Source organism: Zonotrichia leucophrys, chromosome 9 (genome assembly GCF_028769735.1).
Source record: "Zonotrichia leucophrys gambelii isolate GWCS_2022_RI chromosome 9, RI_Zleu_2.0, whole genome shotgun sequence".
NCBI classification, from domain to species: Eukaryota; Metazoa; Chordata; class Aves; order Passeriformes; family Passerellidae; genus Zonotrichia; species Zonotrichia leucophrys.
In genome coordinates, this window is record NC_088179.1 from 23,595,244 (window position 1) to 23,737,584 (window position 142,341).

Genomic DNA, 142,341 nt, shown 5'->3' on the forward strand with positions numbered 1-142,341 from the left:
CATCCATTACTGAGGGCCACAACACACCAGACCATGAACCTCCAGAACCTTCCTCCCAAGGCCCTGAGGGCAGCTTTACCAACCTCCAAAACAGCTTCCCAAGCCCCTGAGGGCACTTTTACCCAAAAACAGCTTCCTAAGGCCTGAGGGCAGCTTTTACCCAAAACCAGCAAAAACAGCTTCCCAAAGCCCCTGAGGGCAGCTTTTACCCAAAAACAGCTTCCCAAAGCCCCTGAGGGCAGCTTTTACCCAAAACCATCAAAAAGAGCTTCCCAAAGCCCTGAGGGCAGCTTTTACCCAAAACCAGCAAAAACAGCTTCCCAAAGGCCCCTGAGGGCAGCTTTTACCCAAAACCATCAAAAACAGCTTCCCAAGGCCCCTGTGGGCAGCTTTTACCCAAAACCATCAAAAACAGCTTCCCAAAGCCCCTGAGGGCAGCTTTTACCCAAAAACAGCTTCCCAAAGCCCCTGAGGGCAGCTTTTACCCAAAACCATCAAAAACAGCTTCCCAAAGCCCCTGAGGGCAGCTTTTACCCAAAAACAGCTTCCCAAAGGCCCTGAGGGCAGCTTTTACCCAAAACCAGCAAAAACAGCTTCCCAAGGCCCTGAGGGCAGCTTTTACCCAAAACCATCAAAAACAGCTTCCCAAAGCCCTGTGGGCAGCTTTTACCCAAAACCATCAAAAACAGCTTCCCAAAGGCCCTGAGGGCAGCTTTTACCCAAAACCATCAAAAACAGCTTCCCAAAGCCCCTGAGGGCAGCTTTTACCCAAAAACAGCTTCCCAAAGCCCCTGTGGGCAGCTTTTGCCCAAAACCATCAAAAACAGCTTCCCAAGGACCTTCTCCTTAGTGCTGCTCCCCAGGGAACACAGGGATCAGGATCACCACCAGTGCCACTGCACGTCTGAGTGTCCAATTTGCTCAGAATTCCAGGGAAAATTCCTGTTCTTATGGAATTTTGAAATCTTAAACAAGTTGGGTTTTATTTGGTTTTTTGTTTTTGTTTTTTGGTTGGTTTTTTGTTGCTGTTTTTTGGTTTTTGGTCTCTTTTTCTTTTAAGGTTTTCTTATCATTGTAATTCAGCCATCATCTAAAATTCTTACTTTGGATGCTCCAGTTCTAAATTTAATTCCCTGATTATTTGGAAGTTAGGGAAAAAATTCACACAACTACTTAAGCCATGGTAAAAGAAGCCCAGCAGGTGTGGGAGAGTCAGCAGAATCACACAAACAGCAAATTACAGCAAACTGCAGCACCAGTGAGAGCCAGAATTGGGACAATTCTCCCAGATGAATTGCTGCACCCCAGGGCACAGACATGGACAAGTGGCCACGTGCCAGGCTGAGCACAGAAATTAAAGCAGAACAGGCAGATTTGCAAATGAAATATCACAGAATGTGGAATAATTAACTTTCTCTAAATCACACACAATGATCAATATTCATGCAGCAAAAGCAGCTCTCTCCTCTAACCCCTACCCAAATAGTTTCAATTATTTTTCCCTCAAACACCAAACAACAGCTGAATATCCTGAAATCCTTCCACAAACTGAAAAACTGGGAGGTCAGGAGCAAAGCTGGACTGAAAATGCAAATTCTCAGATCCAACATCAAACCACCCAAAGCAGCCCTGCTGCAAACTTGTCGCAGTCAAGGGAATCAGGGAGCTGAAACCAATGAAATGTTCAGGGAAAATAATCCCAGGAAATGGAGAATTCAGGGTTTGTGAGGTGACAAAGGAGGTCTGGTGCCTCCTGAGTGCTCCAAAGGCTGGGTCTGAGCTTGTCCCACGACTCCACCAGAACAGATAAAGGAAATGGGCTCCTCTTGACTCTGCCCTCACACCCAGCCTGCACCAAACAAAGCCCCTTGCTTCAGCAGCTCTGTCCTTCATACCCCTTCCAATAAGCAACCCAATAAATCTGAATTTGGGGAGCCCAAATGCTGAGAATATCTCCAGGCAACTTCCATGGGAACTCCCTGGCCGGAAGGCTCTGATTCACGGGTGGAGGTCAGAATTAACTCCAGAAATTCCCACTTGTCATCATCCCTGCCTGCTCCACCCTTATTTCAGCATTGCTCCATCAGGACAGGTAAGAGCTGATAAACTCTGCTGATCCTGGGGTTTCAGGACAGCCAGGACAAGGCCTCCTTTTTGCTGGAATAAGGAGGTCCAAGCTCAAAATAGTCTATGGAAATTGTTTTATGTAAGTTAGAGCCCTCCTCAATTGCCAACAGACATTAGTCTGGGTTTAAAAGTGAAATTAAAACCAGGCACACTCTGCATCAAAATAAGAATCTCAGTGCTGGAATATAATCAGGCAAGAGGAAAAAATCAGGAAACAGAACAAAGATGAGAGGGGAAATATCCACATGACAGAAAATAGGGTAAATCTGGCAAATCCATATTAAAAAACCAAAAAAAACCAGATTCTGCTTTTCTTACAATGACTGAGCAAAGAGGGAGGAAATGAAGGTAAATTGTGGCAGGGTCAGAAATAGATCCATTGGCAGCCTGGGTGCTGTTCCCGTTATTTTCTCTGGCAGCTCCTATCTCTGCTTTGTAATCATGGAGTAAATCAGAAATATCTCTTTATTTCAAGGTCGTACTCAAGGATGAGTTACACTCTGTGAATTTTTAGCAGCTTTAGGTGCTTTTTAAAAAAAGAACAGGGGAAAAATGCAGGTGAAATGTTCATCATGGGGAATTTGACACGAAACAAGAGAAGCCAGGCTCAGGATGAAGCACCTGGCATGGAAAGGGCTGGGATGGGATTGCAGCACCCTAATTAAAGATGGGGAGCAACAGCCTCACCCATGGGGCTGGCAGAGGAAAGGGCCTCCAGCAGCTCCTTGCATTTCCCACAGCCACAAATTGCACAAGAGAGAAGCCTCGCTGAGGCAGTAATTATCTGCCAAATGCACAGAGATTGAGTGATTTATGAAGGAACAGCTCAAAAAAAGATGCTGCAAACTAATTCAGCACGTCCAGCTCTGGACATGACGCTGCCTTGCTCAGGGGACACATCTGGTGTTTCACTCCAGGTAAATAATACATCTCAAGACATTTTCTCCACACATTTTTGATTTTCCTTTCCAATATTTCTCCCCACATGAGAATTAAAGGTGAAATCAAGTGGGATCAGGCTGGTGCTGAGTTGTGGGTACCTACACCCAGCAGTCCGTGCTGCCTCAGGCTTGGTGTGGAGACACATCCAAAAATTCCAAGTGCTTCCAGTGCCCAAACCTTCCACAGCTGGCTACAGGTGCCTCATGTGCTATCCAATAATCCTGAGGTAATTGGTATCCAAATTTTGGTTAGTTTTGATATCTAAAAGCTCTTTCTTATCACAGATATATTTTAGTGGAACCACCAAAATACCTCAGAGCCCCACACCCAGTTCAGCATCAGAACTGGATTTTGGGGAGAAATCTTTCCCTGGGAAGTTGGGGAGGCCTTGGCACAGGGTGCCCAAAGAAATGGTGGGTGATGTATCCCTGAAAGTGTCCAGGGCCAGGCTGGACAGGGCTTGGATCAACCTGGGACAGTGGAGGTGTCCCCATGGCAGGGGTGGCACTGGATGGGCTTTAAGGTCCCTTCCAACCCAAACCATTCCTTTCCAACCCCCTCCACCCATGCCAGGAATTTGGGCACTGAAACAGCCCCTCCAGCATCCCTGGCTCCATGGCCTCTTTTCCCCAAGAAATCCTCAGCTGCCAAGCGAGCATCACTGGCATCATCTTTCATATAAATGCAGATACCCCTAAATAAATGATGAGCTGCAGCCCCGGGATCAGCTGGGGAAGTTTCCACTCCCCCGGCCGAGCAGCCAGCCCTGGTTTTGCAATGCTCAGGCTGAGCAGCACCTGCACCAACACCTTTTCCCAGGGATGTGTCAGCACTCCGTGTCGTGCCGGTGCCAGCAGGTGGGAGCGCTGGGAAAGGATCCATCCCACCGCAATTGCGACATCTCCCCCCCGGGAGTTTATCTCGCTGGATAATTGTAACATGTAAATGCCATCAGAGAGGACTGGAGCAAGCAGAAAGAAATAATGAATAGTTAACGAGAAGGAGTTAATTGTCATTTCATTTGGCAAATTTCATTTATTTCAGCACATCTTAGGTTGATACTGGGAAGATGCTTAATGCTAAAATGTCCCAGTGTTCTGGTGGAGCCCTGGGTGGACAGAGTGTCCCCATCCTCCTCCTCCCACTCCTCCTCCTTTTTTCCATGTTTTCTTTCCCTGGTTGTTTAAGCAATCTTCATTCACTGAAGTGTATTTTTGGCATTTTCCCTGCTTTTGTCTCCAGCCAGACAGAGTGAGGCAAGGAAAGTCAGGAAGTGAACCCGGAAATGTCAGCTCTCTCCATAACTTTTATGTGCAGCTTTTGAGCAGGAATAATGTGCAAAATATTTTCACCTGCATATCGCTCTTCTCACACTCTCTCATCAGAGAACTCAGTGAAAAATACACTCATTTTCCTATCATAGAATTACAGAATCATTGAGGTTGGAAAAGATCTCCAAGATCATCAAGTCCAGCCTTTAACCCACTAAACCATGAGCTGGTTTAACACTTCCAGGATGTGACTCCACCACAACCCTGGGCAGTCCATTCCAATGCTTAACCACTCCTTCTGTGAAGAAATTCTTCCTGATATCCAACTTGAACCTCTCCTGATGTCCACACTTGAACCTCTCCTGATGTCCACACCTGTCCTCTCCCAGCAGCTCTCAGCTCACCCCACCTCTCACCAGGATTCCTTTAATGGGATGAGATGTTTTAGCTGGCACACAGAAGATCACCAAAGGCAAGTGGAAAGCAAACAGCTCCTGTGCAATCATCCCCAGGTCCCTCTTGTGCTCTGATGAGCAAATATTTACCTTTTAAAACAATTATTTCTTAGTCTGAGGTTCATGCCTAGTGCAGCCTGGTAACAAACACAACTAAAGCAAAACCCCTGGCTCCTGTCCATGCTTTGCCTTAAAGTGAAACCTTGGCCGTGGCTGGCTGTGGTTATCAAGGAAGGATAAGCCATGATGTTTGAGTTATCACAATTTCACAGAATCCCAGAATGGTTTGGGTTGGAATGGAAATGAAATCCCATCCCATCCTGTCCCCTGCATGGGCAGGGACACCTCCCACTGTCCCAGGCTGCTCCCAATGTCCAACCTGGCCTTGGGCACTGCCAGGATCCAGGGGCAGCCACAGCTGCTCTGGGCACCTGTGCCAGGGCCTCACAGGGAACAATTTCTCTCTCAAATCTAATCTGAATCTACTTCCATTAATCTGGGACGTCTCCTTGTTTGAGCAGCTCAGTACAGTTTGGGTTATTTTGGTTTAAAAAGGCTACAAAGCAAAATCCCATGTTCTTTGTAATCCCCGTTCCGGGGATTTAGGAAGCAGAGGGTGCTGTTGGTTCCCCTGACTGCACACACCCAGCAGCTCTGCCTGTGAGCATCCAGCCATTCTCAGCTGCCTCAGCAGGGCTGGGAGTTATCCCCTCTCTGACACAGGGGCAGCACTTCCAGAGGTGCCCCTGAACTGCACCCAGCGTGTTTGACGTGCAGGTTTCACACAACATGAAAAGAAAGCCAACCCACGGGTATTTGTGCTGTGACCACGCTCATTAAAGCTGGTGATGCAACCCAGTTTCACCTCCATCAGCTGGGAGTGGAATGTCACAATATCCCCAGCCCTGTCACAAAGCTATTTTATAGGAGTTCTTCTGGCTCCTTTTGTTCCTGCCTTGAAGTTCAGCAGTGATAAAACTCATGGCTCACACTGTAAATTGGATTGCTAATTGGATTCCTCACAAGAACTGAAGAAATAGGCGAGAACTGGAAAATAACTGGAGCATTATCCCAGTAAATGTAGTGCAGGTGAATTCATAGACCAGCCCTGGAAGTGCCGTGTCCCAGGGGAATCAGGGAACATTATTCCTCCCATTCAGATCACAGAGGACACACTGAAGCAGCAGCCCTTGCTGAAATTACCACTCTGCAACTTCCCAGCTGCAGTCCATGATGAAAAGCAAGGAGAGCCCTGCTTTCCAAAGGAATAGACAGCCTGGAGATGTCTGATTACAAACTGGGAGCTGGATCCTGGCTTGGAACAAACCTGGGACCTGCCACACACACACAGGCCAGGCACAATCTGCTCCTGCCCAAGGATGTCCCCAGTGGCACTGGGAGCTGAAACAGCTCCTGCAAAAAGCCCTGCCTTTAATTCCCCTCTCCAAGTGATCCTGGTACTTGAACTACTCTCTTGTTAATTTTTAAACCTCTGTCTTAATTCCCTCTCCTGAAATCCTGGTGACTCCTCTGTCAATTCCCCTCTCTGAATCCTGGTGACTCCTCTGTTATTAATTCCCCTCTCTGAATCCTGACAATTCCTCTGTTGGTAATTCCCCTCTCTGAATCCTCTGTTGTCAGAATGGAAGCTGCTCCACTTCTCTAAATCGTGGCTTCCTGCAATAGGAAGAGGAGCAAAATTGTTGGGAATGTGTGAGGGCTTGTAAGAAACACATTTGTAAAGAATTCCAGAATAGATTGGTAAAGAAATACAGACTGGGTGTCCCCAGGATCCCCCTCAAAACTAAACTGGGCACCAGTAAAGACCAGGAAGGTGTTTTATTGTTATTGCACAGCCCTTCCCATGCTTCCATCTGGATGCTGTTACTGAAACCCTGCAGCTGAACGAGGATGTTTTTATTGTTTGTGACGTGGAGGTGCTGTGCACACTGCTCTGAATCCCCAGTTTATATGGGAGTGAATAGGAAAAAAATAAGTGTAAAACACTTTTTGGTTCTGTTCTTAAATTCCTGAAGTTTTATACTGAAATGAGCACAGGTAATGCAAAGAGCAGCCCAGAACAATCCCTCCTTGGGAAGAGCAGGAGAGGTCCAGGAGCTCCTGGGGCACCTCCTTGCCTGGATCCAGCCAATGTGAGGGAATAGTGACCTCAGGTGTCTGTTCCATTAATCACAGGGATATTCCCATGAATTCACCATTCCATTGGACATTCCTGCTGAAAATGAAGCTGCTGGGAGCTGCTGGCACTGGCACAATCTCCTAGGTTTTCTGGCCTTAGCTTTCCCAAAAACACCTACAAGGACTTTCTTGAGGGCCCAGCCACCTTGAAAAAGTCTGAGAACAAATGTGTATTGAAACCTGTTCTAAATAGTGTGAAATTTTTAAATTTAATATATATTTAAATTGTGTGCTCGCTGTCCTTGCCTATTGCACAGAGCCTTTACATGCTGTGAAAGAATATGGCAGTAGAGGCAGAAAACACCCATATAAAATGAATATAACATTTAATACTCACTGAAAAACATGTAAGAAATCAGTACGAACTGATATGGCTTTCATTAGGGGTGAGATTCAGGCTGCTTTGCTTTTCACCTCATTTTGTGCAAAAATATATAAAATCCTTCAGAAGTGGATGTAACACAGTTTAAAACACAAATTTTCCACTGAAGCCAGAGGACAACCAGAGCTCACAGGCAGCACAAAGTACCTCGATGACTACAAAGAACCCAGTTCTGATGTTTACTGAGGCTGTGCCTTGAGCTGAGGTGGGATTTGGTGTCTTAGCACTAAAATTAAATGGAGAAAATAAATCTGCAACTGAGACTTTTCCAGCATTATCAGGATCCAGTTCTCCTCCCATAGGCTTCAAAGATGTGGCTTCCATAAAGGACACACTTTGTCCTACCCGTCTCCCAATGCCACTCTCCAAATGCCAGCCTGGAAGTGTTTTATTTCCTAAATCAAATATTGAGTGATTCATCAGGGCTTCAAAGTAAAAACTGTGTAACACCCACTGTGCAGCAGAGGTTCTGAAACAAAACTCCAGAGCAGGGAAATATTTATTTTTTTCTATTATGCTTTTTCCTTTCATTGTTTTAATAGTATGGTGGAGAGTCTCCAGAGAGGTCTGCAAAGAAATTTAATTTCAAAGGAGCAGAAGTGAGTAAGTGTGTGAACACAAGCATCGCACCAAAGAAAAATGTGCCAAAGAATTAAAAACATGGCAGACAGCTTGACAGGCTGTGATTTTCAGTCCTCAAGTGAAAGAACTCTTCGTTTCCACCAGGATGTTACCACATTAAATAAATCCCACACAACGTGTTGATGCAATTCAGCTTTATTTTTCTCCAGCATAACCTGCAGGAAACAAATACTGATCCACAAACAAACCTCAGTGTCACAGAATCATCAAATGACAGAATGCTTTGGGTTGGAAACGACCCTAAAAGTCATTTAATTCTAACCCCCTGCCACAGCGGTTCCTTCTTTCCATAAGGTGCTTATGGTACATCACAAATGGAATACAAAGTGAACGGACTGTGCGGGTGGTCCTTGTAAATAAAAATATCATTTAATTCTTAATTAATAAATTGTAACAGCGTATGTCCCTCACGGTTCCCTCCCGCTCCATGGCTCCGTCACTCCCTTTCGGGGCTCCCTCACGGTTCCCTCACAGCCCTTTCCCGGCTCACTCAGGGCTCCTCCATGGCTCCCTCACGGTTCCCTCCCGCTTCTCCATGTCGGCTCCATCACGGCCCCCTCACGGCTCCCACAGAGCTCCCGCCCGCCTCTACATGGCCCCGTAAAAGCCCTTCCCACGTTCCCTCACAGTTCCGCCATTATCTCCTCACGGCTTCCTCACCGCTTCCCCCACCTCTCCATGGCCCCTCACGGTCCTTTCCGAGCTCCCTCAGGGCTCCTCCACAGCCCCCTCACGGTTCCCGACTGCCTCTCCATGGCTCCCTCACGGTCCTTTCCGCGTTCCCTCACGGTTCCCGCCTCTCTCTCCGTGCCCCCCTCGCTCCACCCTCCCCGGGGCTGGGCTGGGCTCGGCCCCGCCGTCTCCTCCCCTTCCTGTGCCGGCCGGAAAGTGCCGCGTGTTCCGCAGCCATGGAGTACCTGCCGGCCCCCGCGGCCCCGGCGCAGGGACACATGTGAGCGGTGGCGGGGGAACGGGGTGCCCGGTGGCCATGACCGTGACCGTGACCATGACTAACTGTGCTTCTCTCTGTCCCCGTGTCCCAGCCTGTGCTGCCAGTGCGGTGTCCCCATCCCGCCCAACCCGGCCAACATGTGCGTGGGCTGCCTGCGGGCCCAGGTGGACATCACCGAGGGCATCCCCAAGCAGGGCACGGTGCATTTCTGCAAGCAGTGCGAGAGGTGAGCAGCCGCGAAATCGCTGGGGAGGGCAGCAAAATGCACTTAGAATGCGCTTAGAATATATCATTCTCATGGTTTAGGGAGGTAAAAGCGCACAGGTTTGATGTGAAGGAGCTGGGGGGGGCTCAGCCTGGAGAAAAGGCGGCTCAGGGGGAACCTGGCTCTGCACAACTCCCTGACAGCCAAGGAAGGGTTAGTTTGGATTTTGGGAAAAATCCTTCATGGAAGGGGATGTCCAGCCTGGCAGAACATCCTGACAGCAGGGGACAGCCAAGGAAGGGTTCGTTTGGATTTTGGGAAAAATCTTTCATGGAAGGGGATGTCCAGCCTGGCACAGCTGCCCAGGGCCCCGGTGAAATCCCCATCCCTGGAGGGATTTAAAAGCTCAGTGGATGTGGCATTTGGGGACGTGGTTTGTTGGTGGCTTTGGCAGTGCTGGGGGTATGAACTCAGTCACCTTAGCCACTTTGCCGTGATTTTCTATGATTATAAAAGTTGTAGCTGCTTGGTGTTACTGAACTGAAAGCTTTGGAAATAGCTGCTCATCCTTGGAGTGATGTAAGGTAAAATGCTCCCTGCATCCCAGGTACCTCCAGCCCCCAGGAACCTGGATCCAGTGTGCCCTGGAATCGAGAGAGCTGCTGGCTTTGTGTCTGAAGAAAATCAAAGCTTCCCTGAGCAAGGTGAGAACTGATCCTGCTGGCATTTCAGAGCCTGGTCTGCAAAATTGTAACTGCAGAGATGGGAGCTGAGCAGAATGAACTAAGGGACATATGTGTATGTACCTCAATTTCAGAGCTTTTTGCACATTTCAAAAATTTGTTCTCACTGGTTTATGATGATATGAAAAAGGGTTGCAGAGGTCTGTGTATAGATTAGCTCAAATTCATGTTTCAGTTGAATGAATCATCCCTTAGGTTCAGAATATTATTAGAGGGAAGGATCTGAGACTAAGCATCTTGATTTTATGTCAATCAACCTCCATGTTCTAGCTAAGCACTATTAATTGGATTTGGGATATTAATATATATTTTTTTAATTAAGATTATTCACTTCTTTACTGTGGACTGTTTGTGTTTGTGGATTAGGCTTGGTTTTACTGAGCTCTTGTGCTTCCCCACGGGCAGGTCCGGCTGATTGATGCAGGGTTCATTTGGACAGAACCACATTCCAAGAGGATCAAGCTCAAATTGACTGTTCAGAAAGAGGTAACTGGAGCACAGCCTTCTCCCTGTGGCTTTTAAAAAGCTTTCATGGCAAACAGCAGGATTTTTTAATTATTATTTTGTCACTAAAATGCCATTCATCAGAATGAAGAAAGTTTTTGTCTGTTCCAGTAAAGATGGGAAAATCCTGTAGTTATTTGTGACCCAGCCAGAGCCTAAACCTTGAACACTTTTGTTTTGCAGGTGATAAATGGGGCAGTTCTGCAGCAGGTGTTTGTGGTGGAGTACGTTGTTCAGTCTCAGATGTGTGAAGACTGTCACAGGATTGAAGCCAAGGATTTCTGGAAAGCTGTGGTGCAAGTCAGGCAGAAGGTAGAGGCAAACTGAATTTTTATTTGATCATGGCAGAACAGTCAGGCAAAGAATTGGGTGGTTTTCTGGGTTTCTCAGACAAAAATGTACTCACACTTAGCCACAGGGATATGGTTTGTGTTCAAGGTTGTTGAATTCTTTCTAATTCAGTTTAGAAAAACTTTCTGCTGTCCAGTATTAACATTCTTTAAAATGATGCTGGCAGGAGGATGTTGTGTGGATAACTAAATACTCTCCTGTATTTTAAGGCAGTTTGGGAACAGTGGGACAAATATTTAATTCTTTTTAAAGGAAATAGATCTCTCTAGCGACCAAAAAATGAGAAATGGGAGCTTTCAATAATTTGGTATAAGTAGAGCACTCTGAAATCTTTTTGTTTAGTTGGATGTTCTTTCTCTAGGTGATCTCTTCATATAAATGTTTATTCTTCAGAGATCCTGCTTTGTACTTAATACTTCTTAAATGACCTTGATGCTTTTGTGTTTGTTTGGCTTTAGACTGTGCACAAGAAGACTTTTTACTATTTGGAGCAGCTGATTTTGAAGCACAGGCTCCATCAAAACACACTGAGGATCAAAGAAATCCACGGTGAGTGGCTCTGGAGGCAGAATAACCTGGATTTATGATGGATGTTTTCATGTGTGTGCTGGGAGCTGTGCAGAGAAACACTTTTGAATTATATTTGATAAAATAGAATAGAAATAGATTGGTTTCCTTGCTTTTCAGATGGCCTGGATTTCTATTACTCTTCCAAGCAACATGCCCAGAAGATGGTGGACTTCCTTCAGTGCACAGTTCCATCCAGGTACAGCTCCCCTGTGCATTGCCTTGAGCACTCAGAGCTTTGGAGAACTGTCTTAAATCCTTCCTTTTAAAAGAATTTTTAAGTGCAAGTGTAAGGAATCTGTATTTTAAGTGTCTTTTGTTTGTATTTTAATTTTGTCTTAAAACAGACACAATTGTCTAAAATTGTATTTTAATTTTGTCTTAAAACAGACAAAATCCCTTCTACAAAAGTCCCATATTTTCCACTTAACCATGGTAAAATTAACCTCTCTTTCCTTAATATTTGTATTTTTGATGCAGACACTTTGTTCCAAGGATCTCCTGTTCCAGGTGATGTCTCTTGTTTCCTGAAACTTTATTTTTGTGTTTTACAGATCCAAATCATCCCAACGTCTGATCTCCCACGACATTCACAGTAATGTCTACAACTACAAAAGCACTTTCTCTGTGGAAATTGTTCCCATATGCAAGGTGAGCTTCCTCTGCTTCACCTTTGGGGTTTTGTGGGCAGAGTTGGGGTTTGGAGGTTGTAGGGTTTGGGGGGGTAGGGAGGGATCCACACAGGAAATGCAGAAGTTATGGGGCTAGAAAAATAAAACCACAAAAGTTTCAAATTTTATTTCAGAAGATTTGGTGAAAAATGGAGGAAATGGGAATGTTAATTGATTGTGTTTTTTGCAGGACAATGTTGTGTGTCTGTCACCCAAGCTGGCCCAGAGCCTGGGGAACATGAGCCAGATCTGTGTGTGCATCAGAGTGACCAGCACCATCCACCTCATCGACCCCAGCACTCTGCAGAGTGAGTTTGGGCTTTTCCCCTGCCCAGCTGTTCTGCTGGCACAATCACTGTGGCTTTGTTTCCACAAAATCCTGGAATTTTGGCCTTTGATGTTGTTAAATTGATCTGTACAGTAGAAATTTTGTAGTGAGCTGAGAGTTCTCCAAGCTTGATCCCCTGGGCAGAATGTGCAGGTTCAGTTTGAGCTCCTGGATGTTCTGAGCATTTACCTTGTCACCTTTTTTCCTCTACAGTTACATGGCTTGATTCCCATGGGATCCTGGGCAGAATGTGCAGTAGAAATTTCGTAGTGAGCTGAGAGTTCTCCAAGCTTGATTTCCATAGGATCCTGGGCAGAATGTGCAGGCTCAGTTTGAGCTCCTGGATGTTCTGAGCATTTACCTGTGTCACCTTTATTCCTCTACAGTTACATGGCTTGATTCCCATGGGATCCTGGGCAGAATGTGCAGGCTCAGTTTGAGCTCCTGGGTGCTCTGAGCATTTACCTGTGTCACCTTTTTTCCTCTACAGTTACATGGCTTGATTTCCATAGGATCCTGGGCAGAATGTGCAGGCTCAGTTTGAGCTCCTGGATGTTCTAAATATTTACCTTGTCACCTTTATTCTCCTATAATTACATGGCTTGATTCCCATGGGCAGAATGTGCAGGTTCAGTTTGAGCTCCTGGATGTTCTGAGCATTTACCTTGTCACCTTTTTTCCTCTACAGTTACATGGCTTGATTCCCATGGGATCCTGGGCAGAATGTGCAGGCTCAGTTTGAGCTCCTGGATGTTCTAAATATTTACCTGTGTCACCTTTATTCCCTTATAATTACATGGCTTGATTTCCATAGGATCCTGGGCAGAATGTGCAGTAGAAATTTCGTAGTGAGCTGAGAGTTCTCCAAGCTTGATTTCCATAGGATCCCAGGCAGAATGTGCAGGCTCAGTTTGAGCTCCTGGATGTTCTAAATATTTACCTATGTCAGCTTTATTCCCCTATAATTACATGGCTTGATTCCCATGGGCAGAATGTGCAGGTTCAGTTTGAGCTCCTAGGTGCTCTGAGGATTTACCTGTGTCACCTTTATTCCCCTATAATTACATGGCTTGATTTCCATGGGATCCTGGGCAGAATGTGCAGTAGAAATTTCGTAGTGAGCTGAGAGTTCTCCAAGCTTGATCCCCTGGGCAGAATGTGCAGGTTCAGTTTGAGCTCCTGGATGTTCTAAATATTTACCTGTGTCACCTTTATTCCCTTATAATTACATGGCTTGATTTCCATGGGATCCTGGGCAGAATGTGCAGGCTCAGTTTGAGCTCCTGGATGTTCTCAGCATTTACCTGTGTCACCTTTATTCTCCTATAATTACATGGCTTGATTTCCATAGGATCCCAGGCAGAATGTGCAGGCTCAGTTTGAGCTCCTGGATGTTCTGAGCATTTACCTGTGTCACCTTTTTTCCTCTACAGTTACATGGCTTGATTCCCATGGGATCCTGGGCAGAATGTGCAGTAGAAATTTCGTAGTGAGCTGAGAGTTCTCCAAGCTTGATCCCCTGGGCAGAATGTGCAGGCTCAGTTTGAGCTCCTGGATGTTCCCAGCATTTCCCTGTGTCACCTTTATTCCCCTACAATTACACAGCATCTGGATTAAATTTTCAGCCACTTCAGTACCAGAAATTCTGCTTTGCTTGCTGTGTGCTGGGGAGCTTGGGCAGCAGAATCCCTCTCAAAGATGGATCCAGGAATAATTCCTTTGAGCAAAGTCTGCCACAGATCAGCTGCTGCTGCAGCAATGTGGGTCATGTCCTAAATAAGTGTTCCAGAGATGAACAGATTGTGTCTGGCACTTGCCTGCACTGTGGTTAGTGGTTGTTTTTTCACAAGAAATTCTCTCCCTGATCATTTTGCAGTTGCTGAAATCGATGGCAACACCTACTGGCGCCACCCCTTCAACAGCCTGTTCCACCCCAAGCAGCTGGAGGAGTTCATCATCATGGACATCAACAGGGTCCATGAGAAGAAGAAAGGTGCTGGGGCAGGGGCTCGCTCAAACAAGGTGAGTTTCTGTGTTTAATTCGCATTTTGGGCCTCCTGCTCAGCTGAACTCATGGGCTGGGTGTGCCTGGCACAGCCTGGGCTGTCCTGGGTCTCACCACTGGCAGGAGCTTTCCTTGGGACCATTTGGTCTGGAAATGGCACAGGCAGGAGGTGAATTCCACTTCCAGGAATTCTGCTTGAAGAGTTTAAACTCTGCTTGTTACTGGGTGTTGAAATATTGACTTTGCAGCTTTAATGACTGCACTGGTTTTGTTGAAGCATTTCTTTTTAATCAGAATTAATGGAACTTCTCAGTTAAAAGCTAAAATAGGTGTTTATTTATAGAAACAGCCTTTAAGAATTCCTGGGAGTTGCCATTTCCTTACTTTTATTTAATGAGAAATGAGGAGTAGCAAGGGATCCATTGGATGTGATGCAGAAACACAAGTTTAATGACAAGTGGAGTTTAAATCAGTGCAGGTGTTGGAGTTAAGCTGGGTTTGGTTAAGGAATGTTTTATTTTCCATTCCCACAGCACACTCTGGCTGAAGCCTGGGTCAGGAAAACCTCAGAGCTGGACACAGATCACCAATATTTCTGCTGCACTCACCTGGGGCACATCCTGAACCCTGGCGACCTGGTCTTGGGGTCTGTTCTTCTTTTCTGAACTTTTATTAAATGATTCTTTCATGACTGAATTCATGTGCTGTCAAGAAAGTGTTGAACTGCTCTGATTTCAGAATGAAAGCAGCAAAAGGTGGGGAATTTCCTGGTCCTAACCCAGGAAATCTCTTTTCTAGAAGGAGTTTGCATGTAAGAATTGTAAGAAATAAGAGAGCTGATTGCCTTCAGAGTGCAGCTTGGAATCACAATTTAACCACAAATAAATGGGAAGGATTTTTAAAACACCAATTATTTGTTTGCTAATGAATATCATATACAGTGATAACAAATGTGAATTATTTGTAAGATTAGGCAATTTAGGTGATGCTTAGAAAAGTTTAAACATGAATGTTGTGAGCCCAGCAGAACCTCAGTGGGTGTTGCTGTTTGGATTCCAGAGGTTGGGAAGTGCCAACAGAGCAGGATTTGGGAACTGCAGCTGCTCAGCCTTAGGAGAGCTGCACATGAATGTGGATTTTTATTTGTTTCCCTTCCTCTGGAAATATTTCTGTTCCTTAGGGGCTGCACCTTGCCCTGTGCTGCCCTTTAGCACAAACATGACAGACCGAGGTTGGGTTTTTATAAAGCAGAATAAAACCCCTGTTTCCATTTTAGCTTTGACTTGGCCAACTGCAACCTAAATGATGAATTTGCCAACAAGATGAACCCCCAGCACATCCCTGACGTGGTAAGAAAATCCCTTTCTCTGTCCAAAGTCCCTCCATTCCCCAGGCTGGGAGGGAGTGTGGTTTTACAGTGAGCAGTGCCTGAAGGAACAGAGGATGTTAACAGTGACATTTGAGCAGCATCTGATTTTAAAGGATTATTTCCTTAAATATTTGAGTGATGGTTAAATAACATATTTATTTTTTTTTTCAAATTGCCATGATTAGCTAATACATTAATTGTTGATTTTATTCCAATTACCAATCACTGGGTGCTGAATAAGAACTCCAGTGCGTGCCTGTCCCTTCAGGACCATTTCCCAAGTATTTGGACACATTTCAACCAACAAACTCCCTGTAAATTCAATATAACACTGCTGAGTGGCAGCCCAGCTGGTTCTGGATGCCCAGCTGGGGATTTGGGAGCTGATTTGGGATTTTGGGAGGTGGAAAAAGGAGCTGCCTTTCCCTGCAGGTGCTGATCAAGAAGAGCTTTGACCGCTGCAAGCGGCAGCGCCGCAGGAACTGGAAGCTGAAGGAGCTGGAGAGGGACAGGGAAGCCTCAGACACAGATGATGAAAGGTTCAGTATCTGCTCCCCTTGTTCACTGCCAAAGCAGCTTCTGAATTGTCTGGTTTTTGGCTGTTTGGAGGGCCTGGAAAGGCCCGGAGTGGCCTTGGGGCAGCCCGCGTATCAAAGGACGAGAAGAGGCTTCAGTTCTTCTTTCGGTCTCTGTGTTTATTAATTGTTTATCTAAAAGATTTTCTTTCGGCCCGACAGAGCTCTGCTCAGCAGTCAGCCATGAGCACACTGTGCTGCCCTCCGGACAGTCACCTATCTTTATACCCATTGTTACGTGTACAATATTTATCATTTTTCCCCAATACCATTTATTCTTATTGCCCGGTGCACTTTCAGTAATAACCAATCCAAAGGTGCCACCATCACCAAGGAAGATGGAGGAGAAGAAGAAGAAGAAGAAGGACAGGACACACCCCAATTCCTCCATCTTTCTTCTCTAAACCCCCTGTACATAAATCCTAAACCCTGTGTCTCACCCTCTAATTAACCAATCCCTTCACCATTCACCCCGGTGAAACCCTCCTGTCCTCATACAGGTGTCGTCTCCTGTGTAGGATCAAAGTCCAGCCACCAGACACTTCTGGAACATTCCAGGACTCCCGAGCCCCCCAAGGGTGGTCTCGGTGACACCTCAGTGCTGAGGTGCTGAGATCTCACACTGAATAACCTCCAGCTGAGAGGGAAAAAGGGAAAATGAGGGATAAATGAGTTGGGAATTAGTAGGTGAGGGTAAATCAGCGGTGGGTTGGAAATGTGGGGATGCTCTGGGGTTTTGTTCCTGTGATTTTACTTTGTTGCATGAATTTCCATAAATCCAAAGGAACAGGGAGTAAATACATCCCACATCTTTTACAGACAATACCAGGACTTCCTGGAAGATCTGGAAGAGGATGAGACCATCAGGAAAAATGTCAACATTTACAGAAGTAAGGCCTTTCTAACTCCTCCAGTGCATGTAATTAAATCATGTTTGAGGCAAAGCAATTTTACTGGAATTCTCTATTTACATTCCCCAAACTCCTCATGCCTTGAGAAATGCTGCAAAGTATTTCACAGATGTGTTTCACCTGATGGGTTTTGTTTCCTTGCCTTTAAATGAAAAAGAACTTTCCTCCTGCACCCAAAATCTCTGCTGGGGGACGGATTTGATTCAGAATTCAATTTTTTTCCATGAGGGGACTGAGGAGTTTTTTGTTTTGTGGTTTGTTGGTTCTTTTGGTGTTGTTGGTTTGATTATTTTTTTCCCCATTTTCCCTTGGGGTTGCTCTGGTGGTTTGGGGTTTGTTTTCTTTGCTTTAACTGATTTTTTGGGGGGTTTCTGTGTGTTGTTAGATGCAGATATTCCAGTGGAGAGTGACACCGATGATGATGGAGCTCCACGGATCAGCCTGGCTGAGATGCTGGAAGATCTCCACATTTCCCAGGACGCCACAGGAGGGGAGGGAGCAGAAATGCTGACAGAGTGAGGACAGTGCCTTACACCCAATAAATATTCCCTGGGGAGCAAAAACTCCCCAGACCATCCTTAACCATCACAGGGCCAGGAAAAGTGACAAAACTCCCATGCACCCCAAAATAATGGCCTGGAATTCATATTTTATGGTTGATATCCCAGAGAATCAGCAATTAAAGCTCAATTTCTGGTGGAAGCATTGCAATATAAATACCACAAGTTCCTCCCATCCCTGAGGGATCTTTCCATGCAATTTCTGCAGTGGAAAAAATAAGGAAAGATGTCCAGAGGGAGAGATTTTATTGCAGTTTTCCTGGATTTTAGGTAGAGTCCCTACCTAGTGTTACAGCTTTAATTTCTCACATGGGGAAGGTTTTCCCCATTTTTGGCACAATGGTTTGAAGCCTTTTATGACACTGGTAGATTATTCCATATATCCATATTTAGGGAAGCTCAAGACTAATTTCTGTTCCCTCACCCAAAGAAAACTTCCCTGCAAAGCCCTTGATCAGAAAGATTGGAAAATCCTGTGGAGTGTGATGAGTATTGAACTGCATCCCATGTCTGGATCAGTGGATTAAAAGCAACATGCTCAGCAATTAATTAATAAACCAGCTATAAAGGATTAAAAACCTCTTGAGATGTTTTGATTCATTATTTTTTAGTTCATTTTCAAATCCAGTTGCCCTCTGCAAGTCCAAAGAAGACAGAATAATGAACTCCCTGTTGGGGGGGTAATAAAATCTGGGTTTAAACTGTGCTGTTTCCATCCATCCTTTCCCTCCTCCCTGTTTTCCTTGCTGGGCTCTCCCAGGAATGTTGGATATTTGCTGTGCTGTTTATCCCTGCAGATTTCCCTCTTCCTTTCCCCCTTTCCTTGCTCTGCTGCCAGCTTGGAGAAGCTTCCATGGATCTTTTATCAGAAGATTTTGTGCTGCTGAAGCCTTGAATCCAAGGATTGCCTGGATTTCTGGGATTTCTTTGGCTGGAGCAGCTCCCCACAACCAAAGCTGGGTCTCTGTAGGTTCCCAAGTGCCCCTTTGGGAGCTCAGAGGGGTTTAGGGAGTGCCCAACAAATTCAATATTCACCAATATTTCAGTTAACAAAGTATTCATTGTCATGGATGGAAGCTGCCTCTGGCCCTGCAGCTCTTCCTGAAAATCTCGGAGTTAAACCACAAAAAGCTCCTTTTGTACAACAGGAATCCTTCAGGGTTTTAACCAGAGCTGCTCAATGGTGCATTTCCACCCAGAGGCTGATGGATTTTGAGTTGGAAGTCATGGGAGAAGCTGTGCAGAATGTTGGAATTACGTCTTGCTCAGAGAAAATGGTGAAAAAATGTGTTTTATAAGTCAGAGCTTACAGCACAAAAGTTGGATAACTGAGGGGGGAAATGAACAGGAAAAAAAAAGGGATTGGAATGTGCAAACACTCATTTTTGATTTATTTTTCCCTAGATAAAAGTCTTGTGTGTCGATGATGAAAAGCTTAAGGTGATGGTTTCACCTTTAACTGCTTTAAAAATCTGTTCGTGGATGGCCTGGTGTAACTCCAGGGGTTCCAGATTTTCCCAGATGGAAATGGCTGAGGTGAAATATTGATGGGAAATCACTTCTGACCTCAGGCCAGGTGCCTGAGCTTGGCTGCACTCCAGGGACAGCTCCTGGGCCGATTTTGGGAGCTTGCAAGCTGAGGAATTGAGACAAAATCAGTGTTATTTCACTCTCTTACTCCTGGAAGTGGCTTAAAATAGGGAATCCCAGAGGAATATTGTGTCAGGGAGTTTTCCACAAAAAGTTGGACAAGGGTACAATCCAAATTCTGTTGGATTTTGGGGATTTGGAATCATTTCTCTGGAATGCCAATGGGAAGAGTCTGGCTCCATTTCCACCCTGGGACCGACTGAGATGGATCCAAGCCCATTTCTTCCCCGTTCTCCTGCAGGAGTATCCATGGAAAAATCGGGATGTGCTGAACGTGAGAGTCCACCTGGTGTCACTGTTCCTGCACCCGGAGCAGGTGAAAGGAGTGAGAACTGGAAATCCAGAGGGATTTGGGAATTACTCCTGAACATAATCATGGAACAAGGAATCTCGTTGCTGTCAGAATCTCTATTTCCTCCTCAATACAAGATGGGAACCTGGTTAAGCCAAATCAGAAAATTAAGTTTAAAACTTGTCAGGGTTTCAGTTCCAAACAAAACCAAAGCCTGATGGTAAAGCAAGAAACTGAAGGGGTTTTGTGCAATTTAAATATTCATCTTCCTAAATATTCATCACTGTTCCTGCATGGCCCCAGGTCTGCTCCCTGCTCCAGGAAAAGAGGGCTGAAAACTCAGGAAAAACTCTCCATGCCCGTGCAGTTCTTGGTGTTTCAATTCAAAATAACTCCAAGCTAAAGGAAAATGAGACAAAATTTGCTTTGAGCTTGATGTTGGAGGATTTAATGTCAGCAAACTGCTCCTTCTGCAGATTGGTCTCAACTCAGGGTCATTTTCAGCTGCACCTCCCAGAGCAGGTGAAAGGAGTGGAGGAATTGGAAATCCAAAGGGATTTGGGAATGTTTCCTGGACATAATCATGGAACAAGGAATCTCGTTGCTGTCAGAATCTCTGTTTCCTCCTAAATACAAGGTGGGAACCTGGTTAAGCCAAGTCAGAAAGAGAAAATGAAGTTAAAATCTTGTCAGGGTTTCAGTTCCAAACAAAACCAAAGCCTGATGGTAAAGCAAGAAACTGAAGGGATTTTGTGCAATTGAAATATTCGTCTTCCTAAAATGAAAGCATTTTGGATGATGCTTTCATTTTAGGTAGTTGAATCCTTAAATTGCACAATCCCCAACAAGGATTGAAAAGCCTTGAAAGCCAGTTTTAAACTCACCTCTATCAGTGAGATCTGGGAGATGGAGGGAAACTCCTGAAGCTGTGAAATATTTGGTGCTGTTTGCACACCCTGCTGGGAGTGTGTGCTCTGAGGATGGTGCTTCACACCTTGATCCCTGGAAAAATATCAAATAAATCCTATTTATTTGATGGTAAAGCAAGAAACTGAAGGGATTTTGTGCAATTGAAATATTCATCTTCCTAAAATGAAAACATTTTGGATGATGCTTTCATTTTAGGTAGTTGAATCCTTAAATTGCACAATCCCCAACAAGGATTGAACAGCCTTGAAAGCCAGTTTTAAACTCACCTCTATCAGTGAGATCTGTGAGATGGAGGGAAACTCCTGAAGCTGTGAAATATTTGGTGCTGTTTGCACACCCTGTTGGGAGTTTGTGCTCTGAGGATGGTGCTTCACACCTTGATCCCTGGAAAAATATCAAATAAATCCTATTCCATGTCATATCTCTGCTGGGTACTGGGAATGCCAGCAGCAGAGGAAGGAGGAGTTTCCTGTCTCACAGAAACTGGAACTCAACTGTTGCATGAAGCAGTTTCAGCTGAGCAGGGAAGCGAAGCAGAAACTTCCAGCCAGGCAGGACAGGGGGATTTCAGTCAGCTCTGGAAAAGCAAACGGAGCTGCTGGAAAATCCCCCTGCTCTGAGCAGCCCTGCACATGGAAACATGGAAATGTCCTGTGGGATGCACAGCCAGGAAGTGCTGACGGGTTCATTCTCCAAGCAGGATTTTCAGGGCAGGTAATGGAGAGCAGAGATAAGAACTGCAATTACACGTGGCTGGAAATGAAGCAAAGTGCAGCTGTTGGAGTGCACAACAATGACAGGAACAAGGAGCAAGAAATTATCTTAGAAAGCTTCTGAAAACTCCTGAGGTGATCAGCAGCACAGGGGCGAAAATTCCACATGGAAAACCATCTTTAGTGCCTTTAGGAAGTGCAAACTCTTTGGATCAATAAAATTAAAGTTTCATGGGAGATGAGGTGTGGAAGTCCTACAATAGAATCACTCCTAAGGAAGATGCTGGGATTCCAGCAGGATGTTCTGCCTGGAAACATCAAAGGTTTCCTGTGAGCAGCACGAGCAGTTGGATTTTAGCAGCTGCTTCTCATTTTGTTCTTTAGTCCCCACTCTTGCTGAAGCAGCGTGGGTTCAGTTGTGCAATTTGAATATTTCCTTTTCACGTGGCAGGGATCTGAAAGGTGCTGAATGTTACCTTGCATTCCTTTCTGCCAGGACAGAAACTTCCCCCAGACACACAGAGCTGCCCTCGGCGTGCTCAGGGAAGGGTGTGCAGGGAATATTCCATCTCCCATTCCTCCGGGAACACTTCCTGCTCCAGCCACGCATCCATTCATCCATTTAGGTTTGGAACACTGAGCATCAGGTGGGAAAAACTCAGTGCTGTGGCCACTCAGAGCAGCTGGTTGGAAAAATCTGGAGGAATGTGGAAAGAGCCTGTTTGACCCCAGCAATCCCAGCCTGGGTATCCCTGGAGTGGTGCCCAAACCCTCCTGGAGCTCCCGCAGCCTTGGGGCTTTCCCTGGGGCCTGGGCAGTGCCAGCAGCCTCTGGGGAAGGAGCTTTCCCTCTCTCCACCCTGGCCCAGCCCCGGCTGTGCCTGATCCTGGTCCTGATCCTGGTCCTGATCCCGATCCCAGCTGTGCCTGATCCTGGTCCTGATCCTGATCCTGATCCTGGTCCTGGTCCTGGTCCTGATCCTGATCCTGATCCTGGTCCTGATCCTGGTCCTGATCCTGATCCTGATCCTGATCCTGATCCTGGTCCCGATCCTGATCCTGGTCCTGATCCTGGTCCCGATCCTGATCCTGATCCTGATCCTGATCCCAGCTGAGCCTGATCCTGATCCTGATCCTGATCCTGGTCCTGATCCTGGTCCTGATCCTGGTCCTGATCCTGATCCTGATCCCGATCCTGGTCCTGGTCCTGATCCTGATCCTGATCCCAGCTGAGCCTGATCCTGATCCTGGTCCTGATCCTGATCCTGATCCTGATCCTGATCCCGATCCTGATCCTGATCCTGATCCTGATCCCAGCTGAGCCTGATCCTGATCCTGATCCTGATCCTGATCCTGATCCCGATCCCAGCTGAGCCTGATCCCGATCCTGATCCCGATCCCGATCCCAGCTGAGCCTGACGTGACAAATCCAGACCCCTCCAGGCAAGAACCTGCCCAGGCAGGGCTGGGAACTGAAATGGGATGAGATATTGTAAATCCTGGAGGCTTGGGACAGGCAGGGGAAAGGGGGGGATGAGGAAAATGAATGAGGAGCTCTGGGGAGCTCCGGCTGCCCCTTGGCCTCTGTTTTCCCTGCTGGATTTTGGTGCTTTCCTGGCTCTGTCTCATTCCCAAGCCCAGCTGGGATCTGGGGATGGGAGCAGGGCCCCACCCCAATCCTGCACCCAATCCCATCCCAATCCCACCCCAGGTGTTGTGAAAGAGGCACCCCAAAACCCGCCATGGGAAAGGGCAGCAGTAACACAAGCAGGGTGAATAATACAATAACACAAGCAGGGTGAATAATACAATAACACAACCTGCTCCTCCAGCCTGCTCTGGGATTCCTGCGTGCCCAGAAATGCTCAGGATGTCCCCGTGGAGTCCTGCAGGGGCTGAGGGTGTCCTGCTCCTGCCCTGGGCTCACTCCCAGGCACAGCTTGAGCAATAGTTATTTTCATTATCTTGAGAAATATACAGATTTTGCACCTGTAATGCAAAGTCCTGCCTGTATTTCTCTGTATTAGGGACTGACAGGCTGGGGAAAATTCACTGTCTCCATAAATAGGCTAATGACTGATATAATTAAAATATTGTGTGCTCCCTCTTCTTCCTAAACATCAGTAAATACAAATTATATTGATAAATATCAGTAAACATAATATGCAGACTAAGCATGAAAGCAAATCTACACTAATTACTACTTCATTATATTACTTGAATAAAACATCCCATTGGATCCAAATGTGAAAGTATTGAATAGATTTTTTTTTTTTACAAACTTAGAGATACTTGGGCACTGTTAAAAGACTTGGGAGTTTGAGCACAGCTGTCCTCATTTTCCCAGAGAAATTATTTTCATCTCCTGCCTTATTTCCCCATAATTATAAACTGGGAAAGCAGCTGAGGTGACAAATGACATAATTGATGTCTTCACTTTGTTTTGTCGCCTCCTGTGATCAAGCCTCATTCCCTAATTCCCTGCATTGCCACCTACAGCAACAACCCATCCTCTGCAAGGAGAGCACATTCCAGGAGCTTGGGAAAAATCCCAAAACAAAAATTTAGAAGGTGAAAAGGAGGGAGTAAAGGGTTAGGAAAAAAGGAGACATTGTATTTTTATATTTTTATATTTTAAAGGGTTTATTTTCAACTGAAACCCAACCACAAGAGAATCTGCAGTGTTATATTCTCTATATGATGCACATGATTTACTCATCTTCTAAAGTAAACCAAAAATTATGTTTTTATAAAGCCCAAGAATCTGAGAATTTAATCAGAAATTTTCACAGCAGCACATCCTCACATTTTTAATGAATCAGTGGCATTGTTTGCACCATGATAACGAGCCAGCCAAGTAACTCATTGTATAAAACAATCAAGGAGACTGAATAAATCCTGAAATCATTCCACAAAAACACAGCAAGCTCAGGGAAGCAGCTCCCACTCGTCCGGGATTTTTGTGTGCACATCTCTTCTGGCAGACAAGAACAAATCCATGCTGTCTCGTTTCTCCAGATGGAAACTTCCCATGTCCAAACAGCTTTCCCTGGGATAAAATCTTCAGGAGGGTTGTTCCTTTCCCCCAAAATAACAAATTCTTCAGGAGGGTTGTTCCTTTCCCCCAGGAATAACAAAATCTTCAAGGGGGTTTCCTGTCCCAATCCCAGCTCTGTAATTCCAGTGGGTCACTAAAATTGAAAGCTCTTGAAGAATCAAATACTAAAAACAGGGATTGATTGGAGCAAAAATAATTTCCTGTCAGAGCAAAACACGAAGCAAGAATAAAGCAGAGTTTGCTGCTCCTGGACAAAAATGGGATAAGGAAACACTTTGATGCCAAAGGCAGGCTGAGGTGTTACTTCACCACAGACAGAGAATTTTCCCGTGGGTTTCCCAGGAAGCTGCAGAGGAGCTGGAAGGCCGAGCTGGCGTGGAAAGCCAGGCACACGTAGGTGGTGTAGAGCAGCAGCCCCAGCATGGCCAGGTTGAAGGAGTAGAAGAGCACCTTCTCCCAGGGCTCCATCAGGTAACTGCAGGTGATCAGCTCAAACTGGCAGAAGAGCCAGTACAGGTACCTTGGGGTGCTCTTCACATCCATCCCCAGTCCCAGAGCTCCCTGCGGGATGAAAAGTGGGGGATCATGGAAATGGGAACCTGGAAATGGGAACCTCACCTTGCTCCTGAAGGGTGGGGGAACCTGGAAATGGGAACCTGGAAATGGGAACCTGACATTGCTCCTGAAGGGTGGGGGATCATGGAAATGGGAACCTGGAAATGGGAACCTCATGTTGTACCTGAAGGGTGGGGGATAATGGAAATGGGAACCTGGAAATGGGAACCTGACATTGCACCTGAAGGGTGGGGGATCATGGAAATGGGAACCTGGAAATGAAGGGTGGGGGATCATGGAAATGGGCACCTGGAAATGGGAACCTCACATTGCTCCTGAAGGGTGGGGGATCGTGGAAACGAGACCTGAAATGAAGGTGGGATAGGAGGGATCAGTTGAAATGAGGAACCTCCAAGTGTACCTGAAGGGTGGGGATCGTGAAATGGAAGCCTGGAAATTGGGTACCTTGACATATGCTCCCTGCGGATGGTGGGGATCATGGAAATGGGAACATTGAAATGGGAACCTGACATTGCTCCTGAAGGGTGGGGGATCATGGAAATGGGCACCTGGAAATGGGAACCTCACTTGTCCTGAAGGATGGGGGATCCATGGAAATGGGATCATGGAAATGGGAACCTAATTGCTCCTAAGAGTGGGGATCATGGAAATGGGAACCTGGAAATGAAGGGTGGGGGATATGGAATGGAAATGGAAATGGGAACCCACCTTGCTCCTGAAGGGTGGGGATCTGAAGACCTGGAAATGGGAAACCTGGAAATGGGAACCTCACCTTGCTCCTGAAGGGTGGGGAACCTGGAAATGGAACTTTGGGAAATGGGAACCTGACATTGCTGACTAAGGGTGGGAGATCATGGAAACAGGAAACCCTGAATGTGAAGGATGGGGATCATGGAAATGGAAACCTGGAAATGGAACGTGGGGATTCATGAAGGTGGGATCATGAAATGGGAACCTGATAATAAAGAGTGGGGGATCTATGAAACAAAATGACCTGGGTAACTGAAGGGTGGGGATATGGAATGGGAACATTGAAATGGGAACCTACATTGCTCCTGAAGGTGGGATAGGAAATGGGAACCTGAATGAATATCATGGAAATGGCACCTGGAAATGGGAACCTGACATTGCACCTGAAGGGTGGAGGATCATGAAAATGGGAACCTGGAAATAAAGGGTGGGGGATCATGGAAATGAAAATCTGGAAATGGGAACTTCTCGTTACACCTGAAGGGTGGAGGATCATGGAAATGGGAACCTTGAAATGGGAACCTTACATTGCTCCTGAAGGGTGGGAGATCATGAAAATGGGAACCTGGAAATAAAGGGTGGGGGATGATGGAAATGGGAACCTGGAAATGGGAACATCACATTGCTCTGGAAAGGTGGGGGATCATGGAAATGGGAACCTCACATTGCACCTGAGGATGGAGGATCACGGAAATGGGAACCTGGAAATGGGAACCTCATGTTGTACCTGAAGGGTGGGAGATCATGGAAATGGGAACCTGACATTGCTCCTGAAGGGTTGGGGATCATGGAAATGAAAACCTGGAAATGGGAACCCGACATTGCACCTGAAAGGTTGGGGATCATGGAAATGGGAACATTGAAATGGGAACCTGACATTGCTCCTGAAGGGTGGGATCAGGGAAGCACCGGGAAATGGGAACCTGGAATGAAGCATTGCTCCGAGGGTGGATCATGGAAATGGGAACTTTGGGAAATGGGAACCTACATGTCGAAGGTGGGTCATGAAACGACCATGGACCTGGAGGGAACTCACACGACAGCTCACCAATGAGGCTCCCTGAGAGCTCATTTCACCCAAGAGCTGTGGCAATTCCATTCCCCAGGCCAAACTCTGCCAGAATTTCACCTTGCACTGGGTTACTCAAGGCTCTGTTGGAGCAGCTTAATTAAAATTCCCTTTAAACCCTCTCTCCTTCCTCCTCCTCCTCCCCACCTGTGGATTTCTACACAGAATTTGCTACAAGGCCAATTCCTGCCACTGCAGGCTGGATTTTATGTCTCGTGCTCCAGTCGCTGCTGGAAGTTCCAGGTGCAAACTGAGAGCATGGAGAGCTCCACACAAACAGAATTCCAATAAAAGGAAACTACATCCAGGTTATCCAGCTTTTTCTGCAGCAGGGAGTGAATTGATCTGTTGCCAGAATGAAATAATAATACTAATAATACTAATAATACTAATAGTATAACTACTACTACTACTAATAATAATAATAATAATTAGTGTATAATACAAAATCTTATGTTGTATGTAATATATAATAATTTTAAATAATAATAAAGACAAATTTTTTTTAAAGAAGAAATAAATCAATGCTAGTAGTTACTGAGTGTTGCATTATGGCACCAGCAGGACACAGAACTGGAGGGGAAAAGGGAAAACAGGACTATTTCAGTTATTGACATTTTCTGTCCTTTGGTGAATAAGAGGAAACACACTAACTAAAAACTCTGATTTCCCACTTTTTAATTGGGAAGTAAACAACCCCTGGTGGTGTCAAAATCTGTGGAAAGAAATTTATCCCTCAGAAATGACATACCATTAACTCCATAGCTCAAACAGAGTGGGATTTTACCCTAAAAAAGCCACTTCCCAGAGGTTTTAGTGACATTTTGCTTCCATATCTCCCCCACCTCTTTTCTTCCTGCCAGGTGAGCGAAACAAATGCCTCTGTAGTTCAAAATATTAACAATTTCTTGTGAAAATATCCTCATTAAACACCCCATTTTTGCCCTTACACTCAATGAGGGGACACCTGAGCCTCTTCCCACCAATTGCATCACTTTGAGGAAAAATTTGGGATGTAAAAAGCAGAACTCACCTGTGCCCCAACACGACCGGGCAGGGGATGCTCTGGAGCTGGCAGGGAGCAGCTGCTGTGTGGATGGAGAGGCAGAGCCCGGGAGTCTGATCCTCAATTACAGAGCGTGTCCTCCACTCCCCGCCCTCCTCCTGCCTGCTGAAATCTCCTCTGGCCACAGGACTCTGCTTTGTGCAATAATTTGTGCTGTGCCTGCACCACGCTCAGGACACGGCACCGGGATCTCAGGGCCGAGCCCGAGCTCAGGGACTCTGCAGGGAGGAGCACAGCAGGCAAACAAATATTTACAGTTCATGCCTTGCCTGATTGCAAACCTCCCAAAACACCTCTGCCCCCGTGGGGCTCTGAGCTCCTGCAAGGGGCAATTTCGTGTCTCCACAGAATTACGGGGTTAAGCAGCCACAAAAATGTGGCACAGGAAGGCCTGCAGTGAAGCCACCACCTTCTTTTGCAACATCTGATTTGGATTATTTTCAAACAGCTCCCAATCTCTGCATCTCCCAAGCCTCATCCAGAAAGCCCAGGGTGGAAGGGATTTGGGGATGAGGTTGGTGTAAGGAAAAGAGAGTGAGTTTTCCTCAGAAAAACTGAAAAATAAGAGCAGGCCGCAAATGCTGGAGGCTCTTTAATGATCTAATTGAGCAAGTAAACGAGGTAAGAATCTGCATAATGGATGGTGTTCCAAACTATCTGCCTGCAGCCAGATCATTTCCAAATATGAATCATGGGGATGATGTGCCACAAGCCATGTCTGGGCCTCACCGTCCCTCCCTCCCGTCCCAAACACAGCCTGAGCTCAGCTGGAGCAAACCCTGCCCTGCTCCCTCAGCCTTCTGCTTTTCTTCCTCATGTTTTCCAACAAAATCAAGTTTTCTGTTTAAGAACTGGCCCTTTCCTTTAAAAATGCAGCAATGGGGAAGGACTGCCCCAGGCAGCAGCAGTCAAAATGCTCTGTTTTCAATCTTTCAACCAAATTCTCCATGTCCAGCCCTTGTCCCTCAGGAATTCCTGCTTCCAACCAGATCTTCTCAGCCATGGATTTCTGTGGATTCTGCAGGGCTGGGGTGGGATGTTGCAGACAGGTAGAGGTATTAGAAAAGGAAAAATAAAATCTGGTTTAGGCCTTGCTACTCTAGCTAAGCTAGCAGCATCTGAGAGTGCTTCTCAGAGAATCATGGGATGGTTTGGGTGGAAGTGATGCCTCAGGTTTGAGCTTTTCTATATTTTTCAGGTTCTGTGCTGCTTCAGTGCGCAGTTCTGAGCTTCACATTATAGGATGGTGAGCTGTGTGCACAGAGCAGGAAAACAAAACAATTCCTGCTCCAGCTGGGCACCAAGGACAAATGACCCAAATCTCAGCCCAGGAGCACAAACCCCGTGGGCTGCAGAGAGAAAAACAAGCAGGGTGGGACTGCCTGGGCTAAAGCTGGAATGGGACAATGAACTGCAAGGTGCAAATGGAGCAGAACTGATCCCAGGGACAGAGCCCGGGAGCGCTCGTGCATTTTGGGGCCATTTTGGGTCATCTTGGGTGCAGCCCTGGCTGGGCTCTGGTGCTGCCCAAGGTGGATCCATGGAGGAGATCCTTTGGATAAATCCCTGCTTTATTTTGGAACTCTATTCTAGGGCCTAGCCTGCACAAGGCATCAGAAGCAGGGATCCTGCACAAGGGGGGAGTTTTCCTCTGCAGCTCCAGGGCTGCTGGAGATGGGCCTGGGCTCCCTCTGGCAATGCAGGGCAGCACAAAGCTGCTCCTCTGGGAATGCAGGGGGCAGAGGCTGCTGTGCTGTCCCAAAGCCCAGATTGTACCCAGGTAGGAATGCTTGGCTCCTCCCCTGGGCGGAGCATCTCCCCATGGGATGATGGGATTGGATCAGCCATGCAGGGACACTCGCTGGCCATGGACAGAAGATAATTAATAATTAATGGCCCATGAACAGCAGAGATCTCCTAAAGGGAGAATTGGCTGTGGGAGAGATAAAGAAAACTGCCCAAAGAACAGCAGAGAACTGCCCCAGCTGGCCCATGATCAGAGGACGCCCCTGTTAACCCCATTATCAGAGGATGTTCCTGTTAACCCCATTATCAGAGGATGTTCCTGTTAACCCCATTATCAGAGGATGTTCCCCCAGAGTTATGAGGGATGGGCCATGGAAGGGACAAATAACACTGCCCCACCTGGATTAAACATCTGCTGTAGAATACACACCCCTGGTTCCATCCTGCACTGCAGCCTAAGACAAGGACACCCCACAGAAACTGGATAAGGAATTTCTGGGCCTCAATCAGGAGTTTATCTGGGCTGCACTGCTGGGGCTGACCTGCTGCTGTTTGGGATGCAAATCCAGAGTTAATTAGGACATTGCTGCCTGCCAGAGTCACCCCACAGCTCCCCACACCTGCCAGACCAGTCCAGGAGCTTCCTCAGCTCTGCATCAAGGCAGGTCATTAACCAAGAGAGAGCAGGGAGCTGCTAAAGCACAGGAATGTGCGTGGAATATGCAAGGAATTGGCCCAGAGGATGGGGCACAGCCTGTGTCAGCTCCAGGGTGACAGTGACACTGTCACAAATGAGTGTCCCATAAAAGCTCGTCAGGGAATTAGGGCGGCTGTGAAACCCAGAACTGCCCTGAAGGCCTTTAAATAAAGATCTCCTTTTCTATTACTTCCTTAATAAAACCATCTCAAGTTTCATTTCCAAGCTGGAGAAAAGGCAACACCTGCTCAGCTGGGCTGTGCTCTCTCTGAGCTGGCACCAATATTTATCCTCCTCAGTTCTTCCCCTGTGCTGCTCAGGCTGGGCCATCCCTCACCTGATACCTGCTCTGCTTTCAGGGGCAGAACAAATCAACTGGGAAGGAAAAGCTGCCTGAACCAGGTTCAAATCCAGAATGGCACAGATACAATGCCATGAGCTGGGACTAAGAGCTGATTAAACTGGGAATTCTTGAGACCGAGTTCTGACCATGCTGTTCTCTAATTTCCAGGATCAATCTGTATTTTTACTTTAAATCAGGAGTAAAGTAAATACTTTACTCCTTTTCTAAAATCAGGGGTGATACCACCCTTGCTATCTTGCAGATTTTCAGCACACATTGTACAACTGACTGAAGCAGTAAGAAATAAAATTTATCTGCTTCTAGTAAAGAAATGGCAGCATTTTTATAACTGTTTTGCACCTGTAGAGGAAATTTTTTGTAGTCCTAACAAGCACAGGCCTGTCAAACATTATGGGAGATTTTATTTACAGGATTTTAAAGAAAATAAAGTACATTTGGAAGTGTTCAAGGCCAGGTTGGAACAGCCTGGGATAATGGAAAGTGTCCCTGCCCCTGGCAGGGGATGAGCTTTAAGGTCCCTTCAACACAAACCAGTCTGGGATTCCATTTTGTGATTCCCAACCTGATTATTAATTCAAAGAATGAACTGGAATACTCAAAGATTCTTCTTCCTGTCATTAATCCGCAGAAAATTCCTTCATAACACCCTGCTAAAAGTGACAGCCCAGGATGGGAATCAGTGATTTTCCAGTGCTCAGGGATCTCACATTCCCTCTCCCTGCCATTGCCTCTTGTTCCTTCTCCTCTCTTCTCCTCTCCTCATTCAGCTTGGAAGTTGTGAACAGTGGGAATAAACACACTCCAGAAATGTTCCATCCCTTCTCCAGGATTTCAGCTCCCTGATTCCATCCCCAGAAATTCTCCATCCCTTCTCCAGGAATTCAGCTCCCTGGTTCCATCCCCAGAAATTCTCCATGTCTTCTCCAGGAGGATTCAGCTCTCTGATTCCACCTCCAGAAATTCTCCATCCCTTCTCCAGGATTTCAGCTGCCTGATTCCATCCCCAGAAATGCTCCATCCTTTTTCCAGGAGGATTCAGCTCTCTGATTCCATCCCCAGAATTGTTCATCCCTTCTCCAGGAGGATTCAGCTCTCTGATTCCATCCCCAGAATTGTTCATCCCTTCTCCAGGAGAATTCAGCTCTCTGATTCCATCTCCAGAAATGCTCCATCCTTTTTCCAGGAGGATTCAGCTCTCTGATTCCATCCCCAGGAATGTTCCATCCCTTCTCCAGGAGGATTCAGCTCTCTGATTCCATCCCCAGAAATGTTCCATCCCTTCTCCAGGATTTCAGCTCCCTGATTCCATCCCAGAAATTCTCCATCCTTTTTCCAGGAGAATTCAGCTCTCTGATTCCATCCCCAGAAATGCTCCATCCTTTTTCCAGGAGAATTCAGCTCTCTGATTCCATCCCCAGAAATTCTCCATCCCTTCTCCAGGAATTCAGCTCTCTGATTCCATCTCCAGAAATGCTCCATCCTTTTTCCAGGAGGATTCAGCTGCCTGATTCCATCCCCAGAAATGCTCCATCCTTTTTCCAGGAGGATTCAGCTGCCTGATTCCATCTCCAGAAATTCTCCATCCCTTCTCCAGGAGGATTCAGCTCCCTGGTTCCATCCCCAGAAATTCTCCATCCCTTCTCCAGGATTTCAGCTCCCTGATTCCATCCCCAGCACTGAGGGAACCCCAAAAGCTGCCAGGAAACCCAGCCCAGCTGCAGCAGAGACGGGAAAGGCTCCTGAGAGAGCATAAAGGAATTTTAAACCCCTGCAGCACGAAACCTTCCTCCAGCTGATGCTGGGACCACAGGGAACGCTGCACAGGGCCTGGAATGTGCAAAGGAACATTCCAGCAGGGAATCACCGAAAGGACATTTGGGAGTTCGTAATTAACAATCATATGAACACAAAATAATGACGGGGTGTGCTCGCTTCCCTGTCCCAGCTGTGCCAAACAACCACGGGCAAGAGCTGAGGATGCACCTGGGCTGTGCAGGAGATGCCTCTGGGAGATAAATCAGCCTAGGGTGAGGTCCAGGGAGCTGGGTTGAGGAGAAAATACAGGGAATTGAAATTTGGGCTTTTTTAGGAAAATATCCAGTGATTTTTGAATCAGCTCCGTGGTTTTTTTTAGGCCCCAGAGCAGCCACATCAGCCTGCCTGTATTTATCTCAAACCTGCCTCAAAAGGGTATTCATCAATGTCATCAGAGTGAAACTATTCCTGAGTTTATTTAAACTAAATTTTATTGTATCTCCCCGCTTTAAAAATTCTGTTTGGATCCCTGGTGCTCTATAACTCTGAGGAAGAAGAAAATTCCATGGAGCTGTAGAAGGAAAATGGGGTGTGGGTGATGGATTATAATGGGGAGGTTGCCAGAATTTCTCTTCCACTGAGGAATCAGCCCATGGGGAGGCTAAAATACACAGAAATGCATCTTTTGCTAAATATTTTATATTTCTTGCTCTCCAGGCTCCACAAATTGGGAACCTTCAGCTTCTCTCAGTCAGCTCCGGCCTTACTTGGTGGCAACACCTCTCAGAAAAGTGGATCCACTTTCTATTTTATTTCTGGGTGACAAAATTGATTAATTGAGACTGAGATTTTGAGGCACATTTTTCTTAATCTTGATTAATAAATTCTTTCTTTTTCTTGTAGAATTTTCTTAATCTTGATGTATTTTCTTGTAGAAAGGAAATCTTCTGCATTTCTGCCCTGCCAACATAATCAGTGCTGCTGCTGCTTTATTCATATTATTTTGACAGAGGTTCAGACCTTTCCTTGGATATGAATCCTCTTTATTTAGATATTTCTTTTACACATGTCCTAGTTTTTCTGGGACTGTAGTCCAGAGAAAGAAACAAACATGAATTTCTTTTTCTTTCCTGTAAGAAACAGGAATTTCTTTTCAGTGTAATGGTGGATATTTCTTCTATGGGGAAATTTTTCCTGGTCAGTTATTTATTCCCATAAAATCCTGCTTTGTGTGAAGTTTCCCAGGTTTTAGTGCTGTCTTCTGGAAAATCTTTCCCACTTTGCAAAACAGAGGTTTCTGTTGTGCACATTTATTTGCAATGGAATCAAGAACTCCCACGTGGGAGTTATTTCTCCCCACACACCTAAAAAGTGGATTCTTTGTTAAATATGCTGCAGTTATTTGGTAAATTAATTGCTAAGAACTGGAATTTTGCAGTTTTTATCTTTGTTCTGCCTCGGCCCCCTCAGAGCTGCCACAGGGATCATTTTTAACATTTCTCTTTTCTTTCTCCCCCTTTATATCCTCCTCTTATTAAGAGCCATTTGTCACTGTGGAATTTTCAGAATTTTAGTGTAGATGTAAAAATATCTTCTTTTGTACATATCCATCTTTATGATTAATAACAGACTGGCCTGAAAAGAGCAATTCCTTTCAGAATTATGAAAGGTTTTCATCCCATCTCCTCATCCGATCTGAAACGGGGGCATTTTCACTCCTGGAAAATAAAAAACTGAGGTGTTGCCACTCCTCTGAATCTAAATCTAAATCTAAATCATCTAAATCTAAATTTAAATCTAAATCGGATCTCCCAGGCTCATTAAATCACCAGAGAGGGGTGGAGATTTCCTGGAAAGTGCAGCCCTGGTGATCAAGTGATGGATAACTTCAGCTCAGGACAGGGATCTGCAGGTGCCAGATTTTATTTCTTTATTTTATTTAATGCCAGCCTCTCCAGGTGTCAAGTCTTAAATTCTTTTTTTGCCAGGGTGGGGATTAAATGTGTGAGATCTAAAGATCTAAATTAAAGAACCATCCCAGGCCTATTTTAAACTGAAATCCTGAGGCTGTCAGGAGGCAGAGTGGGGTTAAGGAGTTATGTGGGAACAGCGAGGAAGCAGAGGATTGCAGCCTCTGGAATTCTGGCACTGGGGAAAAATCCGAGATATTTACACCTTTACGCCCTGTTCTTTTACAACTTTGGTGGAGTTAAGCGCACCAAAATGCAGCTCAAGGGGGAAATTACACTATTTATCCTTTAAACACCCAGCTGTGAATGGGATTAAATAATGGAGCAAATTGCTGTCAAAATATATTCTGTGAGAAGAGTGAGTATTGAGCAGTGATGCAGGAATGTGGAAAGAATTATTAAATTGGATTTTCCCATTTTTTTTATTTATGCGCTGGGCTGTACAAATTCCACATCCTCCCAAGCAGCCCCAGTGATTCCCCACATTCCCAAGAATGCAGAATTGTGTGGAGCAGGGCACAGGCTGAAGGACACTGGGATTATTTCTGTGCTGAAATGTTTCCAGAGCAGGGTCCCAGTTAAAAACCTTTCCATTTCAGATTGCTCAGCACAACCTGGCTGTTTGGAAAAAGCCATTTCAAGCCCCAGCACTTCATTAAATGTCTCCTGGTACCAGAGAGGAGCAAGTGAACCTTAAGGAAGTAATGGAGCAGCTTGAGAAATGGCAACTTTCTGAAATCTGCCTTATTCCATCCCAATATAACTTAGCCAGCGTTTAAAATCTATTTTCATTTAAAATGGGGTTTTCTTGCTGCTTCAGAGAGGTTCTGTCTGACTGACTTTTTTCTTATTGTCCCTGTGAGACTCCTCAGACATTTAAGGACCCATTTTATTGGGGTCAGAGGCCTTTCTGAGCTGCCATCAAATTCCCTGGACAAGGACTCTTGAATTTCCTCACATCTCCCCAGCTCCTGACTCCAGACTGTGGGGAGGGAGCTCAGAGCTGAAGGTCACACCAGGCAACATTTGCTGCTCCAGCTCCTGCATTTCATCTTCTCCCTCCACCCCAGCACTGCAAATCCTCCTGAGAGTGGGAAACTGGGGAAGATTAACAAAAATACCCTAAATTTTCCCAAATAATATGTAATAACTACCAGAGGAACAGAATATTTGTGCATTTAGGTGTCGGTTGCATTCATTTTTCTTATAGTATTCATTTATCGTATTTCTCTTATGTCTTAATTTCTCTTATTTCTCTTATGTATTCATTTCTCTTATTTCTCTCACGTATTCATTTCTCTTCTCTTGTATCCATTTCTCCTTAATTTCCAACATTCAGGGTTTTTCCCCATGGTTCTGCTGATCTATATATGATTGAAGCAACTCTTGCTGAAGGGAACACTTGGAAAGGCACTGAAGGAGTGGGGTCTTCCTTCTCAGGCTGCAGATCCATCTCCCTCCACTTCCAAAGGCTTCTGTGAGTCAGGATTTCCACGAATTTTCAGCTCTAGGCAGATCAGAAAAAGGAAAACAATGGAAGAGATGGGTGAATCTGCAGGCAGCCCGCAGATCCTGCACGCTGCGCTGTGTTTTGCTTTTCTGTCCTCGCAGAATTCATTCCTGTTGCTCCTGCTTGGGAGCAGCCTCAGCAGAGCCCAGGCCTTGGCTGCTGGCCCAGCTCCTCTGACAGAAGCGCCTCAGCCGCCTCAAATCCACAGCAGCACGCATTTGTTACACACACAGCGCTGCTCCTCAGCCTCAGCCAGGCTGGGAAATCGCTCCTTGCCTCCTTGGCTTTCCCCATGGCAGCCGGGAGCAGAAAGGAGGAGCTGCTCCACGTGCGGGGTCGGATTTTTGGCTTCCAAAGGCAGCATTAATTCTCTCATTAAGGTGTTTCTGCTCAGCTGGGCTGCCTGTCCTCAGGCACATTTCTTATGCTCAGAAGTTGAAGTAGAAAAAAATCCTTCCCTGAGAAGTGGGGAGGGAATGGGATGGGATGGGATGGGATGGGATGGGATGGGATGGGATGGGATGGGATGGGATGGGATGGGATGGGATGGGATGGGATGGGATGGGATGGGATGGGATTCCCAGAGCAGCTCTGGCTGCCCCTGGATCCCTGGCAGTGCCCAAGGCCAGCTTGGATGGGGCTTGGAACAATGGGAGCCGACTTTCTGTGGCTTTTTTTCCACAGAATTCCCAGAATCACTGGGATGGAAAAGACCTTCAACATCATCGAGTCCAAGCCATGCCCCAACACCTCAACTAAACCCTGGGATCCGGTGCCACATCCAGGCTTTATTTAAACACATTTTAGGAAGCAATGACTGATTGTGGCAGGCAGGAAAAGTGCAAATCCCTGCTCCTTATTTGTGGGGCATTACTCACAGATTGGGAATGGGCTGCAGGGAGCCAGAGCCCCAGGATCAGGAGCTGCTGGTGTCAGCAGATGATCAGGTTGCTGCTTCTGTGTCCTCACCTCCCTTATTAAGTGCACTTGAGGTGATTTTCTCTCCACATCCCAGGTTTGGAGAGAAAATTCCTGGTTTTTCTGGAGAATCCCAGCTCTCCACAGTGACCAGGATTGATAATAAAGCAAAAAAATCACGAGGCACAGCATCAACAGTGGGCTCACAACACAAGATTTCCCCCTGTATTTTAAAGTTTCATATACTTGGCAGAGCTGCTCTCCTGGCTCCCAGTTTGAGCAGGAAGGTCAGCACAGAACAATGTTTTTGGAGAAGTCACGAGCTATAAATAAATCCCTCCATCCAGCAGATAAACAGCAGAGGGATCTGTGGGATTCCATTCCTGGGGATGGAATCCCAGCCCTTCACCCTGCTCCTCCTTTTCCTGCTCCTTTTCCAGCAGCTGAAGGAGCTGCCAGTCACTCATCCCCTTCCCAAAGAGAAGCTGGGAATGTGGCACGTTCTGGGAGCTGGGAATGCTGAGAGCCCTGAGGCAGGCAGGGAGGAAAGGTGGGTTTAGGATCATCCTGCTCCCACCACGTGCAGAAAGGAGCTGGAAGCAGCGCCAGGGAAAGCCCACAGACGTTCGAAGCTCATCCCCACATCTGGCGGCAGCTTCTGGCGCCTCAGGAGACCGAGGAGCGATGTGGGAATTGGAAATTCAGGCAAAGTCATGAAATTAAACGGCAGCCAGACGATTCCCCCCGCTCAGTCGCAGCTCCAGTGCAGCAGATCTGCATCCTGAGGAAGCAGATGGTGCTGTGCATGGAGAGCTCACCACGTGGGGAGGAGCAGAGGCGCTGCTGACAGCTGAAGGCTCCAGCCCAGGCAGCTATTTTGGGCCAAAGCACTCCATTCCCATCACAGCCAGCACATTGCCCAGGAGAAACCATTCCACTGATGCTTCACGTTTTTAGTTTTTATGTTTTTCACATTCTGTGCTGCTTTAGTGTGTGGGTCTGGGTTCACATTCAGGGATGGTGAGCTCTGTGCACAGAGCAGGGAGACAAAACAATTCCTGCTCCAGCTGGGCACCAAGGACAAATGACCCAAATCTCAGCCCAGGAGCACAAACCCCGTGGGCTGCAGAGAGAAAAACAAGCAGGGTGGGACTGCCTGGGCTAAAGCTGGGATGGGACAATGAACTGCAAGGTGCAAATGGAGCAGAACTGATCCCAGGGACAGAGCCCGGGAGCGCTCGTGCATTTTGGGGCCATTTTGGGTCATCTTGGGTGCAGCCCTGGCTGGGCTCTGGTGCCCACTCATCTGCCTTGCCCAAGGAAATCTGAATTAACACAGAGCTGCCTTCTCTCAATCCTGCCTCAGAAGGCTTCACTTTTTGGGGTTTTATCAAGAATTTGGTCAAGGGAAGGCCTCAGGGCTGGAATGAACCTCTGGAATAGCCAAGGCGTCGAGTGAAATGTGGATTTACACTCTGCAGTCAGCTGAGGGCACAGCTAATTTTAGTCTCAGAGAAGTCACCAAAAAAGGCACCTGTAACCTCAGCTCCCCTCTCACCTCAGCTCTTTGGGACAAGCCTGGCCTGAGGATTTAATCCTGAATTTAAGCCTGTCATGTTCTGCGGCCAGAAGCGCCTCAGAGTGAAAATGTGAGGCATTCAAATGTATAAATCAGTTTTGCAGCCCTTTGCTTAATGCAAATTAAACAGTCTGCGCCACAGACACAAAACAGCTGCTAAACAGAGTAAAAATTAATGAAGAAGAAAATGAAGATTGCTTTGCTGCTGCTTTTTATCAATTTGTGCCCAGATCTGAGGAAGGTTGGCGAGAGCGCTGCCAGTTTGCAGAGCCATTCCATGTTGCTCCTATTTCCATTTTCCTGGAGTTCTGTGGGAAAGGGGGGAGTTTTTGAGGCATTAATTCCCCAGAAATGCTCCACAAACTCTCCCTGCTGCCTGCACTCTGCAGTGGTGCTGCTGGTTACACCGAAAATCCCTCCAGGCAGCAGCTCTGGGCATCAGGAGCATTTTCAGTTTTATTTGCTGGCTGTTCTGGGGGTTCCTCGGTCATTTCCCAATTTTCAGGGAGCTCACACCTGGAAAATGGCAGGGAAAATCTGTTTGGAATAATCTCTGCCCCCCAAAATTTGTCCTGCTCTGGAGATGTGGACCCCAAATCAATATTTTAGGGATTGTGTTGCCAGTGAGCTCAGGGGCCAAATTTTTGTGGCAATTCCGGAATTGGGGCAATTTGAGGCTCTGTAAGTTGGCCAACCCCCGAATTTTCTTCTGAAATACATCCCAGGTTAAATTTTTCCATTAAATTAACATTGACATCTTGCCTTGATGTACCACCAGGTAGTTTGGCTCTGATATTCAAAGTCAATAAGATGTAAAGGTTAATAAACAACATCCCATAGCTTATTTGGGAAACAAGATAAATGATTGTTTTCTTAAAATAATGTTCATTTCAGGGGTAATTTACATCCTATAGAATGAAAATTTTATATTTAAAATGAAAATTCTATATTTAAAATCAAGGATTACATTCCCTGAGTAAGGCAGGTGTGGTATTTCCACCCCCAGGCACCTGCAGGTATTAAACCAGGATGTCTTCCTATTTATAATTTGCATATAAAAATTTCACTGCTAATTTATAGATAATATTTTCATTATTATATACAATAATTTCACAGTAGTGAAATATATATATTTCATTGTGTATATTATGTATATTTAATTGTATTAATAATGTAATGTAATGTAATGTATAATGCAATATAATAATTAATGTTAATAATATCAATGCAATGAATGAATATAATATAATATAATATAATATAATATAATATAATATAATATAATATATGTAATGCTGATATTAGATATATATTGTATCTAATTTCACACACAGCACTGTGTTTTGATGCACACCATTCCACAGCAGAATAATGTGTTTAATAAAATATATTTTTAAAATAGCTTTTATTTTTTTAATGTATTTGAACTAAATATCTTTGACTATCTTTTATTTTTTTATATATTTATAAAAGATATTAAAACATCAGTCAGAAATCTCCCTGTTCACATTATTGTGCACATCTGATTTTTGCCAATAGAATTATTTAAACATGAGAAAAACTTTTAACTGGGCATATCAGAATTCAGGAAATAGCAACAGCAACATCCCCCAAATTTTAGCATCCCAGAGAATATTACAGAACAGACACCCTATAGATTTTGGGAGTATTTTTACAAGGAAATTCCATCAAATTAAACATTTCTTGTAATGATTTTTGGTGACCCATCAGTGTTGTGTCCTCACTGCTCCTCCCCAGGGTGAAATAATGGTAAATTCAGTTCGCAGCTGCAGGAAATTAAAGTTTTTCACTGCTATTATTTTTATTTAAGTTATATTAAGTTTATTCTTGTAAATATTAATTATATATATATATATAATATATATATAATATATATTATTATATATAATATATATTATATATAATATATAATATATATATATTATATATATTATATATATTATTATATATTATATATATAAGTTTATATTATAATTTAAATTTTATTTTTGTTAAATTATTTTTAAATACATTCACAAAATGAGGCTTCTTCCAATCAGAACTATTGAATTTTATTTAATACAAGCAAGAAATGACAATGATAAAAACGATAAAAATGCTGGTATTATTCAGGCTAGCAAATAGTGAGAGTTTCTCCATTATCTCACTCTGTTTTCATTCTGGGTACCACAAAAATTGCCTGGAAAAGCTGAATACTGCTTTGGGAAAATTGGGAAGATTTATTATTTATTATTCCCAGGTTTATTCTGTTTATAACCCACACCTGCTGTGTATTGGAGCACAGAACAGACAGTGAATTCCTGTTTGCAGGATCAGATTATTTCTTTCTGTAGCCAAAATATAAAAACTAATATAAAAATATAAAAAATATAAAAAATTGATGCCCTGATGCTTTCACGCTTCGGGCGAGCAGGAGGAGGAGCTGTTGAGCAAGGAATGCTTTTCCCACTTTTCCAAGGGGATAATTCTCCACTTTATCCACAAACCTGGCTCAGAAATCGCTTGCAATTCCTCTTACAAGCGACAAAAACCTAAAATTAAACAGCAGCTGTTACCCCGAACATTGGTGATGGTTTTATTGCTGATTTTTGAAATAATCTGTGAGTGCTGAAGTTCTGCTTCTCCCCTGGGAAATGCAGAATGAGCCCTGAAATTGGGAATTTTTGGCTCAGGCCGCTGGGCTGGCTCAATAATTATTGCATTTTTATCTTCTTGTTTTGTTTGTGTTAGGGCTGGGATTAAAGTTTGAGATCTATTTTGTGTTTGGACTTGGATGTTCATTATTTCTTATCTATATTGCAGTTTTATAAGTTGCAAGTTCTGTAGTATTTTAGCAATAAGTTAGGTCTTTTAAGGTTAAACTGTCTAATTAAGAAATGACACAAATTATTTTTACTTTTAACCTAATAATTAATTATTTGAAGCCTGCAATGCAGACTTTTCTAACTAATTACAAAATACTATTTAAACTTGTGAAAAAGAAGGTTAAGAAGAAGGACTAGCTACTGCTTTAAAACTTCTATTTTGCTTTATATATATATATCACTATATTTTTAAAATTTGTGGGCTCTGGAACCTCCTCATTTCCTCCACAATTCCAGGGTTTGGACCCAAATTGCCATCAGGGAAACACAACCTCACAGGAGTCACAGTTCCACATTTAGATTGCAGTGAAATGATAAATAAATAATGAATTATTTGGTGGGAGAGAGCAGCATCCTCCTTATTTTACATTTATTTTATCTTCCCTTAAGTATAAAATTAACAGAATTTAAAAGCCATAATAGGGATAGTGATATAATAATGTTATGGAATATATATATTAACATATATGACTAATATTATTAGAATTACTAGCTTGCAGCTAATTATTAGTTTGTAGCTAATAGTGACACATTTATATTGCAGTGAAGTGACAAATAAATAACAAACTTGTAGGTGGGAGAGAGCAACATTCTTCTAGTTTGACATTTATTTTATCTTTCCTAAAGTACAAAATTAATAGATTTTAAAAAGCTGTAATAGAGATAATGATATTAATAATATTATTAGAATTATTAGCTACACAGTTTGTAGCTAATAGACAGTGACACATTTATATTGCAGTGAAATGACAAATAAATAACAAATTAATTGGTGGGAGAGAGCATCATCCTTCTTATTTTACATTTATTTTATCTCTCCTTAAGTATAAAATTAATAGATTTTGAAAGCCATAATTGGGATAGTGATATAATAATATTATAGAACATCTATATTAATAATATTATTAGAATTACTATCTTGCAGCTAATTATTAGTTTGTAGCTGATAGACAGTGACACATTTATATTACAATAAAATGACAAATAAAAAACAAATTGGTTGGGAGAGAGCAACATCCATCTTATTTTACATTTATTTTATCTCTCCTTAAGTATAAAATTAATATAATTTAAAAAGCTGTAATAGATATAGTAATATTAATAATATTATTAGAATTATTAGCTACACAATTTGTAGCTAATAGACAATGACACATTTATATTGCAGTAAAATGACAAATAAATTATTAGTTGGTTGATGGCAGTAAGTAGCATCATCCTTATTTTACATTTATTTTCTGTTTCCCTAATATAAAATTAATAGAAATTTAAAAGCCACCATAGATATCATTAATATGAATAATATCATTGGAATTATTGGCTACACAGCTTTTTATCAGCTGCACATTTCTGTAAAATCAAAAATATCATTTCCTTCTTGTTTTCCTCTGTTCAGGACACTCAGCCTTGGTTTTCCTGGAGTATTTATTAAGTACTTTAAGTTAATTAATTCCTGGAGTATTTATTAAGTACTTTAAGTTAATTAATCAGCCTCATTAGCTCCAGGTGCTGCAGCACCTGTGCTGGTACCACATTTCCCAACTCACAGGTGCAAATTTTGGCATTTTGGGTAAAAAATCTGTGGCTCAACTAAAGTGCATTGTGACAGAGGGGAAGATAAAGGGGAGAGGTTTTCTAGGCCCAAAATGGGAAATTTTGGATAAAATGCAAACAGAGTGGTTTGCACCTCTTAAATTTAAAGCAGTGTCATGGTTATAATTAATATTTGTCATTAATTTTGGTGTTTCTTGGAGCTGGATGTAAAAATGGGACACAGAAAGGCTGAAATTGTTAAATTTGAGTTAGGCAGGCTCTGGGTTCTGTCATTTATTCCAGCTGATCTTTGGAAGAAATGGCAAAAAAAGAATTTAGAGCAGAGCAACAAAAGTCCAGAGGAGCTGCTGAAAAACCTGGAATGCTCCTAGCTGAAGTTTTTCAGTCAGAATTTCAGTTTTGGGGTTTTGTGGTTTTAATTCATTTTGTGTTTGAGGTGTTTGATTCTCGTGCTGCCTCTGCGCTCTCTGATTTTGGTTGATGTTTTGGTTTGGTTGGTTGATGGATTTTGTGGTTTGTGCCCCACAGGTGGCAGCAAACAGCCCAGGCGCGGCATTTAATTGTTTATATTTAAATATAAATATTTATATTATATATTATTCTGCTCACACACACAGCTCGTGGCTTTCAGGGCTGTCAGTGCAGCGAAATGGCAATTTTCACAAATGGGGCGGAGAAAGAAGAGAGATGCTTTGGGGGTTTTTCCAACAAAATGCTGCCTTGGCAAACTCAACTCTCGGTTTAATAATTGACAAAATCCTGCTTTGTTTCTGTTTTGACTGCAAGCTTGTGAATGGAATTGGGAAACACACGAGGGTCAATTTCATCCTTAGAAGAATCCCGGGATGGTTTGTGTTGGAAGGGACTTCAATGGGTATCTCATCCTATGGGCAGGGACACTTCTCGCTACCCCAGGTTGCCCCAAAAACCAAATAACTTTCATTAAGTAATTTTAAATTACACTTTGATCAAATACTTTTGATTAAAATTTTTCATTAAAAATAATTTTATTTTTATTAAAATCACTTTTATGAAATAAATTTATTATACTTTGATTCAATAATCTTGATTTTTTAATTTTAATTTTTTTATTTAAATCACTTCGATTAAATAATTTTTTTACACTTGGATTAAATAATTTTGATTTTTTATTTTTAATTTTTAAATTTTTATTAAAATCACTTTGAATAAATAATTGTAATTATAGTTTGATTAAATAATTTTGATTACTTTATTTTAAAAGTTTTGATTTTTATTAAAATCACTTTGATTAAATAATTTTTTTCCTTCTGCAGGCTCCTTCCCCGGCTGCTCCCAGCCTACAACTCCCAGCATGCCCCGCACCGGCGCGCTCCCGCGGGGGCTGCTGGGATTTGTAGTTCAGCGGCGCGGCGGGGGCGGCGGCCGGGACGCTCCGCCCGGGTGGAAGGAGGGCGGGCCGGCGCCGGGCGCGGGGGACACGGGACGCAGGTACCGCGGGCGGCCCTGGCAGCCACCTCCGGACCGAGCGGAGCGGAGCGGAGCCGAGCCGCGGCGGGCAGCGGCGTTCGGGAGCCATCCGGCGGCGCAGCGCTCGGCGCATCCATCGGCGGGCCCGCGCCCCCGCGGCACGGACGGGGCGCCGCGGGGCCGGGGCGCGGCCGCCGGGAGCAGCGGGAGCGGAGCCGCAGCGAGCGGAGCGGAGCGGAGCAGAACGGAGCGCGGGGCTCGGCGCTGCCCGGCCGGCCGAGCATGCACTGAGCGAGCGGCCCCGGGCTCGGAGCCGCCCCGCTGCATGCTGTGGGGAGACACGGTCGCGATAATAAATGATAGAGGATACAATGACTTTGCTGTCTCTGCTGGGTCGGATCATGCGTTACTTCTTGCTCAGACCGGAGACCCTGTTCTTGCTGTGCATCAGCCTGGCCCTGTGGAGTTATTTCTTCCACACGGATGAGGTGAAAACCATTGTTAAGTCCAGCAGGGATGCGGTGAAGATGGTGAAGGGCAAGGTGGCCGAGATCATGCAGAATGACAGGCTCGGGGGTTTAGACGTGCTGGACGCTGAGTTCTCCAAGACGTGGGAGTTCAAGAGCCACAACGTGGCTGTCTACTCCATCCAAGGCCGCAGGGATCACATGGAGGACAGGTTCGAAGTAATCACCGACCTGGTGAACAAGACTCACCCCTCCATCTTCGGGATATTTGATGGGCACGGAGGAGAGGCAAGTGCTCAGCTGGAAATAACCAATAATTCAACAACACCAAAAAAAAAAAAAGGGGGGGTGCGGGAGGGAGGATGGTCCAAGGCAAGGCGTGGATGTGTTCTCACCCACCAGGTTTGTGTGGTTGTCTTGTACATTGTGGGGAGGGGATTTCCTTGCTTTTTGTCTCTGAGAAAGGGCTGTGTAATCCTCCCTTCCCTTTATCCCTCCTTACCCCTTCCACTCTCAGCACGGCACAAATGTGCCCGTACCCCCTTTGCCCTTTGCAGTAGTAGAGGTTTAATTGAAGGCAAGGCTGCTGGAGGTGGCTCTGACGTGCGTGGAATAACGATGATGAGCACAAACTCCCCGGAGTCATCTTTTGTTACAGCCAAGTGTGCTGTGATGTGATTTTGGCAGCGGGCTGGCTGCTCCCCCGGACACAGCCGGGCTCATCGGCTGAGGTGGAACAGCAGCGCTGCTGGAGGATGCTAAAGTGTGCAAAATGTGCTCTGGGTAATTCCCTGTCCAGGGAGCCGAGCACAGCGCGGTGTTTGGGAATTGTCTTTGGGAGTTTATGTCATTAAAGCGCGCTGGAGGGAAGGCAGCAGAGCCGGCATCGTGGCGCTCGGGGCTGGGCGACCTCGCCGCTCTGCCGGGCACGCTGGTATCGGGGTATTCCGTGGGCTTGCGGATGACAAATGTTGGAACTGCAGCTTCCTCTGCCTTGAGGATGTGGTGCTGCCACGCAGCTCTTGGTGTGGCACAAGGCACGCGTTTCGTAACTGTGGGCAAGGACGAGGAGTTCGTCCTTGTGTGGCAAAGCAGCTCCGGCTGGGTGTGAGGGAACCCGCTGGGGTGATGGGAGAAACGCTGGGAATTTTCCGTGAGGGAGGGTGTTCCTCCAGATCCGAGAGTCCAGATCCTTCCTGGAAAAGCTCTGGCAGTGCCCAGGCACTCACGGGGCACAGGGGTGGCAGCTGCTGCCCTGCTAAACCTGGAAGGGCTCCTGGAAAATCCAGGCCCTGGGCTCGGCTGCCAGGCTTGGGCAGGGACCTGGGCTCTCCTCGCAGTGTCGGCTCTTTGGCCCCCTTTAAATTAACGCAAACTCTTTGGGGATTGAGGATTGTCGGCTTCATAAAAAACGCTGAGCCCTGTTTTGGGGGTATTCTGTCTGATTTCAGGTGAGCACAGCAGTGCCAGCTCCTCCTGGCATTCCCAGGCCAGTTCCCTGGGCATGAAGGAGCACGGCTGGCAATGTCCGTGGAACACGGGTGGCAATGTCCGTGTGTCCCAAAGCATTCCCAGCTTTTCCCATTATTTTTTTTCCAGGAGCCCTGAGCAGTTCCTTGGGGCCATCTGGCTCCTTTGTGCCCGGGGGAAGGTGCCGGGCTGTGCCTTTGTGTGAGCTGAGTTTCCTTGTGGGAGCCGAGCAGCCCAGACAATTGGGGAAATATCTGAGTGGTGTTTTCAAACAGAGCGCTCCGAGGTTGTGGGATCCCGGCTGAAAGGGGGATCTGATTTCTTTCATTAATTTTGTAGCTTGCCCTGCACGAGATGGCGAGCTGAGGGTATTGAATAACCCCCAACCAACGCAGGGAATGTTGGCATTTAGCTAATGTGCCCCGTGGATATTGCCTGCTTTGTTGGGCATCTTGAAATTCCATCCATGGCACGCATTAATGCTGGACCCGTGGAAAACTCATTGGCCTTTTGTATTCTGCTTCCTCAGAACTCGCTCTGATGGATTCAGTGGCAAAGCACAGGCAGGTTTTTAATTTTGAAAGGTTCAGCAGAACTCTCCACAGATCTTTTCTAAATTTAGTGGTTTATAAATGTACCCGTCTCGCATCTGTTATTCATAATGGAATCCTAAGTGTTCTTCATGGCCTTTACTCCTACAAAAATAAGTTGAGGACCTAATTAGTTTCGAGTTTTACATTTTAGGTAAAACTGTTCAGAAGAACATGAAGTGTGTGCTGAGCATACAGCAAAAAAAAGAAGAAATAATGAGGAACAGTTTTTATTCCTAGCAGGTTTTGAGTAGAAAGCGAGAGAAGAAATAAAAATTTATGCTCTTATTTAATCCCTAGTACATAACGCTACATTTTGTGTCTCTATTTGAATGGGGGTTTTGTATGTCTTAATTTATTTTCATTTTTTATGAACATCAAATACTCTGTGAAACACTTCATCTATGCACTTAGCGAAGCCTTTGCGAAGGTTAAATTTTCCATATGGGCTCCCATTAAATTTCTTTATGTATATTTAAAGAATAAAGAACAGCTGATCCCTGGGGTTACGTGTGAAACAGACTGTTCTATATGGGGAGAAATTTGTTTTTTCAAGCAGCCAATACCAGAAATGAGATGCCAGGTTAATTATTTGCAGCTATATGCAAGGGAGCCTGTCTCCATTAATTACTTCCTGCCACATCCCATTGAAGTGGAAGGATGGAGGAGCGTGATTCAAGCAGCTTCAATTACTGTGCACTGCTAATTTATGAAGATTTCTGAGCTTTCATATCCCCAACATTTTGCATAAATTCTACTTTTCTCTGATGTCATTTCCTCTTCCAGCTTCCAGTTTTAGCCAGGATAGGTTGGCAGACATTGCTTTGGATTTTGTGGGTGGCTCGAGAAGGGAGCAAGCAAAAATAATTATTAATGCTCTGGTTTGCTGCAGTAACTTCTGAAAGGCAAGAAGATTTCAGAGAGAAAATTGGATGTGGGGTGTGTGGTGCAGTCTTTTATTTAAAGGTTAGTTTCTTGGAGAAACTTCTTTTATTAAAGGTTAATTTCTTGGAGATATAATGGTGATGATGATGATAATAATAATAACAATAGCAATAATAATAATAATAATGCAGAGCAGGTAGAGGTCAAAGAAGAGACCTTTCTAGATCTTCCTTTCATCTTTCTGGATTTAGAAAGAATAAAGAAAAGTTGCTGCCTGTTGTCTCACTGAATGACTTTGGCCAAAGGATCATCCTTCAATGTGATTGAACTTAGAAAAGAAAAAAATTTCTGTTCTCTCATCAGTTTCTTTTTAAGGTTTAAAAATGGCTTGAGTGCTTTTCTTTTTCTTGTCCTTTTCCCTTTATTTAGGAATTTTGGGGCTGTCCAGGCTGGAAGATGGAGCAGTGTGAAACTCCACAAATGACCAAATAACAAATGATGAGCTGCGAAACCGAGCAGAGGAAAGGCTGGCTGCTTAATGAGAGTGATTTCCCTATTTTAACTACCATTTACTCTCAAATATTTAAGGTTTAAGCACGCAGTTTAATGAGATCTCAGCATTAGACAAGGGCAAAATAGCTCAGCTCCCATCTGCAGTTTTATAGTTATGGCTCTGCTGTAAATCATTGGTTTTTTTCCTAACCCTGTGGGGTGAAGGTTTTAAAAATAATTATGGTAATAGATAGTACCTTCCTCTGCCTGGGCTTGTTTGCAGTTGTAAACGGATGTGGGAAATTACAGCTCAGTAAATGTCTCATAAAAAAAAGTCTCTTTTTTTATTTCCCTCCACCTCCTGAGCGGGGACGTGGCAGGACTTGTCCCTCATGATGTGTAGCTGTGGGGAAGAGCTTTTTCTGCCTGGAATAATTGGGCTCTGGAGCTGCTGAGCCGGTGGTTTAGGATGGAAAATAACACCTTTTTATTTTTATTTTTTATTTCCCAACACGGGGAAAGGCTGGGGAGCTGGAATGGGGAAGGAGAGAACGGTGTGGAAGTGGGGCTCAGGACCTTGATATCAGCAGCACCGAGCGCTGGCTGAAGTCTCTGGTTACTGATTAACTGAGAAAGACACAAAAAAAACAAGGAAAAAAAAAAAAGAAAGGGAAAGGTCAGAAGATAACGGTGGAGAGTCCTGAGGAGCCTGGGGTGAGGCTGTGGGAATGGGAATGCTGAGGTGAGGCCTGGAGGAGAGGGCACTGCGCCAGCTGTGTTTGAACAAACCTGCTGTGCATTCCAGCCCAGCTCTCTGATCCTGACAGCACAAGGTGTTTGTGCTGTGCTGAAACAAGAGAAAGCTGCCAATTTCACCATTTTAGTTCATTTTTTGGTGGTTTTTTTTAACCTGCTAATTCTCATTCCAGCCCCGTCCTTGTGATGCTGAGCTACTTAAGCAATGTCAGCAATGAAAATTTATCTATCAGGCCATTCAGGACTGATGGCTTGGGATTTTATAAAAGGTAGGAATAAATCAAACACAGGCTTTGGAGTTTCTCTGGATGTCACAGCCCAGTTGTAAGGAGAAGTCTTTGAGGGTTTGCAGTTTTTAAACAGAAACTGCCAGCGTGGTTTTCCTTTTATAGTAACTTCCTTTGGTTTCTAATCTAGAATCTATTGCAAAGTGCCCAAATGTTTGAATAAATATTTACATAGGTGAGGTCATGGTGATAGGCAAGTCCCAAATCTGCTTATGAATTCCCCTCCAGTAGCCTAAAACACAAGTCAGAAATGATCTACAGGAACATTCCTGTCATTTTGTTCAGTTTATCCAAGTTTTATTCTTGCGTGTCATGCTCCAGGATTATGATTTTCAGCCTACGACACCATGCTGATTCGATTCAGGGTTAAACTCTATGCTCATTTGCTGTACAAAAATTGATTAAAATGCTGTAAAAAGCTGTAATTGGAAGGAGGGACTTTAATTGCCGCCATTCAGGGCTGTATCATTGGGTGTGGGATTGAGCCTTTTTTCAATGTTGATAACAATCAAGAAGTCAATTAATTTTTAATGTGTTTTGCCAGCTTTGTTTTAATCGGTGTGTTTCCCTGTCTGGGCTCTCAGGCTGCCAACAGATTGCCACTGGTTTAATGAAATCAATTTTGATTATGAGAGGGCTTTCAGATTATGAAAGTCATTGAAGTTTTCCCCATGAACTTGAGGAACTCAGGACTCCTCCACGGGACGTGTCCCTGTTGGGAATTGCTGTGCATGGGGAGGAAACAATCTTGGAGCAGTGGGATTTTAATCATTTCTGTTCCCTAGCTCAGGAGTTTGGGTATTTTTGTGTGAGAGAAAAAAAAAAAAAAATTCAGGTCCTCTGTCGTGTGGGTTAATTAAACCAGCAGATTGCTGTGCCTCCAATGTGGCGTTTCCAGCAGCTCTTTTGGAGCACAGTAGGATTTCTCCTCCCTCCCTTTTTTGCTAGAAACCCAAATATTTACGGTGTAAATTGTGCCTTAAAGCTGTGATTTGGCTTCTGGCAGTTTCACTTCTGAAACAATCTCCTGGCACGTGGTTGCTGTGTTTTGCTGCTGGCTGCAGTTTCCTGCAGCAGTTCTGGCACTGTGGCCGTGTCCCATGCTCGTGGCAGGATTCCCATGCGCTGCTTTTGCCACTTCTCAATTTTTTTATTCATTTTCTCAGGACTTTTCAGCCCTGCCCCTCTTCAGCTGGGGTTTTGTGTCTTCCTCAGCCGGCAGGTGTTGCCTGCTCTGAAGTGAAATTCCAGCTTTCCTCAGCCCCAGCGGCCTTTGGCCACGTTGATCTGCTCAGAAATGAGTGGGATTGTGCTGTGAGATCAGCCAGGTTTGGGGATCCAGCCCTGGAAGTGTCCGAAGGGTTTGGAGCATCCTGGTCTGTTGGAGATTTTTTTAGGGATGGCTCGGAAGGCAGCTGTGAGGAGTAAAATTCTCACAGCCTGTTTCTGTGGAAAACCAGGAATGTGACCTGATAAAACACAAGGGAAGCCCCATGGCCTCACTTCTGTCCCAAAAATGCTCCTTGGGCATGAACTTTTCCCACACAGATGCAAGAGAAACCTGATTTCACAGCAATTATCCCCTCAGGGACAGCCCTGCTCCTTCCCATGGCACTGACACTGCACCCAAAGCCAGGATTGCCCTCGGATGGGCTGAATTTAAATTCCCTGTCAGCAATCCCTCAGTGCCACCCCTGTGTTGGAGATTTTTTCAGGGATGGCCTAGAAGGCAGCTGTGAGGAGCAAATTCTCACAGCCGGTTTCTGTGAACAGCAGAAGTTCTCAGGTTGTTTTTAATTACAAGTAAAAGTGACAAACATGAAGGCCTTGAGAACCTTGCATACCAGAGTTCTCAGGCAGCTTTCTCATAACAAGTGGATGTTCTATCTTTGGCTGTTTTGGGAAAGCAGAAATAATTTTGAGAACCCAAATCTTGGTATTGGAAACATAAGGAGGGGTTGGTGTGTTATCTCTGACCTATTGTGAGCTCGGGTTTGCAATATGCATGAACTTAATTAACACGGTTATAAAAAGTGATTGATTGAGTGAATAAACGGAGTCAGATGCTGAACAAGGAAGTTGGGTCTCTCCCTCCATCTTCAATACTGGTCCAGTGGGAGGTGTCCCTGCCCATGGCATGGGATGGGATTTAGGGTCCCTTCCACCCCAAAGCAGTGCAGAGGAACCTGGCACTCATTTTTCTCAGCTCTCGAGGTTCAGATCTTGCTCTTCCCTCAGAAACCCTGACAGATCTGGGAGAAAGAACAAAATGCTCGTGTGCTCCTCCTGCTTTGAATCTCTGCCCTTGCAGGGAGGCTTCCCAAACCTCACTGAAGGGCAGCAGCTGCTCTAATTATGCACAGAAAGTCACACGCCTCTTGCTCCAGTTTTTCCACTCAATAATTTTCGGTAAATTCTCCAAGTTTAAGTAAATTCAGCCCTTTGGGCCCTACTGCACCCCTTGCTCTGTGCCCCACACAGACTCCTCACCCCCATTGCTCATCCCTGCTGGTTCTGTGGCCACACTTCAGTCCCTCATCCCACAAACCCTCAGGGAATGCTCTGTCCCAAGGAGCTGTGCCCATTCCGGGTCCCCTGGGATGGATTTTGTGCTTTAAAACAGATTTTGGAGCTCCAGGTTCCCTCTGGCCGCTCCTGCTGGAGCTCAGGTTCTCCAGATCCCAGCCCAGCTGGCCAGACCAGTTCCTCTGGCCCAACCCCAGCCCAGGAGCTCTCCCATGCAGGAGATGGTCATCAGCACTTAATGACTATTTCTTTATGAGCCTGTAGAGTTTCACTTCACCCAGAAGGTCAGGAAACAGCAAAAGCAATCCCAAAAGGGAGTTTTCATCCTGACAAAAATGTCCATGCTGGATCTCCAGCCTGTTGTAATATGTGTGTAAAATCAGGAGTTGTAACAAGCTGCAGGGTTTTTTTTTCTCTCTTTTGGGCTGTTTTATCTGCTTTTACTCCTGTTTTTTAGCTGGTGTTTAACACTTCAATGTTAAACACTGCTGGTTTTATTAAAGCAGTTTAAAGCTCGTGCCAAAAGCAGGTTTCATTTGAAAGCAGCATGGCTTTGAAAAAATGCAAATTTCATTACAGTTTACGAGAGAAGAAAGGTTTGCAGGTGCCAGAATACTGACAAATACTCAGGGTAAGTAAGACTGGTGAGAATAGTAAATTTTAGTTGAAATAATTGCTCATTCATGCCGTGAAATTGATGTTTATGTGGCAAATACAGCCTGGACCAGATCAGGCCTGATCCAGGAAGGATCAAGGGGAATATTTTGGTCCTGCTAAAAACCAGAAATAACAGAAAGCTGCTGTTAAGAGCAGGCTCTCAGCTCTGGAGTGGTTCGCCATCAAATCATGTGGATGGAGGAGAAATCCACTTTTCTTTCTGCTCCTGTGGAAAAGCCATCCCAGAAAAGCAGCTGGAGGTGGAAACGCTGAGCTGGGATCTTGGGATTGGGGTGTTGGGTGAGGAGCACAGGGGACAGGGGGAAAGAGGGGTGAGAAAAGGGGATGGGGGAAAGAGGGGTGAGAAAAGGGGACAGGGAAAGAGGGGTGAGAAAAGGGGACAGGGGGAAAGAGGGGTGAGAAAAGGGGACAGGGAAAGAGGATGAAAGGGGATGGGGGAGAGGGGTGAGAAAAGGGGATGGGGGAAAAAGGGGTGAGAAAAGGGGATGGGGAAAGAGGGGTGAGAAAAGGGGATGGGGGAAAGGGCAGAGAAAGGGGATGGGAAAGGGCGAGAAAAGGGGACAGGGGGAAAGAGGGATGGGGGAAAGAGGGGTGAGAAAAGGGATGGGGAAAAGGGGAGAAAGGGGACAAGGGGAAGGAGGATGAGAAAAGGGGATGGGGAGAAGGAGGGGTGAGCAGAGTGGAAAAAGAGAAAGGGATGAACCAAGTGGACAAAGGGAAAGAGGGATGAGCAATGGGGCCATAGAAGGGAGGGATGAGCAGAATGGACAAAGGGAAGGAGGGATGAGCAAAGGGGACAAAGGGAAAGAGAGGTGAGCAGGGTGGACAAGGGCAGAGTGGAAGGAAGGATGAGCAGGGTGGACAGAAGGAAGGTGGAATGAGCAAAGGGGACAAAGGGAGGGAAGGAAGGGTGAGCAGAGGGGACAAGGGAAGGAAGGATGAGCAGAGGGACAAGGGAAGGAAGGATGAGCAGAGGGACAAGGGCAGGGAAGGATGAGCAGAGGGGACAAGGGAAGGAAGGGTGAGCAGAGGGGACAAGGGAAGGAAGGGTGAGCAAAAGGGACAAGGGAAGGAAGGGTGAGCAAAAGGGACAAGGGAAGGAAGGATGAGCAAAAGGGACAAGGGAAGGAAGGGTGAGCAAAAGGGACAAGGGAAGGAAGGATGAGCAGAGGGGACAGGAAGGAAGGATGAGCAGAGAGGACAAGGGCAAGGAGGATGAGCAAAAGGGACAAGGGCAGGAGGGATGAGCAAGGGGACAAGGGAAGGAAGGATGAGCAAAAGGGACAAGGGAAGGAAGGATGAGCAAAAGGGACAAGGGAAGGTGGAATGAGCAAAAGGGACAAGGGCAGGGAGGAAGGAGCGTCCTTCTCTGTGTTAAACCCATCCCCAAGCCCCAAGAGCAGCGAGGCAGCACAAAGGACTGTCCTGCTGCTCCCACAAACTGGCTGTGATGCTGGAACATCTCCTGCTCTCATCGGGTGTGACCCTGCCAGCTGTGGGAGCAGTGACATCTCCAGCCACACCATCACAGGGGGTGTTCTCACTGCGGAGCCACACCACCATCAGCCACAGCTCCTCGTGTGGGCAAACCTCAAAGCTGCCCTGGAGAAATGAGCGCTTATTTGCATTTACTTTCAGCACCAAAATGTTATCCCTTGCAGATTTGCTCATTGTCATAAGTGTTGATAAAGCCTTTTTTATTTTTTTCCCCTCTGAATCCCCTTCAGGGGTAAACATTTGATTTTATTAAGTTCTGTTATAATAGCTGAAGCTGTCATACAGTGCTGCTTTCAATCAATATGCTTTTTTATGTAATAAATCTCTTTACTTTTTCATTCTCTTCCCGAAAGAAAACTGCTGGAGGGTGTGAAACATTTCTTCTGGGGGAAAAGTGCGTGGTCCATAATACAGCTCTGTGCTGTGCCACTACTTCAAACTTCATTTTAAATGGGAATGTGATTTATTTCCAGGTAATCTGTGCATGCACTGCATTTTCCCTGGAATGTGTGCTCCCTCCAGACAAACACTGAGCTATTGAAATATCTGATTGTGGTTGGCATGAAATAAAATCTCTGTCCAAAGCTGTGTGCTTCAGGAATGAAGTGTGGGAGTAGGAGGAAGGGGAGAAGGAACATGCTTGTCTCTTTAGTGTTCTTGATGTTTATACCCCTGAGCTTTCATCTGCTTTCGTGCTTTGCAGAGTGAATGGTGTTTTTCTGATTTTTATAGCTTTTTTTTTATTGCTCAAGTGTTTTTGGAGATGTCTAAGACATTATGTAGGATGTAGAAGGTGCTTTTTGTGCTGGGTTTTTTTTAATGTGGGATATATGTGATGTGGTTCCTGTAGTTTTATTTCTGCTGGGAAGCAGGGAAGTTGGGCAGCAGTCTGGATAATCCCACCAAAAAAATCCTAATTTTTCACGGGATATTTATTCCTAATTATCTGAAGTTTGGCTGTTTATTGTTGTGGGAGAAAAGGGGAACCACAGCTGAAGTTTGGCCCTTTATTGGTGTGGAGGGAAAGGGAAATCCTGGCTGAAGGTTGGTGAAAAAAGGGAAATCACACCTGAGGTTTGGCTCTTCGTTGGTGTGGAAGAAAAGGGGAATTAGACCCGGAGAAGTGTACCAGGGATGTGCACTTTGGTGGGAGATGCCAAACTGGTGGGATCCACCCAACACCTGAGGGGCTGGATTTGTGTGTGAGGTGATTCCTGGGTCAGGATGATCCTGGTTTTATTTGGTGATGGATCTGTGTGTGAGGTGATTCCCATGGTCACGATAATCCTGGTTTCATTTGGTGCTGGATTTGTGTGTGTGGAGATTCCTGTGTCAGGATTATCCTGGGTTTCCCTCAGAGCTGGATTTGTTTTAGGTGATTCCTGTGTCAGGCTGATCCTGGATTTGTTTGGTGCTAGATTTGTTTTAGGTGATTGCTGGGTCAGGATAATCCTGGTTTTATTTGGAGATGGATCTGTATGTGAGGTGATTCCCATGGTCAGGATTATCCTGGGTTTCCCTCAGAGCTGGATTTGTTTTAGGTGATTCCTGGGTCAGGATGATCCTGGTTTTGTTTGGTGCTGGATTTGTGTGTGTGGAGATTCCTGGGTTAGGATGATCCTGGTTTTCCCTCAGAGCTGGATTTGTTTTAGGCAATTCCTGGTCAGGATAATCCTGGTTTTATTTGTGCTGGATTTGTTTTAGGCAATTCCTGGTCAGGATAATCCTGGTTTTATTTGGAGATGGATCTGTATGTGAGGTGATTCCCATGGTCAGGCTGATCCTGGTTTTATTTGGTGCTGGATTTGTTTTAGGTGATTCCCGGGCCAGGATAATCCTGGTTTTATTTGGTGCAGGATTTGTGTGTGAGATGATTCCTGGTCAGGCTGATCCTGGTTTTATTTGGTGCTGGATTTGTTTTAGGCAATTCCTGGTCAGGCTGATCCTGGTTTTATTTGGTGCTGGATTTGTTTTAGGCAATTCCTGGTCAGGCTGATCCTGGTTTTATTTGGTGCTGGATTTGTTTTAGGCAATTCCTGGTCAGGCTTTTCCTGGTTTTGATCAGTGCTGGATTTTGATTCCTGAGTCAGGCTGATCCTGGTTTTATTTGGTGCTGGATTTGTTTTAGGTGATTCCCAGGCCAGGATGATCCTGGTTTTATTTGGTGCAGGATTTGTGTGTGAGATGATTCCTGGTCAGGCTGATCCTGGTTTTCCCTCAGAGCTGGATTTGTTTTAGGTGGTTCCTGCTCAGGATTATCCTGGTTTTGATCAGTGCTGGATTTTGATTCCTGGTCAGGCTGATCCTGGTTTTGTTTGGTGCTGGATTTGTTTTAGGCAATTCTGGTGGGTGATCCCTGGTTTATATTGGTGCTGGATTGTTTTAGGCAATTCCTGGTCAGGCTGATCCTGGTTTCATTTGGTGCTGGATTTGTATGTGCAGAGATTCCTGGGCCAGGCTGATCCTGGTTTTCCCTCAGAGCTGGATTTGTTTTAGGTGGTTCCTGCTCAGGATTATCCTGGTTTTGATCAGTGCTGGATTTTGATTCCTGGTCAGGCTGATCCTGGTTTTATTTGGTGCTGGATTTGTTGTAGGCAATTCCTGGTCAGGATTTTCCCGGTTTTCCCTCAGAGCAGGCCGGGGAAGCAGCCAGCCCCGTGTTTTGGCAGCTCTCCTTCGTGGCTCCCCAAGCAGCCCTCGCAGTGCTGTAACCCCGGGTGTTTTGGGCACAGAACTTTGCCCTCTTTGTTTCTGCCACATCTCTGCCGTGCTGGCACAAATTCCAGCCTGAGCTGTTGCTCAGGACAGAGGAACAAAGAGTGGGAGCAGCTGCCGTGGTGCCAGTGCCAGTTGGCATCAGCCAGCACGGAGAGCCCCAGGCAGCCCCATCAACATCAATATCAATATAAAACTGCTTCATCACAGAGAATTTGGGGTGACACACCCTCATTCTCCTCAGTGTTTGGTGCTGTCATACAAAAACCATCCCCGAATGTGACTTTGGAAAAGCCTGAGCACTGCAGTCACAGGAGTGCTTTGGGAGTGAAGCAGTGAGGGAATTCTCAGAGGATGAGCGTTGCGTGAAGGATTTGTAATCCTTGGCAATTAGGAAATTGTTGCTGAGGTTAATGGGGATATTATTTTTAACTTTGAGGGCAGGAGTAATCTCCTGCCTCCAGGATAGAGTTATTTCAATCAGTGCTTTAAATAAGCACTTTCTGTGATGGTTTAAATTGACAAACATTCAAATCATCAACCTGAATTTTTTTTTAGCTGTTATGTACCCTGATATATTCACATTACTTTTATTTTGCATTGAGGCAGAATGGTGTTTACTACCAGTGTTTAGTTGTGTGAGGTTGGGCTTTTTTCCCTGTTTTTTTTTTTTTTTTGTGGATATCATTACTGTAAATAAAAGCAGAATGAAAAGCTAAATGAGAAGCCAAATACTGTGATGAGATCAGGAACCTTCTCCTCAGGCTCCATTTATAACTGGAATTGTAGACAGACAAGAATTGGAGATAATTCTGCTCAAGGTAACCACATCTTCAGAGAGAATGATGGCAAAATAATCAATTAGTTTTTAAAAACACACTTTTTTCCCCCTACTTTTAGGAAAAACTCCTAGGAGCTGGTGTACACTTCAATAACTCTTTTTCTTTAACCCTCTGAGGGAAATACAGGCTGTTTATATCTGTAATTCTAATTAATTATCATAATAGGGTGATATAGTATCTTCTCAGGCTTGGAGAAATAATTTTGTTAATAGTTTTATTTGTAAACAAAACAAAACAAAAGGTAACTTAACATTCATTATTCCAGCTGTGATTATTTTCAATATCCCAGGCCATGTGAACCGCTTGCAGTCAGTAAACATTTTAATTAGATTTTTTAAGATGATATTCTTAGATTTTTAAGAATATATTCTCAGGCTTTGAGAAATAATCTTTTATTAATAGTTTTGCTTTTAAACAACTTTTCTTTTTTTTTTAAGGCAACTTATTTGCCTTTTTGTGCTGCACACGGGGTCAGGCTGCAGCACTGCATGTGATGAGTAGAAAAATATTCCAAATAAATTTAGGGAATAATTTAGGATATTTTGGAGCACTGCAGGCCTTTCAGCAGCCCGAGCTGAGTGTGTGTGTTGTGGAGTGTCCACATAAACATTCACTCCTCCAGGTGTGATGATTTTCATTATCCGAGGCCGTTTGAACCGCTTGCAGTTAGTAAAAATTTTATTTAGATTTTTTTTTAAGGTGATAGAGTATATTCTCAGGCTTTGAGAAATAAATTTTTGTTAATACTTTTACTTTTAAGCAACTTAAAAAAAAAAAAGCCAACTTATTTGCCTTTTTGTGTTGTATCACAGCTCTGAGCAGCAGCTGCACACGGGGTCAGGCTGCAGCACTGCATGTGATGAGTAGAAAAATATTCCAAATGAATTTAGGGAATAATTTAGGATATTTTGGAGCACTCCAGGCTTTTAAGCTGCCTCAGTTGGAGTTTGTGTAATTTGAAGTGTCCATATAAACATTAACTCTTCCAGGTGTGATGATTTTCATTATCCGAGGCTGTTTGAACCGCTTGCAGTTAGTAAAAATTTTATTTAGATTTTTTTTTAAGGTGATAGAGTATATTCTCAGGCTTTGATTTACCTTTTTGTGTTGTATCACAGCTCTGGGCAGCAGCTGCACACTGGGATCAGGCTGCAGCACCGCATGTGATGAGTAGAAAAATATTCCAAATTAATTTAGGGAATAATTTAGGATATTTTGGAGCACTCCAGGCTTTTGAGCTGCCTCAGTTGGAGTTTGTGTATTTTGAAGTGTCCCTGTAAACACTCACTCTTCCAGGTGTGATGATTTTCATTATCCGAGGCTGTTTGAACCGCTTGCAGTTAGTAAAAATTTTATTTAGATTTTTTTTTAAGGTGATAGAGTATATTCCCAGGCTTTGAGAAATAAATTTTTGTTAATACTTTTACTTTTAAGCAACTTAAAAAAAATAAAAAGCCAACTTATTTGCCTTTTTGTGTTGTATCACAGCTCTGGGCAGCAGCTGCACACTGGGATCAGGCTGCAGCACCGCATGTGATGAGTAGAAAAATATTCCAAATAAATTTAGGGAATAATTTAGGATATTTTGGAGCACTGCAGGCCTTTCAGCAGCCCGAGCTGCAGTGTGTGTGTTGTGGAGTGTCCCTGTAAACACTCACTCTTCCAGGTGTGATGATTTTCATTATCCGAGGCCGTTTGAACCGCTTGCAGTTAGTAAACATTTTAATTAGATTTTTTAAGGTGATAGAGTATATTCCCAGGCTTTGAGAAATAAATTTTTGTTAGTAGTTTTACTTTTACACAACTTTTTTTTTTAAACAAAGCAACTTATTTGCCTTTTTGTGTTGTATCACAGCTCTGGGCAGCAGCTGCACACTGGGATCAGGCTGCAGCACCGCATGTGATGAGTAGAAAAATATTCCAAATGAATTTAGGGAATAATTTAGGATATTTTGGAGCACTGCAGGCTTTTCAGCAGCCCGAGCTGGAGTGTGTGTATTTTGAAGTGTCCACATAAACATTCACTCTTCCAGGTGTGATGATTTTCATTATCCGAGGCCGTTTGAACCGCTTGCAGTTAGTAAACATTTTAATTAGATTTTTTAAGATGATATTCTTAGATTTTTAAGAATATATTCTCAGGCTTTGAGAAATAATCCTTTATTAATAGTTTTGCTTTTAAACAACTTTTTTTTTTTTTTTTAAAGGCAACTTATTTGCCTTTTCGTGTTGCATCACGAGGGTCAGGCTGCAGCACCGCATGTGATGAGTAGAAAAATATCCCAAATAAATTTAGGGAATAATTTAGGATATTTTGGAGCACTCCAGGCTTTTGAGCTGCCTCAGTTGGAGTGTGTGTGTGTTGTGGAGTGTCCATATAAACATTCACTCTTCCAGGTGTGATGATTTTCATTATCCGAGGCTGTTTGAACCGCTTGCAGTTAGTAAAAATTTTATTTAGATTTTTTTTAAGGTGCTAGAGTATATTCTCAGGCTTTGAGAAATAAATTTTGTTGATAGTTTTACTTTTAAACACCTTTTTTTTTTAAAAAATAGCCAACTTATTTACCTTTTTGTGTTGTATCACAGCTCTGGGCAGCAGCTGCACACTGGGATCAGGCTGCAGCACCGCATGTGATGAGTAGAAAAATATTCCAAATAAATTTAGGGAATAATTTAGGATATTTTGGAGCACTGCAGGCCTTTCAGCAGCCCGAGCTGAGTGTGTGTATTTTGAAGTGTCCCTGTAAACACTCACTCTTCCAGGTGTGATGATTTTCATTATCCAAGGCCATTTGAACCTCTTGCAATTAGTAAAAATTTTATTTAGATTTTTTTTAAGGTGATAGAGTATATTCTCAGGCTTTGAGAAATAAATTTTTGTTAATAGTTTTACTTTTAAGCAACTTAAAAAAAAAAAAAAGCCAACTTATTTACCTTTTTGTGTTGTATCACAGCTCTGGGCAGCAGCTGCACACTGGGTCAGGCTGCAGCACCGCATGTGATGAGTAGAAAAATATTCCAAATAAATTTAGGGAATAATTTAGGATATTTTGGAGCACTGCAGGCTTTTCAGCAGCCCGAGCTGGAGTGTGTGTGTTGTGGAGTGTCCCTGTAAACACTCACTCTTCCAGGTGTGATGATTTTCATTATCCGAGGCTGTTTGAACCGCTTGCAGTTAGTAAAAATTTTATTTAGATTTTTTTTTAAGGTGCTAGAGTATATTCCCAGGGTTTGAGAAATAAATTTTTGTTAATACTTTTAAGCAACTTAAAAAAAAAAAAAAGCCAACTTATTTGCCTTTTTGTGTTGTATCACAGCTCTGAGCAGCAGCTGCACACGGGGTCAGGCTGCAGCACCGCATGTGATGAGTAGAAAAATATTCCAAATGAATTTAGGGAATAATTTAGGATGTTTTGGAGCACTGCAGGCCTTTCAGCAGCCCGAGCTGCAGTGTGTGTGCTGTGGAGTGTCCCTGTGAGCATTGCCCTGAGCCAGGGAAGGAGTTTGCAGCTGCAGGTTGCGAGGAGCCGTCTCAAGTGCAGTTTTTAGAAGCTTTTTTGGCACAGTGGTGTCCATCTTATTGAGGATAAACCCTCCTGGGAGGGAAGGTGGTGTGGGTGAGAGGCTGGAACCTCAAACCTATTATAGAAAAGAGATATTTTTACTGGAATGTTTTGTTGCTGGGTTTCCCAGCACCTGCAATTGGCAGGAGAGCCCAACACCGTTCCAGTGGCAAGCACCATTCAACTGAGCCTTTTTTTTTTTTTAATGCAAAAATTGAAAACTTTGTGGGTTTTTTTCAGTCTCGGTGGCTTTAATTGACCTCTGATTGAAAGCCTCTCAAAAGTGGGTCACAAAAACATGTTCTACCTCTGCGAACAGGTGTTTCCAGCTCATTTTACAGGCTCACATTTCTGCTTATGTCTCTTGGCTGCTCTCACACAAGTCAGGATCACAACTGAAAATAGAAATTCGCAGCCCCTCTCTTGTTTTCTCCCACAGGCAGCCACTCCTTTATTTATTTATTTGTTTTTTGTGAACTCCCCCTGTGTGCCTTCTGTTATTTAAGGTGACACCAGCACCTTCCTGCTGGGCTCTGCAGGCCCCAGGTGCTTTGTTTAATGGGATAATTAACAAATTAATGGCAAAACCTAGGACAGGGCAGCACCAATTCTCATTCCAGATTGTGCACCTGGATGGTTTTTTCACACCAAAATGAGAAACCCTGGGCCAAACCTTGAGCTGTTGGGCATCTTTTAGGTTCATTTTGGTTTGAAACAGTTTAAAAAATGATCTAAATAGCCAGGCAGGGGTGGGGGAAGTGGGGATTTCTTATCCCTGCCTTCCTCTTATGTGCAGAATTTGTGTCATTTTGGACACCACAAAAAGAGCTTGACTTCTTCAGTTATCAAAAAATAAAGATCTCAGCAGCCCAAAGGGAGGTTTGAGGGAAAGTTTAAACAACAACAGTGAAACAAGAAAAGTCTTTTCCTTTTTAGAGGTGTGGTGGTTTCAGGAACCCCAGAAGTGAATTAACCCCAAAAGTGAATTTAACCCCAAAAGTGAATTAACCCCAGAAGTGAATTTAACCCCAAAAGTGAATTTAACCCCAAAAGTGAATTCACCCCAAAAGTGAATTAACCCCAGAAGTGAATTTAACCCCAAAAGTGAATTTACCTCAGAAGTGAATTTAACCCCAAAAGTGAATTTAACCCCAAAAGTGAATTTAACCCCAAAAGTGAATTAACCCCAGAAGTGAATTAACCCCAGAAGTGAATTAACCCCAGAAGTGAATTAACCCCAAAAGTGAATTTAACCCCAAAAGTGAATTTACCCCAGAAGTGAATTAACCCCAGAAGTGAATTAACCCCAGAAGTGAATTAATCCCAAAAGTTAATTTACCCCAGAATTTCAGCTCTTCTCTCTGAGAGCATCACCCCTGTCCCTGGGAAAAGAACTTGCTGTTCCCTCTCCTTGCAGCAGGAGCCTTTCCATGCAGGCAGGATTTGGAAAATTTGGAATAATTTGCCCTCTCTGGAGCAGCACAAAGGAGAATCTGCAAGAAATGAAAGCGTTGCCTTTGGCTGAAGGGCTGCAGGTGCTGCAGGGCGGGTTCCTGGGGCTGGGCTCTTTCTTCTCTCTCATTTTCTGCTGTTGAGAGTTAAAAACATGCCCTGGAAAAACTCAAAACCTCCTGGAAGCTTTTGATCCAACTCCTCAGAGAATGGGGATGTGGGCATGGGCACTGTGCTCTGATTTAAATAAATTAAAAAAGTTAAATTAGGGAACATGACAGGGTTTGTGATTCTGATGAAAACGCCCCAGAAGATCGAGTTAAGTGGTTTTTTGGTTTTCACTTTCAAAGTTCCCTTAATAAAACATTTAAAGCCTCCAGATCTGTCTTGAATTAAAGTTGTGTATTGCAGGAAAACCGCTCCTAGCAGTGAGGGGCGTTTCAAGGTGACCCGGGACGAGTTGGGAACAATAAAAATAAATTAAATTAATTACATTGTGGCTGAGGCTGCCTGTGTTTTATCCTCCCTCTGCACAGCCACATGAGGAGAGGAAACCCAATGAAGAAAGCTGAGCAGGATTTTGTTATTGCCTAAAGCTTAGACAGCCCCACACCACAGGAAAGAACCTCCAGGCATTATTTTTGTGCAGCAAGAGTTGGTGACATGTTAGGGGGGGAAAAAAGGAAAAAAAGAGAGAGATAATGAATGGTCAAAAGCAGCAAATATGTAAATATTTTGTAGGGAGAAGTAATTAGAGATAGGAACGAGCTCCCACTCAGCCCTGGGCTGCCAGGGGATCCCAGCTCCCCAATAACCTGGGAAAACACATCAGAGGCGCCTTTTTTCCTGCTCTCATTGAGCTCCTGCAGCCAGGATGGAATTATTGAAATGCCAGGGTTCAAGAGGCTGCCAGGAAAGTGCTCAGAGCAGGGAAATGCATCCAAACACTCCAGCACAGCCCTTGGTGCTCGGCTGTGTCTGCAGGGGCACCTGCTGGCAGCACAGCTCCCATCCCATCCCGTCCCTGGGCACCTGTGAGCAGCTGGAAATGGGGATTGTCAATGGAAATGGGAATTGTCACTGGGGGAGCAGCTGGAAATGGGAATTGTCAATGGAAATGGGAATTGTCACTGTGGGAGCAGCTGGAAATGGGAATTGTCACTGTGGGAGAGCAGCTGGAAATGTGGAATTGTCACTGTGGGAGCAGCAAGGTGGAAATGTGGAATTGTCACTGTGGGAGCAGCTGGAAATGGGAATTGTCAATGGAAATGGGAATTGTCACTGGGGGAGCAGCTGGAAATGGGAATTGTCACTGGGGGAGCAGCTGGAAATGGGAATTGTCACTGTGGGAGCAACAGGGTGCAGCTGGAAATGGGAATTCTCACTGGGAGAAGCAGGGTGCAGCTGGAAATGTGGAATTGTCACTGTGGGAGCAGCTGGAAATGTGGAATTGTCACTGTGGGAGCTGCAAGGTGGAAATGTGGAATTGTCACTGTGGGAGCAGCTGGAAATGGGAATTGTCACTGTGGGAGCTGCTGGAAATGTGGAATTGTCACTGTGGGAGCAGCTGGAAATGGGAATTGTCACTGTGGGAGCAAGGAAATGGGAATTGTCACTGGGGGAGCAGCTGGAAATGGGAATTGTCACTGTGGGAGCAGCTGGAAATGTGGAATTGTCACTGGGGGAGCAGCTGGAAATGGGAATTGTCACTGTGGGAGCAGCTGGAAATGGGAATTGTCACTGTGGGGGCAGCTGGAAATGTGGAATTGTCACTGTGGGAGCAGCTGGAAATGGGAATTGTCACTGGGGGAGCAACAGGGTGCAGCTGGAAATGTGGAATTGTCACTGTGGGAGCAGCTGGAAATGTGGAATTGTCACTGTGGGACAGCAAGGTGGAAATGTGGAATTGTCACTGTGGGAGCAGCTGGAAATGTGGAATTGTCACTGTGGGACAGCAAGGTGCAGCTGGAAATGTGGAATTGTCACTGTGGGAGCAGCAAGGTGCAGCTGGAAATGTGGAATTAGCTGGAATTGTCACTGTGCCCTGTCACTCAGGGGTGACAATTATCAGTATAATTATCAATATCCCAGGCCATGGGAACCCCTTGGAGTTAGCAAACATTTTATTTAGAATGATAGAGTATATTCTCAGGCTTTGAGAAATAAGTTTTGTTTATAGTTTTACTTTTATATAGCTTTTTTTTTTTTTTTAAGCAATTTATTTGCCTTTTTGTGTTCTATCACGAGGGTCAGGCTGCAGCACTGCATGTGATGAGTGGAAAAATACTCCAAATAAATTTAGGGAATAATTTAGGATATATTGGAGCACTCCAGGCTTTTCAGCTGCCTGACTTGGAGTTTGAGTATTCAGAAGTGTCCATGTAAGCATTCACTCTTTTGGGTGTGATTATTTTCAATGTCTGTGGCCATTTGAACTTCTTGGAGTTATTAAATATTTTAATTGGATCTTATCAGCATCACCTGGATAAGAGTGGAGCTGCTGTAAATTGGATTCCAGAGGGGTTGAAGTGCCAGGTGCATTCCTTGGATACCTGGCACTGAAAATGTGGATTTTCTATCCCTGCCTTCCTCTTTTATCTGCAGAATTTATGGCATTAAGGGACAGCACAAAAAGAGCTTGACTTCTTCATTTATCAAAAATAAACTGAAGGTCTCAGCAGGCCAAAGGAGGTTTGGGGGAAAGTGTAAAAACAACAGTGAAACAAGTAAAATCCTTTTTCCTTTTCCTTTTCCTTTTCCTTTTCCTTTTCCTTTTCCTTTTCCTTTTCCTTTTCCTTTTCCTTTTCCTTTTCCTTTTCCTTTTCCTTTTCCTTTTCCCCTTTCCTTTTTCCCTTTCCCTTTCCTTTCTTTCCCTTTCCCTTTCCCTTTCCCTTTCCCTTTCCCTTTCCCTTTCCCTTTCCCTTTCCCTTTCCCTTTCCCTTTCCCTTTCCCTTTCCCTTTCCTTTCCTTTCCTTTCCTTTCCTTTCCTTTCCTTTCCTTTCCTTCCCCCTTTTTGTTTTCCTTTTTTCCTTTCCAAAACCAATTCATTTCTTAATAGAATTCTGGTAAAAGATAAGAATATCTGGGTTAAATTCTGCTCTGTGTGAGAGATTTCAGTACTAATTACTCATTCTGTGGGTATTACATTTTCTTATTTTACATGCAGCTTTTTAAATCCTTATGTCTCAAAAAAATCGAGTTCTAAATGGAATTTAACAATCTGGATTTGGATGGTTTTGAAGCACAAGCTTGCAAAGCACAATCTCTGGGTTTTATCAGAGTTAGCAATGCATTTTTCTGGACAAGGAATTTGCATAGAAATTCATGTCATGAATCGAGCGTGGGGAGAAGCATTTGTGGGTCGCTGTGGGGATGTGAAATGCTCCTTTTCCTGGATTTCTACCCTGAAAATACATTAATTTTAATTAATACATGTTTATGAACAGCTGAGAGGGATCATCTATAAAGTAAAGCCATTTCTTACCTCTGGATTGTTTCAGAAATCACCTGAGCAGTCTGGGCCAGTGGAATGAGGGGATCTTTAGGATCCTTCCTGACCCCAGCTGTTGTAGGATCAGTGATTTTTAATTTATTTATTGTTGTAGGAACCCAAACTGACTGTGAGGGATGCTCATCCTCCCATCCTTGCTGTGCCAGGGCAGCTGCAGGCGGGAGAGCTCCTTGGAATAACTTTTGGCTCCCATTTTGTAAAGATTGCTCGAAACTTTGCCCTAAAATTGAAATTCATCAATTTTTCAAATTTTCCCAGCCAGGGCAAAAAGTGCAGCTTTCTGTTGGCTGAATAATGCATGGCTCCCTGGGTGTGATCCTGCTGCTGCTTTCCTGGCGGGGCATTGATCTGGAGGAGATGGAAACAGAACCTGGAGAGCAAAAAATTCCCAAAATTTAACCGGGATGTGAGGAGAACACAGAGAGGCTGAGGCTGCAGCTGCATCCAGCTCATCCCTGTGGTTTATTGGGGTGTACAGCACTGCTGCCCGTCCTCTCCTGGTTCTCCCAGCTGTGTTTGCTTGGCTGACAGAACTGGAGTGGAATGACAACAATTCCTGATGTCAGGAACGCCCTGGGACCTGTCCAGAGCCTGCAGCAAAACAGAAACACGGGGAAAATACAGGGAAAATCCAGCTGAACAAATCTGGGGGCCTTATGGAGGAAAAAGTGGAGATTTCTGCAGCAAAAATTAAAAAGGAAACCTCGTGGTGCTTCCCCAGCTACAGGAGGACCCACTGAAAAGCTGCATTTTGAATTTATCAGAGCCAAACGTCAGGAGCTGAAGTCAAAACCAGGAGATGAAGGATCTGTGGTCATTGTTGGTCAAGAGGGGCTGGAAGGTTTGTTATTTTAAATTATTCCAAGTGCAGAATGGGATTGGCACGTGCTGAACTCGTGGGTGTCAGTGCAGCAAAACAGAAACACGGGGAAAATACAGGGAAAACCCAGCTGAACAAATCTGGGGGCCTTATGGAGGAAAAAGTGGAGATTTCTGTAGCAAAAATTAAAAATGAAACCTCGCGATGCTTCCCCAGCTACAGGAGGTCCCACTGAAAAGTTGCATTTTGAATTTATCAGAGCCAAATGTCAGGAGCTGAAGTCAAAACCAGGAGATGAAGAATCTGTTGGTGTTCATTGTTGGCCAAGAGGGGCTGGAAGATTTGTTATTTTAAATTATTCCAAGTGCAGAATGGGATTGGCACGTGCTGAACTCGTGGGTGTCAGTGCAGCAAAACAGAAACACGGGGAAAATACAGGGAAAACCCAGCTGAACAAATCTGGGTGCCTTACGGAAGAAAAAGTGGAGATTTCTGTAGCAAAAATTAAAAAGGAAACCTCGTGATGCTTCCCCAGCTGCAGGAGGTCCCACTGAAAAGCTGCATTTTGAATTTATCAGGAATTTATTTTATAAATCAATTTATTTGTCAGGAGCTGAAGTCAAAACCAGGAGATGAAGGATCTGTGGTCATTGTTGGTCAAGAGGGGCTGGAAGGTTTGTTATTTTAAATTATTCCGAGTGCAGAATGGGATTGGCACGTGCTGAACTCGTGGGTGTCACTGCAGCAAAACAGAAACACGGGGAAAACCCAGCTGAACAAATCTGGGGGCCTTATGGAGGAAAAACTGGAGATTTCTGCAGCAAAAATTAAAAATACCTCAAGGAAACCTCGTGATGCTTCCCCAGCTACAGGAGGTCCCGCTGAAAAGTTGCATTTTGAATTTATCAGGAATTTATTTTATAAATCAATTTATTTGTCAGGAGCTGAAGTCCAAACCAGGAGATGAAGAATCCGTGGGCATTGTTGGCCAAGAGGGGCTGGAAGATTTGTTATTTTAAATTATTCCAAGTGCAGAATGGGATTGGCACGTGAGAGGCTGAAGAGCCTGCTGAACTCGTGGGTGTCAGTGCAGCAAAACAAAAACACGGGGAAAATACAGGGAAAACCCAGCTGAACAAATCTGGGGGCCTTATGGAAGAAAAAGTGGAGATTTCTGTAGCAAAAATTAAAAATACCCCAAGGAAACCTCGCGATGCTTCCCCAGTTGCAGGAGGTCCCACTGAAAAGTTGCATTTTGAATTTATCAGAGAACAAATGTCAGGAGCTGAAGTCAAAACCAGGAGATGAAGAATTCGTGGGCATTGTTGGCGTTCATTGTCCTATATATCCATATATCCTATATATGTCCAAAATCCTATATAATATATAACATATAATATATAATATATAATATATACTATGTAATATATACTATATAATAAGTTATATATATTATATATTATATATTATATATTATATATTATATATTATATATTATATATTATATATTAATATAATAATAAATATAATAATATAATAAATAAAATAATAAATAAAGTAATTACTAATATTAATATTATTCTTAATAATAATAATAATAGAAAAATCTTAATAATAAAAATAATAATATTATTCTTATTTCTAACCACTTTAAATCAGTTTTTCAAAGATATTTTTTCTGTCTTGACCCAAAACAATTCTTTAGTTTTCATGCAAAGGTCTGCCTGTGGAATTTGTATTTTCCTGGCTGGTTAGGTTGGAGTTTTGGGCAGAAATTCCCTCTGTGTCTGTGCAAAGTGCAAACTCTGTGGTCTCAGCTTTGAGAGGCTCTTCAGCTTCCCTAAACCAAGGAATTATTCATAGCAGAATGTTCACCAGAGCTATTTTTGGAATGTGCAGACTCCAGATTATTCATTTTGTATTTACTTGGGGATTTGGACTCTGTTTCATGCTGGGGAGCACGGAGTTAAAATACCCTGTTAAAATATAAAATTCACTGTTAAAATGCCCTGTTAAAATATAAAATTCCCTGTTCAAATGCCCTGTTAAAATACAAAATACCCTGTTAAAAACCCTCTTAAAATATAAAATACCCTGTTCAAATATAAAATACCCTGTTAAAATGCCCTGTTGAAATACAAAATACCCTGTTCAAAATACCCTGTTCAAATATAAAATACCCTGTTCAAATATAAAATACCCTGTTCAAATATAGAAATATTTATATAGAAATACCCTGTTAAAACACCCTGAGCTCAGGGACGGAAGGAGAGAGCAAACCCTGGGCCTTGAGGGGTGATTTGTGCATTATTGGAGGAAGCTTTGGTCTCCTTAATTAATTTTTTACTCATTAGAGGAAAGAAAGAGAACCTTAAATGAATCAGCAGCTCCACAGGAGGCACTGCCAGTGGACGGACACATCCCCACTGCCTTTATCCCATGGAAAAAGCAGAAATATCCTATTTGGAAAGAGATTTTTTTACCAGAGCTGGGCCCTGGATGTGTTCTTTGTGTTTTCTCTGTGTTTTCACACAGGATAAATGGTGCTGCCCAATGGTTTTGGGTTCTGAGCATCCTTTTCTCAAAGCCTGGGGTTGCTGGCGGAGGGTGAACACTCAGAGATTAAATCCACCTTGCAAATTCACCCCTCAGACGGGGCTTTTCTTACCAGCAAAGAAACAAAACTCCATTTTTCAGGAAAAGCTTCAGGAAAAAAAGTGCATTTTTCATCAAAATTTTCAGGAAAAAACCTGCATTTTTCATCAAAATTTTCAGGAAAAAAACTGCATTTTTCATCAAAATTTTCAGGAAAAAAACTGCATTTTTCATCAAAATTTTCAGGAAAAAAACCTGCATTTTTCATCAAAATTTTCAGGAAAAAAAGTGCATTTTTCATCAAAATTTTCAGGAAAAAAACCTGCATTTTTCATCAAAATTTTCAGGAAAAAAACTGCATTTTTCATCAAAATTTTCAGGAAAAAACCTGCATTTTTCTGCCTCAGAGCTGCTCTCCCCACACGTGGCAGCTCTGCACCAAACCCGATTTTGTACAACCCTTTAAATGGCACCGAGGAGAAACCCAAGCAAATATGAGGGGAAAAAATTAAAGTGGGGAAAAAAAAATCCACTTTAAAGGGTTATTTAGTCTGAAATAGCTGCAGAGGAGTGACTGGAGTGTTCCCTCCGTGCTTGGCCATTAATATTTATCTTGGAGGAGCTGAGGAGGCAGGAAGGGAAATGCTTTGGTGCTGCTCCATTAGGCTGGGGGAGATCACACGGAGGCGCTCACTGACCCTGCAGGATGAATTTCCTGCAATAACAGAAATGTATTCCTGTTTTTGGGGCTCCTGAGGGAAGCTGTTGTGCCAATGGATTTCCCTGGGTTAAAGCTGGGACCTGCTCAGCCTTCCCAGGGAGGCCTTGGGAGGGCAAGGCTGGGAAAAGGAGATGGGAAAAGGAGCTGGAAAAAAGGAGATGGAAAAAAGAGAGATGGGAAAAGGAGATGGGAAAAGGATCTGGGAAAAAGGAGATGGAAAAAGGAGATTGAAAAAGGGAGATGGGAAAAAGGAAATGGAAAAAAGGAGATGGAAAAAGGAGATGGGAAAAAGGAAATGGAAAAAAGGAAATGGAAAAAAGGAGATGAAAAAGGAGATGGAAAAAGGAGATGGGAAAAGGAGATGGAAAAAAGGAAATGGAAAAAAAGAAATGGAGAAAAGGGAGATGGAAAAAGGAGATGGAAAAAATGAAATGGAAAAAAGGAGATAAAAAAGGACCTGGAGAAAAGGAGATGGGAAAAAGGACCTGGGAAAAAGGAGATGAAAAAAGGAGATGGAAAAAGGAGATTGAAAAGGGAAGCTGGGAAAAAGGAAATGGAAAAAATGAAATGGAAAAAAGGGAGATGGAAAAAGGAGATGGGAAAAAGGAGATGGGAAAAGGAGCTGGGAAAAAGGAGGTGGTAAAAAGGAAATGGAGAAAAGGAAATGGAGAAAAGGGAGATGAAAAAGGAGATGGAAAAAAGGAGATTGAAAAAGGGAGATGGAAAATGGAGATGGAAAAAGGAGATGGAAAAAGGAGATGGAAAAAGGAGATTGAAAAAGGGAGATGGAAAAAGGAGGTGGTAAAAAGGAAATGGAAAAAAGGAGATGAAAAAGGATCTGGGAAGAAGGAGATGGAAAAAGGAAATGGAAAAAAGGAGATGGAAAAAGGAGATGGAAAAGGGAGCTGGAAAAAAGGAAATGGAAAAAAGGAAATGGAGAAAAGGGAGATGGAAAAAGGAGATGGAAAAAGGAGATGGAAAAAGGAGATGGTTAAAAGGGAGATGGAAAAAGGGAAATGGAAAAAAGGAGATGGAAAAAGGAGATGGAAAAGACCTGGGAAATAGGAGATGGAAAAAGGGAGATGGAAAAAGGAGCTGGAAAAAAGGAAATGGAAAAAAGGAGATGGAAAAAAGGAGATGGAAGAAGGAGATGGGAAAAGGGAGGTGGAAAAAAGGGAGATGGAAAAAGGAGGTGGTAAAAAGGAAATGGAGAAAAGGAAATGGAGAAAAGGATCTGGGAAAAAGGAGATGGAAAAAGGAGATGGAAAAAGGAGATGGAAAAAAGGAGATGGAAAAAGGAGATGGAAAAAGGGAGCTGGGAAAAAGGAGATGGGAAAAGGAGCTGGAAAAAAAGAGATGGGAAAAGGAGTTGGTGAAAAAGGAGATGGGAAAAGGAGGTGGTAAAAGGGAGATGGAAAAAGGAGATGGGAAAAAGGAAATGGGAAAAAAGAGATGAAAAAAGGAGATGGAAAAAGGAAATGGAAAAGGAGATGGAAAAAATGAGATGGTAAAAAGGAGATGGAAAAAGGGAGCTGGGAAAAAGGAGATGGAAAAAAGGGAGATGGAAAAAGGACCTGGGAAAAAGGAAATGGAAAAATGAAATGGAAAAAAGGAGACAAAAAAGGACCTGGAGAAAAGGAGATGGGAAAAGGACTGGGAAAAAGGAGATGAAAAAAGGAGATGGGAAAAGGAGATTGAAAAGGGAAGCTGGGAAAGGGAGCTGGAAAAAAGGAAATGGAAAAAAAGGAGCTGGAAAATAGGAAATGGAAAAAAGGAGATGGAAAAGGGAGCTGGGAAAAAGGAGATGGAAAAAGGAGATGGTTAAAAGGGAGATGGAAAAAGGGAAATGGAAAAAAGGAAATGGAAAAAAGGAGATGGAAAAAGGAGATTGAAAAAGGGAGATGGGAAAAAGGAGATGGTAAAAAGGAGATGGAAAAAGGAGATGGGAAAAAGGGAGATGGGAAAAAGGAGATGGGGAAGAGGGAGATGGAAAAAAGGAGATGAAAAAAGGAGATGGAAAAAAGGGAGATGGAAAAAGGAGCTGGAAAAAAGGAAATGGAAAAAATGAAATGGAAAAAAGGAAATGGAAAAAGGGAGATGGAAAAAATGAAATGGAAAAAAGGAGATGGAAAAAAGGAGATGGAAAAAGGAGATTGAAAAAGGGAGATGGGAAAAAGAAGATGGTAAAAAGGACCTGGGAAAAAGGAGAAGGGAATAAGGAGAGGGAAAAGGAGATGAAAAAAGGAGATGGAAAAAAGGGAGATGGAAAAAGGAGCTGGAAAAAAGGAAATGGAAAAAATGAAATGGAAAAAAGGAGATGGAAAAGGACCTGGGGAAAAAGGACCTGGGAAAAAAGGAAATGGAAAAAAGGAGATGGAAAAAAGGAGATGGAAAAAGGAGATTGAAAAAGGGAGATGGGAAAAAGAAGATGGTAAAAAGGAGATGGAAAAAGGACCTGGGAAAAAGGAGATGGAAAAAGGAGGTGGTAAAAAGGGAGATGGAAAAAGGAGATGGAAAAAGGAGCTGGAAAAAAGGAAATGGAAAAAAGGAGATGGAAAAAAGGAGATGGTAAAAAGGAGATGGAAAAAATGAAATGGAAAAAATTAAATGGAAAAAAGGAGATGAAAAAGGACCTGGAGAAAAGGAGATGGGAAAAAGGAGATGGAAAAAGGAGATTGAAAAGGGAAGCTGGGAAAAAGGAGATGGGAAAAGGGAGCTGGAAAAAGGAAATGAAAAAAGGAGCTGGAAAAAAGGAAATGGGAAAAAGGAGATGGAAAAAGGAGATTGAAAAAGGGAGATGGAAAAAAGGAAATGGAAAAAAGGAGCTGGGAAAAAGGAGATTGAAAAAGGGAGATGGGAAAAAGGAGATGGTAAAAAGGAGATGGAAAAAGGAGATGGAAAAAGGGAGATGGAAAAAGGAGATGGAAAAAGGAGATGGAAAAATGAAATGGAAAAAAGGAGATGGAAAAAGGGAGATGGGAAAAAGGGAGATGGAAAAAGGAGATGGAAAAAGGAGCTGGAAAAAAGGAAATGGAAAAAAGGAGATGGAAAAAAGGAGATGGTAAAAAGGAGATGGAAAAAGGGAGATGGAAAAAGGAGATGGAAAAAAGGAGATGGGAAAAACGAGATGGGAAAAAGGAAATGGAAAAAAGGAAATGGAAAAAAGGAGATGGAAAAAGGACCTGGGAAAAAGGAGATGGAAAAAGGAGATGGGAAAAAGGGAGATGGAAAAAGGAGATGGAAAAAGGAGATGGGAAAAAGGGAGATGGAAAAAAGGGAGATGGAAAAAGGAGATGGGAAAAGGAGCTGGAAAAAAGGAGATGGAAAAAAGAGAGATGGGAAAAGGAGATGGGAAAAGGAGGTGAGAAAAGGAGATCGGAAAAGGGAGATGGAAAAAAGGGAGATGGAAAAAGGAGATGGGAAAAAGGAGATGGAAAAAGGAGATGGAAAAAGGAGATGGGAAAAAGGAAATGGAAAAAAGGAAATGGAAAAAAGGAGATGGAAAAAGGAGATGAAAAAGGGAGATGGAAAAAAGGAGATGGCTTCAGATTGACACCAAGGGCTACAGCACATCAATCCCCAAAATACTCCCAACTCCTGCTCCCAAACCGAATCCTCTCCCTCTCGCCCCGGTGCTGTGTCAGGAGCACAGAGCAGCCAGGAGGAGCGAGAACTGAGAACTGCCCTGCACTCATCTCCCTGCAGCTCTCCTGGCACGGCTGCACACCATCATTTATCTTCCAGCAGCTTTGCTTTGCTCTCAGCTGCCTTTGGAGTTCACAGAGACGACAGCTTCGGGCAGAGGAATTTTGTTGCAGTGTGTGTAGAGCAAGGAGGTGTTTGTGTAGCACTTGAGAGGCTGGATTTATTATTTATGTGTGTGTTATAATACAGACAGACAGAGAATGGGTTTGTTAGAGCTTGTGCTGTTCACAGGGAGGTGATTCCTGCAATATTCCAAGTGCTGCTGCCCTCAGTGGGATGTTTTATTGCATTAAAGTGGTCAGGGATGCTGGGGGCATCATCAGCTTCGTTTGATCTGTGTCCCCAAATGCTGCTCTGGGTGCTTGTGATGGAGAGCTGCAGAAATCCCACATTTTTGGCAGGAAAACCCCAAACCAACATCTCCACCTGGGCTGGTTTGTCATCCCTGGAGCAGCAGCAATTCCAGGGTGCAGAGGGAAGGGCCATCAACAGGAGTGGCTGCAATGGATCCGTGCCTGGAACCAACCCAGACCTCTCCTGCTTTTCCTCCATCTCCAGGGGGATTTTAGAGAGGGAAAAATCTCTGATTTTTACATTGCATTGCAAAGGCAGCACTGGAGAAGCAGCAGGTTCCAGTGGCAAAAGGTGCAGGTTGTTCTTGTCTTCCTTAATCCAGGAAATTCGGGGCTTTTTAGTTTATTAATTTATTATTGACATTTAGGAATGGTGCTCATACCTTCTCAACATCTCCACCTGGGCTGGTTTGTCATCCCTGGAGCAGCAGCAATTCCAGGGTGCAGAGGGAAGGGCCATCAACAGGAGTGGCTGCAATGGATCCATTCCTGGAACCAACCCAGACCTCTCCTGCTTTTCCTCCATCCCCAGAGGGATTTTAGAGAGGGAAAAATCTCTGATTTTCAAACATTGCATTGCAAGGCAGCACTGTAGAAGCAGCAGGTTCCAGTGGCAAAAGGTGCAGGTTGTTCTTGTCTTCCTTAATCCAGGAAATCCGGGGCTTTGTAGTTTATTCATTTATTATTGACATTTAGGAATGGTGCTCATAGCTTCCAAATTGCTCCGTTCTGATTTGATGGCCTTGCATTCACATCTGAAGCAAAAATTATCTCTGAAATTCAAATCTTTATTACAGCGTCCTTAGTTCTCTGCTGAGGTTTTCACTTGGGTTCTGGAATCTATTTCTAAAATGTTTGTGCCGTTATAAATTCAGGGAGAAAACCCTGATGTGTGAGTCCCATGTCAGCAGCAATTTGGGCACTTTTGTCAGGAATAAAACCCCCCTGATTCATGGTTTTTTAGCATTGCCTGTTATGTGCTCAGTAAACTCTGCCCCTGCACAGGTGAAGGTGCTCCAATTATAGTGAGAGTAGGAAAATGCCCTTTAATGTTTCCTTTAAATGTTTGAAGAATGGGAAAAGCAGAGTTAGCATTCTCAAGGCTGCCGTCCCCTACATTTAAAAGCGGAGTTCAGTTTTGCTCTTTGCAGTGTGTCCCACACTTCCCCCACACTCGTTCTGTGCTGTTCACACTATTAGATTTCATTTGTAGGGGTTTTTTTTTCTTTTTAAAGATGCTAATTTTGCATTAAGAGAAGGAAAAAGATCCTTCAAATGCATGGTGGTGATTTCATCTTGGCTCTGTGCTGGGATGAAGCTCCTGAGGACAGGGATGGGACAGAGCTGGGAGGAATCTCCCATCAGCCATTCCCAAATCACCATTTATTTCATTTCCCTGTTTTTCCTGGGATTCAGCCCTCAGCTGTGCCAGGAGAGCCAACAGCAGCACCAGGCTTTGTCTGCAGCCACAAATCCAGCCAAGCACTTTGTGTCTGGCTTTCCTTAATTCCAGGGATTTCATTCTGTTCCCCTGAACATCCATGTCAGCACCAGTCCCACTGCTGCTGTTCCCTTTGCTAATCACCCATCTCTGATGGAGTGGAGAAGAAATCCTGAATTTCTTCTAAATCCTAAACCAGCATCCTGTGGGGCTGCTGCAGGCAGGGAGGGTGGGATGGCTCTTTGGTGCAGCATTCCTGGGATGGGCCAGAGCTGGGATCTTCATCATCATCATCATCATCATCATCATCATCATCATCTGTCATGGACATATTCCATGAAAAATCCTTTCCTTAGGATTTTTCCTCCTGAGAAGCTGAGAGGCCTCAGGAACAAAATGCAAACATTGATTATCTGCTGCTGTGGAATGCAACAGGTGCATCTGGGATTGGTCTCATGTGGTTGTTTCTGATTAATGGCCAATCACAGTCAGCTGGCTCGGAGTCGCTGAGAGTCACAAGATTTTATTACCATTCCTTTCTATTCCTTGCAAGCCTTCTAATGAAATCCTTTCTTCTATTCTTTTAGTATAGTTTTAGTATATAATTTTATTTTAATATATATCATAAAATAATAAATTAGCCTTTTGAAACATGGAGTCAACATTCTCATCTCTTCCCTCGTCCTGGGAACCCCTGTGAACACCACCACATTCATCACCATCACCATCATCACCATCACCACCAGCCACGAGGAGCCTCCTTAGCCCCAAACTTCTCCTCCTCCTCCTCAAGGTTTCCATCTTCTAAGCAAAACCCAAGAACTCAGAATGAAGCACAAATTTGGTTTAAGCACAAATTGATCCATTTTCTGCAGCCTGCTCATTAAATGTTAACTGCTGCAGTCTTTTCCAGAAGGGCTTGGAGCAGGGTTTTCCCTCTGCTGGGGTAAATGAGTGCTCTCTGGAGATGTGGGGTGCTGAAGGGGTGATGTTGCACAGGTTCTAAAGCTGGCAAACACCATTATATTTATTGAATTAACCTCTGAACTTGCTTGAGAATAGCTCAAAACACTCAACACAGAGCAGACAGCTTTTTTTTTGCTTTATAGCCACAGTTTGGGTACAATTTACTTCATTTGTCATCTTCTGTAATTATTTTTCTAATGCTGCATCTACTGCAGGGACAATATGTGAATTTGAATAAGCTGTGAAAAGCTGCTCATGAATAACAATTTAGAAGTGTGGAGGTAGTTACTTACACTCATTCATTCTTTTTCAAGGAGTTTCTTTATCAAACTCTTTATTTTCTATTTAGCCTTTATTATCACTAATGCTGTGGCTTGTCCCCACACACTGCAGGGGTGTGAGTTAAGAGTTATTGGGAGGGCAATTCCTTCCTATTGACCTGAATGAGCTAAAATGGTGTCAGATCAGCAGGCAGGAGCTGCTCACCTGAAATGAGGAGCAAACCTCCCCAGAGAGCTGTGAGGGAATGGAGAGCCTGGCAATACAGAGCTGTAATGGTGGAGGGTCCCAAAAAGGGGATGTGGCATTGAGGACGTGGTGACCATGGTGGTGATGAGCTGGACTCAATGGCCTTAAAGATCTTCCCCAAATTTAAGGATTCTCTGATGGATTTGACCCATCCTGGTCATTTCCTGGAGTGTTATTGGATCATTTCCTGCTCATCTTCCAACCTGTTAAACTCTGGGAGGGGTCCCACGTGCCCTGGTGGGAGGGAGGCTCCACATCTGGCAGGGAGATGGTTTTAAACTGGGAAAGGAAAGGTTGGATTGGGAAAAAATCCCTCAATGTGAGGCTGGCACAGAGCAGCTGTGGCTGCCCCAGCCCTGGAAATGTCCCAGGCCAGCCTGGACAGGGCTGGGAGAGCCTGGGACAGTGGCAGGGTCCTTGTCCATGGAATGGGATTTAAGGTTTCATCCAGTGGTCCTTGGACAGGGCTGGGAGCCCCTTGGGGCAGGGGCAGGAATGGGATGGGATCTCCATGGAATGGGATTTAAGGTTTCATCCAGTGGTCCTTGGACAGGGCTGGGAGCAGCCTGGGACAGTGGCAGGAATGGGATGGGATGAGATCTCCATGGAATGGGATTTAGGGTCCCCTCCTGAGTTCCTCTGAGCCCCCTGGGACAGTGGCAGGAATGGGATGGGATGGGATCTCCATGGAATGGGATTTAGGGTGACCTCCAGTGTTCCTTGGACAGGGCTGGGAGCAGCCTGGGACAGTGGCAGGAATGGGATGGGATGAGATCTCCATGGAATGGGATTTAAGGTCCCCTCCTGAGTTCCTTTGAGCCCCCTGGGACAGTGGCAGGAATGGGATGGGATCTCCATGGAATGGGATTTAGGGTCCCCTCCTGAGTTCCTTTGAGCCCCCTGGGACAGTGGCAGGGTCCCTGTCCCTGCATTGGGGTGGCATTTGAGGTCCTTGCCCCCCACAGCACTTTGTGACTCCGGGATTCTTCCAGCAGAGCTGCAGGAGCCCAGGTTTGGGGCAAACTATGGGGTTTCATCCTCCTTTTCCCCCTGGCTGGGACGGGCTGTCCCTGTCGGGTTTTGGGCTGTTTGAAGGGCCTGGAAAGGCCCGGAGTGGCCTTGGGGCAGCCCGCGTATCGAAGGACGAGAAGAGGCTTCAGTTCTTCTTTCGGTTTTTATGTTTATTAATTGTTTATCTAAAAGATTTTCTTTCGGCCCGACAGAGCTCTGCTCAGCAGCCAGCCATGAGCACACTGTGCTGCCCTCCGGGCAGTCACCTATCTTTATACCCATTGTTACGTGTACAATATTTATCATTTTTCCCCAATCCTTTTTATTTTATTGCCGGTGCACTTTCAGTAATGACCAATCCCAAAGTGCCACCATCACCAAGGGAAGATGGAGGAGAAGAAGAAGAAGAAGAAGGACAGGACACCCCCAATTCCTCCATCTTACTCCTCTAAACCCCCCTGTACAGAAATCCTAAACCCTGTGTCTCACCCTCTAATTAACCAATCCCTTCACCATTCACCCCGGTGAAACCCTCCTTCCTCATACAGGTGTCGCTCCGTGTAGGATCAAAGTCCAGCCACCAGACACTTCTGGAACATTCCAGGACTCCCGAGCCCCCCAAGGGTGGTCTCGGTGACTCGGCACCTCAGGACTGAGCTGCTGAGATCCCACATGTCCCCAGCCCATTTTCCCTTCCTGCTGTTCCTGGGCTGTTCCTGCCCTGCTGCTGTTCCCGTTCTCCTGCTCTGAGCTCCTGGCCCTGCCTCTCTCTGCTCTCCCAGGTTCTGACCTTCACAACTGCACCAGATGCCTTCTCCTCTGTTACTCATAAATCACATCCTCTCCTTTTATCCGGGTTTTTTTCCCCCCTCATCTCTTTTTTTGCCAAGTGCAGGGCTTTGTTTTCCAGCTGTCAGCACTTCTTTAAAGGGTGCCAGTGTCACTGCCCCTGAAATGCTGCCAGCTGGGCACAGAGCTCCCTTATCACCTGCTGGTCTCTTCCTGAAGGATCTCTCTGCACAGATTGATCAACATCTCTCATCTCAGGTTCTTCATTTAGGAGAAACTCGACAATTCTTGTGTCACTGTGGCCTGCAGGAGTTCTGGTTTATATTTGGATTTAGCAGTTCTTGTTCTTCATGAAGGAGCGATCTCTCCTTCTCTCATTTCTCCTTGAAATAGGATAAAAAAGCGTTTATCCAGAGGGATGTTCCATGCAGGAATCACACTCTGAGCAGGTCACAGCTGGGTGACTCTCTTTGCCCAGCTCTCCTGTTTCCCACTGAATTCCATGAAGGAATTAGGAGATTTGTTCTTTTCCCTCATGAAATATTTCCTGTCTCACAGGACTGAGCTGCACTCCTCCTCACTCAGGTGCTTTGGGCAAATTCACTGTTCTGCTTCTCCAGATCCCCTCCCAAACCCAAAGGAAAAGAAAGGAATTCTGTCAATACCTTTCACTAAATTTGATTTTCCTTCCCGTCCCTTTCCCCTCGTGCTCTGCATTGGCAATGTGGGACATGCAATGCAATTAAGGAACAACTCAGTTCATTAAAAGCCACAGCAAAGCTCTGGATTTTGGGATTGACTCCCAGGAGCGCCTTGGAGCAATCCCACAGCGCCCTTTGGAGCTGTGCTTGGACAGCCCCACACCAAACGAGGATGATGAAATCTTCCATGGCACAAACGTGCTGCTGGATAAATCCAGAATTAGGAGGGCTCTTCCTAAAAGCCTCTGCCTGGAGAATGAGGGGATATTGGGATTTAGTGGGAAAAGAAACAAAGCTGGGAAAACCCTTCATGGGCTGCTCATAAATGAGGAGCACAGGGGAATTGAAGATGGAGGGAGAGACCCAACTTCCTTGTTCAGCATCTGACTCTGGTTTATTCATCAATCAATCACTTTTTATAACCGTGTTAATTAAGTTCATGCATATTGCAAACCCGAGCTCACAATAGGTCAGAGATAACACACCAACCCCTCCTTATGTTTCCAATACCAAGATTTGGGTTCTCAAAATTATTTTTGCTTTCCCAAAACAGCCAAAGATAGAATATCTACTTGTTATGAGAAAGCTGCCTGAGAACTCTGGTATGCAAGGTTCTCAAGGCCTTCATGTTTGTCACTTTTACTTGTAATTAAAAACAACCTGAGAACCTCTGCTGTTTACAGAAACAGGCTGTGAGAATTTTACTCCTCACAGCTGCCTTCCGAGCCATTTCTGAAAAAATCTCCAACACAGGGGTGGCACTGAGGGATTGCTGACAGGGAATTTAAATTCAGCCCATCCGAGGGCAATCCTGGCTTTGGGTGCAGTGTCAGTGCCATGGGAAGGAGCAGGGCTGTCCCTGAGGGGATAATTGCTGTGAAATCAGGTTTGTCTTGCATCTGTGTGGGAAAAGTTCATGCCCAAGGAGCATTTTTGGGACAGAAGTGAGGCCATGGGGCTTCCCTTGTGTTTTATCAGGTCACATTCCTGGTTTTCCATGTCTTTTCTCCTCCCAGACCACCTGCATTTTAGCAATCCTTGGTTTTTAATAATTTTCCACTCATTCCTCCAATTTTCCAGCAACATTCCTCTGTTTGATGTGTCCAGGCTCTGCTGCCCAAGGCCCCCTCCTGCCTCTGGGTGTTTGGTGGATGTTGATGGGATTGGGATGTGAAAATCTGCCCCAGGCAGGAATTTCCATGTCCTAAACGTTATCCCAGTTTTTATGCTGGCAGCTTCCAGGCAGAATTCCATCCTAACAATCAGTTTTATGCTGGCAGCTTCCAGGCAAAGCCTCTCTGTTTTGCACATCAGGACACAATAATTCCATTTTCCAATGCAGAATTCACAAACATCCTGTCCGCTTGTGTGTTGACACTGATTCCAAAAATGCCTCCTAAAATAAACCTGGAAGGGCCACATCAAAGAGGGACCTTGGCAAAATTTCCCCCAAAATAAACCTGCAAACAAAGCCCAGGCTGGGATGTTGGAATTGTTAATATTTTGTGTTGTTTCCTTGCTAAAAGATCTGTGAATTCAAGGTTTGTCATCTATTTATAAAGCATTTTCTCTCTCGGTGGTTTCAGTCCAGTGGATTTTAATTTGATTTATGAGTTATGGTTAAGCTAGGCTGGCTTTTCCTTCAGTTCTATGTCTATGTACAGGCAGTGCTGAAAAATTAATTAAATTATGCTGCCAATAATGATTACACTGATCCCTGGCATGGGATACCACCAGGAATGGGATGCTCCAAGAACTTTATTTAGAAATTATATAGAAATTATGTACATAAATTACATCCATAGCACATCGTGTTCTGTACAGGAAAATGAGATTTTTTTCCTCTGTTTATTGAGGTTTAGGAATCTGTCAGATATCCTGTTCTGTTCACACCATTGCTCTGGAGCTTCCTTCCATTTTCCTTCACTTCCAAGGAATTTTTGAATCATGGCCACTCCGTTTTTTCCATTTTTCATTGGTTTTTTGCAAAGGAATAATTGGTGTCACAAAATTCCCACCAGGGTGAATTTTTCTGGGTATTAATGCAGATTTCAACTGGTCAGATTTGCAGCTGTCAGCGCATTTGGTAGATTTATATTTCTTTAATTTATATACACAATATATATTATATATTATGTATATTACATACATATTATATAATTTAGAATAGATAATATAGAATATATAAAAATATATATGCACTATAATATATTTAATATATTATATAATATTAATTAATATATATAATAATTATAATATAATATATATAATTTATATATATATATTAAATTAATTTTAATTTAATATATATTTATTATATATATTAAATGTTATTTTAATTTACATATTTTAAATATATAAAATATTTTAATAAATTATTTAATAAATGTTTATTTTAATACATAATCTAAATACATATTTTATATATTCCAGTGGTGGAAACTGGGGAAAAACCTCTCTGCTTCCCTCTCCCAGTGCTCCACAAAGCAGAAACTTCAGGATTTGCATTCCCTGGTTTTCCCCCCGGGATTGCTGCAGTTGTTCATGACCCAAAAACACAAAAGATTCCAAAAAAAGGGATGGAAATATTGAGGGAAAGCTTTTGCTTCCCTCCTTTCTGGTTCCTCCATTTGGTGTTTGATTAAAAACCCCAAACCTGGTGTCTTTTTTTATGCAAAACACCTCAAGTTGGAAACAGTCAAACGTGAAAAGTGGAATTATCCCTAATTCTGTGTGGGATTGATCCCGAATTCCCTGTGGGATTTATTCTGAATTCCCTGTGGGATTAATTCTGAATTCCCTGTGGGATTTATTCTCAATTACCTGTGGGATTAATCCCCAATTCCCTGTGGGATTTATCCCGAATTTCTTGTGGGATTTATACCCAATTCCCTGTGGAATTTATCCCAATATCCCTGTGGAATTTATCCCAAATTCCCAGTGGGATTTATCCCCAATTCCCAGTGGAATTTATCCCAATATCCCTGTGGAATTGATCCCAATATCCCTGTGGGATTTATCCCAAATTCCCATGGGATTGATCCCAAATTCCCAGTGGAATTTATCCCAATATCCCTGTGGAATTTATCCCAAATTCCCAGTGGGATTGATCCCAAATTCCCTGTGGAATTTATCCCATTCCATGGATTTACAATATCCCGTGGATTGATCCCAAATTCCCAGTGGGATTGATCCCGAATTCCCTGTGGGATTTATACCAAATTCCTGTGGAATTTATCCAATATCCCTGTGGAATTTATCCCAATATCCCGTGGAATTGATCCCAATTCCCAGTGGGATTTATCCCCAGTTCCCAGTGGGATTTATCCCCAATTCCCTGTGGAATTTATCCCAATATCCCGGTGGGATTGATCCCAAATTCCCGTGGGATTGATCCCAAATTCCCAGTGGGATTTATCCCAATATCCCTGTGGAATTTATCCCAAATTCCCAGTGGGATTTATCCAAATTCCCTGTGGAATTTATCCCCAGTTCCCAGTGGGATTTATCCCAAATTCCCAGTGGGATTGATCCCAAATTCCCAGTGGGATTGATCCCAAATTCCCAGTGGGATTTCCAGCTCGTGGCATGTTCTGTGTCGATACCCAGACAAATTGCATGGAAATTATTTTATTTATTAGATGCCTTTCAAGGCTAAATGCCTGTTAGTCCTTGCAGAAAGAAACGAGCTGCAGGTTATTTTGGGCAATATTTGGTAAGAGAAAAACAGATTTTTCTCATAATTGATTTCACTGTAAAAAACCACGACGCTAAATCACCAAGAGTTGTTGTTTGAGTGGGTTCCTAGCTCGGTTTCCAAGAGAAAATCTGATTATTTCTTGGCCACCTACCTATGAAAACATTTTAACAGCTTTTTTGCTTGACCCTGTAGTTATGTATTTTATTTTAAATAATTCCTGTAAGCTGAGAAAGACTAAAGGGAAAACCACAGGAATCAGCAGGAAAAAGCATTTTCTCTCAAGCACATGCTCCTGGTGCATATAAAGTACAATTTAAAAAGATTTTAAGGAGTTTTATTCCGTCTCAGTCATACTCTCTAAATGTGGAGTGCTCAGAGTTTGGTTTTTAGGCCCAGCTGAGTTCACTGTTTATTTATTCTCTGTTTATTTGATATACTAAAGAACCACAGAATCATTTAGGTTGGAAAAAACCTTTCAGGTCATCAAGTACAATAAGATTTAGCAGATCATAAAGCCCCAAAATCTACAAAATACACTTTAATATTCAAAATTCATGGTGCAAAAATAGCGCAGTGGGAACCAGAGGTTGGGTAACAGTGTTTGGGCTCTGCTGGAAATCTGAGGCCCTAAATTCAAAGTTTTTATGGACTTTTAAGGAGAATAAAAGGAGGTTCTGTAAGAAAGGATGGAAACGACTGGGGCTGGGGGAGGAATGGGAGTGGGAGGGCTGTGCAGAGAGGCCAAGGGCAAAAGCACAGCAATGAGAAGTAAAAATAGCAGGATAAAGATCATTCTGGTACCAAAAAATAGCCTGTAGCTCCTCGTGTGCATGTGAAAGGGGAATGGTGACCAAAATAACCTCCGTGGAAAAAACTCCAGGATGGTTCCCCAGCAGCTCTCCGGAAAATCTGGGAGTGAGGAAACATCCCTTGTGAAACAGCTTTCTATCCATAAAACCCTGAGAAACTCCATTTTCATTCCTTAATTTCATTGCTGGGGTTAAATATTTCAATTTTCAGGTAGTTTCATCTGCAGGTCTTTAAAAGTATAATATGCCCTAATTGTATCCAGTGAAAACATTCATTGCATAATTTTGTGTTTGGATTCATTCACCCTCTGATTTCCACCTGATTTCCAGGCAGCAGAGTTTATTGCAGAGCTTTAGAAAACCAGATTAGAATATTATTTTAAGTGTCAGGAAGCATCAAGCATTTTATCATGATTTCCTGCAGTCGTTGCTCTTGCAAATTTGATTTCCCACTTCACTAAAACCCACTTGATGAAAATACTGCAGCCACGTGTTGGGGAAAGGGAGTTTATGGGCTCCAAAATTGGGATAAGGAGCTCAGAAATAGCCCTGATTCAATTTTCCTGGGCTTTTTTGCTGGTGTGTTTTGTTCTGCTGGAGCCTCTTAGGTGGGAAATGAAATTAAATATTTCCTTTAAAGCAGGATTTTCGCCTCCCAGAGCAGCACATTCATTTGCTCCCAGGATATTTTTGGGTTGAGAATCAGCAGCTCCTTAAGGTGAGGCTCAATCTCAGTGTTTATTTTGCAGGGGATTTTCTGCTCCCTAAAATGAGGCGGAATTGAAATAGCCAAGAAGGCCAAGCAAGGGAAAATAATCTGGTTTTGAGCTGCTGAGCTGGCACAAACTCCTGGGCAGGGATCAGCTCCAGGCTTTTCCTGGGGATTTGGACACTCCAGAAGGGCCATGGATGAGGCTTGGGAGGTTTTCATGTTTAGCACCTCTCCTTTCTTTTGGCCTCTTAGCAAAGCTCATCCTTAAAGGTGCCTCCCAAAATTCCCTTTCCTTGCTCTCCCAAAATTCCCTTTCCTTTAACTTCCCTTTAATCTCCCAGAATTCCCTTTCCTTTAACTTTCCTTAAATCTCCCAAAATTCCTTTTCCTTTAATTTTCCTTAAATCTTCTAAAATTCTCTTTTCTTTAACTTTCCTTAGATCTCCCAGAATTTCCTTTCCTTTAACTTCCCTTTAACCACCCAAAATTCCCTTTCCTTTAACTTTCCTTGAATCTCCCAAAATTCCCTTTCCTTTAACTTTCCTTGAATCTCCCAAAATTCCCTTTCCCTTAACTTTCCTTAAATCTCCCAACATTCCCTTTCCTTGTTCTCTCAAAATTCCCTTTCCTTTAACTTCCCTGAAATCTCCCCAAATTCCCTTTCCTTTAATTTCCCAAAATTCCCTTTCCTTTGACAAGCTCCTTGGTGCTCAGCCTTCCCTTTTGTCCCTTTTCCTTCCCCCAGACTCTCTCCCTCAGAAATGCCATTATTTGGCTGTACCATCCCGTTGGCTCCAAAATAAGTTTCTCACTCTTCTACACACCAGGTTTTTCCCCCCCTCTCAACATTTCCTGCTGGTATTTTATTTGTCTCCATTTAGATGAGTTTCTAGCACACCCACAAGATTCCCAAATCCTGTTTTTACCCTTTTTTTGCTCAGTGTTGGCAGCATTTCTTCGAACCTCAACGATTCTCTCAGATGTTGTTTTCTCATTCCCTGTTTGTGTCCCGCCGTCGGTCGTCAGGAAACAAACCCACTTTTTTTGGGGTGGAAAGTTGAAATTCCACGTTTTCCTGCCCAAAATTATCCTCTCACATTTTTTTGCCCCGATCTGTCGAGACACCTCAAGCTGTTGAGATTTTTATTTTTTTTCCATTCTGCTCTTCTCTGGTTTCACCGCAGTTCATCCCTTTAGTGTTTGCTTGCTCCAAGCATTGCTGGGAATAAATCTGGATTTCTTATTGAAATTTATTTATTCCAGCAGCTGGGATCAGGCAGTGCCTGCAGGGAAGGGGTTGTGGAGGTGGATTTAAAAGCAGCTGCACCTGGGGGTGATGTGCTGGGAGGCTTAGACATGGTTTGGTGCTCAGGTGTGGCAAACAGAGCTCGGGCAGAGATAACACCTGGGATACATCGCTCTGAGGGTAATCCTGCAGTTCTGGGGGATAAGAGGATGAGAGGAGAGGAGATTTAATGGTGCTCCCACTGCTTTCATCTGGAGATGTTCCCAGAACTGCCTGGCTGGGGTGGGAGTCCAGGAGTTTAGAGATTGGGAAGTGGGGCTCAGCCATGATCCTTGCCTTGGACAACTGTTAGGGAACTTTCTGGAAAATAATATGGAAAAACTGTCTGGAAAATGATGGAAAACCTGTGGACTAGGATTAGTTCTGGGGAGATGATCCAGGTGGAATAATGGGCAGGAAGAATCCCCACAGAGTTCCCCCATCCTGAGGGATGAAGTGAGGGAGCAGCAGCCTGTGAGGGACAGAGCAAGGCCCCAAAGAGCCCAGGGACTCTGGGGAGAAATATTTATGATTTTATGAAATATGAAATATGCTGAGTGACAGCAAAACATGTGGTAAAACCCTCTGGAAAATGATGGAAAATCTGGACAGTTCTGTGGAGATGATCCAGGTGGAATAATGGGCAGTAGGGGAAAAATCCCCACAGAGTTGTGAGGGAGCAGCAGCGTGTGAGGGGCAGAGCAAGGCCCCAAAGAGCCCAGGGACTCTGGGGAGAAATATTAATGATTTTGGGAGATGATAAATCAATGCCTGAGTGACAGCAAAACATGTGGAAAAACCCTCTGGAAAATGATGGAAAATCTGGACAGTTCTGTGGAGATGATCCAGGTGGAATAATGGGCAGGAAGAATCCCCACAGAGTTGTGAGGGAGCAGCAGCATGTGAGGGACAGAGCAAGGCCCCAAAGAAACCAGGGACTCTGGGGAGAAATATTAATGATTTTGGGAGATGATAAATCAATGCCTGAGTGACAGCAAAACATAGGGAAAAACCCTCTGGAAAATGATGGAAAATCTGGTGGAGTGGGAACAGTTCTGTGGGGATGATCCAGGTGGAATAATGGGCAGGAAGAATCCCCACAGAGTTCCCCCATCCTGAGGGATGAAGTGAGGGAGCAGCACCAAAGAGCCCAGAGACTCTGGGGAGAAATATTTATGATTTTGGGAAATGATAAATCAATGCCTGAGTGACAGCAAAACATGTGGAAAAGCCCTCTGGAAAATGATGGAAAATCTGGTGGAGTGGGAACAGTTCTGTAGAAATTATCCAGGTGGAATAATGGGCAGTAGGGGAAAAATCCCCACAGAGTTGTGAGGGAGCAGCAGCGTGTGAGGGACAGAGCATGGCAACAGAGCCCAGGGACTTTGGGGAGAAATATTAATGATTTTGGGAGATGATAAATCAATGCCTGAGTGACAGCAAAACACTGATTTGCTAGCAGCTGTTTTTCTGGGAAATGAACTTGATCTCCCCAGCTTCCACCTCAGAGACCTGGCTCAGGACTTGTTCACCAACACGGCATGAAAACCCAACCAGCCCCTGGGATATCTTGGGTTTTCTGTGAATTTCAGATTTGTTTTTCTTCTGAAACCTTGGCTCAGGTTTGCTTAAATTTCTGTTTAAACTCCTGGAAGTGAAAGGTTGAATATTTTTGGGAACGTTGCCAAAATATTAAGCTGTGCTTCGCGAGTTGCTTCGCTCCACGCTCCCGATAAAAGGTATTTGCTTTTTGTTGTCTCAAGGCTTGCCATGAAATCTGAAAACTCCAGGCTGTGTCACTTTAATATACAAACACTCCAAGCAATACAAAAGCCTTAAAATCAAAGCTGTGCTGTTATCTCTTCAGAGCAGGAGCTTTTTCAAGGAGCTTCTAATGCAAGAGCAGAATCACTCCCAGTTGCTGCTTTGAAGTTTTTTATAGTGTGCTATCATGGACCTTTAATCCCTGCTGGGGCTGCTCTTAAAAATAGGAGGAAATTGCAAAGTGAAGCAGTAAAGGGAAAGAAACATCTTGGACATTTATTCAGCCTCCCTTGGGAGAGGGACTGGTGCTGTCCCCGTGAGAGGAAACCTCGTCAGGGCTGTCACTTGGAATGGCCCTGTCTGGGTGCCCTGCAGCCTGGCCAGGAGTAAAGATATTAAAAAATATGTAATAAAATATATAATAAAAGATATAAAATCTGCTCAGTTATGGCTGAAACACTCTGGTGTCACCCAGAGGGTCAGTGCTGGAGGTCCCAGCTTGTGGCAGGAACTGTTTATTCCCCTTTTCCCCCTCAGCTGCATAATTCCCTGCTCAGCCCCCCATTCTCCATCCGTTCAGAGATGAAAATAGCTGGGAACCTCCTTGACCTTCTCCTTTGATAATAAGTGTAATTAACAACCCAAACGAGCTGCAGAAACACAATGACTGTGTACCATCTTATTTAATTAAACTGTGTTTCAGGAAAATTTCCTTTAAATGACCATTTAAAGGAAAAGATTTCCAATCTTTTGGAAGGATTTCCCTGGCATTGAATCACTGGGGTTGGAAAAGATTTCCAAGACCATGGAGTCCAGCCTGGGCCTGATCCCCACCTTGTTACCAACTCAGGGCATTGAGTGCCACCTCCAGGTGTTCTTTAAACATATTTGGTTTCATCTTTCTTTTTACTGACTTCCATTTTACTTGATGCCTCAGGTTTGAGCTTTTCTATGTTTCACGTTCTGTGCTGCTTTAGTGTGTGGGTCTGGGTTCACATTCAGGGATGGTGAGCTCTGTGCACAGAGCAGGGAGACAAAACAATTCCTGCTCCAGCTGGGCACCAAGGACAAATGACCCAAATCTCAGCCCAGGAGCACAAACCCCGTGGGCTGCAGAGAGAAAAACAAGCAGGGTGGGACTGCCTGGGCTAAAGCTGGGATGGGACAATGAACTGCAAGGTGCAAATGGAGCAGAACTGATCCCAGGGACAGAGCCCGGGAGCGCTCGTGCATTTTGGGGCCATTTTGGGTCATCTTGGGTGCAGCCCTGGCTGGGCTCTGGTGCTGCCCAAGGTGGATCCATGGAGGAGATGCTTTGGATAAATCCCTGCTTTATTCTGGGACTCAGCCTCTGCTCTGGGGCATCACACTCTCTGTTCTCCCTTCCATCAGTGTCTATCTCCCTCCTTTTTTTCCTACATCTGCCTCCTCCCTCCTTATTTTCCCATCTTTTGGAATGATCTCCTCATGAACTTGAGGAATATGAGCAAAAACACCTCCAGACCATTCCCTGCTCCCCACCTGCCCAATAACCAGAGAAGTTCTGATCCCAAAAATCCTTTTTTTAATCCTTTAAATGTACATTTTTGGAGGGAAGCAGGAATAACATCCAGGCACTGCTGTTTGTCCTTACTGGGCCTGATTTATGTCCCTCCTGCTCTCGGGGGTGCAGCTCTCAGAGTTTGTGTTCTGAAATGCCTCCAGAAAAGGAACAGGCCTTGGAAACTATTTATGGATTGGAATTGGCTGCTGTTCTACTTAATGAAGTCCCTGTCTTTGAGCCTCTGCCATTTAATTAAGTGCTTTATATAATTACTGTGTGACATCAATTCTGTCCACTCGGGGAGGTTTGTCTGCTCCTCCTGAAGGAGGTGTTTTATTTAATGGCAGTTTCTGGGTCCTGCTGCAGCTGAATTCCAGGGCAGCCGGGTGGGATCCTGAGATCCTGATCTGGTTATTCTGTTTTGTCTTGGTCACTGATGTGCCCGAAATTTCTCTGATTCCTCCTGGTTTTAGGAAAAGGAGCTGTGGCACCACAACCAAAGCACCTCAGAGCCTTCGCATCCTCACCTCTCTCAGCTCATCAGAGGGAAACTTTCCTTCTGTGGAAAAAAAAAAATAAATAAACCTTTTCCCCCATTTTTTAAATTGGATTCCCCATTTTTTATTCTAATTTCCCCTTTTTTTTATTGTTTTCTTAAACCCTCAGATACCCTCTATTTTCTACCTTTTTACTACCTTTTTTCATTGTAATTCTCCCCCCTTTTTTATTGTTTTCTTAAACCCTCAGATACCCTCTATTTTCTACCTTTTTACTACCTTTTTTCATTGTAATTCTCCCCCTTTTTTATCGTTTTCTTAAACCCTCAGATACTCTCTGAATTCTCAAATTCCGGCTATAACAAGCAGGATTTTCCATGGACAATTCCCAAATTAGTTCCCCCAATCAATCATTATTCCCCCCCTGTTTATACACTTGGGATTTCAGGAGCCTTTTTAAGCGCTGAGCGCTGCCACAATCTCGTTTTTCAGCTGCTTATCACCCCCATGATCCCCAAAATCTCCTTTTCTGGCAGCCTGTTGCTCCAGGAGAGGACACAAAAGTTTGCTTTATTCTGGATTGGTTTTACAAAACCAGGAATGTGGCTTGCGCAAGTGTTTTCCTGACTGGGAAATGGGAAATAATTGGGATTTCGTGGATCATACCTGTGTCCCTGCTGGGCACAGGGAGAACGGAATTTATCATTTTTCCATCTTGTTGGCTTCCTTGCTCCTGGTTCATTATTCAGGTCAATACCGTGGATTTTTCAGGCCCAAAGGGAAGAGGGCAGGACCTCAGAAAATAACCATAATTACATCGAACCAGGGCTCATGGAACCTGCAGAAATTTTAATTCCTGAAGGAAAAGGGGGATTGCAGCTTTTCCCTGTTAACCCTTCGTGTGCGGGGTTTGTCCCAGGTGGGGAAGGACAGGGTTGGCTCCCAGTGGTGTCTCCATCCCTGGATTTCTCTGGAAAAAAGAGAAATAAAACCAAAAGGTTTTATCTCATCTCATCTCCTCACAGCTCTGGGTGGAACACCAGGCCAATTATTCATTTAATTTCTTAACAGACAATTTTTAAGGTCACACTTCAATGGAAACTTCAGGGTTGTTCCCAAATTGGGTTTATCTGGAGTAGGAAAAGCCTTCGCAGATCCCCAAGGGACAACATCTCCTGCTCCAGGAGCTCTCCTGCTTCCCTCAGGGGATTCCTGGCTGGGGAAGGCAAAATGAGAATATTTTCTACATTGACACTCTGCTGCTATTTGGAGTTTCTGTGTGTTTGCTGCTTGCCCAGCTTTGGGGTTGTGCTGGGTGGAATCACAGCAATATTCCATTTAAAGGGTGGGAGACAGCTTTGGGAGCAGCTGGTGAGCACTGCTGGCATTCTAAGCAGCTGAAAACTGAATTTTTGGGTTTTTTTTTTTTGACTGAATCTTCCCAGTTCTTGGCTTGTGCTTGGCACAAAGTGAAGTCTCTAAATCAGGAAGGACCATTTAGGCTAAAATAAAAATATTCCACTGCTCTCCCTGAGTGCTGGGAGGGAGAGAACAATGGCGCAGAAAGACGAATGCTTCTTGCTCTTTAATTGACTCTAATAGGCTATAAATACATTTTTTCCCTCAGCAGAATGAAAGGCTTCTGGTAAAACTGGATTTTCACTCTAAAAACCAACCCCCTGCTCTCTGGAAAAGCTTCTGCACAGAGCCACCTGTGGGAATCCCCTGGAGTCGTTTTAAGGCATTTGAATTCCTAATAAAAGCTTTCAGTTCAGGGGCGCAGGGTTGCAGAGTTGGAAATGTCATTTTCGAGTTGAGTCATTTTTGCAAACCTCCTTTTTTTTTATTTTTTTTTTTTTATTTTACCTTCAGTGTTAACTGGATGAGCTCAGTAAAACCCAAAATGCAGCATTTTGCTGGATCAAAATGAGCAGTTCAGCGCCTGTGTAAATTTTTTTGGGTTTATGGCACTCTCACCATTATTTTTATTGCTTTTCCTCTCATTTCTGCCTGTTTGTGCCAATATTAAAAATGATCCCTTTTGCTTCGATTTGATTACAGGGATATAAGAAAATGTTTCATTTAATCCTGCTTTGGGTGAAATATTCACATCTGGCCTTGCAATGCAATCCCTGCTCACAAAATTTAGGAAATAAATTGCAATTTGGGTTTTTCCTGGGTTTTTCTGCATTGTTACCTGGTAATGGCCAAGTCTTTTCAGTACTTTTTTTTTTTACAGACCTTCATTTCATATTCAGCTCATCTCCGCTAATAGTTCCACCCAATTAGCATCAAAATCAGGTGAAATCTTGACATCCCTAATTTATTTTTATTTTTAGCGCTTCAATCGCACCTGTTTTGCTTTGTGCCTTTAACTGAACGGTGCCCTGTGATAAATTCAAATATTGAATTTGAATATCAGACAGTGACATCCTTTCCTTGCAGTTTTGGTCACAATTTCTGAGCCTCTCCCATTTTTGGGGCTCCATCTCCCATTTTTGGCATTTCTGACAGATTTCCCCACCAATCCTCGTTTTTCTCCTAAAAGAGGCAATGATTGACTCCCTAATTAACACTCAGGGTTTGTGCGTGTGCAATTTAGATGCTGATGCTTTTTGCTGCAGGAATAATTCCTTCGCCATCATTATTGCTGATATTTTTAATTTTGGGGGTGTACGTGTGGTTGTCAGAGCAAAAAAATTCAGGGTGGGATAACCCAGCTGGGATTTGGTATTTCCATATAAAATACGGGAAATTTGGTGACTCCACAGCCTCTCAGGGCAGCCAGAAAAATAAAGGTTTTATTTAAGTTTTGATGGAATTTCCTGCATTTCAGTCCGTGCCCGTTCAGGATAAACAGGAAATTATTGGCTTGGTGTTAAAATTAAAATTAAATTAAATTTTAAATTAATTAAAATTGAAATTCTCCTGTGACTTCTCCAATCTCTGATGGAATTATTGATAAATGATTGATAAATCCAGAGGAACTGCACTCATTTGCTGGGGGGGCACCTGCAAATAATTTGGAATTAATAAATCCAACAACAATTCTAAATATTTAACAAATCCAACCACAATTCTAAACATTTAATAAATCCAACCACAATTCTAAATATTTAATAAATCCAAGCACAATTCTAAACATTTAATAAATCCAACCACAATTCTTAATATTTAACAAATCCAACCACAATTCTAAACATTTAATAAATCCAAGCACAATTCTAATATTGCACAGCGTGGTCTAAAGGAAAATTTAGGGAAAATTAAGGAAAATTAGAATTCAGGAAAATTAAACGCAAATTCCTGAATTTGAGATAAAATAATCCATGTACAATGTGCCTTCTGGCCTTCCTGGGAAAAAAACAGCTCTTAAATGTAATGTTCATTAATAATGAATTAATTAATTGCCCCATTAAATTTCGAATAAAAAAATTCAGAATAAGCACATGAAATTTGACTCCACTTTACCAATTGGCGCTCAAAAATTTCGAATAAAAAATTCAGAATAAACACGTGAAATTTGACTCCACTTTACCAACCGGCGCTCAAAAATTTCGAATAAAAAATTCAGAATAAGCACATGAAATTTAATTCCACTTTACCAATTGGTGCTTTCAAATTTAGAATAAAATATTCAGAATAAACACGTGAAATTTGACTCCACTTTACCAACCGGCGCTCAAAAATTTCGAATAAAAAATTCAGAATAAGCACATTAAATTTGACTCCACTTTACCAATCGATGGTTAAAATTTTAGAATGAAAATTTAGAATAAAAAAAATCAGAATAAACACATTAAATTTGACTCCACTTTACCAATCGATGGTTAAAATTTTAGAATGAAAATTTAGAATAAAAAAATTCAGAACAAACACGTGAAATTTGACTCCACTTTACCAATTGGTGCTTTCAAATTTAGAATAAAAAATTCAGAATAAACACGTGAAATTTGACTCCACTTTACCAATCGATGGTTAAAATTTTAGAGTGAAAATTCAGAATAAAAAATTCAGAACAAACACATGAAATTTGACTCCACTTTACCAACCGACGGTTAAAATTTTAGAGTGAAAATTCAGAATAAAAAACTCAGAACAAACATGTGAAATTTGACTCCACTTTACCAATTGGTGCTTTCAAATTTAGAATAAAATATTCAGAATAAACACGTGAAATTTGACTCCACTTTACCAACCAGCGCTCAAAAATTTCGAATAAAAATTCAGAATAAACACATTAAATTTGACTCCACTTTACCAACCGGCGCTCAAAAATTTCGAATAAAAAATTCAGAACAAACACATTAAATTTGACTCCACTTTACCAACCGGCGCTCAAAAATTTCGAATAAAAAATTCAGAATAAGCACATTAAATTTGATTTCGCGTTTCCGCGTGGCGCCGTAAGATTCCGATGAAACCCCTGCGATGTGCGGGTGGCCCTGGGCAGTGTGTGTGCAGTGTGTGTGCAGTGTGTGTGCAGCGCGGGGGCTCTCCGGGTAATTATTTACGCTAATTAATACCTTGATGAAGGTAATTAACGCTTTGTTAATTGCGGCGCAGTCGGCGGCGGAGTACGTGAAGGCGCGGCTGCCCGAGGTGCTGAAGCAGCACCTGCAGGACTACGAGCGGGACAAGGAGAACAGCGTGCTGTCCTACCAGAGCATCCTGGAGCAGCAGATCCTCTCCATCGACAGGGAGATGCTCGAGAAGCTCGCCGTCTCCTACGACGAGGCAGGTACGGCCGGCCTGCTCAAAATTCTCCTTTTTCTGCCCCAAAAAATGGCGCTTTTCTCCAAACCCCTTCAATTTTTGTCCTTGGTTTTGTGGGATGTTTCTCCCTTCTCAGGTGCTTCCTCGTATTTTTCTGCTCAAAAAATGGCTCATTTCCCCAAACACCTTGTGCAGGTTGAGTCTTTCTCCTTGTTTTGTGAAATGTTTGTTTCTCCTCAGGTGATTCCTCATAATTCTCATTTTTCTGCCCCAAAAAATGGCTCTTTTTCAGTCCTTCCCTGAACACCTTGTGTGGGTTGAGCTTTTGTCCTTGTTTTCTTGGAATGTTTGTTCCTCCCAAACTGGTTCCTCACAATTCTCATTTTTCTGCCCCAAAAAATGGCTCTTTTCCCCAAACACCTTCAGCTTTTGTCCTTGTGTTTATGAGATGTGTGCTCCTCTTGAAGTGGTTCCTCACAATTCTCATTTTTCTGCCCCAAAAATGGCTCATTTCTCCAAATCCCCTGTGCAGGTTGAGCTTTTCGTTCTTGTTTTTGTTCCTCCTTAGGTGGTTCCTCATAATTCTCATTTTTCTGCCCCAAAAATGGCTCTTTTCCCCAAACACCTTCAGCTTTTGTCCTTGTTTTTGTGGAATGTGTGTTCCTCCCAAAGTGGTTCCTCATAATTCTCATTTTCCTGCCCCAAACATGGCTCATTTCCCCAAGCTCCTTCAACTTTTCTCCTTGTTTTCTTGGAATGTTTGTTCCTCCCAAAGTGGTTCCTCACAATTCTCATTTTTCTGCCCCAAAAAATTGGCTTGTTTTCCCAAACCTCCTGTGCAGGTTGAGCTTTTTGTCCTCATTTTTGTTCCTCCTTAGGTGGGTCCTCATAATTCTCATTTTCCTGCCCCAAAAATCACTCTTTTCCCCAAGCACCTTCAACTTTTCTCCTTCTTTTGTGAAATGTTTGTCCCCCCTGAAGTGGTTCCTCACAATTCTCATTTTATTGCCCCAAAAATGGCTCATTTCCCCAAACTGCCTGTGCAGGTTGAGCTTTTTGTCCTCATTTTTTTAAATGTTTGTTCTTCCTCAAGTGGTTCCTTAGAATTCTCAATTTTCTGCCCCAAAAACCTCACTTGTTTCCCCAAAACCCCTTCAACTTTTCTCATTGTTTTCTGAAATGTGGTTCCTCATAATTCTCATTTTCCTGCCCCAAAAGTTCCTCGTTTCCCCCAATATCTTGAATTTTTGTTCTTGTTTTTGGGAAATGTTTGTTCCTACTGATGTGGTTCCTTAGAATTCTCATTTTCCTGCCCCAAAAATTGCTCATTTTTAATCCTTCCCCAAACACCTTCAACTTTTGTCCTTGTTTTTGTGGAATGTGTGTTTCTCCTGAAATGGTTCCTCACATTTCTCATTTTCCTGCCCCAAAAATTGCTCATTTTTAATCCTTCCCCAAACCCCTTCAACTTTTGTCCTCATTTTTGTAAATATTTGTTCCTCCTGAAATTATTCCTTATAATTCTCCTTTTACTGCTCCCAAAAAAATTATTCATTTCCAGTCTTTCCCCAGTCCCCTTGTGCAGGTTGAGCTTTTATTTTCATTTTTGTGAAATATTTGTTTTTCCTGTCCCGGGCTGGCAGGAGCTGAGGGGACACTTCTGGCAGCTTTTTTTCTCTGCTGTTAATTATTTTAATTATTTTAATTATTTTAATTATTTCCTGTGTCTCTCCATTGGCACCCCCTGGATTTTGCTCTTTTCCCCCTTCGCAAATTCCTGATTTTTGGCCTTTCCAAAATCTGATTTTTACCCTGACACGAGGCCAAACCCAGGCAGTTTTTGGGGCTTTTTGAACAGAGAACTCCCAGTTTGCAGATCTGACACTTTTCCTGGCATTTTGTTCCCAGAAATGCCTTTTAAATCCTTTTATAAAATAAACCTCACACCAGGAGCTTGGCCTGTGGGTTCTCAAAGGCCAGCACGGGTCAAAATGAGGGTGCAGAATTTTTCTTTCATCACATATGGCTTGCTTTTAATAATGCACAAAAAATAAGCTTCAAAATATCAACCTCTGTTGATTTTTCTCACACAGAATTTGCCAAAATCCTGGGGTTTTTTTGGTTTTTTTTTGTTTTTTTTGCATTAGTTTGGTCATTCCAGCTCCTCTCCACTTATTTTCATTTAAAGCAGTTTGTTAGGGAGGAGAAAATGCAAGGAAATCACTGATTCCTGTCAGAAGGAAAAAGAAAGCTTTTTTTTCCTTTATGGAAATCTCAGTGTTTGTATGGCGAAAATAAAGATTAAAACTGCTTGGAACACATATTTGGGGATTGATCTCATCCAGCAAAAATCGTGTGGAAATGAGAAGCTCGGTAATAACTGGTTTAGAAGATTCCCAGCTGTAAATGAAAGCCCAAAATTCATCAGAGATTAAAACACAGCAGCCGAGCCCCTCACCCTCCTAATTGTGCCCATTATTTATGAAAAGGCAGAAATGGCTCTACCTGCCCTGGGAGCCAGAGCTGATTGTGAGCAAAGCACAGAAAATGGGCAGTTAAATGTAATTACAGCAGCTGCTCCAGCCCTTGGTGCTGACATTTTTCCCCTTTTTTTTGGCTTTTTTTTCCCCAAACAAAATCAACAGAACGAGGAGCTCGAGCTGCTGGTGGGGTGGAAAAAGTGAAGGAAGCAATCCTTCAGAATTGGCAAAATAGGAAATTAAATATTTATTAAAGTTATTCCTTAGTTTCACGCCAAACAGGTTTTGTTCCTGCGGCCTAGAAAAATGAACTTTCATTTTTCTCTCACGTCTTCTTTTCTCTCTTCCGTCTCATAGTTTAGCTCATTTGAACAAAACAAGAATCTGAATTTGCCACTCTTTTTTTGCCTGGTGTTTTTTTTTGGGGGGTTTTTTTGCTTCAGCTTTGGATTCACTGAAGCTGAAGTGAATCCCCAAAAATACCTGTAGTTAGCATGAGGGGCAGGTTTGTCCATTTTCAGGTTTGTCCATTTTCAGGTTTCTCCATTTCCAGGTTTCTCCATTTTCAGGTTTCTCCATTTTCAGCGCCTCGATAAATGAAGCCTTAGACAGGTGTGGTTCACAATTAAGAAATGACAGAAATTTCATCTTGGATTGGTTTTGGATTTTGCTGCTGCCCCCCAGGAGCAATGTGGGAGCACCTGGAAAATGTTTGTGTGGTGGAGTCCAGTCCTTGGTTCTCCAGCCAGTTTGGGCCCATTTGTTCTGTGAAAGGTCCCAGCCTGGAAACAGGAGGTGTTTTGGGAAGCACCCATCCAGATAAATCCTTGTTTGTGGAAAACGAAAAAGGAAAAATCCTTTCTCCCAAAGTGTGTTCAGTTCCAGTTCAGCTGCATCCCTTTGCCAGGAGAAAGCTGAAATTCTCTGTTTTTGGCACAATTTTGGGTGTTAATTTGGCCTTTCTGGCGGCATCCAGTGTTAATGAAGCGCAGCCTTGATGGACTCCCTTCAGAATTGCAAAATATGAAATTAAATATTTATTAAAATTATTCCTTAGTTTCACGCCAGACAGGTTTTGTTCCTGCGGTCTAGAAAAATGAACTTTCATTTTTCTCTCATGTCTTCTTTTCTCTCTTCCGTCTCATAGTTTAGCTCATTTAACAAAACAAGAATCTGAATTTGCCACTCTTTTTTTGCCTGGTGTTTTTTTTGGGGGGTTTTTTTGCTTCAGCTTTGGATTCACTGAAGCTGAAGTGAATCCCCAAAAATACCTGTAGTCAGCATGAGGGGCAGGTTTGTCCATTTTCAGGTTTCTCCATTTTCAGGTTTGTCCATTTTCAGGTTTGTCCATTTTCAGGTTTCTCCATTTTCAGCGCCTTGACAAATGAAGCCTGAGAGAGGCGTGGTTCACAATTAAGAAATGACAGAAATTCCATTTTTAATTGTTTTTGGATTTTGCTGCTGCCCCCCAGGAGCAATGTGGGAGCTCCTGGAAAATGTTTGTGTGGTGGAGTCCAGTCAATAACCTTGGTTTTCCAGCCAGTTTGGGCCCATTTGTTCTGTGAAAGGTCCCAGCCTGAAAACAGGAGGTGTTTTGGGAAGCACCCATCCAGATAAATCCTTGTTTGTGGAAAACGAAAAAGGAAAAATCCGTTCTCCCAAAGTGTGTTCAGTTCGAGTTCAGCTGCATCCCTTTGCCAGGAGAAAGCTGAAATTCTCTGTTTTTGGCACAATTTTGGGTGTTAATTTGGCCTTTCTGGCGGCATCCAGTGTTAATAAAGCGCAGCCTCGATGGACTCCACATCCCAACGTGGATCTTTCCCTCTTTTTGTGAATCTTTCCCTTCAGGAAATCAATCCATCAGAGCTACACACAAAATGAGTTTGTCTGGGAATAGTCGAGTGCTTGGCAAGATTTCTTTTTGTGAGGTTCGAGTAAGGAAGCTTTAAAAAAATGAAAGCAGGCCAAAAGTGACAGATGGGGACAAATCCTCTGCTAATCTGTAAATCCTTTAGTTTAAAAAGTGGCATTCTTGACTAGCTAAGGCTGGGGTAATTCTGTGCAAGAAAATTTTCTCCCAACAAAGCTTTGCTGGCTCTTAATCCCATTCCTTTGATTTGCAGCATCCCTAAACATCCGAGGTGGTCAGTGCCTGATCTGTGGCAAATTTTGGTTATTTAAAGGAATTTTAGCATTTAATCCCAATGTTCCAGGGAATTCCAGCCTGCTGGGAGGTTCTGGAGGGGTTTTGTCCCGTGGGAAATGGCTTTTTTCTTTAATGGATGGCCCTTCTTCCCCAGAAATCCTGAAAAGATTGAGTTTCATTACCGCACAACAAAAAAAGAGATGGAATTCATTTTTCCCTGCTGTCAAGCAGTCCTGGAGATATTGATATTTAGGGATTGCATCCAGAGCCAGCCCCAGAATGGGGTTTTTTTTAGCTGATATTTGCTGGTTTTGGGTGAGGGGGGCAAGAAGGGGAAGATGGGAACTGGAAAGGAGATGGGAGATGGGAAATGGGAAATGGGAAATGGGAAATATTCCTCTCACTTTAAGGTGGGCTCAGTGCTCAGAACTGGAAAGGAGATGGAAAATGGGAAATGGGAAATGGGAAATGGGAAATATTCCTCACACTTTAGGGTGGGCTCAGTTCTGAGAACTAGAAAGGAGATGGGAAATGGGAAATATTCCTCCCATTTTAAGGTGGGCTTGGTGCTCAGAACTGGAAAGGGGATGGGAAATGGGAAATGGGAAATATTCCTCCCACTTTAAGGTGGGCTCAGTGCTCAGAACTGGAACAGAGATGAGAAATGGGAGATGGGAAATATTCCTTCCATTTTAAAGTGAGCTCAGTGCTCAGAACTGGAAAGGAGATGGGAAATGGGAAATGGGAAATATTCTTCCCATTTAAGGTGGGCTCAGTACTGAGAACTGGAAAGGAGATGGGAAATGGGAAATATTCCATTTTAAGGTGGGCTCAGTGCTCAGAACTGGAAAGGAGATGGGAAATGGGAAATGGGAAATATTCCTCACACTTTAAGGTGGGCTCAGTTCTCAGAACTGGAGAGGAGATGGGATATGGGAGATGGGAAATATTCTTCCCATTTAAGGTGGGCTCAGTACTGAGAACTGGAAAGGAGATGGGAAATGGGAAATATTCCTTCCATTTTAAAGTGAGCTCAGTGCTCAGAACTGGAAAGGAGATGGGAAATGGGAAATGGGAATATTCCATTTTAAGGTGGGCTCAGTGCTCTGGGGGTCACAGCTGGGACTCCCCAATCTTGGAATTCCTCCCCACCTCACCCACCCTGGCATCCCATGACAGGAGCACCACTTTCCTGCTGATCAGGGCCACCCGTTTCGTGGCAGAAATGTGATTTTTCCCCACCCCTGAGAGCAGCCCCTGTGGTTGTGTGCAGGCACCACGTGTCTGATCGCCCTGCTGTCCGACAAGGAGCTGACCGTGGCCAACGTGGGCGACTCGCGGGGCGTCCTGTGCGACAAGGACGGCAATGCCATCCCCCTGTCCCACGACCACAAGCCCTACCAGCTCAAGGAGAGGAAGAGGATTAAGAGAGCCGGTGAGTTGTTGCAAGGTTCAGCTTTTGTTTGTCGCTAAAATTGACATTTCCCCCTGGGAGAGGGTGGGAAGCGCCCGACTGAGGCGGCAGCAGATCAGATCTCCTGTTCTCCACCCAAAATTCCAGTGGGATGTCCCAGGGCAGGTCAGATCTCCTGTTCTCCACCCAAAATTCCAGTGGGATGTCCCAGGGCAGGTCAGATCTCCCGTTCTCCACCCAAAATTCCAGTGGGATGTCCCAGGGCAGGTCAGATCTCCTGTTCTCCACCCAAAATTCCAGTGGGATGTCCCAGGGCAGGTCAGATCTCCCCTTCTCCACCCAAAATTCCAGTGGGATGTCCCAGGGCAGGTCAGATCTCCTGTCTCCACCCAAAATTCCAGTGGGATGTCCCAGAGCAGGTCAGATCTCCCCTTCTCCACCCAAAATTCCAGTGGGATGTCCCAGGGCAGATCAGATCTCCTGTTCTCCACCCAAAATTCCAGTGGGATGTCCCAGGGCAGATCAAATCTCCCTTCTCCACCCAAAATTCCAGTGGGATGTCCCAGGGCAGATCAAATCTCCCCTTCTCCACCCAAAATTCCAGTGGGATGTCCCAGGGCAGATCAAATCTCCCCTTCTCCACCCAAAATTCCAGTGGGATGTCCCAGGGCAGGTCAGATCTCCCGTTCTCCACCCAAAATTCCAGTGGGATGTCCCAGGGCAGGTCAGATCTCCCGTTCTCCACCCAAAATTCCAGTGGGATGTCCCAGGGCAGGTCAGATCTCCTGTTCTCCACCCAAAATTCCAGTGGGATGTGCCAGGGCAGGTCAAATCTCCCCTTCTCCACCCAAAATTCCAGTGGGATGTCCCAGGGCAGGTCAAATCTCCCCTTCTCACCCCAAAATTCCAGTGGGATGTCCCAGGGCAGGTCAAATCTCCCCTTCTCCACCCAAAATTCCAGTGGGATGTCCCAGGGCAGGTCAAATCTCCCCTTCTCCACCCAAAATTCCAGTGGGATGTCCCAGGGCAGGTCAGATCTCCCCTTCTCCACCCAAAATTCCAGTGGGATGTCCCAGGGCAGATCAGATCTCCTGTTCTCCACCCAAAATTCCAGTGGGATGTCCCAGGGCAGATCAGATCTCCTGTTCTCCACCCAAAATTCCAGTGGGATGTCCCAGGGCAGGTCAGATCTCCCGTTCTCCACCCAAAATTCCAGTGGGATGTCCCAGGGCAGGTCAGATCTCCTGTTCTCCACCCAAAATTCCAGTGGGATGTCCCAGGGCAGATCAAATCTCCTGTTCTCCATCCAAAATTCCAGTGGGATGTCCCAGGGCAGGTCAAATCTCCTGTTCTCCACCCAAAATTCCAGTGGGATGTCCCAGGGCAGATCAAATCTCCCCTTCTCCACCCAAAATTCCAGTGGGATGTCCCAGGGCAGGTCAAATCTCCCCTTCTCCACCCAAAATTCCAGTGGGATGTCCCAGGGCAGGTCAAATCTCCCCTTCTCCACCCAAAATTCCAGTGGGATGTCCCAGGGCAGGTCAGATCTCCTGTTCTCCACCCAAAATTCCAGTGGGATGTCCCAGGGCAGATCAGATCTCCTGTTCTCCACCCAAAATTCCAGTGGGATGTCCCAGGGCAGATCATATCTCCCGTTCTCCACCAAAATTCCAGTGGGATGTCCCAGGGCAGGTCAAATCTCCTGTTGTCCACCCAAAATTCCAGTGGGATGTCCCAGGGCAGGTCAAATCTCCTGTTCTCCACCCAAAATTCCAGTGGGATGTCCCAGGGCAGGTCAGATCTCCCGTTCTCCACCCAAAATTCCAGTGGGATGTCCCAGGGCTGATCAGATCTCCTGTTCTCCACCCAAAATTCCAGTGGGATGTCCCAGGGCAGATCAGATCTCCTGTTCTCCACCCAAAATTCCAGTGGGATGTCCCAGGGCAGGTCAAATCTCCCTTCTCCACCCAAAATTCCAGTGGGATGTCCCAGGGCAGGTCAAATCTCCTGTTCTCCATCCAAAATTCCAGTGGGATGTCCCAGGGCAGGTCAGATCTCCTGTTCTCCACCCAAAATTCCAGTGGGATGTCCCAGGGCAGATCAGATCTCCTGTTCTCCACCCAAAATTCCAGTGGGATGTCCCAGGGCAGGTCAGATCTCCCCTTCTCCACCCAAAATTCCAGTGGGATGTCCCAGGGCAGGTCAGATCTCCCGTTCTCCACCCAAAATTCCTCTGGGATGTCCCAGGGCAGGTCACATCTCCCCTTCTCCACCCAAAATTCCAGTGGGATGTCCCAGGGCAGATCTCCTGTTCTCCACCCAAAATTCCAGTGGGATGTCCCAGGGCAGATCAGATCTCCTGTTCTCCACCCAAAATTCCAGTGGGATGTCCCAGGGCAGGTCAGATCTCCTGTTCTCCACCCAAAATTCCAGTGGGATGTCCCAGGGAAGATCAGATCTCCCGTTCTCCACCCAAAATTCCAGTGGGATGTCCCAGGGCAGGTCAGATCTCCTGTTCTCCACCCAAAATTCCAGTGGGATGTCCCAGGGCAGGTCAGATCTCCTGTTCTCCACCCAAAATTCCAGTGGGATGTCCCAGGGCAGGTCAGATCTCCCCTTCTCCACCCAAAATTCCAGTGGGATGTCCCAGGGCAGATCAGATCTCCTGTTCTCCACCCAAAATTCCAGTGGGATGTCCCAGGGCAGATCAGATCTCCCCTTCTCCACCCAAAATTCCAGTGGGATGTCCCAGGGCAGGTCAAATCTCCCCTTCTCCACCCAAAATTCCACAGGGCAGAGGTGGCAGCATATCAAATTGGAGTTCATTGTCCCATTCCAGCTTTAGGTTATAAAATCCCACCCTGCTTGTTTTTCTCTCTGCAGCCCACGGGGTTTGTGCTCCTGGGCTGAGATTTGGGTCATTTGTCCTTGGTGCCCAGCTGGAGCAGGAATTGTTTTGTCTCCCTGCTCTGTGCACAGAGCTCACCATCCCTGAACGTGAACCCAGACCCACACACTAGAGCAGCAATGAGTCAGAAAAATATAAAAACTAAAACCTGAGGCATCACCTCCCATGTTCTGAGCTCTGTAACCCCTCAGCATGAACTTTTTGGGGGGTCTGGCAGGAACCAGAGAGCTCCTTGGGTGTTCCAAAGACCAGCTTGAGTGTTCCAAAGGGCAGCTTGGATGTTCCAGAGTTCTCCTTGGATGTTCCAAAGAGCTCCTTGGATGTTCCAAAGGGCAGTTGAGATGTTCTAAAGGGCTGGATGGTCCAGAGAGCTCCCTGGATGTTCCTAAGGGCTCCTTGGACATCCCAAAGAGCAGTTTGGATGTTCCAAAGAAAGAGTAACCTGGATGTTCCAGAGAGCTCCTTGGATGTTCCAAAGAGCTGGATATTCCAAAGAGCTCCTTGGATGTTCCAAAGAGCTCCTTGGATGTTCCAGAGAGCTCCTTGGATGTTCCAAAGAGCTCCTTGGATGTTCCAGAGAGCTGGATATTCCAAAGAGCTCCTTGGATGTTCCAGAGAGCTCCTTGGATGTTCCAAAGAGTTCCTTGGATGTTCCAGAGAGCTCCTTGGATGTTCCAAAGAAAGAGCAGCGTTCTCCAGAGAGCAGCTTGGACATCCCAAAGATCTGCTTGGGTGCTGCAAAGAGCAGTTCGGATCATCCAAGCAGCTTGGATATTCCAGAGAGCTCCTTGGATGTTCCAAAGAGTTCCTTGGATATTCCAGAGAGCTCCTTGGACGTTCCAAAGAGCTGATTTAGGCATTGTTTCCCCCCCAGGTGGGTTCATCAGCTTCCAAAGAGCTGCTTGGATGTTCCAAAGGGCAGTTTAGATGTTCTAAAGAGCTGGATGGTCCAGAGAGCTCCCTGGATGTTCCTAAGGGCTCCTTGGACATCCCAAAGAGCAGTTTGGATGTTCCAAAGAAAGAGCAACCTGGATGTTCCAGAGAGCTCCTTGGATGTTCCAAAGAGCTGGATATTCCAAAGAGCTCCTTGGATGTTCCAGAGAGCTCCTTGGATGTTCCAAAGAGCTCCTTGGATGTTCCAGAGAGCTCCTTGGATGTTCCAGAGAGCTCCTTGGATGTTCTAAAGAGCTGGATATTCCAAAGAGCTCCTTGGATGTTCCAAAGAGCTCCTTGGATGTTCCAGAGAGCTCCTTGGATGTTCCAGAGAGCTCCTTGGATATTCCAAAGAGCTCCTTGGATGTTCCAAAGAGCTCCTTGGATGTTCCAGAGAGCTCCTTGGATGTTCCAAAGAGCTGGATATTCCAAAGAGCTCCTTGGATGTTCCAAAGAGCTGGATATTCCAAAGAGCTCCTTGGATGTTCCAGAGAGCTCCTTGGATGTTCCAGAGAGCTCCTTGGATGTTCCAGAGAGCTCCTTGGATGTTCCAAAGAGCTGGATATTCCAAAGAGCTCCTTGGATGTTCCAAAGAGCTCCTTGGATGTTCCAGAGAGCTCCTTGGATGTTCCAAAGAGCTGGGTATTCCAAAGAGCTCCTTGGATGTTCCAGAGAGCTCCTTGGGTGTTCCAAAGAGCTCCTTGGATGTTCCAGAGAGCTGGGTATTCCAAAGAGCTCCTTGGATGTTCCAAAGAGCTCCTTGGATGTTCCAGAGAGCTGGATATTCCAAAGAGCTCCTTGGATGTTCCAGAGAGCTCCTTGGATGTTCCAAAGAGCTCCTTGGATGTTCCAAAGAGCTCCTTGGATATTCCAAAGAGCTCCTTGGATGTTCCAGAGAGCTCCTTGGATGTTCCAAAGAAAGAGCAGCCTGGACGTTCCAGAGAGCAGCTTGGACATTCCAAAGATCTGCTTGGGTGCTGCAAAGAGCAGTTCGGATCATCCAAGCAGCTTGGATATTCCAGAGAGCTCCTTGGATATTCCAAAGAGCTCCTTGGATGTTCCAAAGAGCTCCTTGGATGTTCCAAAGAGTTCCTTGGATGTTCCAGAGAGCTCCTTGGATGTTCCAAAGAGCAGTTTGGCCATTCCAAAGAGCTCCTTGGATGTTCCAAAGAGTTCCTTGGATGTTCCAAAGAGCTCCTTGGATGTTCTAAAGAGCTGGATATTCCAAAGAGCTCCTTGGATGTTCCAGAGAGCTCCTTGGATGTTCCAGAGAGCTCCTTAAATGTTCCAAAGAGCTGGATATTCCAGAGAGCTCCTTGGATGTTCCAAAGAAAGAGCAGCCTGGACGTTCCAGAGAGCAGCTTGGACATTCCAAAGATCTGCTTGGGTGCTGCAAAGAGCAGTTCGGATCATCCAAGCAGCTTGGATATTCCAGAGAGCTCCTTGGACGTTCCAAAGAGCAGTTTGGCCATTCCAAAGAGCTCCTTGGACGTTCCAAAGAGCTCCTTGGACGTTCCAAAGAGCTGATTTAGGCGTTGTTTCCCCCCCAGGTGGGTTCATCAGCTTCAACGGCTCGTGGCGCGTGCAGGGCATCCTGGCCATGTCGCGCTCGCTGGGCGATTACCCCCTGAAGAACCTGAACGTGGTGATCCCCGACCCCGACATCCTGAGCTTTGACCTGGACAAACTGCAGCCAGAGTTCATGATCCTGGCCTCGGACGGGCTGTGGGACGCCTTCAGCAACGAGGAGGCCGTGAGGTTCATCAAGGAGCGCCTGGACGAGCCGCACTTCGGCGCCAAGAGCATCGTGCTGCAGTCCTTCTACAGGGGCTGCCCCGACAACATCACCGTCATGGTGGTGAAGTTCAGGAATAGCAGCAAAGCTGAGGAGCAGCAGTGAGGAGCCCCCCGGGCCCGCTCAGGACTCACAACAGGGTGTGTGTGTGTGTGCTGGGAAGCTCCAGGAGCGCCGTGCGGGCTCTCCCGCGGCCGCCGGTCCATCCGGGCTCTGCTCGTGGCTTGGCAAAAGGAGCAATACAACAAATAAATCCATGCTGAGCGACCACAAGAATCCAGTCTGCCCCCTGCCCCTGCCCTGTGCCCTCGCTGCTCCCTAGGAACCGACTGGAAGCTCCCATTTCTCACTTTTCTTTAGGAATCCTGTGTAGGTTTGGGTTTGGTTGCTCTCCTCAGGGGCACGGCAGGGCCGGGGCAGTGCTGCTGCTCCTCCCGCCTGCTGTCCCTGCTCAGGAGCTGCTCTCGTGTCCCTCATCCCTGCACCCTGCAGTGGGAGGGTGCCTGGGGAAGGGTTGGGATGTGACGGAGGAAGAGGAGCCAATCTCAGCCCGCTGCCTCTGCTGGCTCTGCTTTGTTCAGCCTCCCCCCACAATGAACCCTGCCGAGCATGTGAGTAGGTAGAGCTCCTGAGCCACCACGTTTATTCAGGCTGTGCATTACTCTAGGACAGTTCTTCTAGGCCATACTGTATCCAAACCAACTCATGGTGAACTTCAGCAAAGCCCCGGGAGCTCTGGAGCTGCTGGATGGGAGCAGAGCTCAGCTGCGGGAGCAGAACGTGTGTCCTTCACCGAGATCACCCTGACCTTACTGCTGTGGCAAGAGATGTGAGAGCAGATGGATTTCACTGGTGACTGGTGGGAGCCTCAGCCAAGCAGGGCGTTCCTCAGAGGTTCCTCAGAGCTACCTAGCTGGAAGTCAGGCCTGTGAGAGACTTCCCTGTACCACTGCAGGTGGATTTGGGGTGTTAATCCCAGGGCAGACCCCTCTGGACGGGCTCTTGGGATGAGCTGCAAGTGCCAGGCAGCATCAATGCACTGTAGAGATGAAAGGTTGTGTTAAATCTAGGTTTTAAAAGTGTGTTTAGATCTAACTTTCAGTATTTAATTGTATTTTGGGATCTGTGACTGCTCTAAGTTGGAGTGAGGACAGTTTGGGTTTTGCTGCACCTCTGGTACCAGCTGTGTCATGGCAGAGGGACAGGGCGGGCAGGATTTTGGATGGCTCCTTTGTCCTTACCCTGCCTCTCAGAAGTCCTTGGGATCTCCCCAGAACGTGGTCCTGGACACTGCTCAAGTCTTCAGGGTGACGGAGGCCGTGTTTGGTGTGGAGCTGGGTCGGGGATGTGACGGATTCCCTGGCCTTGCCTGTTCCTTGGGAAGGTCCAATATTCCTCATTTCCCAGCTGTGGCCCCCCTGCTCACCTGCAGGATCTCTCAAGGCAAAAAATCAAAGAGCACAAACTTCTGCTCGAGAAGGAATCCCCATCTTTGTCTTGCTTTGTCCCCCCAACAAACTCCCCTCCTTTAATTTGTTTGGGGATAATCTCAGCCCTCTGTTGGCTCTGGTGGTATTTCCAGAATGTGTCTGGAGCCCTGGGAAAGCAGTGCCCAGCAGGCAGGAGCCTGCCCTGCTCCTTTCCCTGCCCTTTTCCATTCTTGGTGCAGCTGAGGTGAACAGGAATTGCTGAGAATTGCTCCAGGCACTGCAGTGTGCACAGAGTGAGGGCAGAGTGCTGCAGGTGCAGCCCTGGGCGAGGGTGATTCCATGGGAATGCTGGATCTGGGCTGGAATGGCACTGGGAGAGCAGCTCCAGGCAGAGCTCGGGGTGTGGAGTTTGCCTTCCCTGTCCCCTTGTGCCTTCCCTGTCCCCTTCCCTGTCCCCTTCCCTGTCCCCTTGTGCCTTCCCTGTCCCCTTCCCTGTCCCCTTGTGCCTCCATTGCTCCCCTTGTGCCTTCTCTGTCCCCTTTCCTGTCCCTTGTGCCTTCTCTGTCCCCTTCCCTGTCCCTTGTGCTCCCTGTCCCCTTCCCTGTCCCCTTCCCTGTCCCTTGTCCTTCCCTGTTCCCCTTGTGCCTCCTGTCCCCTTGTGCCTTCCCTGTCCCCTTCACTGCTCCTCTTGTGCCTCCATTGCTCCCTGTGTGCCTTCCCTGTCCCCTTGTGCCTTCCCTGTCCCCTTCCCTGTTCCCCTTGTGCCTTCCCTGTCCCCTTGTGCCTTCCCTGTCCCCTTGTGCCTCCATTGCTCCCTGTGTGCCTTCCCTGTCCCCTTCCCTGTCCCCTTGTGCCTTCCCTGTCCCCTTCCCTGTTCCCCTTGTGCCTTCCCTGTCCCCTTGTGCCTTCCTGTTCCCTTGTGCCTTCCCTGTCCCTGCCCTGTCCCTGTGCCTTCCCTGTCCCCTTGTGCCTCCATTGCTCCTGTGTGCCTTCCTGTCCCCCTGTGCCTTCCCTGTGGAGGGCACAGCTCCTGGGGAAAGAGGAATTCCAGCGGCTCTGAAGGACGTTTGTGATCCCTGAGCCATCCCAGGCCGTGCAGGAGCTGCAGGGGTGGCCCTGCCCAGCAGAGCAGCACAGATCCAGCTGGGGTGGCAGCTCCTGGAGCATTCCTGAGGGATCCGTGAGCCCTGAGCACAGGAGCAGGAGCTGGCAGGGGTGGCAGCCAGGAGGGAGCCCTGGCAGGGCAGGGCAGTGACCCAGCAGGGCAGGGGGGGCTTGCTGGATCATTCCAGGATCATTCCAGGATCATTCCCTGTCCCCCAGCCAGCCCTGTGCCAAGCTCCAAGTGGCAGGAGCTGTCCCAGCACCTTCCGCTTCCTCCCCCCTCCCTGGCAGTGCCATCCATGCCAACATCTCTGCCCAGCCCAGGGATTTTTGCTTTGATTGCTTTGGAAAAGGAGCTTCAGCCGCTCCAGGCTTGAAGGGGAAGGCCTGGTGGAGGTGAGAGGCTTTGTTTGTGTCCCACATCCTCGTGCAGTGCCTACCTGTGCTCCCAGCTGGAGGCTTTGGAAGCTTTCCCTGCCAAGGGAGGCATTTCCAGCTTCCTGTGGTGCTGGTCTGTGCCAAACTGTGCCGTGACACGGCTGGAGGCTGCAGGATGAGCTCCCTGAACACATTGCTGATGGACCCTGACCAGTGCAGGGCTCTCCCGCTGCCTTAACACTGCATCCATCCATCCATCCATCCATCCATCCATCCATCCTCCATCCATCCATCCATCCATCCATCCGTCCATCCATCCATCCATCCATCCATCCATCCATCCACCCATCCATCCATCCATCCATCCCTGTCCATCCATCATCCATCCATCCATCCATCATCCACCATCCATCCATCCATCCATCCATCCATCCATCCATCCATCCATCCCTCCATCCATCCATTATCCATCCATCATCCATCCATCCATCCATCCATCCATCCATCCATCCATCCATCCATCCATCATCCATCCATCCATCCATCCATCATCCATCCATCCATCCATCCATCCATCATCCATCCATCCATCCATCCATCCACCATCCACTCCATCCATCCATCCATCCATCATCCATCCATCCATCCATCCATCCATCCATCCATCCATCTCATCATCCATCCATCATCCATCCATCCATCCATCCATCCATCCATCCATCCATCCTCCACTGCCTTAACACTGCATCCATCCATCCATCCATCCATCCATCCATCATCCATCCATCATCCATCCATCCATCCATCCATCCATCCTCCACTGCCTTAACACTGCATCCATCCATCCATCCATCCATCCATCCATCCTCCATCCATCCATCATCCATCCATCATCCATCCATCCATCATCCATCCATCCATCCATCCATCCATCCATCCATCCATCCATCCATCCATCCATCCATCCATCCATCCTCCACCTGGGGAGGAGCTGTGGCCAGGAATTCCCTGTGCCTGTGGCAGCAGGGCCCCAGCCTTCCTGCTGCTCTGCTCCCAAACACAGCTGGGCACAGCTGGAGCTGCTCCTGCCCAAACACAGCTGGGCACAGCTGGAGCTGCTCCTGCCCAAACACCGCTGGGCACAGCTGGAGCTGCTCCTGCCCACCCAGCCAGGTTTGGTGGCTTCATTCAGTCACCCTGGGCACAGCTGGAGCCTCAGGGCACAGGAGAGGCTGCCAAGGAGCATCTGCAGATGGCTCCAGGTGACAAAGGGACCTTGAACCAGGGGGCTGAGCCAGTGCTGGGGAACTTGGCTGTTCCCAAATCGGGCTGTTCCCAGGAACATCCCATCTCCAGTGCTTGCTGTTCCCAAATTGGGCTGTTCTCAATGGGACATCTTGGGATGTCCCAGCTCCCAGTGTTCAGACTGGCTGCCCCAAATTGGCTGTTCCCAAATTGGGCTGTTCCTAGGGACATTCTTAGGGATGTCCCAGCTCCCAGTGCTCAGGAACTGGGCTGGCCCCAAATTGGGCTGTTCCCAAATTGGGCTGTTCCCAAACTCATCTGGTCCCAGGGACATTCCAGCTCCCAGTGCTCAGGAATTGGGCTGTGCCCAGGGCTGTTCCCAGGGACATTCCAGCACTCTGGAATTCATCTGGTCCCAGGGGTGTCCCAGCTCCCGGTGCTGGGAATTTGGGAATTTGAGCTGTGTCCCAGGGATGTCCCAGTGCTCGGGAACTGGGCTGTTCCAGGGACATTCCAGCACTCTGGAATTCAGCTGTTCCCAGGGGCTGTCCCACAGCTCCCGCGCCCGGTGCTGGGAATTTGGGAATTTGAGCTGTGTCCCAGGGATGTCCCAGTGCTCGGGAACTGGGCTGTTCCAGGGCCATTCCAGCTCCCAGCCCTGGGGAATTGGGCTGTTTCCAGGGCCATTCCAACACTCTGGAATTGGGCTGTTCCCAAACTGGGCTGTTCCCAAACTGGGCTGTTCCCAGGGGTGTCCCAGCTCCCTCCCCTGGGATGCTCTGCTGGTTCCCTCCTCCTGCAGCACAGGGATTGCTGTGGGGTTCGCCCATCCCTCGGATCATCCCTGGGATGTCCCAGCCTGTCCCCAGCCTGCTGTTTCCCTCTGCTGGCCTCAGACATCCCCACAAACCCCACAGCAGCCCTGGGATCAAGGATTTCAGCTCCCACTGCTGCTGCTGGTGGTGCAGGTTAAACCATTTCCAGAGTGAAATTTAAAATATTGTGAAGATTTTAGAATCCAGGAGTCAGAATTTAAATAGCACTGCATCAGCTTGGCTGCAGAAACACCAATGCCACAGCCTCAAAAAACACAAAAAAAAGGGAATTTTGTGTCTCAGGATACAGGGCAGCCCTGCTTTAAATAATATGGATTTATTGCTCATGTAGCTGAGACTTGTTTTACACAGAGAAGCGTTTAGTCCGTGATTATATTACAGAAAAAACACCTCAGCAGCTTTTCCTGCCCCAAAGCAGGATTGTGGGCCTCTGAACAAAATTCCAGGTGAGGATGTTCTGCTGGGATTTGGCCACTGCAGAGCCCAGAGCTGCAGCCCCTTGTGCCCAATGTGCTCAGAAATGGCCTTTCTGAAACTCCAGAGAAAAAGATCTGTACAGATAATTCATCATGAGCCGAAGTTTCGATGCTTTTATTTCTCCAGCGCTGACTGGACGAGGCTCAGGGGAGCCAGAGGATGAATCCGGATTTTCCTGAGGTAACTCAGAATTCCAGGGACCGGCTCTGGAGGATGCTCTGGGCAGCAAAACCCGCTGGGGGCAGCTGGAGCCCTGCCAGAGCCACAAACAGGGGGAAATGATGGATTCCATGGATTTGGGCAGCTCCTGAGTGGGTGGGATCAGGGGGATTTTGGGGTCCCTTCCAACCCAAACCAGTCTGGGATTCTGGGAATTACCTCAGCAATAGGGAACTGAAGCACTTCAGTTCTTTTTCCCATATTTCATGGCCAATCCTGCATTTTTTGCAGCCTGAGTTGAATCCATGGGCACAGCCACTCTGACACGAAATATCCATAAATGTGAGGGAAAATTTGGGGAAATATCCCAAACCTCCTGTTACACTGAGCACAGGGAGCGCTGCCCCACATCCCCTGTGGGATTTATGGGGATTTCTCTGAAATAACAGCCAGAATGGGAATTTCACCTTCTGCTCCCCACCCAGCAGCAAATTCCAAACATCTTTGCCCAATTTATTACTATTATTACTATTATTATTATTATTATTATTATTATTATTATTATTATTATTATTATTATTATTATTGTTATTACTATTATTACTACTACTAATAATAATAATAATAATAATAATAGTAATAGTAATAGTAATAGTAATAATAGCCTTTTCAGGTCAGGAAACCCCACAGTTTTCCCATCAAAATCACAAATATTTTGAATTCTGATTTAATACAGCTGTATGAGGAAAAAAAAAAAAAATCTTATTTGGGATTAGGGAAACCTTTAACCTGTGCTTTACACTTTGTTTTTAGTACAATATTCCAGGCAGATGCAATAAAATTTGGCCCCTCCCTACTTCAGTTCCCAGATTATTTCATGCTTTAAAGGTTTTTCACCTTTTGCCAGGCTGCTCACACTAAAAACTTCCCTGAAATGGCTTTGAGCAGGAACAGGAGCTCAGTTAGGAATTGTACAGCCTTTTAAGCAATAATAAAGTCAGAATCAAATACAAGCCAGACTTGGAAATGAGGTTTTTTTTAGGAAAGCCAGGAGCAGGATGGATGTTTTTCCAATGCTGCTGGCTCTGTAAATGCCAATTAACTTCAGGTGGCACAAAGAGATCACTGTGTACAAACCTAAGCCTTGGAACCCGAGAGCAGTGTCAGCATTTGGGGCACAAAACCCCGAATTCCTGCAGGTGACAGGAGAATTTCTGGCCATCCCCACATCCCCATCCCTCCCTAAGCACTCTCTGCTTTATCCATTTTCTGAAGGCAGCAGAGTCATGAGTACGTTTTTATTTTGGAAGAAGCAATACAAGCTGTGCTGTAGTATCGGTGTTCTTGTGGTAAATAATTTATTTCCAGGCATTTCACGCGGCAGGCTCAGAGAGGAACGGAGGGGTTGGGGTTTGAGGTGTGTAAACAATCACAGAACAAGGCAGCTCTCCCAGTGCCTGCTCAGAGAACCGTCCAATCCCAGCTCCTACACCCGCAGCACAGCTGGAATTTCACCTGGAATACAAGAGCATCGTTCCCCCAGTTATGCAATACTGTATTTCCCCAAAAATAAAAAAAAAACCCCACAAATAATAGCCTTTATTTTTTAAAAGCTTTGATGAGAACACTGAAACCCTTGTCTGGAGAGTGCTGTCCCCGAGACTTTTTCATCCTTAAAAACAACACAAGAAAAAAATTCCACCCCAGCTCCCAGCTGTGGCGCGGAGCCAAAGGCAGCAGGGTCCTGGTGAGCCCTGAGCGCTGTTCCTGCAGCTCTGGGCAATCCTGGGCTCTGCAGGGCTGTGGGCAGCTCTGCCAGGGCTCTGGGCATCCCTGAGCTCTGCCAGGCCCTGGGGTGGTGCCCCAAGCTCTGCCAGGCTCTGGGTGCTGCCCAGGGCTCTTCCAGGGCTTTGGGTGCTGCCCAGGGCTGTGGGTGCTGCCCTGAGCTCTGCAGGGCTGTGGGTGATGCCCTGAGCTTTGCCATGGTTCTGGGGTGCTGCCCAGGGCTCTGGGTGCTGCCCAGGGCTGTGCCAGGCTCTGGGCATCCCTGAGCCCTGCCCATGGCTGTGGGTGCTGCCCTGAGCTCTGCCAGGGCTGTGGGTGCTGCCCAGGGCTCTGCCAGGGCTGTGGGTGCTGCCCAGGGCTGTGGGTGCTGCCCCAAGCTCTGCCAGGGCTGTGGGTGCTGCTCTGAGCTCTGCAGGGCTGTGGGTGCTGCCCAGGGCTGTGGGTGCTGCCCTGAGCTCTGCAGGGCTGTGGGTGATGCCCCGAGCTTTGCCATGGTTCTGGGGTGCTGCCCAAGGCTGTGGGTGCTGCCCAGGGCTGTGCCAGGCTCTGGGCATCCCTGAGCTCTGCCAGGGCTGTGGGTGCTGCCCCAAGCTTTGCCATAGTTCTGGGGTGCTGCCCAGGGCTCTGCCAGGGCTGTGGGTGCTGCCCAGGGCTGTGGGTGCTGTCCTGAGCTCTGCCAGGGCTTTGGGCAGCTCTTCCATGGCTCTGGGCATCCCTGAGCTCTGCCAGGCTCTGGGTGCTGCCCAGGGCTCTGCCAGGGCTGTGGGTGCTGCCCTGAGCTTTGCCATGGTTCTGGGCATCCCTGAGCCCTGCCCATGGCTCTGGTGCTGCCCTGAGCCCCAGGGAAGCCCCGGGAGCGCGGCCAGGGCGTCCCCGCGGTCCCTCCGCCGTGCCGGGTGAATTCTGTTCATGCAGCTGCAGATTCTGTATCGTTGTCCATTAGAAGTGTAAACTACTGAGAACTGGGCCTTGCTGATATGAATAAAGTGATTAAAAAACGGTCTTTACACACGGGGAGGAGTTGGTCTTCTTTAAGGTAGCAGTGGGCGGATTTCTTCCTTTTTTTTTGCATTTTCAAACTGGAATAAAAAACTCATCTAGAAACAGGTATAAAAAAATCCATAAAGAAACAGGCACAACAGAAATGGGTTTTCATCTTCCCCACAGGGTTCCAAAAGTCCTGGGATGCACCACACACACACACAGGGGTGGGGGATTGATGATCCCGGTGTTTTTTGGGATATCCAAATTGATCGTGAGCTCCACTCCATCTCCCTGGCCTGGGAACAGCAGCAGAGACAGCAAAGTCTCTCCATTCCATGTAAAATTCATCCCATTCCCAGCATTTCCCCATTCCATGTGCACACACAAAGTGCATCCCATTCCCAGCATTTCTGCATTCCATGTACACACACAAAGTGCATCCCATTCCCAGCATTTCCCCATTTATGTGCACACACAAAGTGCATCCCATTCCCAGCATTTCTCCATTTCCTGTGCACACACAAAGTGCATCCCATTCCCAGCATTTCTCCATTCCATGTGCACACACAAAGTGCATCCCATTCCCAGCATTTCCCCATTCCATGTGCACACACAAAGTGCATCCCATTCCCAGCATTTCCCCATTCCCTGTGCACACACAAAGTGCATCCCATTCCCAGCATTTCCCCATTCCATGTGCACACACAAAGTGCATCCCATTCCCAGCATTTCCCCATTTCCTGTGCACACACAAAGTGCATCCCATTCCCAGCATTTCCCCATTCCACGTGCACACACAAAGTGCATCCCATTCCCAGCATTTCCCCATTCCATGTGCACACACAAAGTGCATCCCATTCCCAGCATTTCTGCATTCCATGTGCACACACAAAGTGCATCCCATTCCCAGCATTTCCCCATTTATGTGCACACACAAAGTGCATCCCATTCCCAGCATTTCCCCATTTATGTGCACACACAAAGTGCATCCCATTCCCAGCATTTCCCCATTTCCTGTGCACACACAAAGTGCATCCCATTCCCAGCATTTCCCCATTCCATGTGCACACACAAAGTGCATCCCATTCCCAGCATTTCCCCATTCCATGTGCACACAAAGTGCATCCCATTCCCAGCATTTCTGCATTTATGTGCACACACAAAGTGCATCCCATTCCCAGCATTTCCCCATTCCATGTGCACACACAGTGCATCCCATTCCCAGCATTTCTGCATTCCATGTGCACACACAAAGTGCATCCCATTCCCAGCATTTCTCCATTCCATGTGCACACACAAAGTGCATCCCATTCCCAGCATTTCTCCATTTATGTGCACACACAAAGTGCATCCCATTCCCAGCATTTCTGCATTCCATGTGCACACACAAAGTGCATCCCATTCCCAGCATTTCCCCATTTCCTGTGCACACACAAAGTGCATCCCATTCCCAGCATTTCTGCATTCCATGTGCACACACAAAGTGCATCCCATTCCCAGCATTTCTCCATTCCATGTGCACACACAAAGTGCATCCCATTCCCAGCATTTCTCCATTCCATGTGCACACACAAAGTGCATCCCATTCCCAGCATTTCCCCATTCCATGTGCATCCCATTCCCAGCATTTCTGCATTCCATGTGCACACACAAAGTGCATCCCATTCCCAGCATTTCCCCATTTATGTGCACACACAAAGTGCATCCCATTCCCAGCATTTCTCCATTCCATGTGCACACACAAAGTGCATCCCATTCCCAGCATTTCCCCATTTATGTGCACACACAAAGTGCATCCCATTCCCAGCATTTCCCCATTTATGTGCACACACAAAGTGCATCCCATTCCCAGCATTTCCCCATTCCATGTGCACACACAAAGTGCATCCCATTCCCAGCATTTCTCCATTCCATGTGCACACACAAAGTGCATCCCATTCCCAGCATTTCCCCATTCCATGTGCACACACAAAGTGCATCCCATTCCCAGCATTTCTCCATTTATGTGCACACACAAAGTGCATCCCATTCCCAGCATTTCCCCATTCCATGTGCACACACAAAGTGCATCCCATTCCCAGCATTTCTCCATTCCATGTGCATCCCATTCCCAGCATTTCTGCATTCCATGTGCACACACAAAGTGCATCCCATTCCCAGCATTTCCCTGTTCCATGTGCACACACAAAGTGCATCCCATTCCCAGCATTTCCCCATTCCATGTGCACACACAAAGTGCATCCCATTCCCAGCATTTCTGCATTCCATATGCACACACAAAGTGCATCCCATTCCCAGCATTTCCCCATTCCATGTGCACACACAAAGTGCATCCCATTCCCAGCATTTCCCCATTCCATGTGCACACACAAAGTGCATCCCATTCCCAGCATTTCCCCATTTATGTGCACACACAAAGTGCATCCCATTCCCAGCATTTCCCCATTTATGTGCACACACAAAGTGCATCCCATTCCCAGCATTTCCCCATTTATGTGCACACACAAAGTGCATCCCATTCCCAGCATTTCTGCATTCCATGTGCACACACAAAGTGCATCCCATTCCCAGCATTTCCCCATTCCATGTGCACACACAAAGTGCATCCCATTCCCAGCATTTCTGCATTCCATGTGCACACACAAAGTGCATCCCATTCCCAGCATTTCCCCATTCCATGTGCACACACAAAGTGCATCCCATTCCCAGCATTTCTCAGCAGCTCCCGCAGATCCCACGGGATGCCCAGGCTGGGAACACTCCTGGGAGCGTTGTGGAGATGACACATTTAAATAACAAGGTGTGACAGTCTCAGGAGGTTGACACAGAAAACAAGGCTGGGTTGGGTTAAATTCTGGGCAGAGAACAAATAAAGGAGAGTGGCAATAAAGCAATAAAAGCAATCCAGGCAGGGATTCAGGAAGCATCCTCCAAGCTGCTTTCTTGGCAGGAACGTCTTTCCTCGATGGCATTTTGGGCATTCCAGAGGATTCAGGGGGAAATCCCAGGGCTGTCCGAGGACATGGGAAGGCAGCAGAGGCAGATGGGGCAGAGCATTCCAAGGCACCCTGTGGGTGTGGGATACACACCTGGAAAAATGCTTTGTGAGTCCCTGGTTTGGTTGAAAATGCCCTAGAGAAGCACTGCCCCAGCAGTCAGAGTCATTCCAGAGGCCGCTCCTACAGCAAATGGAAGTTTCTAAATAAATCCACAATCATGTCGCAGTCGAGGCGGTCACGACATAAAGCAGAGACCACAGGCAGTCTCAGTTGGTAACACTTGGCAACAGTTTATTAATGAAAATGGCTGATCTTTTATACACTTTCCAGTTGTTTACCCTTCTTCTACCTTAGCTATTGGCCACAATAATTCAATATCATGCCATTGGTGAAAAGTTACTCTGACTCCACCTAACTTTCTAAAATCGCTTCATCCAGCTGCAGAATGCTCTTATCTTCCTTCTCTCGATCTCCTTGGTTATGGCCTTGGAGAAAGCTCCTTATCAGCTTCTTCTTCTTCTTACTTCTTGCTCCTTTAGCTAACAGGCCCGCTGCTAGCCCCTTCCACACAATCAAAGGCAAATTTCTGAGGTGTTGGATGACAAATCCTGCCAAAACTGGATCGGTTCACTTGATGTAAGGCCATGAGCTGCAATCCAACGTCTGCACTCACAGATATCAGAGTCAATTTTATAGAGGAAGAATTGCTCTGCATCTTCAGGAAGGCTGACGTTGACCTTGAGTATATTTGAGCAAATCCCCACATTTGAGGCCCACAAACTCACAGCAGGTCCCTCCAGACCCCTGTGGGATCCGTGCTGAAGCTGCTGCTCCAGTGTCAGGATTAGAGATTCCGATGGATAAATCCCCACAAAACTCGGTTTAAAACCAAACCCCCAGGCCTGCACCACACGTAGTTTCATTTCCTTAAAACCACACTTGCTCTGTCGTCTATTTTAGACATCTTTAAGCCAAAATAACCCCAGTGCCTAACTGTGGGAATTCCAAATGGTTCCTGATGTTTGCAGGGATAATATTTATCCTGCACGAGCACACACAAAGACACAGCCAGGATGACAGAAAGTTTGATTTCACAGCACAATTAATTATCCTTTATCTTCAAAAATATAACCACAGGGCTCATAAGTGTTTTAGATTTGACAAATAAATCCAACCCCCAGAACAGCAGCGCGGAGTCCAGGGGAATTTGATTTTCCAGAGCCCACCTGCCTCGTGTTTCTGTGTAGGATCTGATTTTAAAATTTTAATTTTAAATTAATCATCCTTTAAAGGAAGCATTTGGAGAACATTTCACCAACAATGGCCTTAAAACAGATTAAAGCAATTTTATATAAAGCATTTAAATAGAAGAATTTCGGACTGATCCCTCTCAAAATCAGTAATTAACTAATAGGAATCTTCTCTTTTTGTGCATCAACCTGACTTTCAGTGGACAGCAGGAGAATACATACTGGAAGAAAATAACATAAGTTATGTATCAGTGCTTATTATTTGATTTTAGATCAATAACATTTATTTTGATTATCAACTCTAAAGCTTATCAGTGAAAACTGATCCATTTGATCATGGAAAAAAATATTATAAATAGCTTGATTTTTATAGGAAGAAAAGCCTGGTTTCGTGACACTCTGAACAACAAAATTGGAGACAAATCCTGATCTGCTACATAAGGCAAAATCTGTGAAAATAACCACAAATTCAGGTCCTTCAGGAAACACCGGGCACACGGGGAAATGAATCCGCACCTTCTCCTGCTGAGTCAGCCAGGTCTGCCCGGTCACGGTGCAGGTTCTGCCCTCCAGCTCCTCCTCCATTCCCAGACTTTGTGCTGGCATTTTTCCCATTCCAGCTGTGGACGGCAGCTCCTTCCAGGGCATTACTTGCATTTTCTTCCAAGCTGAGATTGTGCCAAAACATAAAACTGGGGACTTTTGGAATAAATCTGAGGCAACACAACGCTCAGAATGCTCCTCCATGGGGATTTAGATCCATCTCCACCCAGGCAGGGGATTGTGTAATGTGGACGTGCTTGGGCAACAAAAAGGTGGGAGATTCTCATCTTCATTAAAGATTACTAATTATAATAACCAATAGTCCGGTATGATTATTTTAAAATACCACAATAATAGGTGTATAGGAAAATAATTCCTTTTTAAGGCTACCAGCAGAAATAACTTGGAAATATATTATTTAAAGCTGGCTTTAAGGCCGGCTTGGACGGAGGCTGGACTATGGGAGGCAGGAGATGAACGAGATAAAGTTTAAAGTCCTTCAAGCCCAAACCAGCCACAGATGCTACATTTTTAAACTTAAAAGCAATCGAAACTAGAGGCAATTTTGCAAGATTAAAAAAAAAAAATTAAAAACCCTTTATAAGACCTTTACCAGCGGCTCGCTGTCACTCGCTGCTCCGGCCGCGGTACCGGAGCGCGGGCAGGAGGGATGGCAGCGGGGCTGTGCCGCCCTCTGCCGAGCCCAGGCACCCATCCCAGCCTTTCTGCGCTTTTCATCCCAGCCGGCAGCGCCGCTCGGGGCTGGCTCGCTGTGAGCGCTTCCCCCGCACGCAGCTCACCGCGCCCCGGGCTGCCCGAGGGCCGCGAACCCGCTCTCCATCCCCATCCCATCCCATCCATCCCATCCCATCCCATCCCATCCCATCCCATCCCATCCCATCCCATCCCATCCCATCCCATCTCCATCCCCATCCCATCCCATCCCATCCCCATCCCATCCATCCCATCCATCCCATCCCATCCCATCCCATCCCATCCCATCCCATTCCATCCCATCCCTCCCATCCTTATCTCCATCTCCATCCCCATCCCATCCTTATCTCCATCCCATCCCATCCCCATCCCATCCATCCGATCCCATCCCATCCCATCCCATCCCATCCCATCCCATCCCATCCCCATTCCCCATTCCCCATCCCATCCCATCCCATCCCATCCCATCCCATCCCATCCCATCCCATCCCATCCATTCCCCATTCCCCATTCCCCATCCCATCCCATCCCATCCCATCCCATCCCATCCCATCCCATCCCATCCCATCCGTTCCCCATTCCCCATCCGATTTCCCATCCCATCCCATCCCATCCCATCCCATCCTTATCCCATCCCATCCCATCCCCATCCTCATCCCCATCCCATCCCATCCCATCCCATCCCATCCATTCCCCATTCCCCATTCCTCATTCCCCATTCCCCATCCCATCCCATCCCATCCCGTCCCATCCATTCCCCATTCCCCATCCCATTTCCCATCCCATCCCGGTTACCGTGTCCCGCAGCGGGAAGGAGCCGCCTCCCGTTCCGCCTCCCCGAGCGGTGCCCGCTCCTCCGCCGTCCCCGTTCTCGGCCGCCCGCTCCCCGCCGTCCCTCCGCCATCAGCCCCGGGCACACAGGGCCGAGCTGCCTCCCCTGGCGCTGGAGCAGCCCGCAGGGAGGATTCGCTGCCCATCAGCGCATCCATCGCCGCCGTCACCGCATCGAGCCTGCCTCGATGTTTGCATTCTGCTGTTCGGTTCACCAAAGGGCAGAGTTGTGCTCGGATCAGCCGGTGCTCATTCAGCGGTCCCGCCTTTATGGCTCTGGTTCTGCAGGGGGCTGGAGGCTCGGCACAGAGCAGGAAATTGTATTGGGTGAGAGACCCGACACAATCAATCAATGGACCGAGCTACGAGGGATAACAGCGCCATCTCCTCCGGGAGTCCGTATGGACGGGGGGAGCTTCGCCACCTCGGTGTTGGATCAGCACATCCTTCCCAGTGCTGCCGCCGCTACTGAGGGCTCGTTTGTTCAGCGATTAACAAACCCAGCCTTGGGCAAAGCGAAGGTGCAGGAGGTTCGGGACAAAGCGAAGGTGCAGGAGGTTCGGGACAAAGCGAAGGTGCAGGAGGTTCGGTCCGGTCCGGTCCGGTCCGGTCCGGCCCCGGGGCAGTGCCGGGTCAGGGCTCTGGGGAGTCCGTCCTGAGAGCGGATTCCTGCACGGTCAGAAAGCTGCAGAGCCCCACAGGAATTACCTGTGCTGGATCCCTGCTTTGAAGCGACAGCTGGCGGAGGAAATGACAGCTGCTCTCACAAACACCCAGCGCAGCTGGAGCGCGCAGAGCAGAGCGCCGTGAGCGATCCTCGAATCACGGCTGGGGACAGAGCGTCCGTCCCTGCCTTGCCCAAGATACCCACATTTTATTGGAATCTCATCAGGGAATTCTGGTCCATTTGGCACGTTAACCCTGTGTTCTGCAGTTTGCTGCCTCCCCATCTTTCAATTCATTTGTAAAGAAATACAAATACCAATACTTTCCCCCCTGGTTTAATACATCCTGCTTTAATACATCCTGCCCTGCTCCTGAAAACCCCTCCACATAATCCAGCCGTGTTATTAACTATGAAAAACGTGCAGCAGGGAGTGTGCCACTGCCGTCTCTCATTGCCCCCAATTAGTCCTGGTCTAACCCTTTTAGCCTCGAGAGAAACCAGATGATAACTTGTCTGTCAGGGCTGAGGTGGATTTTACGCAACCAGTGTCGTAATTATCGAAATGATTGCTCTATCAGTCAGCAGCTTGTTACAAGACCTTCACATCTTTTTGCTGATTCTGGGCTTTCTGAAGCAAAGAGGAATGGTTTCCTGGGTGTAAGGGCAACTCCTGCAGGACTCAGGATGTGTCAGAGCAGCCCAAGGTGCATCCACTATCAGGAGAATGAACAGTCAATAGGAACTCATTAATAGCTGACTACATTTTTATCTCCTCTTGTTTTATTCTGCTACTTGGAGTGGTGGCCAGAAAAAATGATCAAGACTTGGTTATTTCCTTGCTTCTTGACCCTTTCCTGAAGGAAATCTTCACTGGGCAACCACGGAGTAAAGCAAAATGAAGGTAACAGGAATTTTCAGTGTGAGGATCTCGGTGATGAGCAGACCACAAGCTCTGGATTTAGGCTCCACCTTGTGGGGTGCAGTTGAACTCAATCACCAACAACACAAACAAACTCCCTGAGTTTACAGCCCTGGCAGGAGGAGTCACTGAGGCAGCTGCTGAGGGCAGAGCCCCGTTTTACCGGAGTTCTCTTTGGGTTTCATTGAGTCCATGGGCTGGAACTCACATTCGAGACCACCTAAGATCAGTTTGTGGGAGATGAATGCACTGATAAATCAGCTACCAGCTCATTTTGTGGCTTGCTAAGTATGGACAAATCTTAAATCTTAAATCTCCCCTCCTCACTTCTTGTGTTCATATCTAGATGCCTTGTGCAGGCTGCCCTGGAGCAGAGGCTGGGCAGAGTCCCAGAACAAAGCAGGGATTTATCCAAAGCATCTCCTCCATGGATCCACCTTGGGCAGCACCAGAGCCCAGCCAGGGCTGCACCCAAGACGACCCAAAACGGCCCCAAAATGCACGAGCGCTCCCGGGGTCTGTCCCTGGGATCAGTTCTGCTCCATTTGCACCTTGCAGTTCATTGTCCCATCCCAGCTTCAGCCCAGGCAGTCCCACCCTGCTTGTTTTTCTCTCTGCAGCCCACGGGGTTTGTGCTCCTGGGCTGAGATTTGGGTCATTTGTCCTTGGTGCCCAGCTGGAGCAGGAATTGTTTTGCCCACCTACTCTGTGAAGGGAGCTCACCAACACTTAACATGGAGCTCAGAACTGCCCGCTAAACCAGCACAGAATCTGAATATAAAATATCAGAATATACAAGCTAAAGCTTAAGGCATCAATCCCATTTTTCTCCCAGCTGGCTGCGGATGCTCAGGGGGATTCTCTGGGAGCCAGGACGTGGCTGTGATCAGGGGATCCACGGAGCAGGGTGCAGGTGCTGGGAGCGTGGCTGCTCAAAGCAGCTGGCAGCCTGTAACCTTTGTGCCTGCGCCAGCGGGGCCGCGGTTACTCATCCCAGTCCCACCCACAGGCTTGGCACGGAGCTCTGCGCCTCCCGAAGCCTCGTGGCTCCCTTATCGCCCCGATAAACGCAGCGTGTGTGTGTGCACAGCCCCGGCTGCTCCGCAGCTGCCTCTTCTCCCTCCCTGCCTGTGCCCCAGCTCAGCAGGGAGACGGGCAGCGACGCAAAGTGGCCCGGGGAAGAGGGGGAATATCCCTGGGATTGAGAATTCCCGGGATAAATGGGCCTGCAGAACGGCAAGCCCTCGAGGAAGGGGGCCAACATCCCGATGCTGGGGCTGGACTCGGCGGGGAAATCCACGCTGCTCTACAAGCTCAGGTATAAGGATGCTTTTATAACGCTGCCAACGATTGGCTTCAACGTGGATATGATTGAGGCAGGGAAGGATTTCACGCTGACCTTTTGGGATGTTGGAGGGCAGAAGAAAATGAGGGAGCTCTGGGGCAATTTCCTGGAGGACGCGGGCGGGCTGGTGTACGTGGTGGACAGCGCTGACAAGCGGCGCCTGGAGGAGTCCAGGAGGGAATTTGAGCTCCTTTTAAAGAACGAATCCATAAGAACCATCCCGGTGGTGGTGCTGGCCAACAAGCAGGACCTGCCTGGAGCCCTGAACGCCGAGGAGATCACGAGGAAGCTGAAGATGAAGAAGCACTGCAGCGACAGGAGCTGGTACGTGCAGCCGTGCTGCGCCCTCACGGGACAGGGGCTGCCGGAGGCGCTCCAGAGGGTGGCCGCCTTCGCCAGGCACTACAAGAAGTCCAAGGAGACTTTCATGGCCCTGAAGGAGCTCAACTCCTCTTAAGGATTTCTGCCATCCGCTTCTGGTGACTCTTAACGCACTGTGTTGGACAGGTTAAATCTGGAAGTACTGGACGCTGAAGAACTTTTATACGTAAATATTTATAAGGGACCTTGACAATAATGAAATTCTGCTGTTGTACCTGCAGATACTTGATGTACCTGATGGGATATCTCATACCTGAGATAGGACCTCGTAGCATTTTATTATTTTTTTTTTATTTACTTGGGGTTATTCAAATTGAATGATGAGAAAGGGGCAGTGGAGCACACGGAAATAAAATGGGTGAGCAGTGTTTAAGTGGCTTAAATCAAATGAAGATTCGATTCAATTTTTTTGAAGATGTCAAACCAGCCAAGTCATTTGGTCAGCAGCTGAATCCCCTTGGGTCTGTGGTGATTTCCCAGCCCTGGCCTCTGGAAAATCCGGCAGGGGTTCCCTTGTGCTCCCAATTTTTTGTTTCAGGATTACACCAAGGAAGTAGGTGGGAAGTAGGAAGTTTACATTTCATTCTTACTAACAAACAGACAGGAATGTCAAGTTATAAAAGGGTGAAGCAGCAATAAAATCACCCAGACATACCCTGTTGTCTCATGCACGGGTCATTCAAAGACAAAAAAACATCAGGTGGGTTTGCTGAAATAGTAAACAAGGGGAAGTTTCCCAATAGTAGCTGTTATTAATACTGAGACTAATTAATTACCAGGGGCTAAAGCCTCAGTCATGCTGAGACTTGTTAAAAGCAGAGAAAATGTCTGGATTTCTCATTGCCCACTCTGGTGATTTGGGCTCAATAGAAAATATCATCCTCTGTCCCCAAAAAGATCTTTAAAAGGCATTAATGTTGGTTTTCCAAGGCAAAAAACTTCAATGTTTAAAAATGCGGTATTTCATATAGATACATTTATAAATGTTTGCATGTGTAGAGGGTGAATTCTCTTAATCTGCTCACGTGTCTGTTATAAAGCAGAATTTACTTCTGCGGCCTCAGCACTTCCTCAGGGAGAAACACTCCTGAGAGATTTAATGAGGGTGCACCAGGTCTCAAATTAGCCAGGAAGCAAGCGGTGAAGGGAGAAATGAAGTTGTAAAATAGACCAGCTCACACAGCTAAAAATGAGAATAAGCTCTCAGGCACACAGGCCCTTCTGCAGGTTATCAAATTACACTAAATGACACTCACATCAACTTGAAGAAATGTTTTACATTATGCTTCAAAGGGAAGGAATAAACTCAATTCCATTCCCTTCACAGAATATCAAGTATTTTAAAATTGCATTTTTGAAGAGCTTGGTTTCCCAGCGAAGTGAAGGCAGGCCTGTTCCATCTGCCCAAGGAGACCCCAACCTTTTGGAATCACTTTAAAGATTTAAAATAAATCTCAGTCGGGCTGGCTTGGAGGTGCAGCTTCTCGGAGGAATGAGACGCCTGAAAGTTTAATTTAAAACCTCAGCGAGGCAGAGAAAAGTGACCACCCTTTAAAGGCAGGGCTGTGAGGCACAAAAGCTGATTCTCAGGGAGATAAACGTTCCATTGACAGGAGACATCAACCCAGAGGCAGCTTTGTGGGCCCCAGCAAAAATTTAAATTAAATGAAGATTCGGGCACACGGGGCACCCTCAGTGTGGGACAGAGATGGGGGCACTGCCCCAAACCCGGAGCAAAACCCTCCGTGGCACTGCAGAGAAGGGAGCTGGGGCTCAGCTCCAGCACAGGGCACCCCAGCACACCCTGTGCTCCCAGGGGAAGCCTGGGAATTGTTGGATATCTGATCCCACCGCGTGCTCCGTGGTGAAATCAATACCCAGGGACTTCCAGAGGTTCCAAAGCTTCCAGCTCCATCCCTCTTGCAGGGTTGGAACTGCCTGGCTGAACACCATGAGCAGAATTGTCTTGGTGTTTCAGGAATTCTGACGGTGCTGAAATCCAACTCTCAGCACAGGGATGATTTATTCCAGGATAAATTTGGCTTATTTTATTATTTAGAATTTTTACAGATTACTCACTACAAAACGTTTAGGATTTTTGAAGGGTTTGGGACGCTTTGAGATGGTGAGAAATCAGAATCTGAAGAGCCCTGAGGCAGTGGAGCTGAAGTCTGGGAGCTGAAAACTTTTCATGGGATGAAAATCCTTGAAGAGTTGGGGTCAGATGTTTGCTGGGGTCAGCTGTTTATTTTGCTTCAAATATGGGAATTTTTCCATCAGCTCACCCTGCTGTTTTGCATTTTTAATTGCTGCCTTCTGGCGTTCTGTAGCTGAAGGGCTCAAATCCTTCAGTGTCTGCTCCTACTCCTTAAAGAGTTTGCTGTGCCTGATCCTTTGTGCTGACAGAAAAGTCAATGTGACAGAATGGGTGGGACACAAAAGGAGAAGGATCTGAAGCCCAGGGCCTGCAGTGCCCTCTCAGGGAGGGGTGTTTGGGTGGCAGCATTTAAAGCTGGCAGCTCCAGGGGATGGGACCTGTCCTGTTGGCCATTCCTTGATAAGATCCCTGTGGTTTGAAATCACATTGAGGTTTCTGAGTTGAGGAATAACTCATGGAGCTCACTGAACATGGGTCCAGTGGGGTGAAATGGGGACGAAATGCCATTTTAAGGCGTATAATTTAGAATCCAGGAGAAGTGTAGTGTCTAAGGACTACAGGACAAGGTTTCTCCAGATAACTGGTGTTACTCAAAAAGTCTCTGTCCATCTCATTTTGGACAAGTAACTGAACCAAAGGAGAGAATTCCCTGTGTCAAACAAGTTCTGGGTGCTGCAAAGGAGGCAGCACCACTCTGAAGAGCTGGGTGCACACTGAACAGGTTTTTCCCCAGGTGAATGGGCCCTGCTGTGTCGGATCTCAGGATCTCAGTCCTGAGGTGCCGAGCCACCGAGACCACCTTGGGGGGCTCGGGAGTCCTGGAATGTTCCAGAAGTGTCTGGTGGCTGGACTTTGATCCTACACAGGAGACGACAAGGATGAGGGCTTCACCGGGGTGAATGGTGAAGGGATTGGTTAATTAGAGGGTGAGACACAGGGTTTAGGATTTCTGTACAGGGGGGTTTAGAGAAGTAAGATGGAGGAATTGGGGCGTGTCCTGTCCTCCTTCTTCTTCTTCTTCTCTCTCCATCATCTTTGGCCATGGTGGCATTTTTGGATTGGTTATTACTGAGAGTGCACCGAGTAATAAGAATAAATGGTATTGGGGAAAAATGATAAATATTGTACACGTAACAATGGGTATAAAGATAGGTGGCTGCCCCGGAGGGCAGGGAGTGTGCTCATGGCTGACTGCTGAGCAGATCTCTGTTCGGCTGAGAGAAAATCTTTTAGATAAACAATTAATAAACATAAAAACCGAAAGAAGAACTGAAGCCTCTTCTCGTCCTTCGATACGCGGGCTGCCCCAAGGCCACTCCGGGCCTTTCCAGGCCCCTCAAACAGCCGAGATAACCCGACACTGCTGAGTTCTGCAATCAGGCTTCCTGCACTTTAATGAGCTCAGCTATCCTGTTTGGAGTCTGGACATCCATCTCTCAGACCCCACAGCCTGCATTAGCCAACTGGCTGCAATTTGGGATGTAAATTCTGCAGGGTGGGGGCCCTCAGCACACACCACACCGCAGGGACCATTTGCAAATGGAAAATTCATGGGCAGCAACGCGCCCAGGCACATTCTGAAGGCTGGGGATTTCAGCGGCCTGAGCATTCCCGGTGCTTCAGTTTCTCCAATATTCCGTCCCACAGCTGTGCTCGGTGTTCCTGTGCTGCTCCTGCTCATCCCTGGCGTGTTGGTGGCACCTGGGCTGGCACCCTCAGCCCTGGCACCTGCGTGTCCCCTCCCTGTGCCCAGCAGAGCTTTCTCCCTGTCCCAAGGGCAGCGCAGCTCCATGGTCTCCTTATCAGATTTCCCTTGGGTTTTTGGGTTTGTCCTCTGCTTGGAGTGACCTACAGACATTTACAGACATTTACAGACATTTACAGACATTTACAGACATTTACAGGTGTTTACAGACATTTACAGCCCCATTTCATTGTTTTCTGCCAGCTCCTTCCTCAAAGCTCTCCTTTCCCACGATGTATGCAAACCTGCAGACAATGCTTTATGAGCCGTGGCTTTTGATGAATATTTTTTTATTATTTCCTTGTTCTCCCCATGCTTATTCATCCGCTCCCTTTTAGTCCTACAAGGTGCTTTCATTGGTGCAAAGATCAACTTTTTGTTGGGTTTTTACTTTTGTTTTAACCTTTTGTTGACTTGTTTTTACTTTGTCTTACCCTTTTTATTTGCCTGGCCAATGAGAAGTTTCTAGGCCTTGCATTACCCTGATTCTGGCAAAATACCTGCAAAAATAAGTAATTTTGTGAGTTTAATAACCCACCTGGCTGTGAAAGCTGAGCCATGCCTATTGTTTGGTTTCAGCAATTATAGCTGGGAGCAGCAGCAAGGATTTTATCGATCCAGACAAAGGCCAATCTCCCCTGAAATTCTGCTCGGCAGTTAAAGGCTAACTGTGCCTTGATCGATAATTTTCAGTTGCTTTATCTAAAGCACACACGTTTATCACTGAAGAATGTGAGTGTCTCAACCTTCCCTCAAGAATTCACAGAAGTTTTATTTCTTACAGGGCCGGTGTGAAAATCCCTTGGCATCATTTGGGTGTAACACAAAACACGAAGGCATTCTGCAAACAGCTTCATTAACAGCGATAAATTCATTTATTAATTGGCTCCTCATGGGGTGGCTCAGGGCTGGATGCCTTTCCCAGCACAAGGGAATCTTTTTGGGTTGAATTCATGTGGATTTTCTTTGTTGAGGATTAATAATAAAGGGAATCTTTTTGGATTGAATTCATGTGGATTTTCCTTTGTTGAGGATTGACAATAAAAAGGGAAAAATTTTGGATTGAATTCACATGAATTTTCTTTGCTGAGTATTAACAATAAGGGAATAATTTTGGATCGAATTCACGTGGATTTTCCTTTGTTGAGGATTAATAATAAAGGTTTAATTTACCTAGAATGTCTATAGGTGATAGAATGATAGATAGAATGTCTATATATAATATATATATATATATTATATATCACACAATTCTTGTGTGATATATATAATATATATATATATTATATATATATTTCTTATATATATATTATGTAAGAAATTTATAAATTTTTATATTATAAATTTATATTACATTATAATTTATAATATTATATATATAATATTATAAATTATAATATTATATATAATATTATAAATTATAATATTATATATATATTTCTATTATATATATATATAATTCTTGTGCCCATCAGTATTTATACAGCTTGAATTCTGTGAAAAGGTGAAAAAAAAAAAAAAAGAAAGAATTACAGAAGAAGAATTTAAGGAGTTAATCTGGAGGGGTGGTGGGGGAAGATAAATGACAGCAATATCATGAAAAAGGGAAGCGAAAAGAAAAGTGAGAAAATTCTCAGGCCAAAGTACTGAGTGTTGTAGATGCACAAAGAAATAGAAAGCAAAAAAAAAACTCCTTCCCAGGCGTTAACTTTGCACTCTGGTGCAAAGCTGAGGCTGCTGCTCGTTTAAAATCAACATTTCATGAGTGCAATCCCTCCTGGTGCTCTCCCGAACGGTCAAAGCTGAGGGCAGCAGTTCCACAGATAAAACAATATCAGGCCATAAAGATAACGCAACTTTGGAGCAAACACTCCGCAAAGAACCGTCTGTGGAAATTATTATAGTTTTACATAACTCTTCCATTTAACCTACACAGGAAAATTTAAAATTTCTCAGCTGTCACCTACATTGAGCATTTTCTTTTTGACACTTAAGGTTTTCCACTGAGTCATTTGGATCGTTGATTATTTAAAATCTCCATTTATTGCCCACGCTAACAGGTGAATTTACAGGCTTGGGTTCCTCGTCAGCTGCTCAAAAGCTCCTGTCAAGCACTAAGGAAAACCCGAGGAAAACACCTGAAAATTGAGAAATATTATTAAAAAATGCTTGTATCAAATGTGTTTCCTCGCTGAGACATCTTGTGGTGCGTGAGGCTTCCTGCAGCTCGTCAAAACGAAACTGCCGGGTTGCAAATTCAAACGGAGAGCAGGGGAGCCCCAGAACTCCCTGAGAGAGGCTTAAACCACACAGCTAAAAATCGCTTTTTTTAAACAAAAACCGCCTCATTGCAGCACTGGTGGGCTTTTTCTCAGAGACTTTTTTCAATTTGTTAAATAAATTTAAATATATAATTATATATATTTATATATAAATATATATTATATAATTATATCATTATGTACACACCTATATATAAAAATACAAATAAATATATAAATATAGACATGTGAATATATTAAACCTAATAGATATAGATATAGATATAGATATAGATATAGATATAGATATAGTTATAAATATGAATATAGATATAAATATAAATACAAATATAAATAGAAATATGAATATAAATAATATAAATACAAATAAATATATAGACATGTGAATATATTAAACCTAATAGATATAGATATAGATATAAGATATATAGATATGTAGATATATATAAATATAGACACAGATATAAATATAAATATAAATATAAATATAAATATAAATATAAATATAAATATAAATATAAATATAAATATAAATATAAATATAAATATAAATGTGTTGCTGCTCTCTAGGTAAAGCCCACATTTGTTTTCATCATGCATTCAGATGAAGTTTCACTTTGAGGCACTGAAAATTCCTAACAATGAGTGATGCCCAAACAAGCAGATTCCCAAATGGGAATTCCCATTTTTTTCCATGCTGGTTGTGATTTGGAAGAGCCCTGGTTACCAGTTCACAACTGGAGTGAAATTTGAATATAAAGAGGAATAATGAGCACTCAAAGGAAGGGTTGATCTCAGAGATCTGACTGAGGCACAGATTCCTGAAGCTGCTGAAATGCTGTGTAATTCAGGAAAATGATGTGCCCATTCTTCCCCCTCAAAAGAAAAGCTGAACAGAAATATTACCATTTATCAGCCCTCAGAAAATCATGGAAATCTCAGTCCTGAGCCTGGGGAGAATGGGCCTCGTTAGTGCTGCTGCTCGGAGCTCTCATTTTCTCCATTACAGCGGAACAAAGAGAGATGCAAACTTGGAGTATTTTCATTTCTCCGCTCAATACCAAGCCCTGAGCCTCTCAAAATTCTTTATTCAGCCATGTATTCGAGTTTCTTTCCAAATGAGCCTGAGACACAGCACTGACAATAGCAATCTGCAGCTGGACATTTACATTTTGGTTGCATCTTGGGTTTGGTGCTGTTTTATGAGCTGAGCTCTGCTCCCTGGAAGTGTTAACAGCCAGAAATAAGAGTTTAAACCTGAAATTATCCCCAAATGTCTCTGTTGTCATGATCCTATCAGTGTTTCTGTGTGCAACGTGAACCACATCACCTAACACCATTTAATTATCTGAGCATTTCTGTAGATTGATTTTTCAAATATAGGCCCAATGATCAGCCTTCCTTTTGGAAACCTGAGGAATTAAGGATGGAAAAGCAAATTCCCTTCCTGCAGTCAAGTGGAACAGGATCCAGAATATTTGAGCTCCCAGACCTGCCAGCAGATCAGAAATTTTCCTTTCCTTTAAGAAATATTATTGAACTCACCCCAAACCAGGGACAGATGCATTTTTTTTGTCCCTGTCCCACCATCAGCAGCGCTACAAGGATTTGTTTTAACATGGAAAAACCACATCCCTGGATCTTCCAGGGCACCCTGACTTGGCTCATTTCATAGCCATTCCTTCACTTTTTATCTGAAATGAATTTTTTCCTTTTCCTCTAATAGGAAATTGTGCTGGAAAGGCAAAGCAGCTGGACACCAGCAGGGAAGTGCAGCTCCACACTCTGCTGATTGAGGATTGATTCCTCTTCTTCTTGGGCCGCTTGCAGCTGATGGATTTTTGGGATCTACTCCAGCTCTGGTACCAAGGAATATTTTTGCCAATGGTCACGCCATGACCTACAAATTAGTCTGCAAAAGCTGTGATTTAGCACATGGAAAACGGAACATTTGTGGGCTGAATTGTAGCAACCACGCCATAGCAGGCCCTTGGCTGCCCTAAGGTCTGAGAGGGGCCAGAGCAGCTCCAGGATTTCAGGGAAGGGTTAGAAAGGGAAAGGCATTGAATCCTGTCAAGCTGATTTTCCTTTCCAAGCCTGTGCAGTCCATCACTTCAAGAAGCTGATTTTTAAAAGTGAGTTTTTAAGTACCACCCTGGCTGAAGAGTATTTTTCTCGAAGCGGAAATACTTCTTTTTTTCTAAATAGGAAAAAAAAGCAGAATACAGCGTAACCAGTGGTTCTAAATGAACAATCCAAGGAAACCACACACGGGAGCTCTACAGCTTTGCAATAAAAATGTTCCTCCACCAGGGAGTGTAGCAGGTAGGGCCTGGCGTTCGGAAGATCTCGTGATGTTACGGGAAGACAGGGCCCCTGTCCCCTTAGATAAGAAAATTAACATAGGAATGTAGCCCCCTGAACCAGATGCCAGTAACTTTCCACTTGCCCAGGTAACTTTTCCATCCCTACTAACCATAGATGGTAAGGACAGACCCCCACCTGACGTAGAAGCCCCCTAGACTATAAAACCCCACGAGAAGAGAGAATAAAGGCCTTTGATCCTCCACCATATTGGTGTCCGCGTGTTTCTTAGGCCTGAGCGACCCTGGAGAAGAAGGTCGCTGTGCTGTTTCCCAAAACCAGGCCTGCCTTGTATCAGAAGGCAACATCTGGTGCCGAAACCCGGGAAGCCGATCAGCGCCCGGGGAACTGGGATTCGCCTGGACGGGAAGCAGGAACCACCTGACGTAGAAGCCCCCTAGGCTATAAAACCCCACGAGAAGAGAGAATAAAGGCCTTTGATCCTCCACCATATTGGTGTCCGCGTGTTTCTTAGGCCTGAGTGACCCTGGGGAAGAAGGTCGCCGTGCTGCTTCCTGAAACCAGGCCTGCCTTCTATCAGAAGGCAACATCTGGTGCCGAAACCCGGGAAGCCGATCAGCGCCCGGGGAACTGGGATTCGCCTGGACGGGAAGCAGGAACCACCTGACGTAGAAGCCCCCTAGGCTATAAAACCCCACGAGAAGAGAGAATAAAGGCCTTTGATCCTCCACCATATTGGTGTCCGCGTGTTTCTTAGGCCTGAGTGACCCTGGGGAAGGGGGTCGCCGTGCTGCTTCCTGAAACCAGGCCGCCCGCCTTGTATCAGAAGGCAACATTCTGGTGCCGAAACCCGGGAAGCCGATCAGCACCCAGGGAATGGGAATTCGCCTGGACGGGAAGCAGCGGCTGCAGCGGCGGGTCCGACTACAGCGAGGGGGACGCCCCGGACCAGCAAGGAACATGGAATCCATTGCAAAGGTCGTATCAGATATGCATGCGCATTTTGGGATAGAATGTAAAATTAAGGATTTATCTCTCGCATTGCCGAGACTCGTTAAGCTTGGGGCTATAGAAAGCCCCATGGATATCCTGCATCCGGGGGTGTGGGACGATTGCACAAAGGTCCTGGCCGAAGACACAATGTGTTCCAGGTCAGGGAAAGCCCTAAAATCCTGGGGCAAACCCTGAGTGAGTGTGAGCCCAGCCTGGAGACAGCAGAGCTGCCCAAGTGTCCGTGGGCCAAATCTTTGGTTGCTCCTCTCATCCGAAGCACTTTGGCCAGCTCCCATCAGAAATCCCCTTCAAACCTGTCAGAGCACAGCAGCTGAAGGGTTATTATAAAATATCCTCGCAGCAGTGGGCTGCTTCTTTGCTAATACCAGCTATTCCATTTGGATAAAGCCCGGGATTAATGGGTGTTTTTCTGTGCGCAACACAAATCTTTGCAGCTTTACATAACATTTTTTTCCTTAAAGGAACTAGATAGGGCCATGGAAAGCCATTTGCAGGAGCTCCTTTCACCCAAGTGTACATCTAGGAAATAAATTTCATCCATTTTATATATATTTATAGTAATACATTAGTAAAAGCATTCAGATAAATTCACATTATTACTCCAAAGAAGTGTTTAAGATAAGCTGAGAATTGAACATTTTCTAACTGCACAATGAGGTGCAAAATTCACAAGTTGTGAATTGTAAACAAAATGTAAACTCTTTGTAAAACAAATCTATCTGTTGCTCGAAGGTGAGCAGAGCCTAATTCCCGCCTTTACATTTGCATTATTGTTTTCCAAACTAATAAAATAGGCAAAAAATAACAAAGAAACAGAACTTTGTTCTGTAGCATCACATGAAGTCTGAACAGCACTATATCATGAGAATTTGTGTTTTATGCATAATTTATTATGTTGTAGGCACCCACAGTAAAAAAACTGTAAAAAAACCCAAATTTAGTAGAAAAAATCATTCAGAATCAAAATATCCAATTATTTGTTTGGTTTTTTTCCAAGACACCCCAGGGACACAGGATTGAGGATTCAGAGAGGAACTGGTCTATCCTTCAAAATTGCTTTTCTGAGGGTTTCTGCACTGTGGTAAAATCAAACCTGAGGTAAAATCAAAGAGAAATAATGTAATTGTTCCTCTGAGAGACAAGCAGCTTAATTAGATTACAGCTACATAAAATGCACTTGATTCATCTCTGATTATGTCTACAATGAAATCACAATATAAATTATTCTTTGGATGATACCAGATCAAAAGGCCACCAAAGGATTGTCTTCCTTCATAACTCAGCAAGAGCAAAGCATGTTTTGGATATTGTTATATGGAGTTACACAGAAAGGAAACGGGGTGTTAGTAAATAAATTTTATGTATTTTACATATTTTTACAAAAAAAAATTAGTAAATACAAATATAAGTAAATAATTTTTATATTTACATATTTTACTAATAAATATTAGTAAATGCTCATATAAATTTTATATATTTTAAATATTTTTACTAAAATATTAGTAAATACAAATATAAGTAAATATTTTTATATTTACATATTTTACTAATAAATATTAGTAAATGCTCATATAAATTTTATATATTTTAAATATTTTGCTAATATTAGTAAATACAAATATAAGTAAATAAGTTTTTAATATTTTACATATTTTTACTAATAAATATTAGTAAATACAAATATAAGTAAATATTTTTATATTTACATATTTTACTAATAAATATTAGTAAATGCTCATATAAATTTTATATATTTTAAATATTTTGCTAATATTAGTAAATACTAATATAAGTAAATAATTTTTATATTTACATATTTTACTAATAAATATTAGTAAATGCTCATATAAATTTTATATATTTTAAATATTTTTACTAATATTAGTAAATACTAATATAAGTGAAGAAGCTTTATAGGCCAGGATGTGCTGCCTCTCCCACTCCATCCTCCCCAGCTGGTGGGATGAGCATGGCTGGGGTAACAAAGACATGGCAAAGGTGCTGATGAGAAGGGCACTGATAGAATAAAAGGCTTTTCTTTCCTTTCATAAAATTCCAGGCTGGGTCTGACACAGTGGGTATTTTTTACCATCATGTTCTGACTAGTTCTGAGCACTGGGCAGGAATGGAACATGCAGTACCAGAGTCCAATTTCATTATTCATCGGAGAATTTCTGCCTAATATCTAATCTAAACCTATGCCCTTCCAGCTCAAAACCATTCCTTGTGTGCTGTCCCTCCATCCCTTGTCCAAAGTCCCTCTCCAGCTCTCCTGGAGCCCCTTTAGGCTCTGGAAGGGGCTCTAAGATCACCCCAGAGACTTCTCTTCTCTGGGCTGAACATTCCTAACTCACTCAGCCCATAAATGAAACTGAGCACTAACCAAAAACACACTAATTTTCAAAACAATTTTATCTCTATGTAGTCCTCTACAACATTACTACAGAAAGAATCTGCATCACATTTCAAAAAGTAAATAGCTGTATCTAGAAATTGTCATTTTTGTCCATCCAGACTGGGATGTGAAAGGGCTGCTGTCCCACACCCAGTTTGGAGAAAATGCTTTACACACTGTGAGCCAAGCCATGCCTGTATGAAATACCACCAGCGCTAATTAGCCCTGACTAATTTACCTTCCTCATATTGCTGTGACATCGCTGCTGCGTTTATGCAGCAGATGGGGCTGCGCTGACTCAGCCTCTGCCACTTTTGGGGTTTTTTTGGAGAACTATCTAGAGCCAAGCCTCATTCTCCGGGTAATGTCCAGAGATAAAACACACATAGTCTGAAAAATTATTGTGTTTTCCGCAGGAGCTAAACCAAGTTCTCTTTCCTCAGTCTCTGAGGGACTTGGTGACTTCATTTTCACGCTTGGGAAAAGCATCTCCTGTCACAACTTTGACTTTTCTCAACAAGTATCATGGAAAAGTATAATGAGCTCTATCAACAATAAAGACTCACAGAGTTAATTTCCAATCATTAAAAATGAGTAGAGACTACAGGCAGGATCAGGGCAGTATGTGTATATTTGTTTGTTTGTTTGTTTATATGCATACCCTAGAGAATTATTTTAGTAATGGCACAAAGGGCATTATTTTCCAGGTAAAATTTCAGAAGTAGGAACAAAATTACTGTCCCCTCTGCTCTGCAAGTGTATCTCTCTATTGCTTTCAATACTGTTTATCTTATTTCATTAAAAAAATTAAAGTTTCTGTAGCAGTTTTTGGTGGGGATTTTTTGCTAGAATTCTGGAAGACTGGGAGGAAGGGGGATTACTCTTTGCATTAGAGAATGCAAAGTGTAGGGAGGGAAAAGATTTAGGTGTAATTTTCGGCTCCATGATGCAAATAAATGCAAAGTGCAATGAGGGGAAGGATTAAACTTAATTTTTGACTCCATGATAGGGGCAAATGCAAACTTTATTGAGGAGAAGGATTAAACTATTAACTTCGGGCTCTGTGAGGGGACTGAATGTAAGGTGTAGTGGGGAGAGCGATTCAGGGGTCAACTCTCTGCTCCGTGAGGGGAGTGAACGCCAAGCGTAGCGAGCGGAAGGATTAAACTGTTAACTGTCGGCTCCACGAGGGAAGCGAAGGGAAAATGCAGTTGGGGGAAGGATTAAAATATTAACTTTGTTCCCTTCCCGGCAGCAGCGCAGGCGCGGGGAGCACCCGTGCCGCCGCCCCTCCCCTCAGCCCCTCAGCGCCCAAGATGGCGGCGGCGCTGAGGCGGCCCCTCCTTCCCTCCCTGCGCCCGCGCTGCGTCACCGCTCCCGCCCTCTCCCTCCCCGCCGCCATTGGCCGCGGGGCGCGCGGGGCGCAGCCAATGGGCGGCGGCGCCCAGAGCGAGGCTGGCCCCGCTCCCCCCTCCCAGCCTCGCTCGCCCCGTCCCTTCCCCCGCTCGGCGGCACCGGCGCGTTCGGGCCGCCGGGACCGGCCCGGGCCCGCTCCGAACCGCCCGCTCCGGGCCCCGCTCCCGCCCGCCGCACCGCGCCCGGCCCCGCTCCGGGCCCCCACACCCGGCCCCGCAGCGGCGCCCCCTCGCCCCGGCCCTTCCCGGCTCGCCGAGGCCGAGAGCGGGCCCGCCGGGCCCCCGGCGCGCTCGGGCCCGGGCGGAGGCGGAGGGGCCGCGCTCCTCCCTGGCCGCCCCCGCCATGGCCGACAACGAGAAGCTGGACAACCAGCGCCTCAAGAACTTCAAGAACAAAGGCCGCGACCTGGAGGTGAGCGCGGCGGGGCCCGGCCCGCCCTGAGCCGCGGGGAGGCGGGAGCGGCGCTGCCGGGCGGGGAGGGAGGGCAGGCCGGGCCGGGAGGGAGGAAGGAGCCGCCGAGGCCGCGCTGCGGGCCGGGCGCGGCCGGGCCTGGGGCGCTCGGTGAGGGGCAGCGGCCGGGCCTGGGGGTTCCCAGCCGGGAGCAGCGGCCGGGCCCGGGGTTTCCCGGCCGGGAGCAGCGGCCGGGCCCGCCCGGGTCGCTCCGGGGCTCCTCGGGCCCAGCAGCGGCCGCGGCTCCTCCCGGGTGGCGGCGCCCGCCGGGGCTGGGCCCGGCCGTGGCCCAGCGGCCCCGGTGCGGCGTGGGCTCACCGGAATCGCTGCAGGAACGATCTCTGCGAGCGGCCCCGAAAAGCCTGAGTCAGGATTAGGGCCTGGTTAGGGGTTCTGCTGCGCGTCTCCAGGATACCTCGTGAAATAAATAACGCCCTAACTTTCATAGCAAGATTATTTTTTTGAAAAAACACTTTTTATCTCTCTCCTTTCTTTTTTTTTTTATATTTCTGTTTTCTGCTCAGATAGTTGAGAAGCCGTTCTGGCTTGTAGCACAGAGCCCCTGAACTTTTTGGTGGTTCAATTATTTCAGCTGCGAAGGTGCTTCCTAAACACAGCAGGATACATAATTAACTTGAGGTTTCCTTAGGAAATAGTCAAATTTTAAAACTAGGTATCAATCCTCACCTTTGAACACTCGGCCAGGAGTGCTGGTTGGAGCTTAAAATTGTCTGTTCAGGGTTCTGGACAAGAATTTTGGTGTTCCCATGGCTGCTTTTTACTGGCCTCAAAGTGTTCCTTGTGTTTTCCATAATATTCCAGTCTTGTATTTGAAGGCATTACAATGTTTCAAAAGTAAAAACTCCTTTATGTTCCCTGTATTAATTTAAACATCAGCCAAGTTTCCCAGAAGTCTGTAACACCTGGCTTTTTAACCTGTCCAGTTAGATTGATAAAACAGTTTATTACTCAGTTATGTCCAAACTTTTGGCAAAAATATTGGGAGTGGTAACAATTAATTACTCTGTTTGCCGGCAGGGTTGTGAGGTAACCCCGTGCCTTAGATACTAATTAATTTTTATATCAGTTTTGTTACCACTGAGTAGGCAGTTATAGGAAGGCATCTTTAGGACTGCACACGGTGAAAAATGGGATTTCTGAGTGGACACAGGCTGGAATTCAGGATTTTAGTGCAGCATTTTAGGGGAAAAGGGCTGAAGCAGGGAAGGTTCAAGATGGACACGCAGGTAACACCACGTGGGAGTGTGTCAGAAGCTCTTCAATCATTTATTTTTTTTTTTATTTGCTGCAGCACTGAAATGCCTTTTTTCCCACAGCCCAAACCCACTGCTGGGCCGTGTTAAATTTTAGAGAGTGACATTTATCCAGCAAATCCTGGAGCACATGCCTGCTCCCTAAAATAACCACGGTGCAGGGCTATTTTTCATACAATAGCTCAGGCTCCTGGCTGTCCCTGCTGCTCAGGAACTGCTTACACATCACCCTGCCCGTCAGGCTGCCCCCAAAATGCACCTTGCAGGGCTGCTTGGGCTCCAGTTGTGGATTTATTTGGCAGAGGAAGCCAGCGTTTGATCTTTATCTCCTTCCCTCCTCCCCCTTTTTATCTGAAATTCTCGTTGGCCCTGGGTTGTTTTTACCAAGCCCAGCGTTTTTTTTAAAAAAATTTTCCATGACAGTTTACCCCTAGAGAAATGAGAAATCACCCTTAATTTTGGGGAGTGCCAAATGGAGAGATTTCCAGAGGTTGCCATGCTGTGAATTGCAAACTTCCTAAAAATGTTATCTCTTAATTCCATGTGCTCACTGACAGCTCCAGTTCCTGTCACATTGTCCTTGCCTTCCAGGTTTTACATATCCACAGGAAGTTCTTGGATTTCTGACCAAAATCAGGCCATTTCCTACATTTTATCCCCTAAAACACCAAACATTTATTCACCTTTTTGGATATTTAATTTCTTTCCCCCAACATGCTTCTAAAACCACAAATTCTAGCCTGGAAAAAAGAGAGGAAAAAAGAAAATAACCCCCAATACAAGTTTTCCATAAGATATTTGATAAAATTCCTTGATAAGCTGAAGTCTTGGGCAAACATTTCCTGCAGGGCACATTGTGAATAATTGAGGGATTCTCTGGGAATTGAGGGATTCTCTGGGAATTGAGGGATTCTCTGGGAATTGAGGGATTCATGGGAATTGAGGGATTCATGGGAATTTGAGGGATTCTGTGGGAATTGAGGGATTCATGGGAATTGAGGGATTCTCTGGGAATTGAGGGATTCTCTGGGAATTGAGGGATTCTCTGGGAATTGAGGGATTCTCTGGGAATTGAGGGATTCTCTGAAATTGAGGGATTCTCTGGGAATTGAGGGATTCATGAGGGATTCTCTGGGAATTGAGGGATTCTTTGGGAATTGAGGGATTCTCTGAAATTGAGGGATTCATGAGGGATTCTGTGGGAATTGAGGGATTCTGTGAGAATTGAGGGATTCTTGAAATTGAGGGATTCATGGGAAATTGAGGGATTCATGGGAATTGAGGGATTCTATGGGAATTGAGGGATTCTCTGGGAATTGAGGGATTCTCTGAAATTGAGGGATTCTCTGGGAATTGAGGGATTCTCTGAAATTGAGGATTCTCTGGGAATTGAGGGATTCCCTGAAATTGAGGATTCTGTGGGAATTGAGGGATTCTGTGGGAGCAGCAATCTCCAGGAAATCCTTGTCCTGCCCAAAGCAATACTCGGTGTAATAAAGTTTTTCATTTGGAGCTGAATTCTCTGGGGGGAATTGAAGATTTCTGGTCAGGGCTTGCTGCATTTTTGTAGGGTCTTCAAGGGGGGGAAATGGAATTGGTTCAGCACAAAGAGGAGCCTGAAAAACTGCAGAAGTGGCCCCGGTGTTTAAGCTCCAAGCCCAAAGCCTGACTGGAATTAGGGCTTATCTGGACTCTGATATTAAATTATGCAAATTCTGATCCATTAGGGAGCAGGGTAAGGTGACTTTTTTCATCTTCAGTGAGGAACAGGTTTTGCTTGGGGTTTTTTTGCCCTTGGATGAGAAGGGTTGAGCTGGTTTTTACTGATTATTGTGCTGACACCCATCTGCTTTGTTTTTAATGGTGGTACCACAAATCTTGGAGTTAAATACCAGATCTTCACTGTAAAAAAGCCAAATAAATCCAAATTGATCATTGTGGCTGTGCTAGAGTTTTATGGACAAATTTAAAAATAATGCCTTTTTAGTCCTGCATTTAGGGGTCTTGATTTGGGAAGTTTGCAGAGTTTTGGGGTGTTTTATTTACTTCATTTTCTTTCACCTGCTGATTGAACATTTCATTTTCTCTTGGTGATTGTTGCCTGCTGCAGCATTGCAATCTGACTGACATTTAGACTTTTTTTTTTGAAATGAAATAAAAATTATTTCCTGCATTTTATTTCTGTGGAAATCTTGGAGGAATCTGCTGAATCTTTTCTGTTTTCTCTTTTCTGCCCTGCCTCACCTGTGTTGCTGGAGAGGTGTTCAATAGAGATTTCTGCTTTGCAATTGAGAGATGCATGAAGGGAAATGATGCTGATAATTCTGTGATGCAGAGCACTTCAAAACTAATTTTGGAGCAGCCATTGCATCAAGATGCCTGAAGATCAGGAATGTCAGGATTTTAAGAGTTTCCAGCATCATTCACTGGACTTCAAAAATCCCAATATTTTTTGAGAACACCAAGGAAGCTCCAGTGTGGTGAGGGAAAGGTGGTGGTGGGAGATATTTTGAATATTGCAGGTGCTTTGAAGCTTTTCAGCCCTTTCTGTATCCCACACAAAATAGTCTGCTTGGGATTAAATATGGAAGAACTGAAGGAGAGCAGGAATTTCACTCAGTGGGATAAAAATAGGCTCCTTTAAGCTGACTTGGAGTTCTGTGGTGAAGCTCATCCATCTTGTCACTTCCAAATGATACTGAGATATTTGTTTGAGGCATTTGCTCTGCCATGCACAGCTTCTCCAGGAAAAATGGGCCTGGTGGCACATGTAATGTCATATTGATTTTTATTTTTTATCTGGAGCTCAGACTCCCATTTCCATTGTGGAGTTGCTGAGATGTGACCTCTGGGGGTATCTTGGCTTGGCTTTATGATCCCA

The 142,341-nt window shown here is 45.2% G+C and overlaps 4 protein-coding genes and 1 long non-coding RNA gene across 8 annotated transcripts in view; 4 read left to right on the plus strand and 1 right to left on the minus strand.

The window, feature by feature from the left end:
• Window positions 1-8,506: 8,506 nt before the first annotated feature.
• NMD3 (NMD3 ribosome export adaptor) lies at window positions 8,507-18,340 on the plus strand. Its single transcript, XM_064720999.1, has 15 exons — window positions 8,507-8,970; window positions 9,062-9,196; window positions 9,783-9,879; window positions 10,324-10,404; window positions 10,606-10,734; window positions 11,232-11,322; window positions 11,461-11,539; window positions 11,895-11,991; window positions 12,202-12,319; window positions 14,216-14,361; window positions 14,878-14,990; window positions 15,621-15,693; window positions 16,146-16,252; window positions 17,108-17,178; window positions 17,585-18,340. The coding sequence occupies exons 1-15, from the start codon at window positions 8,522-8,524 to the stop codon at window positions 17,716-17,718; spliced, it is 1,920 nt and encodes a 639-aa protein (XP_064577069.1). The 5' UTR covers window positions 8,507-8,521; the 3' UTR covers window positions 17,719-18,340.
• A 25,950-nt stretch (window positions 18,341-44,290) lies between these two features.
• On the plus strand, window positions 44,291-108,150 carry PPM1L (protein phosphatase, Mg2+/Mn2+ dependent 1L). The gene is made up of 4 exons (XM_064721005.1): window positions 44,291-45,044; window positions 94,530-94,704; window positions 100,579-100,740; window positions 106,111-108,150. The coding sequence occupies exons 1-4, from the start codon at window positions 44,646-44,648 to the stop codon at window positions 106,458-106,460; spliced, it is 1,086 nt and encodes a 361-aa protein (XP_064577075.1). The 5' UTR covers window positions 44,291-44,645; the 3' UTR covers window positions 106,461-108,150.
• Window positions 108,151-108,228: 78 nt separating this feature from the next.
• LOC135451628 (uncharacterized) lies at window positions 108,229-108,767 on the minus strand. Of its 4 annotated transcripts, none has more exons than XR_010441379.1 (3): window positions 108,737-108,767; window positions 108,448-108,639; window positions 108,229-108,311 (listed from the first exon to the last, which is right to left on the minus strand). It is a non-coding gene; the product is annotated as an uncharacterized LOC135451628 (long non-coding RNA). The 4 variants fall into 4 exon arrangements; XR_010441380.1 differs by lacking the exon at window positions 108,737-108,767 and adding an exon at window positions 108,640-108,714 and having other exon boundaries at window positions 108,229-108,291; window positions 108,448-108,608; XR_010441378.1 differs by lacking the exon at window positions 108,737-108,767 and adding an exon at window positions 108,640-108,714 and having other exon boundaries at window positions 108,448-108,608.
• A 15,129-nt stretch (window positions 108,768-123,896) lies between these two features.
• ARL14 (ADP ribosylation factor like GTPase 14) lies at window positions 123,897-124,478 on the plus strand. Its single transcript, XM_064720584.1, has one exon. It carries the CDS (start codon window positions 123,897-123,899, stop codon window positions 124,476-124,478), a length of 582 nt encoding a protein of 193 aa, XP_064576654.1.
• A 13,407-nt stretch (window positions 124,479-137,885) lies between these two features.
• KPNA4 (karyopherin subunit alpha 4) overlaps window positions 137,886-142,341 on the plus strand; it is a 28,236-nt gene continuing 23,780 nt past the window's right edge. The window contains exon 1 of the mRNA XM_064721000.1: window positions 137,886-138,147. Within this exon, the coding sequence (XP_064577070.1) occupies window positions 138,079-138,147 (69 nt within the window). The 5' untranslated portion in view covers window positions 137,886-138,078. The remainder of the gene's footprint in view (window positions 138,148-142,341) is intronic.

Excerpts from the sequence above, each read along its gene's own strand:
- PPM1L (XM_064721005.1), top strand. The coding sequence starts at position 44,646 with ATGATAGAGGATACAATGACTTTGCTGTCTCTGCTGGGTCGGATCATG. Across the intron at positions 45,045-94,529 it reads TTGATGGGCACGGAGGAGAG|TCGGCGGCGGAGTACGTGAA; the intron begins GCAAGTGCTCAG and ends ATTGCGGCGCAG. Across the intron at positions 100,741-106,110 it reads GAAGAGGATTAAGAGAGCCG|GTGGGTTCATCAGCTTCAAC; the intron begins GTGAGTTGTTGC and ends TTTCCCCCCCAG.
- NMD3 (XM_064720999.1), top strand. The coding sequence starts at position 8,522 with ATGGCTCCCTCACGGTTCCCTCCCGCTTCTCCATGTCGGCTCCATCAC. Across the intron at positions 8,971-9,061 it reads GCCCCGGCGCAGGGACACAT|CCTGTGCTGCCAGTGCGGTG; the intron begins GTGAGCGGTGGC and ends CCCGTGTCCCAG. Across the intron at positions 9,197-9,782 it reads TTCTGCAAGCAGTGCGAGAG|GTACCTCCAGCCCCCAGGAA; the intron begins GTGAGCAGCCGC and ends CCTGCATCCCAG.
- ARL14 (XM_064720584.1), top strand. The coding sequence starts at position 123,897 with ATGGGCCTGCAGAACGGCAAGCCCTCGAGGAAGGGGGCCAACATCCCG.